General features: G+C 35.1%; 4 protein-coding genes and 5 pseudogenes across 8 annotated transcripts; 5 read left to right on the top strand and 4 right to left on the bottom strand.

Annotated features, from left to right (window-relative positions):
• The first annotated feature begins 8,293 nt into the window (after window positions 1–8,293).
• LOC120155340 (putative anthocyanidin reductase) lies at window positions 8,294–29,105 on the top strand. Of its 3 annotated transcripts, XM_039166893.1 has the most exons (7): window positions 8,294–8,298; window positions 26,319–26,325; window positions 27,786–27,922; window positions 28,007–28,179; window positions 28,279–28,485; window positions 28,581–28,969; window positions 29,033–29,105. In XM_039166893.1, the coding sequence occupies exons 3-7, from the start codon at window positions 27,799–27,801 to the stop codon at window positions 29,088–29,090; spliced, it is 951 nt and encodes a 316-aa protein (XP_039022824.1). In that variant the 5' UTR covers window positions 8,294–8,298; window positions 26,319–26,325; window positions 27,786–27,798; the 3' UTR covers window positions 29,091–29,105. The 3 variants fall into 3 exon arrangements, with proteins under 3 accessions (XP_039022824.1, XP_039022825.1, XP_039022823.1); XM_039166894.1 differs by lacking the exons at window positions 8,294–8,298; window positions 26,319–26,325 and having other exon boundaries at window positions 27,775–27,922; window positions 29,039–29,105; XM_039166892.1 differs by lacking the exons at window positions 8,294–8,298; window positions 26,319–26,325 and having other exon boundaries at window positions 27,775–27,922.
• On the top strand, window positions 12,848–14,261 carry LOC120155341. 2 transcript variants are annotated; one of them, XM_039166897.1, is made up of 4 exons: window positions 12,848–13,233; window positions 13,747–13,764; window positions 13,845–14,040; window positions 14,093–14,256. In XM_039166897.1, exons 1-3 carry the CDS (start codon window positions 12,873–12,875, stop codon window positions 14,027–14,029), a joined length of 564 nt encoding a protein of 187 aa, XP_039022828.1. In that variant the 5' UTR covers window positions 12,848–12,872; the 3' UTR covers window positions 14,030–14,040; window positions 14,093–14,256. The 2 variants fall into 2 exon arrangements, with proteins under 2 accessions (XP_039022828.1, XP_039022827.1); XM_039166896.1 differs by having other exon boundaries at window positions 13,845–14,261.
• LOC120155342 lies at window positions 22,327–24,405 on the bottom strand (annotated as a pseudogene).
• Window positions 29,106–31,043: 1,938 nt separating the features above from the next.
• LOC120155139 (glycine-rich cell wall structural protein 1.8-like) lies at window positions 31,044–32,235 on the top strand. Of its 2 annotated transcripts, XR_005518945.1 has the most exons (3): window positions 31,044–31,787; window positions 31,912–32,020; window positions 32,200–32,235. XR_005518945.1 is itself a non-coding variant. In XM_039166709.1 (2 exons), exons 1-2 carry the CDS (start codon window positions 31,083–31,085, stop codon window positions 31,933–31,935), a joined length of 729 nt encoding a protein of 242 aa, XP_039022640.1. In that variant the 5' UTR covers window positions 31,044–31,082; the 3' UTR covers window positions 31,936–32,068. The 2 variants fall into 2 exon arrangements, 1 of the variants encoding a protein (XP_039022640.1); XM_039166709.1 differs by lacking the exon at window positions 32,200–32,235 and having other exon boundaries at window positions 31,912–32,068.
• A 7,974-nt stretch (window positions 32,236–40,209) lies between these two features.
• LOC120155200 lies at window positions 40,210–44,978 on the top strand (annotated as a pseudogene).
• Window positions 44,979–46,249: 1,271 nt separating this feature from the next.
• LOC120155291 lies at window positions 46,250–48,748 on the bottom strand (annotated as a pseudogene).
• A 23,091-nt stretch (window positions 48,749–71,839) lies between these two features.
• LOC120155290 lies at window positions 71,840–75,791 on the top strand (annotated as a pseudogene).
• A 234-nt stretch (window positions 75,792–76,025) lies between these two features.
• Window positions 76,026–80,099, bottom strand: LOC120155289 (annotated as a pseudogene).
• A 662-nt stretch (window positions 80,100–80,761) lies between these two features.
• LOC120155288 (RING-H2 finger protein ATL22-like) lies at window positions 80,762–97,980 on the bottom strand. The gene is made up of 5 exons (XM_039166854.1): window positions 97,289–97,980; window positions 95,683–95,964; window positions 81,268–81,389; window positions 80,977–80,982; window positions 80,762–80,839 (listed from the first exon to the last, which is right to left on the bottom strand). Exons 1-5 carry the CDS (start codon window positions 97,959–97,961, stop codon window positions 80,762–80,764), a joined length of 1,161 nt encoding a protein of 386 aa, XP_039022785.1. The 5' UTR covers window positions 97,962–97,980.
• Window positions 97,981–122,457: the final 24,477 nt, after the last annotated feature.

Below are 122,457 nucleotides of genomic sequence, written 5' to 3'. Positions count from 1 at the left end.
AATTACCCGTTAATGTTAATTAAGAGAATTTTCATGGAGTCGGTTTCTTCAGACATCCGAACGAATCTCATAGAAAATATAAGTTAATTTTTTTATTAAATTTTACATTGAAAATTTTGTCTCCAAAACAATTTTTTCTTCTCTAAAGTGGGTTAAAAATGACGATCAAGTAAATTTTAACACTAAATTGATAATCCCGAATGCATGATTATACTCCCATGAGCATGCATGATTTGCACAAATTAAAGTCGTTTCTTTAGTTATATCTGCCTACAAGATTTGCAAACAAAACAAGGTTGGAAACTAACCAATACTTGTTTACTATCATTAAAGAGGCTCAAAGATAAAGCTGTCTTTATTTATTTATCTATTATTATTAGTACTATGTAGTCGTTGATCAGCAGTATTTGGTTTACATGCCGTCATTGTCAATCAGCTGGGTTGATTTTGCTTTTCCGTGAGTTTCAACTATTTCACGAAGCGAAAAGTTAAAGGGTTCCAACTGTTGGCCTATGCCATTTCCACACTTGATCTCAACATGGACGGTTAACGCTAACACACATATTAACATCTCAAACATATATCTTTTCACATTTTAGCTGGAAAAAATGTGAAAATGAAAACAACTGGCACAATAAAACAATACCAATGATTGGGTTATTCTTCTGGTTGATATCACATACACTGAGTTTATATTTATCGGATAATACTCAAGTCAGTTGTAATTAATTGACAATAACAAAAAATATAAATTATAAATTATAAATAAGAACATAAAAGAATAATTTATACAATTTAGATCGATCAATAACTATTTTTATGAGACCTTGTTAATAAAGAAATTTATTATAATATTCTTCCATACAGAAGATATAAATCCTCAATCTATCCTCGAAATACTAAAAAAAATTGATCTCAAATGAGTCTTCTAATTGAAGTATGAAGACTTTGGGTTATAAATTTTCTTCAACAATGATTTTTTTAATATTATTTCATATATATTTAAAAAAAATTGTATTAGATGGAGATGAAATTCGTATAAATTAGTAAGTGAACTCAAACAAAATATATCAATCAAAATCACTAAAATATTGGTACATTTTCAACTACCGGTAAAAAAAAATTATTTACGTGGCTTTATGTATTAATCAACTTGTTTGATTCATGAATATGAGTAGCTACTACTTTTGCAATTAGCATCTCTTTTGAGAGGTTGGAGGAGATATATACGAGCAGCTACTACTTGTTAAGTTTGGAAAGCAACCTACCATACATTTGAGAGTTCCCTGATTGCTAGGTGATCATCTGAAAACGATTGATTTCTACTATTAGAGAAAGTAAAAGTTAATTTTACTCATTGGTTAGCAAAGCAGCTAAGTTTGTAGTAAGGTCCCAAACCCAATACCTCAGAGAATCCAAGCTTCATATTTAAATCCACAATCTTGGGCAGGCTTGGCCCTCGTTTAGGGTTTTGAAGCAAACTGAAACCTGTAACAAATTGTACGGACATGGGAAACCAATCGCAACACTCGACGGAGGTACGGCATGCTCGGCCTGGAACTATTGCGGCCAGAGGTTAGCCGCCGGTTCCGTCGACGATTGTCTCTCAATTCTAGATTCTCGTGATCCTTCGTCTTCTTCATCCACTTCGTCTTCCAAATTCAAGGTCTCCGAAACAAAAGAATACATTCTTTTTTGCCTTTTGTATTTATTTTATATAATTAATGAGTTTCGCTTTTTGTGCCAATTTTTTTTAGTTTTATTTCCTTGATTTAGGTGCATGATGGTGGCATTGTGAAGGTTGCTTGGATCCCGCCTGAGTATGGGGATGCTGTTGCTTGCATTGCCGGAGATGGAACTTTATCAGTATGGGAAGCGCTTGTGGAAGGTATTTATTTTCCCGACTTTTTAATGATTAGATTTGGCTATAATATTTAGAAAATGCTGATTAGTATTGTAAATTCTGTTAGGTACAAAGCCTATTGAATGGAAGATATGTAGGAGCTTTAAAACTAGAGAAAATAACCTCAGTGACAAAAAATGCCTTATAATATACGATTTTAACCAACCTTTTTTGGATTTGCCAAAATGACCAACTAAATCGCAATGCGATCGATAATTCGCAACGCGATCTCCGGTATCGCAAATCAGTTTCCAGATTCGTAACGCGATTCTGACTATCGCATTGCGATTTCCCAAATTCGCGTTGCGATTTTTCTAATTCGCAATGCGAATACGTAAATCGCAACACGAATTTGAAAAATCGCAATGCGATTACGTAAATCGCAATGCGAATACGTAAATCGCAATGCGAATACGTAAATCGCAATGCGAATACGTAAATCGCAACGAGATTCTGACTATCGCAATACTGAATTTCAAATTCGCAACTCGATTTATGAATTCACAACAGGTTTTAATTTCGCAACACAAATATTTTGGGTATATAACTACGCAACAGCAGCAACTCATAACCTAAATCCCGAAATCGCAACTCATTCCATCTCCATCTATCACTCTCTCCGGCGACATCCGTTCCTATATCTAACGACATCCTTTCCCATCCGGCAACAGGTTTTAGTTTCGCAGCTCGTTTGTTTAGTAAATTAATTTACAATAATGAAATCATCTAATGTTGATCATGTTTGGATAGATTTGTGTTTTGGAGGGTCATGGGAGAATGTTCATGGTGTTTTACAATATATGCCTTTACCCATGAATCTTCAACTAAAACTGTCATTAAAAAAGTTAACTTATGAAACTCTAATGTTACGTGTTGCAAATAAATTGAATTTAGAGCCCCTAAGTGGATTTAGGCTATCTTATCAGAGAAATGGTAAAGTTTATTTGTTAACCAACAATGAAGATGTTGAACGATTCATTGCTTACATTAGTGTTTCAAGTGATGATGTTACATTGTATGTTGTTGAACCTAGAAGTAGTGAAGTTGGGTCAGTAGCGGGTAGTAATCAACTAAGTTTTTCAACCCCAGTTTATGGTGCTAAAAATTTAATGGTTCCACCACAATTTCATCACCAAACAAATATTGTTTCACCACATTTCCAATACCAAACACAATCTCAAAACCCACAACCTTTCCCTAATCCAAATCCCAATCAACTTTCAGCACCAAATTTCGGTTTTCGTATTGACCAGTTAGACGATGATGAGCCAACAAAAAAAATTGTGAGTACTAGTCAGTATTCGAAATTTGATCTTGGTCAATACCCGGACTTTGATCTTGGTCAATACTCGGATTTTGATGATTTTTCAGAAGAAGAAACAGACCCTGCGTGTAATGATTTTGATATTGGTCAATACCCGAATTTTGATGATGAAAAAGCCATTGCCGAGGAAGATGTTATTGATGATAATGAGGAGGAAGTTACGACTGTAAATGAACATGTTGAACATCCATTCTATAATTCATATAACACTGAAGAAGAAAAATAAGAAGAAGAAATCCCCAAAGAAAAGTCCCCGAAGAAAATGCCATGGGAGTATAACTGGAATATGCCAGAATTACTTCAGATACCGGAAGAAGAGTTGGTAAAGATAGCAGTTGATTGTCACACAAAAATTATTCGTATCAAGAAAGATGATTGTTTTGATACAAAGGAAGACTTGAAGATAGCTTTGTATACGAAATGTATGGAAGATGGCTATCAACTAAAAGTTAACAAATCAAGCAAAGATCGTTTCGAAACAAGGTGTATGATTGACAAAAACTGTATGTGGCGTATGATTGCAAAGAGGATAAAAGATTGCGAAATGTTTCAAGTTAGGACTTTTATTGATAAACATACATGTTCAAGAACCCAAGTTTTTCCTCACCATAAACAGGCAAACAAAAAGGTGTTGGGTGGTTTTCTGGCTGAGTTAATGTTTTTGAATGGTAGGGTATATCGGGGACATGAAATTATGACTGACATGAATGCTCGGTTCAAGATTAGTATCTCATATTCTCAAGCTTGGAGAGCCAAATGTTATGCCTTGGAATTATTGAGGGGGTCGCCAGAAGCATCGTTTGCCCAACTGCCGGCTTATTGTCACAATTTAAAGCTGAAAAATCCTTGGTCGGTAAGTCATATCAAAACAGATAGAGATGGACACTTTGAGTTGTTGTTTATCGCCATTGGTGCTGCGGTTAGTAAATAAATATAATTTTGTTGACTCATTTTTGTTAGTTACATGCATTTCACATTTAAATGATTATATTTCTTGTGTATATGATTTTGTAAATTCGTTCGTTTATTAATTGCATGCGCCCAGTTATTATAGTTGACGGAGCACATTTAAAATGTCGATACCTTGGAGTAAACTTATTAGCAGTAGCCATGGATGCTAACAATGGGATACTGCCAATAGCTTACAGGGTTGGCAAATCTGAAACCTCTGATTTATGGACATGGTTTATGGGGCATCTTAGAGATTGCATAGGTCCTATTAGCAATCTGACAATCATATCCGATAGGGCAAACTCAATTGACAACGCTGTTAGAAGGTGTTTCCCAGATGCTTTTCATGGACTTTGTGGTGTTCATTTGTATAGAAATCTAAAATCAAGGTCTGCTGGTATAAAAAATCACAAATGGACATACTGGAAGGCTGTTAAAGCTTATCGGGAAGTGGATTTTAATAAGCATATAAACTGTTTAAGACGTGTTTTGCCTTAGTGTGCTCAAACACTAGAAGATGTCGAGTTTGAAAGATGGTCAAGAGTACATCAACTTGGAGCAAGATATGGGTTCATGACGTCTAATAGTGCAGAATCAATCAACGCTCTAAGTCGTCATTCCCGGAAATTACCCATTACTATGTTAATGGAGTTTTTTCGAGCCTCTATTCAACAGTGGTACTACAAGAAAAGAAACCATGCAGGTATTATTTCTTTAAATTCGTAACTTATCATATATTTTACTAAGTATTATTTATTTAAATTTACAGGAACATTGGAACATCGTGTTACACCATGGACAGAAAAAAAAGATAACGAAATGTATTCTGAAGTCAACGTCATGGAGAGTTGAACCATGTTCAAACACTTTGTTTGAAGTACTGGATAATAACTTAAATGGCCTTGTCGATCTAAATGCAAAGACGTATAGTTGTATGAAATGGCAAACATCTGGTTATCCGTGTGGCCATGTTATAAAAGTTTCTCTTCATCTAAATCAAGATGATTCAAGCGCATACGCTATGGATTGCTACACTACAGAAGTATATCGACAGACTTATGGCGAGATTGTCTACCATATTCCACATCCTTCTGAGTGGGACATACCAGATGACTTACAAGCAGTTTTGCCACCAGCCATGGACAGAAGGCTACCTGGCCGACCAAAAAGTCACGATCGTATACCGTCTAAGGGTGAAGAGAATAAGAGATCGACATGTAGTCGGTGCAAGGAAAGTGGTCATACAAGGTTGACATGTGGATCACCAGTGCCATCACAATCATCTTTTCCTCTACCAAAATATGGATCCTCATCAAAATCCAAAGCTCATATGGTGTCAAGCAAAAGGCAATCAAAATTGCAATCATCTTTAAAATCCCAATCACAACCGGCTTCACCTTTTGAGACTGTTAACTTAGGTGATTTTTAAATGCAAACGTTGTATTATGTGTGAACTTTTAACATTTTCAGTTAGACATGTATTAGTAACTTGAGTTTGAAAATTGCTATGATCTGTTCAGTTGTTATCACTTATTAGGCATTCATTTGACTATCGCAACACGGAAATGACGTTCGCAATCATCTTAATGTCTATCGCAACGCGGAAATGAAAATCGCAACGAGAGAATCGCAATGCGAAATGAAAATCGCAACGACAAAATCGCAACGAGAAACTAAAATCGCAACGCGGAAATGACTATCGCAATGCGAAATGAAAATCGCAACGAGGGAATCGCAAAGCGAAATGAAAATTGCAACGCGAATTTAGTTTCGCGTTGCGATTTTGTCGTTGCGATTTTCATTTCGCATTGCGATTCTCTCATTGCGATTTTCATTTCGCATTGCGATAGTCATTTTTACCTTCAACATAATACAGATTGAAATCAACAAAATCAACCATTACATTTCAATCAATTAAACAAGCACAAATAAGAATTATGTTCACATCAATTAAACAAATCAACTTTTACAAATCATCTTTTACAAATCAATTAAACAATAAAAAAATAAGCAATAGTTCTTATTTACTCATCTACTATTGAATCAACTTTTGCAGCCATACATCATTTTCACGCAGCTCACTTCTGAGATTAACCTGCAGAAACCAAACATTTGCTCAAACAACACTTTCTACACGTCTAAAACCAACAAACAACAAATTATTAAATTCTATGTACTTAACCAAACATTTTCAAACCAAAAGCCTATAAACTTACCAATTATTTATGGACATTTTTATAACGCGGATGCAGGTAGGCAGCGTCTCGTATATATCGATCTAGCCATATAATGCCGAAACCACAAGCCTACTGCAGCTCTATCTCTATCGGTGGGAGGTAGATACTTTATACTTCCTGTGATCAAACGCTCCAACACCAAGCATACGAGAGGACCACAATCCCCTCTGACTCCTTCCGTTTGTTGTGGTGCGGTCTCGTCTCTGCTAACTGTAATATTGAGCTTCTTTGGCTTCTTGTTTCCAGAACGAGTCCAATAATTTATCGCATCCAAGAATTTAGCCAAATAAGAGCTCCATCCCTTAATAATATCTCTTAAATCAGCCAATGATATGTAATTTATCATGTTGTCATATACTATTGCCTTAAGGGATGGGATCTGAAGCTCGACGAGAAGCCAATGTTTACGTTCCAAAACAGGGATAAACACCTGCAATCATAAGTAATAATTCATTCATTTGCGCACTTATTTATGAATACCTTTAAACTCAATCAAAAATAAATACTAACCTTATCGACCTCCTACCATGCAGAATAAAGTTTAGCTTGTCCATTACCCAACGCAAATGATTCATCTCGTTGATTCTTCAAGTGAACGGCGTTAAAAGACGTCGGCATAATTGTATATCGTGTATTTCTTTTATTTTCCTTAAGTTTCCTAATTATTAGAAGACGTGACACCCACACATCGATATGCTGTTTTACAAAAAAAGACATATATTAGTGACTTACATAAATTTAAAAAAAATAATCAAATTGAAATATATATAAGAAAAATATAAGACTTACCCCTCTATCGAAATAGCCATTGTCTTCGACCCCTAATAATACGCCTCACCAAGATCGATCAAGCAACAAATAGATATCATCGTTGAGCTTGCATATGTCAGTGAAACACCTCTGGCTCCGCTCATGTAGATAAAAATCAACTGCGGTCTTAGCCCAAAGGGTGTTATCCAGAATTGTGTCCGGTAGTTGTCTCCTCTCCACTTCAGATACCGGAATGGTACTGGCCGGTAACTCATACGAGAGCCAACTCTTATCCATCATGTCCGACACGTCAGAGGGTTTCTCAAGAATCTTACATATGACGCCATGTGAATCGGGCTCTTGAATGGTGGGAGGGACCTCTTCAACGATGACAGTGGCCTCTTGAACAGTGGGAGGGGACTCTCGAGGAATGATAGGGGCCTCTTCAACGATAGGAGTGGACTCTTGAGGGATGACATGCGAGTCGGGCTTCTTCTTGCGGTGTCTTCACACTATTGGGGTGTACGGAGACTTAATAGCACGTGCACGCCGTCTGATGCGTGAACTCCGTCGTGCAAGAAAAACCCGACGTAAAGCATCCACCTTATCGGGCCGCTAAATAATTAAATACAAAAATCAGTAAATAAACAGACATGATATTTATCATCAAGTTAAATATGGAAAATCTTAAACTTACCTCGTTGCGTAGAGTATGAACCTCATTCTACAACGATACTACCATCTCACATAGAGCGGCAACCTCACCACGTAAAGTAGATACCTCCACACGCCATGCACCATCGTTATCGCGTAGAGTACCGATCTCCTCACGCAAGGCATTGACCTCATCACGTAACTCCCTTGACTCATCACGTGGAGGTGGAGAACAGGGAGATAGAAGTCGTGGCATCTTTGCCGGTCGCCTATCATGAGATGATGGTGGAGAAGAGGCTCGATGATGTGACGGGATAGGTGATGGCTCTCGTTGTAGAGGTGTATAGTCGGGTCGATCAGGTGATGGCTCTAGGTGAGGTGATGGCTCTCGAAGTGGAGGAAGTGGAGGCTGCTCATCATTCGTGCCATCAAAAAAATATTGACTAGCTTGCCACCAATCAGTGGCAAGCTCAGCCTCTGTGGATGTCAGTCTCTGTAATGGAGTGTTGGCCTCCTAAAAATATAAAAACTCAAACAAAGTTAAACGTCTACTATTAATAACTTGTTTATATATGATAGTATTTGTGTTAACTTACATTATTTATTATCGCATATGGTATTAAATCTTCCCAATCCAACAGACGTTTCCTCTTCCAGGAAATAGCCCTAGGAATATCATTTGAAGTTTTTAATGCATATGTCTGCATGCTGGGGAAAGCCTCGAATATCCAAATCTACAAACAATATAATAACAAACATTAGTAATTGTTAAATAATTAATTATAATTTTGAAAACATTATATAGAAATTTTTACCTTAAAGGCCCAAACAAAGCCTGACAAAGTGTATTTCGACCCATCGCCATGCAAACTTTTACGGTCATCAAAGGCAGTCGACAACTTAGTCCAGGTAGCTTTCCATATATACGAACCCCACAGAAACAAATTCCATGCATTTAGGTCCTCTACCAATAATATTAGCTTATGAGGAATAGGTTGTCTGGCCTCTCTGCCTAAAAAGCCAGCATACAAAAGTACTAGAAGGCATACTCGGACAACAACGACGTCATTCATCCGAGTAAAACCATCTTTTTTATTAAACAATTTCTTCAGGTCTTCGACGTGTAAGTTCGGCTTCTCTATTGACTCATCAGGAAAAACTCGGGATAACCATGATGGGTGGGTGATATGACTAGTGTACTGGCCTACATCATCGTGTCCGAATCGTAGACCAGTGATTAAGCAGAACTCCTTCCGCCCAAAACAAGTATACGCCGGTGGAAAATGAAACCATATCTCTTCCTCACCACGTTGTATACTGTCGGGTAGATCGCTAGTCATGGTCTGAAGCCACAAATGGGTCAAATTAGCATCTCCATCCGGATGTTGTACTCTCAGCCATGGCCTAAAGCAGGTTTCCTCAAACAATTTTCTTTGTGCAGGTGAAAGCTTCGAAGCAATTGTAGTGGCTAGGCTAACTTTATTCCTTAATGTCAATGAAGCCGAAAAAAATTTCTACAAAAACAATAAACATACCAAGTTAGATATACCAAAAACTACACTATGAAGATATACCAAAAACAATAAACATAAAGAGTAGTAGTTTATTCTTGAAACTAAAATTTGCAACACTGTTTTGTCTTTTAGTTGAAATGAAAATCGCAACGAGAGAATGACTATCGCAACGCGGAAATGACTATCGCAACGAGAGAATCGCAACGCGAAATGAAAATCGCAATGCGATTTTGGTTTCGCGTTGCGATTTTCATTTCGCGTTGCGATTCTCTCGTTGCGATTTTCATTTCTCTCGTTGCGATAGTCATTTTCGTGTTGCGATTTTCATTTTCATGTTGCGATTTTAAGTTTAGAAACTATTCTTCTTTTGCAAATTGAAACTTTAATGGATTGCATTACTTCAACCAATAGATAAAACAAAGACAAATACTAACTTCACAGGGTTAAAGACTAAACAATTTAGCAGTATTGGCAGCAATCGAATGAATTTAATAAGAAATCTAAGTGAAATGGTTAATCTATTATTGAAATTATTAGTAAACTTATCATCAATTTCAATATGAAAAACCTAAAATAATACAAAAATTTTAAAATAAAAATAATTTAAAAAAACTAACCCTCGGAGGTTGATTTTCTATTTCTGAATGATTGTGAGGGATTTCTGACCGTGAATGGTTGTAAGGGATTTCGCCGGAGATGGGGACGGAAATCTTCAGAGATGGGGACGGATTTCGCCGTAGAGAGTGAGAGATGGAGATGGGACTGAGTTGTGATTTTAGGTTTTAGGTTATGAGTTGCGATTACGGGATATACTGTGGACGGTTCAGTGTTCCGATAATTAATATTTGTGTTTGGAATTTGAAAATAAAATACGCGTCGCGATTGTAATGGCGCTTTAAAAATCGCGTTGCGATTTACGGATACGCGTTGCGATTTTACGTATTATCGTTGCGATTTACGGATACGCATTGTGATTTACGTATTCTCGTTGCGATTTACAGATACGAGTTGCGATTTACGTATTCTCGTTGCGATTTACGGATACGCGTTGCGATTTTACGTATTGTCGTTGCGATTTACGGATACTCGTTGCGATAGTCAGAATCGCGTTGCGATTTATATGTTCGCGTTGCGATTATGGAAAATCGCAATGCAAATTTGTACTATCGCATTGCGATTCTGGTAACTGATTTGCGATTCTGGAGATTGCGTTGCGATTTGTATTTCGCATTACGATTTTGTTGGTCATTTTGACAAATCCAAAAAAAGTTGGTTAAAATCGTATATTATAAGACATTTTTGGTCACTGAGGTTATTTTCTCTTAAAACTAGCTCCAAGGTTTTAGATGTTCAATTTAGTGCCGGTCAAACGAGTTTGAAAATGGTGAGTTTTAAAATTGACTTCTTTTTTCCCCTTCTAATTCATGTCTACATAATAGAAAATATAGTTGATCACTTTATTGTGCGTTAGAGTAGGCATTTTCTTAGTGTTACCTCTTTATTTCATAGGTTGCTGCTTACTCGGACGGGTTCGTGAAAGTCTTTGAGCTCCTCGATCCTTTGGAACTTAAGAACTGGCAACTTCAGGTGAACAATTCTAGATATCCCCTTATGTTCTAGATATTCCAAATATTTTCAAGTACCAGTTTTTGAAGGGTTTATTACACACTGACAGTGTCTGTAACTCGTTTACTCGTCCACTCTATGATTCTCTATTAACTGTCTTGTGTTCTATTTTTCCAGGCTTGATTTCACAATGTTATAGATTCTGTTTCTGTATTAGGGAAGGCTTCATGCTTAAAATCGTGTATTTCTTGGAATCCACAAAAGGTTGAAGGCCAGGAATCGAGCTTTGTTTTAGGTTTTAATTCTAATACGCCACAGCTCAATTCCCCCCAGGTATTACTAAATTCGTTTCCCGCACAGCTAAATTCTGCTGTAATATGATATGACCGAGACACTTGCATTGTTTCTCTAGTATGCCATGCATCTTTATTTGGTTTGGTTTAACAAGTTTCGGATTCCTGAGTTATTCTAAGCTATGCAAATCTGGTTGCCAAATATAACTTTGATGTTAAGAATTTGTTGTAGCATTTTTTAAGCTGACATAAATCTGTGGATGGGTTGTTGAAATTGCTATCTTAAGCTCACTGTAGGGTTCTTTAGGTGTGGGAATTTGATCCTGCTCATCAGAGATGGCTGCCAGTAGCAGAGTTGGCTTTGCCTGGTGAGAAGGGAGATCAAGTTTATTCTAATATTGGACGGAAATGGAAACTATTATTATTTGTGAAATTGTGCTTTTTTATGAGTCATTGGTTATTACGACTGTAAATGTTTTTACATAAGAGTCCACAAATAACCTCATCACCCCTATATAGAAGTGAATGAATATGACCCATTGAATTTGCTTGTGTTTCAATTTATATATTTTTTTAAAAATTAAAAATATTATTTAAAAAACATTTTTTTAAAAGTATCCCGTCCCCTCCTTTCCCGAAACCCCAATCATTACAGCAAATGAAAGGTAATGAAAATGAGTCGGTGAAAATGTGGCAATCTAGTTCAGATTAAGGGCGGCCGGCGATCGTTTTTATATTTTCGTGATTTTAGAAATTAAGGATTTAAATTTAGGATTTGAGATGATAACAAGAGTAATGATTGATCAATGGATGAGTAATTATTCGGCAATGGATGGATGATCATAGATGATCGATGACTGAAGTAAATAGAATTAGAATAAAAGATTTTAAGAATTTGAATTTGTATATATATAATTAAAAATTAGGATTTTTAAAATAACAGTTTTATTTTTTTTTAAATTAAATTATGTTTTTAAATAAAAATTTAAAAATATAAATATGACGCGTGTTAGGTAACATATTTTTTCAACGGCCGTGAAAGACAGTGCACTTAAAATGATTAGGGACTTAAATGAGAAATGAATTATAGTTTGAACAATTTTGTATAATTAAGCCAAAAAATTAATACCTTGATAAAACATACGTGTGTAAAATTTATTCGAGTAGATTTAATATTGAAGTAGATTGGTACACATATGAAATGATTTGATGACATAAATTTCTATGTAATCATTTATATCTGATCTATCGATCTATTAATTCTAATCAAAAGATTATTATAGAATAACTCTCTCAACTTAATTTCACAACATTGAAATTTAAACTTTTAATATTATTTAATAGATTTAATGCGTTATCTCAATAAATCAATATGATAAATAATATATTTAATTAAAATATTTTAAATATAGAGACTACTTTAAAATTTGGACATAAATCTTGATTCTTGAGAACATTTGATACAATTAAGGACAAGACCCCCTAAATTAACAGAGTAGTATATATATTTTCTTTGGGGTTATATGCAGCAGAGGCCCATCGCAATTAGACCAGCTCACAACACAGTAGCAAGATTGTTTGCATTAAAGCCCAAATCAGAAGCCGAGAAGATCAGATTTCTGTACTTGAAGGCAAATCCAAGCTCCAAAAGAAAAAGGCAGAGAACTGAAATTGAATTCAATGAATCTCACCCGTGTACAAACTTTGTCTAAACTATCCACTTATCCTGTCCCTGCAACATTTCTGGGTTCTTCTTCTTTCTTGCAGAATCACCAAGCAAACCCAAGTAAATCAAGCAGAAATTTGAGGAGTTACAAAGATGGAATAGTTGTTAGAAGGAAAGGAGTAACTGTACGTGGGTGGTTGTTTACAGTGGATCCATGGGCACCAAACATTGTCTCCGAAAGCATTGCTTCACAACTTTTTGCAGCTTCTTTGTTTCCTTACGTTGGGTTCTTGTACTTCATCACCAAGTCCAAGTCTGCTCCGAAGCTTACCCTTTTTGGCTTTTACTTCCTGCTTGCCTTCGTGGGCGCCACCAGTGAGTTTTCTGGGTTATTTGTTTCATATAATTTCATTGCACTAATTGATATTATGAAGTTAGTGTGTTGTCTTCTTTAATGCTTTTATGTTTTTGACAAGAAACCCACTTAGTTGCTAAATGCATCTATGTTGGGAAACAATAAAGATAGGCTACAGGATTCTAGCATAGTACTAAATTGTGGTAGTGGCTGTGGTGTCATGGTTGCTGATGTTACGAAAAAATAACTATGTTTTTATGTTGCGGATGCAGTTAAAGTGTCCCTGTGACCTTGAAAGATGGTTGCGGCCACAATTTAGAACTATCATAGTATCGTTATGCTCAAAGCAAACATAAAAGAAACGAGGGTTATGGAACAAAGAAAATATGTCTTCATTCAGTTTAGTGCTATACAAGCTTTATTACTACTGGATGCTTTTCTTCTGCAATTTAATTTTACTATTGGTGGCTTTGTTACAATTCTACTAATTTCCTCTATTTTGATCTCTGGCTGGCTATGTGCCTACGGAGCAGTCCCAGCCGGCATTTATGGTAAGTTCTAACCAATAAACAAGAGCTACTTTTAATACTTATTTAGCCTAATTATGACTCTATCCATGTGGCTGACACAGAGAAGGTGAATTATGGTACTTCCTTGTCTAATGTGGATTTGTTACATGGAGGGGCTGAATCACTTCTCGTTTTAACCAACTTATTCATTGTCTTGGGGTTGAGACAAGCTCTTAGGAAAATGGAGGATGCAAAAGAAAGCACATCGAGTTCTGTTTCAGACGCGAAAATGCAGAAGAAGCCTTAAATACAGATAAAGTGTAATTCAATTCAGTTGGATATTGCTTCTTTCGTGTTATTCTCTCCGAAGATTCCCTTGGAACATATGCAACATACAAATTCTTCTTCGCTGCTGACTAGAGCTTGGTTATCGGTTCATTTCCGAATCCCTTCCAACAGATTTCGACTTTCCAATTTAGAACTAATGATGCTGCCAGATTTCCCTAGGCACTGCTGTTTTATTTGTTTATGTATACCATCTGACGAGGGTCAAGACAAGAATGTTGTGTCTACTAAAGGGATTATTGGAATGTAGTTGCTTTTACACATATATATCAGATTCTTCTCTTCTAAAATTTGGGATTTGTTCCTTTCATAGGGATTTGTTCCTTTCATACTATGTGATGTGGCTAAATTACATAACTGACATCGTTTGTTTTTAATTTTACTTTTCTAACACCGTTCGACCAATATTTCCAAAACTAGCACCCTTTCTGCTGAGTTGGAAAAGGCGCGTCCCCGGGGACGCGTTTTACCCGTGTTTTCGCTGAGTTGGATGCCACGTGTGAAAGGCGCGTCCCCGGGGACGCGCCTTTGCCATATCAGCAGACACGTGTGGAAGGCGCATCCCCGGGGACGCGCCTTCCATTAAATGTCATAAATGCCCCCATCCGTTTTTCCTAACTACCCCTCCTCCTCCCCTATATAAACCCCCTCAACCCTCTCATTCTTCACACCAAAATCATCTTCTCCTCTCTTATATAACTCAAATTCTCCAACTATTTGAGTTTTAAATTTGTTATTAGTGGTAAGAAATTTATTTTTATGTTAGTATTTTTTTAAATAGTTATTATTTTTTATATTAATATATTTATGTAAATATTATTTTTTTATTAAAATAATATTTATATAATTATTATTTATTTAGAATTATAAATTTTTTTGCTAATTATATTGTTTTGTCTACAGTTATAATGGAAAACGAAATGCTGTTGCGATTGGATATTGATCATATCTCCAGACATTTTAGCGATATGGTAATATTTTTTATAATTAATGTTAATATTTAAATTTATTTTTATTTTAAAGTTATTATGAATTTATATTAATTTTTACTTTTTATAATATATATTATTTAGGATGCTGATCGTATTTTAGAAACTTTTATTAAAAATCCACGTATACCGACACCGGAACGTATTTTGCCATATTTGGCTTCTGCTGGGTTCGGGTATATTGCAACAATTATAGGCGGTTGCAAACTCGAACCTGTCCTAATTTCTGCACTGATTGAGAGGTGGAGGCCCGAGACACACACTTTTCACCTTCCATGTGGAGAGGCAACAATTACATTGGAGGATGTCTCTATGCATCTGGGGCTTCCCGTCGACGGAAATATGATGTGTGGTATGGCGGATGGTGATTGGCAATCAATGTGCATTGATTATCTTGGAGCTGCTCCGCCAGAGTTTAATGGAGGTAGAATAGCTTTATCTTGGTTGAAAGCTAATTTTGAGGTTTTAAATGAAAATGCTTCAGAGGATCAAGCAAAGGCATGTGCTCGGGCATATATTCTACGAATAATTGGAGGAATATTGATGCCCGACAAATCTCGCAACCAGGTGCATTGTATGTGGTTGCGGCGTCTGATCGATTTGATGAAGCTGGAAGATATAGTTGGGGTGCTGCAGTTTTGGCATTTCTCTTTAGAGAAATGTGTCGGGCGACGAATTATAAGAAAACTGCTATCGGTGGATGTCTTCTGCTTCTACAATCATGGGCGTGGTTTCGCATGCCTTTCTTATGCCCGATCGTGAATGAACCATACGTATTCCCCTTATTGTTGAGGTAATTTTCGAACTAAATTTTGATTTAAATTTTCAATTAAATAGGGTGATATTTAGTTTATATTATATTTCATAGGTGGTCGATGAAAAGAAAGGACCATAAAAGTATACCTACTGGGTTAGAGGAAATTCGTTTACTTATTGATACGAAAGCTGGGTCTGAGGTATGTTTTTAAATTTGTTTAATTATTAATATTTTAATTTAAAATATTAGATATAATTAGAATATTTTATTTATTTGAATTGTATATTTATATTTCAGTTTCAGTGGATACCTTATGCGAGCGATGAAGTGAAAGCTTGCATCCCACCCCACCTTAGTAGGTCATTAGAGGTATGGATATCGGTTATACCTCTTATATGTTATGCTATTATTGAGTGGCATCCAGTTGATCGCGTGCTCCGTCAGTATGGTTGTACGCAATATATTCTTGGAGCTCCTAGAAATTTAGACGACGTGCATAACATAGATAGACGGGAAAAGAAAGATGTTAACTGGGTGGTGAGACACAGAGATTGGATTGCGCTTTGGGAGAACCGATATACACTGTTCCCCCATCGACAATATTACGCTGAAACTGGTCATATGGTTACGGATAACTATATGGACTGGTTTAATGAAAATGGGAAGCCGTTTCTACTTTCGGCGGAAGCACGAGGGGTTAACATTCCTAGGCGCCGAGAAAGACGTCAACCGTCTCAATATCATCGTCCCCCGACGCGTGGACGGAGAGAAGGCGCTACCGGTTCTGCATCAGTCCCACCACAACATCCTTATTCGTCGATGCCGCAGGGGTACATGCCCAACCCTCCACTTCATATGCCAAGCCCACCAGTTTATATGCCATCTCCGCAGGGTTACATTCCGAGCCCGCAGGGTTACATTCCTAGCCCGCCAGGTTACATGCCTAGCCCGCCAGGTTACATGCCTAGCCCGCAGGGTTTTATACCATATGGAGGTGCATATACGACTATGTTTAATGATCCAGCATATGCTTCATATGCATCTTATTTGGCTGGTGGTGCTTCTCCGCAGACACCTCAATCTTCATCTGGATCACATACATCGATGCCAATGTTTCCACAGTTTCCACAGTTCCCGGGGAGCGGTGGGATTGTTACTAGCACTCCTCCAGGGTCGTTATTTTATACAGGCTCTTCAGCCCCTTCAGCGTCATCTACACCAAATGAAGAAAATGCTGCTGATGATGATAGTGAAGATGAGGAGACTGAAGAACAAGTTCCACGAAGAAATCCTCCACGAAATAGGCAACCACCGCCATGTGGAACTCATTCGAGAAGACGACATCGGTGATCCAGTTATATTTAATGTTATTTAAATAATTAAATTTCCGAATTTTATGTAATTTAGTTATGTTATTTAAATGTTTCATGGTTGTTACATACATTTTTTTAATGTTATTTTTTATTCACATTTAACATTAAATGTTTGATAAATGTTTTTAAAATACAAATTATATTATTCGAAATTTAAAATAAAAATAATATTATTCAAATTTAAATTTAAAATATAAATTATAGTATTCGAAATTTAACATTAAATTTCAACTTAATATTCCATTTGTATTCGAAATTAAAAGTTATATTCCAATTATAGTTCACAATACTTAAATTGAAATTAAATTTATCCATACATATGATTTTATCATTAACATATATATTAAAACGTATACATTAAAATCAACTTATGTTGAGTTCATCGATCGACGTAATCAACCAAGAGGGGGGTGAATTGGCAATTTATTCAATGTCACATTTCAATGCTCATTCCATACAATTTCAATGTCACAATCAACTTATCACTTCACATTTATTCAATTTATCCATAACATTTTATCTAATTTATTCAAACTTCACATAACGTTTTAATTTAAGTTATTCTTAACTTGTTGAACTTTCAAAAGAAGTTAAATTTAAGTTATTCCCCGAGGGACATGAGTGACATAATAGGGCAATGATAATATTCTCTGACGAAATAATGGAAGGCGCGCCCCCGGGAACGCGCCTTCATGTGAATAGTGAAATAATAGGTACTGATATATCTAGTGTCCCCGAGGGACATGAGTGACATAATAGGGCAATGATAATATTCTCTGACGAAATAATGGAAGGCGCGCCCCGGGAACGCGCCTTCATGTGAATAGTGAAATAATAGGTACTGATATATCTAGTGTCCCCGAGGGACATGAGTGACATAATAGGGCAATGATAATATTCTCTGACGAAATAATGGAAGGCGCGCCCCCGGGAACGCGCCTTCATGTGAATAGTGAAATAATAGGTACTAATATATCTAGTGTCCCCGAGGGACATGAATGACATAATAGGGCAATGATAATATTCTCTGACGAAATAATGGAAGGCGCGCCCCCAGGAACGCGCCTTCATGTGAATAGTGAACCGATTATAGACACTATTATATGCAACGTATTATAAACTTTCAAAACAAACTTCAGTTCACAATCTTTCAAATTCTCAAATTCCCAAACTCTAAATTCTCAAATTCTCTGAAAATGAGTCGTCTTTCTGCTGTTGTTTTGTATGATGGAGAAATTAAGGAAGCTGAAGAGGGGGTTATTTTTGAGTCAGATCATTATATCCCCTTAACCTTTAAGAGAAACATCACAATTGAGGAGTTAATCACAAAAATTTCGTTAAAGATTCGTGTAGCAGGCCAGAGAAGACTATCTTCACTTCAATACAGATTTCCTACTGAACTTTTTCCGCTCACGTATACATCATTTCAGCTTTCAAACGATGATGATGTTTCTATGATGGTTGATGCTCATATGGGGAGTTCACAATCTCTTATTGAAATGTATGCCACTTTTATTGAGGTTCGTGTAACTCGTGGTCTCTCATATTCCTCTCACTTTGGCATTGCATATCAAACTGATCAAGTTGATAGCCCGACACAACTTATCTGTAATGATTTCACATCATTAATGGCAGATCCAACGCCATATACCATGCCATCAAGTTCAATAGGAAGGCATTCATCTGCAACTGCTTATGATCTCAACCCACGTGGCTTCACCAATAATCCATATGGCAACATCTCTTCTACTTCAAGGGGCAGATATTCATCTGCCAATGTTTTCGACTTACATATGGAAATGCCAACGAGACGACAGTCTATTCACATCCCACATGATACAATGGCCTCAAGTTCAAGGGGAGGACACGCAAGCGGGAACTTATTTGACCTCAACATTGGATTATCGGAGGAACCCTCATCTCCACCAGAAGAACCTCTTCGGGAGCCAGGTGCAGATGGTGCTGAAACGGGATTATTCGTTGAACCTGACTCACCACAGTTTAACGTACATTCTGATGATGACGAGGATGACGTTCCGATAAATACAACACCAGCCGAACTTCCTGCACATATGTATGAGGCTGATTATGATGCAATGTATGAGCCTGAATTTCCAGATCTTCCTGATGTTGGCAACTATGGACTTCAATCATCAGTCAATGACGGTAATTTACATATTGGAATGGAGTTCGCATCGAAGGAGGAAGCAATGATGGCAATAAAGAGTTACAATATTCGTAACTCAGTTCAGTCCCGAGTTGATCGATCTAACACGGAGAAATATGTCTGCTACTGCGTCCAACGTCACAACGGATGTCAATGGATGGTCCGTGTATCAAAGAGGAAGAGGAAGAACAACTTATGGGAACTAACCAGATACAACGGTCCTCATACATGTTGTGCAACAGGTATAAACCAGGATCATCCCAACTTGGACTCCAACATTATTTGTCAAGCAATCATGCCCATTGTGAAGCAAAGCTCTCATATAGCTGTTGCAGTGTTGATTTCTGCTATACAGTCACAATATGGGTACACTGTCTCATATAAAAAAGCGTGGTTGGCAAAACAGAATGCCATTTGCAAACTTCATGGCGAATGGGATTCCTCTTACAACGAGCTGCCCAGTTGGTTTCATGTTGTACAAAGACTTAATCCCGGGACAATTGTTGAGTTCGAAACTCAACATCATTACGTGAATGATCGAATGGTTCGCGATCGCTGCCAATTTTACCGAGTCTTTTGGACTTACCCTCAGTGTATTAATGCAGTCAAGTACTGTAAACCAATTGTCCAAATTGATGGTACTTTCTTGTATGGGAAATACAAGCAAGTTTTATTATTGGCTGTGGTCCAAGATGGAAACCGCAATATTCTTCCTGTTGCGTTTGCCCTCGTTCAAGGAGAAGACACTGAGTCTTGGGCTTTTTTCCTTAAAAATTTACGTTTACATGTTGTCACCAGGGAACGACTATGCATTATTTCAGACCGAGGAGCCGGGATAAAAGCAGCAATGGACTCTTTGGGTACAATGTATAGACCTCCACATGTTCAACATCGTTATTGTGTCCGTCATATTGCTGCAAACTATTACGGAAAATACAAGAAGAACGATGAACGTCAGTTAGTCGTGCGGATGGGTATGTTACTTTTTCCCAATTTTTCTATCAATTTCTTATTACCTATTTATACTTCATATTAACTATTACATATTCCTAATGGCTTAGGTTACGAACTCTTACCTCAAAGGTTTGAGTCGATGCTACAAGAGCTGTTTGGCAAAATAAGAAGGGGTGCGAGTACATTATGGACATCAGCAAAGAAATGTGGACAAATGCATATGACGGGGGGTATCGCTATGGTCATATGACAACAAACTTGGCTGAAGCAATAAATTCAACCTTAAAGGGGGCGCGTCATTTACCAGTCACGGCGTTGGTCAAAACGACTTATTTTCGTTTGGGTCAACTCTTTGCAAAACTCGGTGGACAAGCTCTTACTTGGATGCAAAACGGACATATTTACCACCCAAGACTAGTAGTCGATTTACAGAAAAAAGTGGCTACATCAAATGGGATGTTAGTTACAAATTTTTCTCGCACCCGTGAATTGTTTCGTGTAACCGAAATGCCACGTCCGCTGCAAGGGATTGAAGCTAACTCTTTCAGAGTTAATCTGCAAGAGAGGTGGTGCGATTGTGGTTTCTTTCAAGCACTCAATATCCATGCTCTCATGTCATTGCTGCTTGCTCACATTCGCATTTGGACTACAAAAATTATGTTGATCCCGTATACCAACTTTCACAAGTTTTCAAGGTATATGAATTTGAGTTTCCGCCCATAGGAAACGAAAGAGACCCAAATGAGATTCAAACTTGGCTTACAATTGTACCAGATCCATTGCTATTGAGGACTCAGGTCGTCCAAAATCTACTAGAATACATTGTGATATGGATATTCGGAGAAGTCAACAGAACAAAAACGATGTGGGCATTGTAGAAACATCGGGCACAATAGAAAAAAATGTCCAGCTCTGTTATCATCATATAACCGTTAACTCTTATGTAATTAAAGTTTTTAAATGAATGTTTTTATTTCTAATAATTTAATGTTATTGCATTTATATAATTTGTCAATGTATGTACACCTAAATAATTTTTTTTAACTTTTAAATACATAAATATATTTAATATATTTATTTAATATTATTAGTTATAATTTTTTTTAAAATATAATAATAATTCCACCTTCTAAGTAGAGAAAAATATTAAATTAAACAAATTAAAAGTTATTAAAAAATTTATGTATACGATGACACATTTCATGTTCTGATTAGAGGATTAAATTTATTAAATTAAATTTTCAATAAGACTAATTTTATAAAATATGTAAGTCTTGAAGATTAAATATGTAATTATACTAATTTATTAACTTATGCATCAATATTTTCGTTAAATATTGATATGAGATGACTATATGGTTGATAACATTTAAATAATTAACTGATAAAATTAATAGATCGATAATCAAAATCAAAAATACTCGAAACTTGATAATTCTTACATTATAATCGAAACATTTTACATAATATATTATTAATTTATAATAATAATAAAAATAAACTATTTATTATATAATAAAATACGTGTCTGCTGAGTTGGCAAAGGCGCGTCCCCGGGGACGCGCCTTTCACACGTGGCATCCAACTCAGCGAAAAACACGGGTAAAGCGCGCCCCCGGGGACGCGCCTTTGCCAACTCAGCAGAAAGGGTGCTAGTTCTGGAAATATTGGTCAAACGGTGTCAGAAAAATAAAATTATAATCAAACGGTGTCAGTTATATAAAAACCCCATGTGATGTTCTGTACAACTTATTAGGATTTTAAGTGGCCATCAATTAATACTCATTTGCAGCTTGCAATGAAGTCGCAGCAAGTGTTAAAGCACATTCTATTGTTTATGTGCTTCACCAGAAGGTTTATTTTTTAGGGTTTAGGGTTTAGTGTTTAGTGTTAAAGCAAGTGTTAAAGCACATTCTATTGTTTATAATGCCAATATTATCTTTTAGGTATGTTCGCACACTCATATTATTGCAACTGCAATTAGAACAAATGCCAAAATTTGTTATCAGAAGCGATGTCTTACACTCAACATGAAATTGGAAGAGACTTATGTATTGTACAATAGATCCTGGCGAAAAACAATGCTAGCTTGAACAGATGCAACCAGCTAATCTGGTCACTTGAACCCGAGTTCTACATCTACCTTTACCCTTTATTTCGATTGTGAAAAAGAATTAGTCGAAAAATCCTGGGGGTATCAAATTGGAAATTTGGATCGAACTCTACTTGATCAAGAGAAAAATCCAAGTCCATAATTGGAGAGTTGGTGGCTGAAGTGTTGGCTGAAATCAATCCCTTGAGATCAGATTCAAAATTTTGTGTATTAAGAATTGTTGGATATATGAACTGCAAAACTACACCGTTATCATTGACGGTAAATATAAACAGTAATTAAAAGGAACAAATTCGTAAACCGTGTCGTGGTAAAAATCACTGTCTTAGAAACGAATTCGCCCCGATGTGTGTAATCGCTGCAGTAGGCGGACCGTCCCCCGAGGTTAACACGGTTGCTCCGAATTCCGTACATCCGAAACCGGAGTGGACTGCTGGTGGTATTGCTCTTCTGATTAGAAAGCACTCAGAGAGAACTCACAGAGAGAATTGTAGAAAATACTTTTGTAAGTGAATTATGAATGTTGGAGAGTGAGTTGAGAAGCTAAATATAGCCTTCTATTTATAGGCTAGAAATATGGTTAAAATCATCCATAAAATTTCAGGATTAAATCTCTTCTTTTGTAACAGCTGAAACGTCTAGATGAACCTGACTCAAAGAGAAATTCCTCTCTAAAAAGATAGTATCCGCGCGGACGTGTCGAAGACACGACCACGACCACGAGTCGAGCCGAGCTGTGCCAAGACGAGACGGACGGCAACAACGGTGCGCGAGAGTCTCCCTTGTTCTCTATCACTCAACAAGAAAGTAGGAAAGCCAAGCATTAAATACTATTCCCAATAGTGTTTCCAATACTATGTGGGATTGAGCATTACCAACAAGAATCCCTCCGAAGTTGCTCATCGGAGATTCCGGAGCTGAAAAGTAGTTTAATTCCGGTGTAGCAGGGGACATAAAAGGTGAATAAAAGTTGCTCAAGTTATTGTTGTTATCAAGTACTCCTGAAGGTGAAAAACTATGATTTTCACTCTTTAGCAATCCGGATGATGTTGAAGGAAATGAGAAAGAAGGTGCCATCTCCCTATTGTCTAATCCCTCTGTATTGACCCTTAGGCCGTTTCGAAGATTCAAGAGGATATCTTGTGATTGCAATAGTTGGTCAAGGTTGGTCGATTTGTGTTCTTGATTTTCTGGTGATGCAGATATTGAAACCTCCTGGTTTCCATGGGTGCATGTGTGAGCTCCCCTGTAAGTGACCTCAAAGATGGTGGGATCTTCATCTGATCTTTGGACTTGCTTTGTTGTCCAGCAATCCTGCGTGTGCCGGTAAGTGCATCGGTAATAGCTTCTGCAAAAGTATAACATAGGATTTTTACTAATCAGTATAGTGTTTAGTCAATGATTAGGTCATCTCAAGTAGGATAAGGGAAAAGGACTTGTCACCGAGAATATTTCGCTCCCATGATGACTTTTTGGCCATATTTTCTCCAACTATAACCATCATCATGAGTCCTTTCCAACAGGCTTTCGGAAGTAATTCTCACCTGGTCCGTCCATCTCGGCAACATATTTCTGAAAAACCCGATTTCAAAAACAAGAATCATTAGCATCAAATGAACAACATAAACATACAAGAAGCACGACTTGTAGCTTCCGAATTCACCTCTTCTTTGAGATATCCTGGTTTTCCTTATCCAAATCATCTCTCCGAGAGCTGCCATCGATGGATAGAGGCAAGTAGGCAACTCCGGCACACCGGATGTTGCAACCGCATTCTGTTGTGGCTGCTGCTGAGCCATAGATCCATTGGATTTCAAAATCAGTAGAGTTTTCTCATACGAAGATACAATCTGTTGTATTAGCGAGTCCCTGGATTCAGCAGAAGACGCTGTATCCAAATGCAACCTTAGCTGTTCCGCTAACTCCATTCCTTTAATCAGTTCATTGACCAGTGTCTCCTGCTCCCCGTTCCATATATGCTCCATTTTCTTTTTCAAAACAGTTTTCACAGAAAGATATATTGCAGGAAACAGGGAGGGGTTTGTCAGGGTAAATTTGGTTATGAAGAAGCAAAAGCTTTTCCATAAGGAACACAAGCAGGAGCAGCCAAAGGGACTGAAATAACCTGACAGGTGAAGAGCAAGAAGCAATAACTATGGAACTTGGCCTGAATGAGAGAAGTTTGATTATGTAACCCAAAATTTGAACTGGGGCTTTTAAAGGAGAAAAGAAAAGGTTGTGGGAATGTAGAAAGTTTGAAATTCGACTGAAAGAAAACGAGCTTAAAGAAAGGAGAGGCCCAAACTGCAAATTCTGACCAATTATACCTTCAAAATGTGTTCTAAAACGGATCCTTATTTGTCCTTTTATCAGACACGAATGATAAATGTTAAGAAGAGAAAGTCAGAACAGAAGCGAAGAAATTCCAAACCATATTCCGCGTTATTGCTCTGTTCTTTCCGCTTTGATCCATGTGGGCGGAAATATAGGGCGCTTACGAGTTACGTGTACTGAAGTTTCTATTTTTATAATACATGCATGGTCCTGCTAGTGTTTCATTCTTCACGTGCTTAAGATTAATTTTCTTTTTCTAGTTTTTAAATGGTGGGATTCCATTTTTCTTCTGGAGTCATAACTGTAGTCTGGAGAGAAAATGGCAAGGCATAAGTCTAGGGTGCTTTAGCCATCGTTGACCCACCCTCACCTCAAACTCTTCCATCATATTTTTGTTTTGATAATTAATTTAAAAAAACAATAATTTAATAACTCAACTTTGATATTACTTTCTTCTTTATCACTCGAATGTTAAATTAAAAATAATATTTTGGCCTATATTTTTGTTGATATAAGTTTTTTCATTGTAGAAGCCATGTATTGAGTACTTCAAATTTTTTTCTTCATTTTATTATATTTTCAACAAATTTAAAACTCTTAGAGTTTTATTTTTGCATCATTAAAATTGTTATTTTATGATGTCTTTTATGATCACTTTAGATATCAATAAACTCATCTCCTCGTTCTCTATCACTCTATTAATTTGGATTTTCTTAAGATCATTTTAAAGCTCGTGAAACTTCAACTTAAAACTTAAAGAAAAATGAGTCCGACCTACAATCCTTATCATTTGATCACTGTAGAATCAAAATATTTTACTTGACTCCTTTTCAACTTTTATATCGTTGTAATATTTTTTTCATCTTAAAACTAAAATAAAATTTGATAAGGAATATCTTAGGGATATTTTGTTAACTAAAAATATTGAAATTTTATCATAATTTTGAAAAGATTGATATCTTATCATAACATGATTAATTGTTTAAAAATTGTGTGATTAAAAAGTAAAATATTATTAGAATTAAATAAATGAATTAAAAAATTTAAATTTAATAATTAAAACAAATTTATGATCAAAGTTCGTTAGTTTTCCTTCGCGAAGTGCTATTAGGCGGATGGAATTCAACTTTATCGATTAAATTCGTACGTGTTTGTTGGGTCTTCAAATGTGAAACTTGCAAATTAGACAAAATAAAAGGTTTTTTATTTATTATTATTTGAATAGATCCTAACCTAAATTCTATTAGGAAAACATAATATTTAAATATTATATACTATTTTTATCTACAATATACTATGATTGCACCTGCACATATAAAAAATTTAATTAATGTAGAATTTATAATACAATTAAATTAAATGATTAAGATATGTACGAAATTATTTAATAATCATAGGGTTTAAGTATACAAAAAGATGCCTAATTTATGTTTTTTTAGTTTAGTTAACATTTCTTATTTTAATTGCATTTCTCAATTACAACGATAAACGGAAATTATTAGGACCCCTTACAAATTTTTCAGATTATCCAGAAGGAATGGGAAGATAGTGGAGGGGAAGAGAGGGAAATTGATTTAGGGTTAAGGGTAAAAAGTTAAAAGGTTTAAATTTTCAATTAATCTATTTTAATTAATTTCTTATTTTTAGAAATTATTTTTTAATATTAAAAAAATATGCTAGGTGACATTTTAAATGGGTTAACAACCAAACATAATGGCCCGTCACGGTTTGATCCATTTTGAGTAACGGAATGAAACGTTAGACACCAAACTGGAACGAAATAAACGTTAGATACTAACTGGAAAAACGAGTATAGATTGGAAACTTTTGTATACTTAAGCCTATTCATAAAATAAAAATATAAGTTGACTTGCATTTAGAAGAAGTAAAATTTTTAAAAAAAGTAGTATCTATTTTTTGTTCTAAATATTATTATAGTTTATTGTTTTTAAGTTTTAAAATAAGTACATCTTGGTCATGTGCAGAGAGAACGAAACACAGTTACTAATGGACTGACAAAAGTGGCGTGGAATCTACCATTTGGACTCCACAAATTTTAGGAGCCGCCTGAAACAGTGGGAGACTTGTTTGCAAATGATCGGTCTGCGGTCGTAATTGACTAATTTAGTCTTCGTTTTTACTTATCAACCACAGTGAATTAAAAGAAAATATTCATTTAATTAATCGAAAATGGGAAAGAAAAAAAAACTAACGGTTAAACAACAATGTATAATAAAAGTGTGATCAATTTTCCCGCATTAGAACTATCATCACATTAATTTCGTGTCTTTATACAAAGAAAATTTTAAAAAAATTAAAAATCCAAGGGCTAAAATCGAACTTTACCATTTTCTTTAAATAGATACAATAACGGAGAGGAGCCGGCGGGAGCCAGAATCACTGTGTAACCTTCTATTTTTTCCTTTATAATTTTGGAGCAAATATAATATACTATCTGTTCAATGACTCTCAATCAGTTGATAATAATCGTTCATATTCTTAATATACAAGATGCTCGAACTTGAAACCTCATAGAATAATAATAATCTCTTAATCACTGAAATTAATTAATTCGTGCATCTTCTATTTTTCTTTAAAAAAAATTAATTGTACATAAAGTCAATGCATTGGTAAGTTATATGGGTCAATAATTTTAATGGAGTATAAGATATAACGTATAGTATTATCTATAAATTATATTGTAATGTAAGTCAGAGTAATCCTTTGGAAGAATGGAAAAAGGTTGAAGCTTCGACGTTTAACAATTAAGCATCAAACAAATTGTATCCATATATTGATAATAAATCATAATCGAAGAAACCGAGGATTCACCTGGAAGGTCGATTGAGTTCGAGTGTGGGATTTATCTTATATTATTCTTAATATATTGATTTCGTTGACAATTTCTCATTGACATCCGCTGGGAACAAATGATAATCTCAAAGCTGATTATTCTCTGCCGCTCATTAGACGTTTAAATAACTTGGCACATCTTCTTCTATGATTATAACCGAGGCCTGAGGAAATAAAAAAAGATCTTATCCATGGAGAAACAAGCAACAAGCAAGGTCTGCTGCGTCACTGGAGGTTCTGGATATTTAGGTTCTTGGCTCGTTAAGAAGCTCCTCGAAAAAGGCTACACTGTCCATGCAACGCTACGAAACTTGGGTTCTCTCTTTCATCTCTATATATTCACGTGTCCTTTTCTTCTCCTACAGTTAATGAAATTTCTGATGATAGTTTGGATTGCAGATGATAAATCCAAAGTTGGGTTTCTAAACTCCCTGCCTGGTGCAGCCACCAAACTGGTTTTATTCCAAGCTGATATATACAATCCCGATGAGTTTAAACATGCAATCCAAGGGTGTGAGTTTGTGTTTCATGTGGCTACTCCCATGCAAACGACAGATACTCAAAGCTCACAGGTTTATTGATTCGTCTTTCTCCTTTTTCATCAAGTTAGCTAGCTCTAGCTGAGCTACAGATAGATAGATAACCGTTGAATATTAGTATTACGTAAGCAGGAAATCATCGAAGCAGCGATTTCAGGTGTGAGAAGCATCGCCGAGTCATGCCTACAATCGCCGGCCGTAAAACGACTCATCTACACGGCTTCGGTTCTAGGAGCATCGCCATTAACGAAAGATGGGTTCAACATCAACTCTTGCGTAAACGAATCGTCTTGGACTCATGTTGATGTTGCATCCACCCATGGCCTTCAGTATCTGCGGGTCGGTAAAATTTTCTGTTTACTTTTCCACTAAACATCACGCTAATTCTCAGGTTAAAAGTTAAATAAAATTTTAAATTTCCTGTGATGTGTTAGACATATACCATATCTAAAACCTTAGCGGAGAAAGAGGCGTTGAGGTATAACGGCGAAGCTAACGCTAATGGCGGCAAGCTAGAAGTCGTGAGTCTTGCTTGTGGGCTTGTTGGAGGAGAGACTCTTCTTTCTTTCGTGCCATTAAGCATGGCTGTCATGTTTTCGCAGCTTATCGGGAACTTATCCACTTTCGTGGCGTTAGAATATTTGGAACAACTTCTGGGATCGGTCCCTATTGTTCACATTGACGACGTTTGTGAAGCTCATGTGTTCTGCATGGAGAAACCCTCCATGGATGGCCGGTTCATTTGCGCCGCTGCTAATCCGACCATCACACAAATCGCAGCTCATTTTCGAGACAATTATTCACAGCACCAGATACCACAAGAGTAAGTAATCTCTATAATATTATTACGTATGTTATTATATTGATTGAATTTGAACGGATGTAATTACAGGCTGATGGGGGTGGAAAGGAAGGCATTGCATGGGACAAGAGCAAGTTGGTGAAGATGGGTTTCGAGTACAAATACAACATGAAGAACATATTGGACGACAGTGTCAAATGTGGAAGGCGACTTGCAGCGGTCCTCTCTCTCAATTAGTGATTGTTGCTTTAGAAGCTCATAAATAGTAAACTATGTCAAGTAATAATGTGAAAATTTCTAAAATTTCAGTCTCACAGTTGTAATCACTGGCAAATAATATGCTGCCGATCTTAAAACTGAAGATTATCAAATAAATGAATAATGTTAGAGATAATCATATAATTAAGGATTCCTAAATTATCAACACTTAGCCTACACAAGATCCCATCAGTCTCAAAGTAATGTAAACCTGATCCACAGATAATAGACATGTTGGACATATAATCAGCTGCTACACTTGCTACTCGAAATACATCGCACATGCTTTATCGTTCCATGCTCGTTTGCAAAGATCTTTGGTGTTCCTGACTAAAGCAATTGGGCTGTCAACCTCTGGTGTTCAGCAAGTGGGTCATTCCTTAAAACCTGCATTGATGCACTGGACACACAACTCGTGTGTAATTTAAGTCCTTTTCGAAATATTGTAATATACACTGTTGGTGCAAATCTGTGCTTGTCAAAAGCTCTTCACCACCTACAACAGTATTTTGACAGATTCGAAAATACTTCTCCGGATATTCTGTATTCTCCACTGTGGTCTTTCTGTGTATCAAAGCCTTCAAAGATAGAGGTATCTAGGGGAACTACTCTGTTGATCAGAGTTTCCGAAGATCCATAAGCTTTGAACTTTTGACTTGATTTCTGATAGGTCCACATGATGTCTTAGGGGCTGAATCTATTATGAGACAACTATATCATTTAGCCGGACAAACCTACGAGTAACCGTCATGACTCACATCAACAATCAATATATAAACCCTCATACAAGATTGAAAAGGAAAAAACCTCTCTTCCGGAGCTCTTATCGTTCATCATATTCCATAAACCATCAACTGTAACTCTCTACCTAAACCAGGGGGCGTATATAGGCTTAGGCCTACTTAGACCAAGGATAAAATACTTATTTAGCCATCCACTTATTATTACATTTTGGTTCTAATTCGTTTTTAAAAAAAAATAATGTTGACGTATCATCATAAGATAATGTCATGTTAAGATTGAAAAATAATTAAAAAGATCACGTTAACATCATTGTTAATTTTTTCTAGATTTAATCCATATATAATTGTTATTACATTTTTAAATAAAATATATATAATTTTTTAGATAAAATTTTTATTATATTATATTGGTTCAATCTATAGAAATTTTTTGGATTCGCCACCGACTTTAATCGTACCATTGATTATAACTTTTCACTCGGATCATAAAAAAATAATCTCTCTATAATATTGAAAGATTCTGATTAAGATTAAAGCATCGGTTGTACTTATTGGTTGATAGTGAATTATTCATTTATCTTGACTATGCAGTTGTTGGATCTTTAAATCTGATTTACGTTAATAATTTACTATGTTTTCTTGTGTATATATTTGTTTATTTACCAGTAGGCAGTGCCTGTTAAAAAAATAATTTTATTTTCAAGGGAAGGTACCAGCTAGAAAGGAAAATAGTAGAAAAATAAACGAATATAAAATCATAATAATTTCTCCACTCAATAATGAATAATCCTTCCTCTATCAAAAGAGTGACCCAAATTTTACAATGATATACAGGAATATATTCACAAACGTGAAGATATAATTAAATATATACAACACAACCAAAAGAAATATTCACTAATAAATTTGAAAATATTATTAAATAAAAATATTCATCTAATTGAGAAGGAGATTCTTTTCAGAGGAAAATGCATGGATGCCCACTAAGAAATAAAATAAATAAATAAAGAGTAATCCACTATGAATGAGAATCCCATCCACCATGCCTATAATATATACTTAGTTCCACACAAGTTGGTCATCAAGCATATTAGAGTAAGAGACTTCGTCGGAGTTCGAGAGGTATTGCAGCAATGGCTTCTTTGCAGTGCCACAAAACCGCCGAGAAAGGGATGGGTCAAGGATATTATGGCGGCGGTTCCAGTTGGGGATCACAGTCGAACCAGTACCAGAATGGCTATTCAATGTCTTACAGCGAACACGAACGCCATGCCCAAATCCGCTGCCCCACCTATGGGATGAGCGAATCCCACACTGCTTACGAATATGGAAAATCTCATGGCACCCACAAGCACCAAAACGGGAATGCAATGTCGAAACCTCAAATCCATGGTCATGGGAATGGCTACATGAATGCTCCGAGTCAAGGACATGGCTATAACCATCAGTCCGGCCCTGGAAAGAACCACGGCCCTGGCTATGGCTATGGCTATGGGCATAACGGAACCAACGGCCATGGAATGCCGCACAGCCCACCGCACCACGGGCACGGAGGCAAACTGTCAGGCCACGGAAATGGGTACATGAAGCCCCAAGCATATGGCCACGGCGGAAACATGGACTACGGAATGACCGAAACCGAAACTCGCGAGTATCGTAGCGAAGTGTACTATTCCAACGGGTCGCACTGCAACAGCGGAGGCCGTGGACGCCTTGCCGAGAAAGGCACCCAGGCGGTTAAGGGTCTGGTGGGAAAGATAAAGAATGGCCTTTCAGGTAAGATCAGGGGCAGTGACAGCGAAAGCGACAGTGATGACGATGGTCGCCGGAGGAGGACGGTAACGGTCTTACTTTCCTTGAACATAAAAACGAATTTTATTAACCTACATTGTTCATCAGCTGATCAGGTTTTCTGTGTTAATGATTATTTTATTTTATTTTTCTATTTGGTTTGGTATACAGGTCTGCGTAAGCAAGGCGTTATGATGGAACTCTAAGCACATGATAATACCAAACATGGTGAAGATGTTGGCAATATAAAAGCCAGACAATATAAAATAAAATCGCCATGGGAAGAAATGAACAAAAGAATAATTAAAGATCTGTGTCTTGATGTTTCAATATGTAATTTACATGTAACAAAAAATAAGTAATGCAATGTGATATTAGTAAATGATATAACTTTGAAAATCCTATATCGTGGATGAGCACCATTAATGATCAACACCATTCAATTAATTTATTAAACATTAAATTATAAAGTAATAAATATATAATAAAAATTAATTAAAAATCTAAATATAATTTAATTAAAATACAATATTTATAAAATATTAGTTTTTAGGATAAACTATATCGTTGACCATCTAACTATTTACCCCTTTTATTTTAACCACCGATTTTTCAATTTTGTTAATCGGGTCGCCTAACTATTTAAATCTTGTTCATCAAGCCACATGCCGTTAAATATTAACGGAGATTACGTGATAGTTAATAAAATTTGTATGATTACACATCTAATCCTCATTACTTACACATATTCTATTAATTTGGTCATAATTTTAATTAATTCAATAAATTTAATCAATAATTGTTGGTGGGGTTTAAACCCAAGACGTGAAGAGAAGAAGCAAATGCCCCATCCATTGGGCTACACTATTCAAATGACAAACCTATCACGACATAATATATATAGTTAATGGCAAAGAAAAAGGGAATATGACCTAATAAGAACTCCAACATGAATAATTGAATAATACGATAATACGATATATATACACAAATATTATAACCGATTAATAAGAATGTATTTTATTTATATTTTAAATCATTTTAATGAAAAAATAAAAATAATTTTAATATTATAATTAAAATATAACGAAGAGTTTAGCTGAGTTAGAATTTTCCTAATAATTGAGGGTTTATCGTAGTAAACATTTTAATTTATGCGTTGACTTGTTTATATCCCGGTTAGAGTAAGAATTTTTATTTTATTATTCATTCATTATATATTTGAAGAAAATTTTAGGGAAACTTGATTTTATTGAATTAATCTATTTTAATATAGAGTTATTAAATAATATTAGAATCTGATCGACATTATAATACTTTTAAATATAAGATATGATACATTTCATTACAATAAAATTAGAATAATGAAGAATATTTATTAATTTAAAATATGTAAAATGATACATTTCAATTATAACATATTAAATTCACTTTTATTATAATTTTTACATTAAATGTGATTTAACATATAAATAAAATATATTCATTTATTAATCAATTATAATATTTTTATATATTTTATATTTTCATACTATTCAATTATTTCATGTTTGAGTTCTTATAAAGTAATTTATTACCATTAATTTTATTATAAATTATAAAGATTATGTTCTGTATACTAGTCAAATTAGTGGGCTTAGAAGTTAGGGTGCTTAGATTTTCGGCTTGCTTCTCAGGTTCAAACCCCACTACCAGCGGTTGACACATGTCATCATCAGATTGATAATTAAATTTATTGAATTAAATAAAAGTTAGGTTAAAACTGAATTAATCGATCGAACCAAAATTCAGGTTCGGTTAATTCAGTTCGAAATTGGTTAATTAACCAAAATTATTAAATATTTAATATATATAATATTTAGCTTTAGGGGTGTTTGAACTCGATTTTTACAAATTTAACTGATCAAATTAATCGAAAAAACCAAAAACAAAAAAATATTTAATATATAATATATATTATTTATAAATTTCGGTTAATTCTGTTAACCAATCAATTCACCGAACTTAGTTCGATTCGGTCAATTTTTTTTAAAAATTCAGTTCAATTAACGGTTAATGAAGAGAAAATTCGATTAATAAAATTTGGGTAATTCGATTCGGTCTATTAATCGAATTACCCCCTTTTGAACACCCCTATCCACAGCTATTTACAGATTTTTCAACATGTAATGTTTGAAACTGGGCGACCGTGTTCGGACAGAAGTTCATAGTCAAAAACATTATTTTGTGGTATGCGACTGTTTCAAACATTCCTCTTTCTTCAATCTTAAAAGGCTAACACCAGGTGTTCGGTCAACCCCATTGCCCGCTTCCGCCATTACCTCCTCTCACTCCCTCGTCCCCCACCTCCTCATATAATAACCCTAATTTCTTTAAGTTAAAGTCGCTAACCAAAATGGCTCCACTCGTTTTTTTGTTCACTTTTACTTTTCTATTCTTGACCGTCACAGACGCCCGCTTTATTCTACCGGAACAGACCGTCAGCCAGGAAGAAACTATAACCCATTTACCCGTACTTGGCCATACAATCACGAACGTCATCGATCTTCCTAGCGAGAAACCCGACTCTGAACCCGTCAAAACAGTTGATATTAAGCTCTATGAAACCTTGGGAGCCGACTCCGACTTGGATTCTTTTCCGTTGACAATGACCAGTTTCCGTCCAGTAAACGGTCACTTCCCCAGACATCCTTTGGTTCCGTTCAGTCATAAACACTACTGCCATTTTCACAAAAAGTTCAGGCCTTCGAACCCGCGGCTCCAGCTTAAGCGCTATATTTCTTATGGAAACGATATGGTACTGCCTTATTGGAAGGCGGGTGAAGATGATGAAAGAATTAAAGAAGTAATGCTTGACTTGATTACAAAGCAATAAAGTTGTTTTATACATAGTTCAACAGCTCATAACTGCACTAACCAATTCTAACAGATTAACAGCTTCCTAACTCCCACTTAACAACCTATGCCAATGTGGCATGGCATGCAACACATGCTCGCTTACTCAGCTAATATTCTCCATGCTTCTTCACACCTTCAGAATTGATGAACACATATTTTTGCACAAAATTATTCTAATGCAGTCCTGACCAACGGCTTAGTAAATCCATCAGCTATTTGATGCATGGCTGGTACGTAACTGACACACAGTTGATCAGCAGCTTCTCGCGTACAAAGTGGACATCTAGATCAACATGCTTGGATTGAGCATGATATACTGGATTCGCACTCATGGCCACAGCACTGGTGTTGTCATACCAGACAACAGGCTTATGATCATGTTGAATACCAAGGTCTGTCAGGAGTACTTGAATCCATGTTATATATGCGGCTGTATCTGCGACACTCTTGTATTCGGCCTCCATTGTGGATCGAGAGACCTTTCGCTGTTTCTTTGAACACCAAGTGACAAGACACTTGCCAAGGAATACCCCATATTCGATGATAGATCGCCTATCATCGATGTTGGCCCCCCAGTTTGCATCAGCAAACGCAGCTATGTCTGATCCATGAGCAGCTGGTGTAAATAAATGAAGCATTGTATTCCAAACAGTTGTTGTCGTTTTAGTGCCAACAAATTGAGGAAGAAGGTGAGGGCTGATCGTGGACAGTAACCACGATGCAAGGGCACTATCTTGAGCCACAAAGTCTTCATATTCATCATTAACACGAACCGTGACATCGTCATCAACCACTGTCTCCGGTGGAGTCACTGTCGCACCTGTGAGTAACCGCTCTAACCGATAGCTTCTAATTGTGAGCAAAATCTGCTGCGTCCAAATAAGGAAATTCATCTCGTCGAGCACCACATTTAATTTCTTGTGAGTAAATGCCTTTAAATTCGTTGTAAACTCCATCAAGAATTGCTCACGCAGCGGAGATTAATCATAGAGCCCCAAGATCAATGGCGATTGATACCTTATTGGAAAGAGGGTGAAGATGATGAAAGAATTAAAGAAGTAATGCCCGACTTGATTACAAAGGAATAGAGTTGTTTTATACACAGTTCAACAGCTCATAACTGCACTAACCAATTAACCAAATCTAACAGATTAACAGCTTCCTAACTCCCACTTAACAGCCTATGCCAACGTGGCATGGCATGCAACACATGCTCGCTTACTCTGCTAATATGCCTGACCAGAGAACTGGTTTTAACAATGATCAGTCACATGACATTGGTCACCGGATCCAAGCAAGACGGGCCAGGTTTCCTGACAACGTCGCCGCCGTGTCGAAGGAGCACGTAGAGTACTTTAGAAAGCCTCGTCACTATAACCACGAACACGAACAAGATCAGGATGGCGAACACCAACATCGCCTAGGAGAGGAAGATGAAAGGCCCGAGAGTAAAGAGCACAATGGAGGGTTCGTGAAGAGGTTTCACAAGTTTTTTTTATTAAGTTTTGAAGGTATCATGCACATTATTTAATCAAAGTGATGCCATCTAATCTTATTTTCTAGCCTGGCTGTGTTTAAACTAGTTGATTGTCGGTTGTAAATAACATGGCATTCTTTGGTGATCAATAATATGGTATTTTGTAACACAGCTCTTTTTTCTAGATTTATATGAAAATTAAAGAATAACAGACTAATTTTAAAATTAATATAAAAGTTTCGATTTATCGTGTAATATTATATATCATTTTGATTTGAAATAATTATATATTTAATTTTTTTTAATTTTTTTACATATTATAAATACCAAATAAAGAGTGACATAAAGGATAATCCCAGGGCTGATAGGGACAGTTATAATTTAAATATTTTTATTGATAATTTATTTTCACTTTTTGCAAAATTTTATAAGTTAGTCCTAACATAAAATTTTATTGATAGGGGTCGAGGATCGAGTTATTACCAACACAACACACCTAAAGATAACGTCTTGGTAAAAATATGCATAAAGATAAGGAATAGAATTTGACTCAAACCGAAGGTAGCCTGAATTATCTACTCGGGTTCTAATAATATGAGTTCGTCACCTTAATGCTCTGCTAAGAGGGACCCTGATTATTCATATTCTTTCAATCGGCTCAGTGTGATCCTGAACAGCCAAACGCTCTGAAACATCAGCCAATGACTTGAGGTTGCACTTGATCAGTGGCTCCACAAAGTCGCTTGTTTCATCCTTGGTGTTCCCCTCTGGTACATCCACCACAAAAGACTCAATCACCAACGTTCTTGGTCTGCCATTAATGACCTCAAGATGGACTGTAACAATGGATGAGTAGTTCTGCAGTTTCATCAAATTAGATCATAACCAAAGTACAGGATTGCAACAACAACAACAAAACCCTATTCCCAATATGCAATGAGGTAGGGTAGTAGGCTGCCCCCAACGCCAGGTTGAGAACAACTTCCGTGGAAGATCTCCTACAGTCAAAATTAAAAATAAAGATAAAAACAATGCATGATAAATAAATAATAAGTACATAGTTGAATAGTCTTCATATGCACGTCTGTAATGAGAAGTAATCTCTGCACATAAATCCCTGCCTAAAAATCTCTGCATATAGACAGAAACGTAAGTCCTGACAAAATTTAAAAAGATGGAACATGAAGAGAAGGATACGTAAGTCCTAGCTAAATTTAAAAAGAGGGAACATGAAGAGAAGGATACACGGAAGTTAGCTATAGCAAGCTACGAGAAGGAATAAAGTCTAAATGGGTTAGAACCTAAACTAAGGCAACACTACTCCGTTACCCTAGTTCTAATCTTTCATAAAATCCAATGAAAGAAATGTATAAAAAGTAGAGGTCATGGAAATTACTACAAAGGCAATTTAAAAAGAAGACAGAGAAGTTACATCCTATGGCTGACCCACACTACTCGGCTACCATGGTCTTTAGTCTCCATACTTTCCTATCAGAGGTCATGTCCTTGGTAAGGACTAAATCCTTCAAATCAGATCTCAAACAGTCTACCCACTAAAAATATTCCACATAAATACAAAATAAAACTACGGGAAGCCGCAAAATGAAGTGGTCCAGCTCAAATGTGCTAGTAGCACAAGAAAATATATTAGTTTGGATAAATGAAAAGGAACATAACGCATATAAATTACCCTAGGCAGAGGGCAGTTACAGAGCACATTCATTCCGCTGGTCAAATTCAGCAGAAAGATATTTTACTAGTCAATTTGTTATATCCCCTAGTTTTACAACTATGATTTCTAGTTTTGAAGGGCTATGTTCCATCTCAAACACGACAATTCTTCTAAAATGTTCAATGAAATTGACCATTTAAACAATGAATGTTTTGACAATTCATACTGAAGTCACAGAGTCTTTATCAGATGACTGGTTACAAAAGTTGGCGTTGGCAATGCTCCACTTCGCAAGTTGCAAGTGACTTTATCCAAACCTTGTTATTTTCAAGTAATTTATGCATTTCATAATCCTACAGAAAATTATCACATCATATAATAAGAGGGGGAAGTTACTTTTAGATGAATACTTATATTTCAGTCAAGATTATATGTTGAAAAACTTAAAATTTATTTGAGTTCAACAGACCTGCATTTACTATTACGTGCGAGGTGCGCATAACTAATTCAACTAATTCAACCAATTAGAAATATTCATACCTTCAACCTGTGATCAAACCTGACTTAACATTGACTTCTCTAACGCTTCCAATTCGAAGGTCCCCTTGCACAACACACCTACAAACAAATGGTTTGTACTTCTGTGGTTGATCAAACTTCCTTACTAATGACCAGACCTGATTGATCAAAAGCCTCACTCATTAATCTGAAAGTGAGCTAAAACCTGAAACTTAATCTGAAAGTAATTTCATCTGTAACCACACATGATTTAGGTTGGATATGGGATGCCAAATTTAACTCATTCTAAAAGGAAGTCGTCAATGTTCTACACACAACTCTAAAATAATACACGCTTCATAGAGCTCAACGGCTTCAAGGTTTATTTCTAATGCCCATCCTTTCAGAAAGGTTTAATATCACATACATTCAACGAACCATTAATCTAGCTTAAATTTTCAGTGAAAATATCGAAATTCTAATAAATCTCCACTTAATATCAAACCCTACTAATCCAACATTTATGTCCTCGAAATAGTAAACTGAACCATTTGATTATCCTCTCCGTCCAACTAAAGTTCAATAACATAAAATCTAATTTTATTTAGACCATAATGCCTTGTGTCGTTTTCCTCCTCTCTTCTCTCCATTTCTCTTCAAAAGCTCACCAATATCCACCCCAAATAAAATACGAAGTAAAACTGACTACCTCTTTAGCTTTCGTGATTCCGTGATCGGTGAGATGATATAGCGTTCAACATCGATGATAATGGTTCGATCTTCCTTTCTCTCATTTTTTCAACCCGAAAATCTCTCTTTTTTATGTGTTCTGCTGTGGTTTCGTGGTGATCTTTGTTCTCGGTTGAGGGGTTTTGGTGTTTCGCTGTCTCTCGATTTACTCTCTCGGTGTATTGTTTTGGTGTGACCGTGTTTTTCTGGCTGTGTTGATCTTGTTTTGTTGGTATGTGGTTGATCTTTATTTGTTCGTGTACCGTTGTGCCTCGATGTACTATGGTTTTGTGATGATGGTTTGATGGTATGAGTTTGTGATCGTTTGTCTAGATTTGGTTGTGTTAGCTGTGTTGTCTGGTTTCGCTCGGTTTACGGGGGCTTTTTATAGCCCCGGTGTTGGCCGTTCAGGTTCCGAGATGAGCGGGATCGTGGTGGTTGTTGCCGAGTACCTCGGATGGTTCAGTCCCGGGGATCTCTCGGGGACTCTTCTGGCCGTTTGGCATGACTGGCCGTGTTGGTTTCCCCGGCGCAGTGCTGTGAGACATGTGGGAAACCCTAAGGGTCTTGGGTTGATTCAGGCCCAACTACTTGACCTGTGCACTGGACTGGATTCTTGGACCTGTACAAACACCCAAAAAACGATAAAATAAATAATAAAAACAAAAAAAAAATAAAATAATAAATAAAAAGGAATAAAATACTATATGATAAAAATGTTTTAAAACTTTATATATATATATTTCAAAGATATTTTCAAAATCATATATTATATAAATTTAAAAAACGTTTTAAAACTATATGTTATAGTTTTCAAAAACGTTTTAAAAACTATATATGTTTCAAAATGTTTTTTTTAACTATATATTATATAAATTTTAAAATGATTTTAAAACTATATATTATATAAGTTTTCAAAAATGGTTTTAAAAAATATAATATATATGGTTTCAAAAAAATTCAAAAATTATATAATATATGTTTTCAAAAAATGTTTTCAAAAACCATATATTATATTTTCAAAATGTTTTCTTTTTAGAAAACCATATTATATAGTTTTCAAAATGATTTCAACTATATAATATATATATATATATATATATATATAAATAATAAAAAAGATAGACGAAAATGAGTGTCTACAGTAACCCAAGATTTTTTTCTATTCTAGAAGTTGTGCTTTGGATTTTTTCAATGTATTGATGTATATCGCGATTGCGGTTTCTGCAGATGGCAAGCATGGTGCTTGTGACAAGTCCTACTTTGGAAGAAGGGAATTTTCTTTCACGCTAGAAAATGACATTTATATCCGATACCAATCTTTCAACAGTGCTATAGAAATGTCCATTCAAGATAGATATTGGGCCTGTCTATAGCGTTGATGTAAGATTCTTTCATCTTTACGCAATTTTTGAATAGTCTCTCAGAGACCTATGAATTAAAGCTGTAGATTTTGTTTTTATTAGTTATTCTGGTTAGTTGTTTTATTGGTTGTTAATGATCTTTTGACTGTAATGCAGCCTGCTAAGAGGCATGCTTATGCTCAAAGCGGGGACAATGTTTTCACTCCGGTTGAGAGAGAATTGGTTTGATATCGTAAGCTATTTTACTTCTAGAAAACCGAGCATCTTACTGTACTTTTCAATCTCAGTACATGTAACAGTCATGTTATTTGATTTGTTGGAGTTATGTTTGTTTCTTTCCCAGGATATAACAGATTATGATGATGATATTGCTGCACAGGAGCAGATTTGCTTGGAGTGTTGGCCTCTAATGACAATTGCTATTAAAGTGATTGATACTGCTCTCAGAGGTAAAAGCTGGAATACATTGGTTTGCTAAATGCACGTTGAAACCTTTGCTGGCTTACTAATCTGGACTAGATCACAGTATTCTAATTGGAATTTTGAGTTCTTAACCTGGCCTGCATAAGTTCTTCCTTACTACATAGGCACATTAGATATTGCTGCACAGGAGCAGATGTTTGCTTGGAGTGTTGGCCTCTAATGACAATTGCTATTAAAGTGATGATACTGCTCTCAGAGGAAAAGCTGGAATACATTGGTTTGCTAAATGCACGTTGAAACCTTTGCTGCTTACTAATCTGGACTAGATCACAGTATTCTAATTGGAATTTTGAGTTCTTAACCTGGCCTGCATAAGTTCTTCCTTACTACATAGGCACTTTGGTTTCTTGAGTGCACATGTGTGTGCAGGTCTTTTCTTACATCATCAATTAACTTTGAAGTTCTAATAATGTAGATGACTTCGGCTTTAATCACATTCTCTGGGTATATAGTGGTCGGCGGGGTGTGCACTACTGGGTTTGCGATGGAAAATCCAGAAGGTAATGCATTAAACAGTTCCGTGTGTACAAGGTGGTAACAAGTGCTCTGTGAAATGCATCTGGGTTTGGCTTTCTTCCCCCCCCCCCCCCCTTGATGCCAAAAAACATTAACTTTGTACTTTTCATGGCAATGAAAATAGTCACAAAAAGATATCTTTACCAGGCCCTGTTCTGCATCCTTTCTTGGCGTAAGTGATATTGTATTTGTTTTTAAATTGCTTAATCTGGATTTCTAGTCTCCTTCTCTGAGGCGTATTCTGACTCTGCAGGAGATCCTATACTGAAGTTCTGAAGGATTTTTTGAGGCCAAAATGCTTCCAAATCAAAGTTTACTTTCCTCTGAAGAGAGATGAGAAGATACTAGAAATGATTCCCGACGCATGTAAAATTTGTTGTCTCTTTGATGGCTATCTGTGGCATTTACCTTAGCAGTTGCTCATGTATGTGCATTCTATCTTTTCAGCTGTTGCTGAACTTAGGGGGAGATGGCAAGAGAATAAGAGCTTCCATGTCAAAAGATGACATATCTTGTTAGGTGGGATCAAGTCAAGTCTGTCCTGCAATCTGGTAAACAAAAGGTATGAATTGGTATGCTCAAAATCAGTGTTAAGCACATACTTGGCAGTTGAAAGTTGAAAACTCTATTTAAACATTTTTGTCACAACAGTGGCATGGGCCACTCTGTTTGAATAGGTGAATTTAATACTTAATTCACTTTTGTCAGTTGTGTGATTTAAATATCACTTTTGTCAGTTGTGTGATTTAAATATGTTTTTAGATTAACTTCTCTAACAGTGATGCTAAAATATACTGAGTTAGGATGAGTTTGCTATAACTGCCACTGTAAATTGATAATAGCAAACAGATCATAGGCTTTTGAGACTCAAGATCGGTAATGATTCTTCATGGATCCTAAAGGGAGTTCATGGCATGTTAAAGTATTTACAATAAAGGGGCGAGTCCACTGCATGTTAGAAACAAGATTCTACAGCAAAGCGAGTCCATGAAATTTTTGATTTATCATCCACAATCAAAGTCATTTTAAGAATTTCAGCAATAAAAGAGTTGGATCAAGTAATAATTCCACATCAATATGTTTTCACCTGGATGTCGTATGTTTACTTTAAAGGCATAATTACTGTATTTTAACTTTTTCAATTATTTTGCATGATTATTCACCTTTCCAGACACAGGAATAGATGTGTTGAAGAGATTGTCTTTTCATTTACGTACCTAGGCTTGATATGGAGGTCTGCAACAGTATTACACCTTTTGGTTTTGCTTATTTATTTATTTTCTTATTTTATGAGTTCATTCTCTTTCAACAATATCAGTATTCATCTTAGAAGTACATCCACCTCCATTTCATAAATTGCATCTTTGAAGCAAGAAGTTTACATATATAAACATGACCTGTCATAGAGAACGGCTTGTTTGTATGTCAGGTGTCGAAGCACATGAACCATTTACTGAAGGCACCATTCTGTGTACATCCAAAAACAGGTTAGTGCTGAAATTCTGTTCAACATCAGTTATGAATGTGAAGCTTAGACAGAAACATAGTTGGGGTGCCTAAAAGTGATGGGAATTATGTTTTAAGAATCAGGACACTTGCGCCTAAATGCTGAAGCACTTAAGGGTGTTTGGTTCACGGAATGTAAGATTATCAGTGGGAATAAAAATTACCAGGGAATAGATTATTGGGAATGTTGTATTTTGTTTGGTTGGTTTAGCAGGAATGTAAGATTACCGTGTTTTGGTTAAAAGAATAAAAGATTATTTTAATGTATATTTGACCAAATTGTCCTTATTATATATAAAATTAAATTCAATATTTATATTTTTTTTATAAATTAAAAATATAAAAAAAGTTTAATAAAAGGGTAAAAAAAATTAACCCCTGAACTTCATATAAATTTTAATTATAGATTTTTTTTTTGTAAATCTAAAATAATTTAAGGATAAATTTATAATTTAACATTCGTAGAATTTTTATTATTCAATGACAGAAAATGATATTTTTGAAAAAAATAATTTAAGGGCATTTTAATCCAAAACGCCGGTAATGTTATAATACCTAAAAGAAGGGAGGTAATGACATTCCGGTAATATACCCCAAAAAATCTATTATTGGTTATAAAATATTACGGAAATAAGATTCCCGACCAACCAAACATAGGAATGTGGGATTCTCATCCCCCACAATCCTTAAACCAAACACCTCCTAAGTTTGGTGTTCATAACCAGAAATATTATCAGTAAATGTATTTATGCTAGACACCTTGAATATGTATGTGGATGGATTTTTTTTGATAGAAAGTTGATCTCATTAAAAAACCCTTGAAACCCTCCATGTTATAACATATGAAGATCTAGGAAGGGGGAAAAGAGTGCCAATAATTTTATTAGAAGACAATAGAACAAAGACAGTCTCTACAAAGGCATATCCTTTACAGACTGCTAATACTCCAAACGAAATACATAAAACTTAATTCAAACACCTAACAACACAGGAAAACAAATTCCTGAAACTCAACACAACCAACATAAACAAGAAATCACCCTATCCCGCTTTAGCTAATTTAGCTATTAGCCGCCCTCAAAATACATGCATGCATACATACCTCAATACCACATGATAGGGGATATCTTCCTGTTCATCTTCTCAGGATATCTAGGAACAAAGAAACTTCAATTTAGCAGACCCCAGCATGAATTTGGTAGTCATTAGTGTTCAACGTTTTTTTTTACTCTAGGTCGTGTTTGTGTTCAATTGACCCAAACAATTGTGATGATTTGATCCAACTACAGTGCCAACCCTATCCCAGGTATTTGTGCTATCAACTCTTTTTTATATATCTGTCTGATTTTTTGCTGAAGATTTCCAAATCCAAGTTTAGTAGTTTGTTAGAACTTCAACCAAGAGAGAATTATACTCCATTCCTCGCGTGTAAACAGTATGAGCTCTTGCTCCTTTGTAGAGAAATTGGCCTATATTCATGTGATTTATTTACTGACAGCTTCTGGAAGAACTGAACAGGGAAGGACTAAGACAAGATGCTGAGAATGGTATGTTTATTCTTCCATTGTTATTTATTCTCATGATGGTAAGGTTTGTATGCTTTTATTTAGTCGCCTGCAATAGTAAGATGAAAGACCAGGAAAAGTTGCTCAAAAGAAGTTGTACTTATTTAAACATGCTGTAGCTTTATTTGTTTTCCTTCTCTGGTCCCTTTGACATAAATCGGGGTCTATTTTGTCAGGCGTGAATTTGGGAGTCAATAAGGGGTCACAAACTGGTGATTGATCACTTATGTATTAGTGTGCTGCTGCTGTAACATGCACTTGGTTAATGATAATGCCACTTGCAAATGGTATTTCAGTATCCCTGATATATTACTGGCTTTGATTGATGGCAGAATGGGAGAGAACCTCACTTGGAGAGTCGGTCAAGTTTTTCAGAACAAAATTTTTACAACCTCTTCTAAAATCTTGCAAGGAGGACATAGAAAGTTCTTACAACGCAAAGCTGCAGCAGTCCAAGAATACCCTCAGTTGGTAACGTTTTCTATACTAGCATCAGCGAAAAACCTGTCTGTGTTTGATTCTGATGTATCATTATATGAATTTATGTTATGTTCCATGTATTTAATCAAATGTCGGGAGTAATGTTTCATGGAAAGTGCTTCTAAACTGAATACATATCGAAACCTTTACGGTTAGGTTAATAAAGGCTTTGTTCAAGGGTTAAGCCGAAAAGGAGAATTTATTGGTAATGAGAAAACTTGAAACTTGATAGTATTATTTTCTAATCATAATGGTTATCACTACACAGACATTGCCAGTGTGCAGTCGTACTCAATTCAACCATATCTTTCTAATGTGTATAAGCATCTTTCAATCTTGTTAAAATGCGATAGAGGTGATTTTTGAGGACCACGGTTTCTCTCTCTCCAATGGCCCGGAAAGTGTATGCGTGGCTGCTTTCACTTGCAGGATGACGAAGTGATCTGAATTAACTTGTAAAAGTGGCTCAAATTGGTCAAATATGCTCCAAGTCCCTGTTCTCTGCATATTTGGAATTTAGTCTGACTTTTATGCCCAATGGTTGAGAATGATAAATTCTGTTAAATTTGTTGATATAGTATTTTTAAATAAAGAAAAATTAATTTAGAAGTCATGTATAAAATGGCTTTTTTTTTGGATTTGAATTTAACATTAGAATTTTAACGATTTTAATAATTAAAATTTGAACAATAGAAACATGCAATTTAGGACTAAATTTCAAATGCATGAAGAATATATAAACTTAAAAGCATATTTAACAAATAAACAAGATGAAACAAGGAGCTTAACTAAGTGCTTTGTTTAATATCTCACCTTCCATTAACAATATATATATATATATATCTCATCTTCCACATTTAAAATTTAATTAAATACGCCTACCGTTTCATATTTTGGTGAAAAAATTATCATATTTTTACGTTTGATAGTAAAACGTTAAATTTCACATTGCTTTAAATTATTAATAAAAGATATTTAAATATTTTATTTAAAATAAAAGAACATTAAGAGTGTTTGGTTTATATGTCTAAGATTAGACTTAGTTTTAGATTTTGATATTGTCTATGAATTAAAATATTATTTTATAATTATATTCGATAATTTATATCTCATGAACCAAATACGCATTGAAGTTGAAAAACCAGTCAACTATTACAACTTATTTGGAACATGGAATAACATCTTATTCTAGTTAAATTCGTGTGTTTCCAACTAAAGAAAAGTTATCATGCTTAACTCCTAATCTAATGCCTTCCATACAAAAAAAAGGCCGAAGAGACAACCTCAAAAAGATACTAGTAGGACCTAAATGAATGATTGAAGATGTTAATTAGCAAGAATCTCCCATAGTAATTCAGCATCAAAAGATGGCATTCTTGCAAGCGAACAGTCCTCAAACTGTGCTTCCTCCGCCATCATCACTGTATAATCATTCAACAGACGACGGGGAATTTTCACTTCTCCCAAACCCATCATCGTATCACTTGGTGACAGCAATTCATTGCTTAAATGTCACTAAAACCAGCAGCCGATACCGAAGAAGACGACGAACACGGTTCCATGCCTTAACATCTTTTTCAGCTTCAGCAACAGGACGATCAGAGTTGCCGTCTTTGGCCTTATTTTTAGCTCTCTCTCTTTTCACCTTTTGACAAATGGCTTGAATCTTAGCATCCACTGCATTCTTCAGAGAATTCAGCCTTGCATCTCCAAACCCAACTTAGTCGGATCCTTGAGATTAGGGAAATTCAACCTTGCATATTCTCCTCGGAGTTTATACGCCGCACGATCATAGGCATAAGCTGCCGTCTCGGGTGTTTCGTAAGTGCCTAACCAGACTCGTACTCTGTTTGCGGGAGTCTGATTTCGGCTACCCATTGCCTCTCTGTCTCTGCCTCACCCCCCTGTATAGCTTCTTCGCCTTTGAGGACTTACGTAATTGCTTGCTGATGCTGGGTTTTGGAAGTTCCGAAGCTGAGTCGCAAGCGAGTTACGCGAAAACGAAGCGTTTCCTTGACAGAATTCTTGAAGGAGATCTCTCTGACGGAGATAGACCGAAGAGCCTAAAGGCTCATTAACAGAACCGGTGCCGGCGGCGGCTTTTGGGTTCACAGCTAGCGAATATTGAATCTAAGGTATTGGAGCCTGCTGATAATATCAACTGTGATACCGAAGACCCGATGTCGGCACCATTGTTGAATCCAATGGATGGTTGAATTCTTGCATCTCTCGTGTTTGAAAACAGAGGGTAAATAAATAGTACAGGAAAAAGGGTTGTTAAAAAACAGTCCGTTTCCTTGTAGAACAAAAATGAAAGTTTTAAAAAATAAAAGTACAATTGATGGAGAAACAGAGAAATGCTCCAAAAGATGGCAAGAATTGAAGGAACGAATCAGATTTTAGGGAGAGAGAGCTTACTGTTGAGAGCTGGGTATGGGTTCCGGGGCCAGCTTTGGTGTACTTATAGCTGCACGGTTAAACCCAAAAGTAGCAACATTTTGGTTTCCTTGCTAGTTTGAATCCCGTGGCTCAGTTGGTAGGTAAAATCGTCAAGTAAGGATGGAGACAGATGGAGTTGGATTTTTATCAACTCCAATTTACACTCCGATTAAGTATTGTATTTCTCCTTTCATATCTAATTTGATTTGAATTTAAAGGATCTTATCCATCGTAAAATCTGGCTTGAACTTAAAATTTAATAGTAAAAATCTCTATGAATCATCTCGAAAAAGGGTAAATCTGAGTAGAATTATCATTCAAACTAAAAAAGAGTTGAAAAAAAGGTTGAAAGGGTGATTTCAGACCTTGCGTTCTTACTTCTACAAGACAGTTATCTGATTTAGGGGTGTAAACGAGCCGACTCGAGTTCGAGTATTGTCAAGCTCGACTCGAACTCGAAAACTTTAAATGTAAGCTCGACTCGACTCGAAAACTCGCGAGCCTAAAATTTTCAAGCTCGACTCGAACTTGAAAGATAATTTGAAACTCGACTCGAACTCAAAATACTTGAACTAAAAAAAATTGAAGAGCTCAATTTAAACTCGATTCAAACTCGATTTTGAGCTCGATTCAAGCCACTAGCCTAGGCCATGAGCCTTGATGATGACCCATTAACCCCAACCAGGTAAATATGTTTTAACGCTCATAGTTCCTCTTATTTATAGAGTCCAGTTTTCACTCCCTCCTCTTTCTCACTCGATATGGGATTCTCCACTCAGCGAGACAAGTAAACTTGGCTTTGTATCACAGTGTTACCGATCTTGAAGCCCGAAACCACTGTGAAACAAACTCTAAATCAATGATCTTCACTCGCATTTTCCATATAAACGTTGAAGAATGTACAATCCCTCTTCACCTGAAAGACTAAAACTTGTCCACTCATCGAAAACCCCAAGCAATGCAGAAGCCAAAATCGCATTCCCTCTGCATAAGCTGTGAAAAAAGTCGTTTTTGGAAACCCGCCATTGATAAAAACCTCCCTCTGGTTCAAGTTCCCAAAAAATGAGCACTCCATTCTAGGGTGAACAAGCTTTAGGTACTTGTCTATGGCGAACTTAGAAAAAGAAGAATCTGGGTTTTAAACTAGAAAACGTTTCAGCTGAACAATTTTCAAGCTCTTGAATTCATTGAAATATTGCTCCTTTGTAAGCCCGAAATCATGAGAAACGAAGCCTTCTAACATTGTTTTACACACAAAAGATTCAAAGACAAAGCATCGATGGCTTTGTTTTGCCAGAAGTGACACCGGTGAAAACCATGGCCACCAGAGCTTCCAAGGCAGTAGCTCTTCAGTTAACATCGGAATCGCCGTGGGAGCCATTTTCAATTCCATTGATTGAAGCAATTTTTGTGGCGGTTCTTAGGTTGACGACCCTTTAAAAAGTTCTTGCTAGTTTGTTCTTATGGTTGTCATTGTTGAAAGCTGTTTTGGGTTGGATTGTTTTCCATTGTTGCTTGAGCATAAAAAAACAGAAACAAAGTGAAGATGGTATGTTTGGAAAGCAAAAAATGAACAAATTTGACTAACATATTGGTGGGGTTTGAAAAAACATGCAAAAGGTGAGATTTAAAAGGCGAGAAATGAAGAAAAATGAACAACAGAGTAGGGCTATGGATTCCCTTTGTTTTAAGCCTAAAATGGTGAATCAAGGAGTTGCATTAACATTACCATGTTTTCTTTGGAACTGCAAAAATGTACATCTGGTTGAATCCTAATCCTTATTTCTCTTTAATTATGATCTATAAGATGGTAAGTACAAGGGCTGGATTAAAATATTGGGTAATTACTTGTTTGGTCACACTTATATTTAATTTTGTCATCTAATTATTATCAGTCATTGGTGGGGCTGAAGAATTTCACTCGATTGCTTCTTTCATCTAGTTTCCCCTTCACCAAAAAAAACCCTCTTATTATCCACTCAAATTAATCAAAAAACCCTTATTGATTTTAGGACATGTTTATTTTGTAATCTTCTAATTTCATCATTAATCAAGTTTTACGTTTTTATGATCCGGGTTGTTAATTTTTTTATTTTATGTTTTGATCACCGTTTGTTTTGATAATGGGCCTATCGATTGATTTGACCAAGGGTGATTTATTAGTTTTTTTACATATAAACCCTTGTTAATTTCATTAATTTTATTTTGCATAATTTGTATGTTACCTTCATATGCATAACTTAACTCATATCACATAATTGGATTAAGGCTTTAGGGTTTATATCTTAGGGTTTAGAGTTTAGAGTTTAGTAGAGTTTAGAGTTTAGGTTTGGGTTAGGGTTTATAATTTATAGATTAGAGATTATGTTTTAAGTTTAGGGTTTAGAGTGTAATCTAGCATGTGTTAATTAAATGGGATTTTATTTTTCCTTTAGTAATATATAATGTAACAATTGGACTTGAGTTGTTTAATTAAAAAAAATTAAAATTTGAGGGTAATTGTATTATAGAATTTTAATATATTTTTAAAATTTTATAATTATCAATAATGTATTTTAATAATTTTTTTAATGTAATTTTAAAAATCTAAAATTATATATAATATTTTTTCGAGATGCTCACGAGCTTTTCGAGTCGAATATCGAGTAGCTCGTTTCGGCTCGTTAAGAACTCGAGTCGAGTTCGAGCTCGAGTCGAGTTCATTCGATCCGAGTAGTTATCGAGTCTTGATCGAGTCGATCTCGAGTAGCTCGCGATCTACCTTATTAATTTACAGCCTTAATCTGATTATCCAGTTATTTTGGGAATAGGCAAGTCCCACCATAAATGTCCGAAGTGTTTCCATTACTTCTATAAAAGCTAGTTATTATTACTAGCAGTTTTCTTCTTTAATAACGCATTAACTTCCATCGCCATGCAGCTGTACGACCCATCTTATGTAGGAGTCTACAGTTTTCATACTTAGTGTAAACACTTACTCGTATTTATTTTAAAATACGAGTTAGAATGTCGCAGACAAATTTTTTAGCATTCAAATTTAAAACCATTATTGATTTATCAAAGAACACCAATTCCTAATTTTTTATCAACTAAACAAATTTCATTTTCAGCAATAACTTAACAGTTTAATAATTATAACATAACGAATAAAACAGTCTATATTTGTTTAAACTAAACTCTTCTTAATACTCATTTACTTCTAATTTTATCGGATCGTTAATCTGTAGATCATTTTTTATGACTATAATCTATGTACTATTCATTAAACTACTATAAGGTAAAGCTATTACAAGCATGTTTTAAGCTTAGTTTATATCAAAATACTATTAACACTTATATACATGTCAACTAGAAAATCAAAATACATTGGAAAGATGTCATTACTGATACTGGATGTAACACCCTCAACACGTACCCGACCGGATACGAGTCCGAGGTGTCACATGACTTTTCAAACTTTGACTCTTGACGAAAAATCAAGGAAATTTAAACTTTTATTAAAATAACATTGTTACTTTACACAAGTTAACCAAAACAAGACAAAACTGATCAGAGCATTTGTAACACATTTCTTACATGCCAACACTATACACAACAAAAGACATATTTATTTGTTACTGATCTGATCTTCTAGCAATGTTGTTGTTCTTGCCACCCTATTTCAGCTCTTCCTGATTTTGGTACCTACGTGTAAGTCACTTACACGCTAAGTCATAGACTTAGTGAGACATAAATATAATAATAATGCATTCCGTATGAATATGAACATGCAATCTATCCATTCAATCATGTCATACAATTCAATGTAAACAATATAATATGGTGACATATAACTATAACAATGCAATTACCTTTGATACCTTTTTATAGTCCCATGTACATTTTTGAGAACTCAAGGTATTCGAGTACATTGAGGTTGTGCACTATGCTGTCACCATAACTCGTATGGGTCCCACTAGGGGCTATGAAATTTTGTCCCGAAGGATCTATGTACTGTATTGCCCGAATGACCACTCTTTAAGAACCATATACATATTCTAGTGGATCAAATCTGTCTCAAAAGACACTGTAAATGTTCCAAAGGATACATATAAGTCCCGAAGGACCACGTAGAACCCTCGACTCTTGGCATGCCAACTATACCTATAGCTCTCATATCGTATACCATGGGCATTATTTTTATGTTTCATATGCTCAAGTATTCATGTTATTTCTCTTGTGATCACATAACTCATATCACTTACCATGTCACATGTGCATTTGAATCTATTCACCTATATCATTTATCAAATCATATGAACATATATACTTTATGCATGTATCATAATAATTATCATGTATGCATGTTCATAACTATTGTGCTATGAAAATCAACATAGGAATTAGACTTATCACAAGTCTTATTCCATTATATCATACTTATATATACTCACCTTAGCCTTGCTTTGACTCAATTCTAATCCTTCAATTGTTCCGGAACGAGATTACATTCTAAATCTACATATGATACATTGATACATATCAGTATACTAATTTATATTCTAAACTATCATTCCTTAGGCTAATAAGAAAGCTATTTTTATCTTTTAATGAAGGTATGCATCGATGCACTACACCATGTATCGATGCATCCCTTGGCGGGTGCATCGATGCATGTCTATGCATGTGTGCATAAATCCCATCGATGTTTGTATTTTAAGCGGGTGCATCGATGTACTAATGACATTCGATGTTTCCATTTTAATGGGTGCATCGATGCACTTCCTATGCATCGATACACATTGAACAATTTCTGGAAATAGCCTTGATGCATCGGTATACATTGAATGTGCATCGATGTACATAGCCCAGAAATGTCATTTTAAGCTCGAAACCCATCAACTCTTCACTCAATTCTTCTATTTTAATCCCCTATCATGTCCTTAAACTCAACTACCATTACTTAAACCAACTTATATCCATAAACCTCTTTATCTTCCATATTTCATCATGATTCTTAAATTTTAAGAATCTTACCAAACTTTCAATTTGTATTAATCCTTTCCAACTTCACAAATCTCTTATTCTTATTGATGGCAAGTCAAATTCAACTTTCAATTCTTATTATAAACTCTATTTCAAAATTTCACTCAAGAACTCCAAACATTTAATCTTCCCTAACTCCTTTATCTTTTGATTTTAAGATAACTTAAGCTTTCCTTAAGCTTAGTTATACTAATGATCATAACCCAACCTTAATTTAACCAGAAATTATCTAAATAAAAAAACTCACCTTTGCTTGGCTTCACACGTGAAGAAAAAGAGAAAGGAAGAGAACTCTGGAAACCTCTAAACTTTGTTTCCTCCCTTCCACGTGTATCTATATATATCATTATTAAATATTTTTCTTTGCAATTGACCATACTTTCTTTCATTCCTCATTCTTTTCAATTTAATCCTACCCCACATTTCTCATATAAGTCTTTAAACCATTCAATTATTCTAATTAAATCTCCAGATTTTAAAATCTTACAATTTAGTCACTAACCAATATTGAGGATGTTACACTAGAGATATACTCTCGATAGGTACGATGTCGAATATCCTTACTCCAATTATGCTTTTTACCTACACGTGAAATTCATCACACGCTAAGAATACACTTAGTGAGACAATCATAATAATAGGCAATGCAATACAACACATAAATATAAATAAATAACAAGAGAAAATAACCTCAGTGACAAAAATGCCTTATAATATACGATTTTAACTAACTTTTTTTGGATTTGCCAAAATGACCAACTAAATCGCAATGCGATCGATAATTCGCAACGCGATCTCCGGTATCGCAAATCGGTTTCCAGATTCGCAACACGAACTTCGACTATCGCATTGCGATAGTCCAAGTTCGCGTTGCGATAGTCGAAGTTCGCGTTGCGATTTATTCCAAATTCGTTGCGATTTATTCCAAATTCGTTGCGATAGTCCAAGTTCGCGTTGCGATTTATTCCAAGTTCGTTGCGATAGTCGAAGTTCGCGTTGCGATTTATTCCAAATTCGTTGCGATAGTCCAAAATCGCAACGACGGTATTGCATTTGTTTTTAAGAATTTTCTCTAAAAAGATAGTATTCACGCGGACGTGTCGAAGACACGTATTACTACGACCACGACCACGACCACTAGACGAGACGGGACGGCGGCGGCGGCGGCGCGTTTTTGCTTAAAATTACAATAATCGAGATTGATTGTAGATTGACTTTTTATTATGACATATTTAATCGTATAATACTAATGCAATTGGTTGCTGATCAGTGTTTTAAGGTGCATGATTGTTAATTGTTTTCTGAATAATCACATTGTATTGGAAACAAGTGTTGGTAATGCTCAATCCCACATAGTATTGGAAACACTATTGGGAATGGTATTTAAGGCTTGGCTTTCCCACTTCCTTGTTGAGTGATAGAGAACAAGGGGACTCGCGCCCGCCGCCGCCGCCATTCGTCTCGGGTCGTGGCCGTGGCCGTGGCCGTGGTCGTGGTCGTGGTAATACGTGTCTTCGACACGTCCGCGAGCGAATACTATCTTTTTAGAGAAAATTCTTAAGAAACAAATGTAATACCATCAGTCGTTGCGAATTTGGAATAAATCGCACGAATTTGGAAAATCGCAACGCGAACTTGGACTATCGCAACGCGAACTTGGACTATCGCAACGCGAACTTGGACTATCGCAATGCGATAGTCGAAGTTCGCGTTGCGATAGTCAAATTTGGAAAATCGCAATGCAAACTTCGACTATCGCAATGCGAACTTCGACTATCGCAATGCGAACTTTGACTATCGAAATGCGAACTTCAACTATCGCAACGCGAACTTCGACTATCGCATTGCGAATATGTAAATCGCAATGCGATAGTCGAAGTTCGCGTTGCGATAGTCCAAGTTCGCATTGCGATAGTCCAAGTTCGCATTGCGATAGTTGAAGTTCGCGTTGCGAATCTGGAAACTGATTTGCGATACCCGGAGATCGTTGCGAATTATCGATCGCATTGCGATTTAGTTGGTCATTTTGGCAAATCCAAAAAAAGTTGGTTAAAATCGTATATTATAGCATTTTTGGTCACTGAGGTTATTTTCTCTTAATAACAATACTAATGTATTACGTATTTCAATCATGTTACCATATTAACATGAAATAAACCACATATAAAATTTCTTACCAATATATTTGTCATCCATTCAATAGTTCATAAGCATATTCACTTGTTTATCATTTATTAACCAATAAACTACAGCCCAAATAGAAGCCTATGAGAACCTTGTGTACATGAGTCAAATAGCACCGAAGTGCTAAACACATAAGGTCATGCCCTCTATATCACATAAGGTTGTGCCCACCATATGCACTAGGGACGTTCGTTCACGGAATGTAAGATTACCTTGAAATAACATTACTAGAATGTAACATTACTATAAGAATATTGTATTACCTTGTTTGGTTTGTTTAGTAGGAATGTAAGATTACAGTGTTTGGTTGGAGGAATTGAGATTACTTGGATGTATATTTTACCAAATTATCATTGTGATATTTTTTTAAAGTTAAACTTTACTATTAATTTATAAATATTTGAATGAAAATTCATAAAAATATTTTAATCGTTATACTATCTAGCTTTTGAGGAGAAATTACATTTAATATATAATTACTATAATTAGTATATTAAATTTATATTTTTAAATATTCATAAGTATCATATTTATTTATATAGTATAATTAGTAATTCGACAGGAAGCTCAGGTGAATAAAATTTAAAGACAAATAATGAAAAATCCTAGTCTTCAAAATTTCATGTAAAAAGAGATGATCAGGGCAAGACACAAGGGAGCAAGCTTAGATGGAAGGGTAACCAAGCTGTTGGGCTGGGGCAAATTACGAAAAAGAAGATGGCTACCAGAAAACAGGGGCAGTCCTCTATGGATATAGAAAAAGTTCAAAAATCAAACAAACAACCAAAATCTTGGAAATAGGAGCCGAGCAAGTTGATCAAGGACAAATGGTTACGTTAAACGAGCCGATGGCCATAGAGGCAAATAACAACAACAAATTTTCTAAATATGATCTCCTGGAATTGTAGAAGTGTAGGGAACAATAATTTTATTAGAAACTGTAGGGATTGATTCGGATGAAAACCCAACCATCATTTGTCTACTGGAAATAAAAGCTAAGGCAAGCATTGGTTCCGTGCTAGAGAAAAAACTGAAATTCGATACCCATTTCGAGGTCCCTGCTCAAGGCCTCTGGGAAGGGTTGATTCTTCTGTGGAATATAAGTCACCATGAGATTACGATTCGCCAACATACTGATCAATCCATTCATGCCGAAATCCAAGAGAATGGTAAGAGGTGGCTACTCTTCACTGTCTATGTTCAACCTCATTTGAATAAAAAAGATGAGTTTTGGGAGAATATTTGCAATTATTCTATGAACGTGAATCAACCTTGGATGTTGGGGGGAGATTTTAACGATTTCTCTACGATTGATGAACGTGTTGGTAGTAACTTAGATTGCATGTAATGCATCTTAAAGTTTCGGGAACGCTGAAATATGTGTAATTTAATGGATGCTGGGTATGTGGGCAGTAAATTTACCTGGACTCTATTAACTCCATGGGAGAGTTACTCTTCAGGAAAGACTGATCATTTGCTCAGATACTGATATGGTGGAACTTTTTCCAAACCTCAGAGTGATTACCCTAACTAGAGTCTATTCGGACCATAACCCGATTCTTATTAACACAGATTTGGGAATCCCAATCGACAAAGAAAAACTCCCATTCAGATTTGAGGCAGCTTGGCTTACTCATGAAGAATTCAATGTAGATTTTAGTTCAGCCTGGGATAAGAAGAAGGATTCATTTGTCAATGGTTGGAAGAAACAAAGAATGCCATTATTGAATGGAAGGAAACTACGTTTGGGAACATTTTTAAACGGAAGAAAATATTAATGAAATGTATTCAAGGTATTCAAAGATCTCCAAATTATTTCTATTCTTCTTACCTTTAAGACCTGGAAATGGCCCTCGAAGCTGAATATCAGCAGGTGTTGACTCAAGAGGAAATCCTTTGGTTTCAGAAAGCTAGACATGACTGAATTTTGAAAGGTGAAAGGAACACTAAATTTTTCTATCTTACCACTATGGTGAGGCGGAGATATAATAAAATAGTGGGCTTATTCATAGGAAATGAGTGGATAACTAAAAAAGCTCTTTTGTCATCACGTCTATGTACTACAAGGAGTTGTTCGTAGGAAAATATGAACTTTCAACATATTATAGGTTCATGCCATATTAAGTGAAGACGATAAGACCGAATTAATTAATCATGCCATAATGGAGGAAGTTAGAGAAACCTTATTCTCCATGAAAGGTTTCAAAGATCCGAGCCCCGATGACATTCAACCCATTTTTTATAAACAGAACTGGGATACTGTTAAGAATACGATACGAGACTTTGTTAATACGTCTATGGATCTGGGAATGATGGATACAAAAATTTTGAAAACTTTCATGGTGCTTATACCTAATAATATTGTTGCTGACAACATTACCCAGTTTCACCCTATAAGTTTGTTGAACACGTCCTACAAAATCTTTTCCAAGATCATTGTCCATCGTTTGCGCCCTCTACTGTAAAGGTTAATCGACCCTTACCAGAATAGCTTCCTTAAAGGAATAAGCACGATGGATAATATTTTGGTTGTTCAAGAAGCGGTCCATTCCATGATGAATCTTAAAGGTAGGAATGATGCGGTTATAGTGAAGATAGACCTCCAGAAGGCCTACGATAATGTCAGTAGGGAATTCCTTAAGAAAACTCTTCAGACTTTAATTTTCCTGAGAAACTGATAAAGATCATAATGTTATGCATCATGCCTAGTACTATCGACTCGCTGTGGAACGGGGAAACCACTGAAAGTTTGAATCCAAAAGGGCCTCCATCTAGGTGATCCGCTTTCACCGTATCTATTTATTCTAGTCATGGAAAGACTGTCTCACATGATCTTGGAAAAGGAATAAAGGGGTTTATGGAAACCATTTAAGTGCTCTAGAGGAGAAAACTAAGTATTTGTTCTTTGCGGATGATCTCTTATTGTTTGCAGAAGCTAAATCTGATCAATGAATAATATTCGAAGTTGTCTACATGAGTTCAGTCGAGCAGCTGGAGTTGAGGTAAACTTACAGAAATCAAAAAAATTTATCTCCCCAAATATTAACTCAAATATGGCTAGAGACTTAGTGAATTGTGTGGTTCCCTTTACAGTGATTTGGGAACTATTTGGGAGTTCCAATAATCCATAAGAGGGTCAATGCAAGACTTATGCTCCTCTCATAGATAGGTCATAGGAAATTAGTGGATGGAAAGAATGAGTTTTATCCATGGTGGGTAGAAGAACACTCATCCAAGCCGTCTCAAATGCAATCCCAATTCATACAATGCAAACAACTATGCTTCCAGTACCTGTCTGTAAGAAACTAGACAGATTAAATGCCAATTTCTTGTGGGGGAGACACGAAATATGCGCATAACCACCTAGTTAGCTGGGAAAAAGTTTACCGATCAAAACAGATCGGAGGACTTGGCATGCGTAAAACTAGATCCATGAACATTGCTCTTATGGCAAAGAAAAATTGGAAATTACTCACTAGACAAGAGAATTTATGGTGCAAAGTATTCACAGGGAAATATCTTAAGGATAGGGAGTTATTGGAGATAGAAAAAGAGGAAATAGTTCTTCCACTTGGATGGGACTACTAAGCACTGGAAAATTGCTCAATAAATGATGTAAGTGGCAAATCAAATCAGGCACACAAGTAAAGTTCTGGCAAGACTGGTGAGTCGGAAATGAACCTTTGAAGAATATATATCCGCTTATGGATAATCCTAGTAGAAACGAAGACGTTGTAAGATACATCGATGAGGACAGATCGTGGAATATCCAATGAATTCAACATCTGATCTTTGAAGAGACAATAAATGAGATTTTAGAAGTTTCAATCCCAATCTTGTCTGATTATCAGGAAAGGGATAAAATTATTTGGGGTTTCTCAAAAGATGGACTGTTCACAGTTTACTTTAGCTTATCAAGCAGTCTAACATGAGATGGGCGAGCAAAATGGAGAAAAATTAAAGTGGATTTGGAAAACTACTACTAGCGAGAGAATCATATTTTTTGTTTGGCTATCTTATCTAGACAAACTCAATACAAATGAAGTTAGATAAAAGAAAAACATGACACAATATTCAAATTGCAAAGAATGCCGAAATGAAGTAGAATCTATAAATCATATTCTATGGATGTGTCACATAGCAAGAAGGGTCTGGGAAGAGCTAAAAGCAAGGGAACAGGACAACCAATTCGATTAACTGGACTTTAAAGAGTGGCTGAAAAGAAACTACCTCTCAAAGAAAATCGGGATTGATGGCCTGAAATAGGATATCTTATTCTTGACAGTCATTTGGGACTGTGGAAAAATATAAATGAAAGAGTGTTCAAAGAAGGGAGAGTTGATCCGTTTAAAGTGACAAGTTATGCAAAATATTTCGCCAGAGATATTGAGAAAGCTTTGACAACCTCTCATAGAAGGATGGCAAATGATCCATCTTGGTAAAATGGGAAAAATCGGCGGAGGGAAAATGGATATTAAAAATATTGATGGTGTATAATCTAATACAGGTTTGGCTACTACAGGTGGATTGATTCAGGATTGCAATGGAGACTGGAAGAGTGGATTCATGTTGCGTTTGGGGAATGTGAACTCGATCGCTGAAATCTGGGGCTCGATAGGGTCTCATGTTAGCTAAAAATCTAGGATTAAGAAATATGATCCTTGAGATGGATGCAAAATGGGTGGTGGATTGTTTAAAGGGTGAAAGAATGGAAGAAATATCATACAATAAGCTTGTAAAGGATTGTGTAAATATCCTGGAGGAAGATTGGGTGGTGAAAGTCTAACATATCTGGCGTGAAGGAAATAAATGTGTTGATAAGCTGGCAAATCTTGCACTGTTTCAAGAAAAAGAAATCTCTATCTTGCAGGGGTCTCCAACTGAACTCCTTGTGCTGTTGGGAGCTGACAAAAATGGCGCGGGAGAGTTGAGACAATAGTCTGTTTCGTTTTCATTCAGTGTACCAAAAAATATAATATAAAAAAAAAATATATTATAGTAGTAAATATTATTTAAATAATTAAATTTTTACAATAATACTATTTTTTCATCCCATAAAATTATAAATAGTAAAATATTGAATATTAAAAATATAAAATTTTAAATTCTCAAAATTATAATATTTTAGTAAATCAAACTCTTTGCATATTATTATTTTTTTATAATTTTGAGTATAGTATAAAAAATAAGAATTTAGAAGGATCATTATAAAAAGAATTCATTAGTCTAAGGGTATTCTTGTCCAAAGTGGTGGGAATGTAAGATTACCTAAGAATTTGGAGGTAATGGCATTCCCACCATTTTAACCAAAAATGCTACTATTGGGAAAAGAGTATTCCCGATAATGTAAGATTCTGTGAACCAAACGTGGGAATACAAGACCGGAAAAAAAACATTCCCCTTGGTAATGTAAGATTTCGCGAACCAATTGACCCCAAGTGTCGTTTATATAAACTATAGTGCTAATTCAAATATGCAGTTTGCTGTTAGACTCTATGGCATGTCAACTATACCACTGTCTCTCAATGATCTACTTGGGCATATAGTTTATATTTATTTCATTCATGGCATTGTATATCAACATAATTTAATATTGGGCAGTTCATACCCGAAATAACATTCATCATATAACATCATAAATACTCTAGTGATCAATGCATTTTATATTAACTTCTGACATATTTAAAATATGTCAAATATGATTAATAACATAAATATCATGCTAATATAAATGAGGTAGACTCATCGCAAGTCTTCCTAGATATATAAATCATCCATGTATCATGTTATGTATGCATTGCACTCACCTTGACACTTTTTATACAAGTCAAAATAAAAGTCTCGCTAAGCTTTAAGCTCGATCTTTTTCCTTTCCTTTGTTGCTAGTTGGATCCCGTTTTTGATTGATGTCTATAAATACATCAAATATATAACACAAGTAATTAAAAGAACGCGTTAGAATCCATCTAACCCATGCGCATATAGTATAGGAAAAATTCATAATAGTCATTCCAACATAACATTGTAATTATAATGTTTCCTACACTTCATTTCCACCTTAACTTACTTGAATTCACCTTTAAAATCACAATTTCATCTTAAACCCTTATTTTTCTCTTTTAGGTTTTAAGGACTAATTATAAAAATTTCATATTTCAAGTCTAATCCAATAATTTAATCATTAAATTAATCTTTGAAAGATAATAAATATCATAAATAATCACTTGAATTTTCTTATAAATTTTCCTTAAGAAACCGTATGGCCTAATATAATCAATCACCTTCCAAGGTGTTTTCAAGATCCAAACAAAAAATTTAAACATGTATTGTAATTTTACCATATCTTTCATCAAATTCAAGCTTTGAATATAATTCTCAAACTTTTCCTAAAGTGTCCTTTTGGTCACTATAGGATTCAACCTTTCTTCACAATTTCAAGCTTGAATAAACATGCCAAGGCATACAACATAATATTCTCATCATATCTAACACAAAAATCAATTCAAAACATCAACCCCTTAACTTTTCATCTTTTCCAAATGGATCCCTAAAGGAAAACTAATGGATTTTTCATCACTTGGAACATGAAATCAACATCACAACACCTATATCATTTTCAAGCCTTGAAACCTAAAATTTAATCATCCCCTTCATCCACCCTTTCATAAATTTAGGGTTATAAGAACAACATGGACAAATGACTTCAAATGAAAGAGAATTTGATGGAGAACAAAATTGGATTTCATGTCTTAACCTTAAATCTAATTTAAAATGCTTAAAAATCAATTTAAACTTACCTTGCTTTTGTTGTAACTCACGGCAGCAGCAAACCAATTCAAGAAGTTCTTGAATTTTTTTTAGTCCTTTTTGGATTTTCTAACCTAAATGAATTTAAAATTCATTTTAGTCCAAAATGACTATTATGACCTTAAAATCCAATGATCCTAATCATGCCACATATCAAATTTATCATCCAAGAGTTGAAATTAAACCATGAAGTTAATAGTTTACAACTTTACCCTTGTAAAGTTCCAAAATTACAATCTTGTCCTTTTTAATTTAATGACTAAGATTTAACATGGAAATCAAATTAAATCCAATGATCCACATTAAATCTTATCATTTTAAATCATGAAAAGACATTTTTGCCCTCATTTTATCATCTAGCAGAATTTCCTAAATTTTCGATTCGATCCGATTATCCGAATTTTTTTCTCGAACTTTCACACTTTATAGCTTTTAACACAAACTCCGTACGAAAAATCTAAAACCCACAAAAATTTCATTATTGGGGTAAAATATGGGACCAGGTTACACAACTTTTTAAAATTACACATTGGTCCTTAAACTTTCTCGAGTTTATACTTTAGCCACCCACTTTCAATTATCATTTTGATCACTAACCATATTTTTGGGTATTACATATAGTAATGGCAGAAACTGTTTGTGAACCACATGAATTACTCTATCAGCCGTTCATCATTTCATGCATTTACATTTATCCAACTCTCAAACCATCAGGAAATGCCTTTGCTTCCAGTAATATGTTTTCGTATAATTAGTTAAAAGGCAGACTGAAGTTGATGGTTAGGTTCAGAAATGTAACAGCTATAGAAATTGTATTAAATGCTTCATTTTCTAATTTCTATTCCCAGAAATTCAGCCCCATTTTACACAGAAACTATCAGTTTCAAAGTGGGATCCAATCTTTGGTATGGAGCATTAATGACGTACAGATAGGGTTTGTTAAGGTGACACATATAGGATTAGGTTTTCATATTTTTATTTAATGTTTCAATAAAATAATATCAATCCAATTAAAAATTATTATTTTATAAGAAAGAAGAGTCGTAAACAATAACATATTCAAAAATATTTTTAAGGTAAACATATATACATTAACCACACAAAATTTTTAAATTAATGAACATAAGCAAAACTTAAGAGTAAACACAACTAATAAAATAAATATAATGGAAGAAAATTTAAATTTCAAGATGAACATTTGCTCACCCTAATATAGGTGTGCATCCACTAGTAAATACAATCATATCTCCGGATGGGCACAAAGGTGAAAGGGTTTTGGTGTATTTATCAAACCTAATTTTTCATTAGTATTAGGTGATTATAAGATAAATGTTTGAATTTTTTTAAACTATTAACAACGTACATACACTATAAATACAACTACTCGAATCCAAGACCTCTACGATAAATAACTTCTCTCCTGCCATTAGTCAACCCTCGTTCGTCGCCATTATTGATATTCAAAAGCTACGATATGTTATATGAAAGAAATGTGTAACACAGAATTTAAATTCAACGATGTCGCTAGATCAAAACAGAATTCAACGATGTCGGTAAAAGGTTGTAGGTAAAAGACAGCAGAATTTATACATCGTTGAAAACGGAAAAGCTTGAAAAAGTATAGTTTTGGAAGTATATGGACTGTGTCTGCATTTACACTTGCACTCAACCACCGGTCCAGTTCTACACCTCAACTCTTATGGTTCTTCTACACCCAACACGCCAAGCTTTCTCATTCACTCACCGCCTCTAACAAGATAAATTACACTACATATCCCAGATCCACGTGTCGTGATTTCACTCCGTTTCAAATACCCTAACAGGGACCATTCACCATCGTAATAATAATACATTACCATAATTACAGAAATAAACAATGACAATTAGGTTAGGGAAGAATAATAATCAAGTCTTGGAAGATTGTAATACTATTAATTTTCCAAAATTATTACATTTATCACATTAATAGAAAAATTAATGACGAGTAAAATAAAGAATATAAAATAAAATACTAAGATTTATATGAAAGTTTTTAAGAGAAAGAAAATTATATATAAAGAACAAAAAATATAATCTAAATTATAATAAGGTGCAACTATAAAGTCTCTCAATAATTTTAAGTATGTGTTTAATAATAACCTTATCATATATAAATGTTATATATTTTTATATCATATATGTACGAATACAAAACACGATTTTATTATCATACAATCATATATACCATCAATACTTATACAAAATATTCTTACTGAATAAGTTGAGAATTATAAATTTTACATCTAAATATAGTTAAAAACATCATAAGTTTTCGTATCACTACACGCATTTAATCGTATTTTAGACTACTTTTAATCATCACTTAAATACTAATTTATTATTTGATATGTATGGACTTACGAACAACCCTTAAAATAATTCAAAATATAATTAGATGAATATATTAATATTAAATCTGATTTAACTAAAAATGTAGAATTGTTCTTTCTTTCTGCTAAATATATGTAACTAAATATAATGAATTTCACGCATGAAAAAGTTTGAAGCTTGTAATGATACAAAATAGATAGCTTATAAGCTTAGATGTGAAATAAGACACGAAGTAAACGCATATGTTAATGTCGGCGGCTTTGGCAAAGCATGCCCACCGCCATTTGACAAACAGACCGGGACGGAGCATATACGGAGCCAGGGCTCCTCAAAATTTGGAAACTTTGTTTTATGATTTTATAATTTTTTATTTATTTATATAATGATTTTTAAAAAATTCTACTCCACCCGTATACCCAATCCTAATGCCCATCTTAATTTTAGTACTAACATGTTAGAACCAGAAACTAAAGCCAAATAATATTATTAAAAAGTCATAAAGATGTGTTAGCGATTGATTTTAGTGCTAGTGAAAGATTATTAGTGTAAGTTTTACAAGCTAATCGTGATTTGCTCATGCACACTAAATGATATTTGATTCTATCACTTTTATTATAATTCTTATAATAAATATTGAGACATTTCTTTATTTATAAGAAATGTATTTTTTTAATATATTTTTCTTTCTAGTCTTTTGGTTGGTTTTTTAACAATTTTATATGGTTCGAGTATGATCTAAGATGACTAGTTTTTCGTGTCAATGTTATAAAAAATATTTAAATTATGTATTTTTTAATGATGATTGTAAACCCTTACTGCAATTTTAAATATTTTTCGCTTTTTAATAATACTAGTCACTTTTATTAAAAATATTTAATATTTATACGGATAAGATCCGTAGAACACGTAAGGCCTTGTAAGAGACTTATAAGAAGTTAGAATTATGAAATCTTTATGCATTAAAGTTGAGTCTTAAATTATTCTTAACTATAGTAATATTAAGGTAGGGTTGAAAGGCTTGCACATGTTAAGCTTCCGTGCATGGAATGCATGCAATGCATGCAATTCATCTCGGGGATATATTTTTTATACAGAAATAGTTAATTTTATTAAAAATATAAAATATTTAAATTACAATAAAAATTACAATTTTAACCGTAAATTAAACATAATGACCATACAAGAAAATTTTAAAAACTTAACCAAATAACTTGAACAAAAGATAGATACGAACAAGGGCGGAACTAGGAAAAAATTATGAGAAGAGTCAAGTTGGTTATCTTTGAAACTAACAAGGTTTTAAAAGGTAATTAAACCAAAAAAATAGAGGATTGAAGCTTAATTTCACTAATTTCAAAATTGTCCTGGCCTAAAAAATAATTAAACCAAAAAGTTAGAGGCAAAAATTAATTTCATTTAACTTCAAAACTGATAATGCCTTAAAAATAATTAAACCATAAAATTTTAGGAGGGTCAGGACTTAACTTTAATGGTTTCAAATTTTTTAAGGGCTTAAAATATAATTTTTTTATAATCTCGGGTAAGTACAAGGTAATATATGTTCAAAGATAGCTCTCAACCATTTGACATTGAACATTTGTACCCCTGGGCATTCATGATGCTCGAACCCGAGACCTCAAGGAATAATAAAATTACTTTACCACCGAAGTCACTTGGTTAATGCTTAAATATAATTAAATCATAAAAGTTGGGGTGGGTCATGTCCCCTTTTTGCCCCCACGTGATTCCGCCACTAGATACGAACATATATGACTACATTATAAAACAAACCACAAAAGGGTTCAAACAATTAAAAGATCACCAAACAACTATAATCAAATTCAAGCGATGTGAAAAAACTATCCAAATCCAAGTATCCAAAGCAGCGATGATGAACATGATAACAAATAAACGCCATATTGATTAGTCGTGGCGACGTTAAATCCAACCCAAAGAAAAAGAATAAATAAAAATAACGGCCAAACGACCGCAAATGTGTCAGAAAAAGCCTAGGAAACGTATAATAAAGACATAGTTAATTATTTAAAAATAAAAGAAAAACAAGAAAAAGACAAAGATGCCATATAATATAATAAAAAAATAATGAATATTAATGATCGACGATGAACAATAAAACCGATGTTGCCTTCGATCATAAAGATAAATAAGGAAGAAAAAAAAAACTAAAGACAGTTGAAGGAAAAAGAGAAATATTGGTTTTAGTCTCTTGCATGTTAAATATTGGTTACATGGGGCTGCACACGGACCACCCCACCTTGGAGTAAAACTACAGATGTTCTTAAATTGGGCTCAATTGGATAAACATGGGCTAAGCATTGGCCATTGCTTGACCAAATATAATATGCCTTTGGGGAGAAAATCTCTTGTGTTGCTTCCAGGCTGACTGCAATTGCGATATTTTAGGATTTAAAGAAAAATAATATTTTTTTTAATCATGAAGATCATTAAATAAATTTTATAATTACTTTTTACGTTGGCATATGTTTAAGTTGTTTATACATATTTTTTTATGGATCAAGTGAGATAATAATAAGATGACTTATTGTCTTGTTATAGTAACTTTATTCCAAATAATCTAATTTAATTATGAAATTATCCTTATAATATTTTGTTTATTCTTAATTATGATAATTACTTGGATTGTTATGTTATTGATTTTTTGTTCCGAATTAAATAATAAATTAAAAAACAAAAATTGATGACAAACTAACAATGTGACGATACTTAGAATTTTTTTTTACTAATACATAATTTAGCCCTAATATATTTCTTCTCATCTTTTTCATTCTAAGTTAATTACAATCCGAGTTTGAAGCACAAATCAAACTCCCACGATTTGACAGAAAAAAGGATCAAATTGAATAGTAGAACAAACAAAAGTAGCGGGAACACCGGAGTGGAATCAAAAGCAAAGTACACTTGGCTCACCTGCTCCAAAATCATGGTTCCACGCTGTTTGAAAAAACAAATAATAATGATAATAGAGCATAGGTTATCATTTATCAATGCATTTTGGAGGAGAAAAAGAAATTGTGAGTCAGAGCGGACCACCCCTCCGTAATTGGCTCACTCTACCAGGTGGCCCTGCATGTGTATCTTCAGCTCAACCTGCCTTGATTTGCGCTTTCATCCCAACAAGCCTCGCTACATTACCGTAACAAAGTCCCATATTTTTATTTTGGGTAAACTATCTATTTAGTCACACACATATTCTACTATTCATATTTTGATTATTATTTTAAGAAAAAGATACCTAAAAAGTTAGGTTTTGTTCAATTTTTAATTATTCGTCTTTAAAAAATAACAGTAATGCTCATGATATGATAATTTCTAACAATTAACTAAAAATATTGATGATGAAAGATAAAAGTGATGTGCAAATTAAAAAAAATTATCACGTCATACCATGTCAACATCATCATTGATTTTTAAACGACGGATGATCAAAATAAAAATAAAACATAATTTAAGGTATGGTATTGAAAAAATTAATGATTGGATGACCAAAATAGATACATGGAAATAAGCGAGTGAATAAATTGGCAGTTTAACCTTTTTATTTTTCTAGGTCAACCATGGTTACTTCCACAATTATTGGTTTCAAAGTGATTTATGGAGCGAGGAAGCTTGACAATTTCTTTTGAAATCTCCGTTTTTCCAATAAAAAGTTAAAAACTACAGAGATAAAGGTCTCTTGTCCCAGTTGCCTGTGCCTGTTGGATGGGGCGGAGGGGGGTGCCCTTGCCTCGGGTCCTCCTGTTGATTCTCTTGTTACAAAGTCACCATCACCTCCAACGCAAGGATCAAATACATAAAAAAATTATGTGCGTGCTTTGTTCTCATCTCATGCCTCAAAAGTAAATACAATATCATTTCCTTTTTTACACAATCAAAAAGTAAAAGGCCACGTCTCCATTGTTTTTTAGACAAACACTCATGGTCATTGATTCCTTGCTTGTCCAACGCCCTTCTTGAGGTTCGTTCAACAAAGCTTCCTCAATTACATGTCTAGTGGTTAATAATTACATGGTTTAGTACTTTCTAAAATAATAACATCACATGGTCGGAGAGCATCCAAAGGGCTAAAAACAGGCATTGTGCAGGTCTTCAACAAAGCCTTGTTGGTTTTTCCTGCTTCCCAATTAGCTAATAGACAGTGGGTTGGATGTATATATGGCAAATTCATTTCAGGGCACGTCTCTTGCGTCTCTACTAGTCACATGTCCCTTTCTTCTTCATAATTAAGTTTTATATTATATAATGATTTTAGAACCGGACCGGCCATCGAATCGATCGTGCTACCGGTTCACTGGTTCAACCGGACGACGTTATAATTTTTTTAAAATTAAATAAAAATACTAAAAACATTTAGGTTGAACCGGTTCACGGTCCGGTCCGGTTCGAACGATTCACAGCCGATTCAGCGGTTTCTTGCGATTCACTAGTAGCGGTTTAACCGGGGTATAATGAACCGGATCAGGCAGCGATTTCTGGTTGAATCGATTGAATCGACCGATCCGGTCCAATTTTCAAAACACTGTTTATATACATGTATGTTCCCCTTTTTTATTGTCAGTGCCCCTTCCTCTTTTTCCTTCTTAATTTTATATTTTGATTTGTTCAGAAGATTTTTTCCCTAAAAAAATCATTAATTTTATTCAAAATAGGAAATATCTTAAATTACAATAAAGATTTACGATCATAATCGTAAATTAAACACATGATTAAGATAATTTCCTATAATCATTGAAACAAAATTAAAAACTTAAGATCTCATAAGGACCATACAAGGAAATATTAAAATCTAACCAAGAAAACTCGAACAAAGATAGATACAAACAGATCTGATCGCATCGGCAAATGAACCACAAAAGGAGATCAAGCTATTGAAAGACCATCGACAAACCGTAAATCTGACTCGAGCGACATGAAAAGCTAACTACGAACTTATAACGGGTAACCAAATCCAATTAGAGGGTCCAAAGCAGGAAAGATCAACAATATAACATATAAGCACAATCTTGATCAATTGTGACAATATCTACTCAACCCTTAGAAACTGATAAATGAAAACAACGGCCAAACGGCCGAAAAATATATCATAAAGGCAGAGGAAAACGTGCCATACAGACAGATTTATTGAAAAGAAAAAAGAAAAAAAAAGGACAATAAAGAATACCAACGGTCAGCGACCAACATTAAATTTGGTTCTGTCGTCGATCAACTAAGATAAAAAAAGAGAGATTAATCTCGACAAATACGAGATAACAAAACAAATAAGTAAAATATTCTATGTCGTGATAGTCCACTATCTTAGTTAATATAAGACTCTCTAATTTGTATATCCAAAAGGAAATTGGGAATCAATTGATTGCTCACATATGAATTTATATGAAAATCATCCATGACTGCAAACTGCTGGTTGCAGCGTGAACCGGTATAGCTAATTCAAAATTTAAAATACATTTACGAAACAACTCGATGCAATTAAGAAATACCATGTTTTTCAAGGTAAAAAACAATCTGATTGAACTAAGCGAGTAATTGATTTAATTATGTTTCATTATACGTGCAATGGGAGGGATTCTCTTGGTGTTGTAATTGCACCCAAAGATGTACTTAACACATAAAAATAAGACCATGAATTGTACAATGAATTCATAATTCAAGTTCAGTGACTTATAAACAATTTATATATAATAAGACTTGAACCTAAAATTAAAGGGATCCAGAGACTCTTATCTTTGCAAATTTTATGGTGTAGGGTACTGGAATGAAGGGTGCAAGTGGGAAAATGTTCAAAATTTGTCCATAAAAAGGAACAACAATCAACAAAGCAAAGGAAAAGTGTTCCACATATGAACTCAGTGTAGGCCTTTCACACCTCTTTGAAGCCCCAATTAATAGGTTTCCACCACCACCTTTATCCTATTGTAGTAGCATTCCTTTAAAAGAAATTTCCACACCAACTATGAATAAAAAAAGAAGGTCCCCAGTTCGTGACTTGCGGGGAGATCACAAATCACAGTCAATTCCCTTAGATTTCAACGACGGTATTCACATGCGAATTCATTTTAGTCTGTACTCTACTCGTCAACTGTAAAATTAAAATTCAAAATTTTGATTAAATATTTTAATCTAATCACCAACGGATACAGACTGGCAAATTAATTAGCTCTGCAAACACTTACTTTGCTGCCGGGAAGATATTAATGACCAAATTTACCTTTTTCCTAATCTTAATTAAATGTGTTTAAAACATTGGTCAATATCAACAATTTCTCTGCTGTTACACCAGCGGATCTGCAAGTTTTATGTCTCGCTCATCTGCTCCTTCGATATTAATATCCCACCATGTAGTTGCCTAAAATAATTAGTTTTTTTAATCGATATGGATTATTTTAAAGATTTTGATTTGGATTACTGAGGATGTAACGATGTTAAAGCGGATCTGCAAGTTTTATTGTCTCGCTCATCTGCTCCTTCGATATTAATATCCCACCATGTAGTTGCCTAAAATAATTAGTTTTTTAATCGATATGGATATTTTAAAGATTTTGAATTTGGATTACTGAGGATGTAACGATGTTAAATACTTGATGGAAGAGTATTGTTGTCTTGTATATCTACTTTAATCAAGATTAATTATACATCTCGACTCAAAGAAGTTTGTTGTAAATTAAGCAAAATAGGTTAAAAATCTTCTTAATCGATGATTTTTGTACATTAATTGACATTTTGATTTGTAGCAGACGGTGTTAAGAGTTACCTAACATCGTTCAAAGACTGCATGTTAAGAAGTTTGGAATAATGAGAGTTAACTAATTTCAAAACTTTAACCCAGTAAGTACCGCATGTTTCGTACAAGTCAACCTAAATTAACCGCGAGATGCTGGCTAAACTGCAGCCGCAGGTTCCCTAGCAAATGCCACATGTCTTTCTTAGAAAATTCAGAGGTCTTTATTAAATTCCAAAAAAAAAATCAAACATCACATTAAACTAATTTAACATTATTCTCGAGATTAAAGTATTTTTAATTTTTTAAGTTTTTGATTAGAAATATTACAGGTAAAATACATAAATAGTCATTCGATTACAACATGTCGTTTTGTTATAAATTATCATTCGACTATTCATATGTTCTAACCTTGTCATTTTCTGTAAAAAATTAATAACAATCTAAGCTGTACATAAACATGTTGATTGAGATATGCTAAATATGATCTTAAATCTCAAACGACTATATTTTTATCATCGTATTAATGTCCAGCTCATACAATCATTTTTTAATGAAAAATGATAAATTTAAAATATATGAATAGTCGAACGATCATTTTGTATCTTTTAATAGTCAAGTGACTCAAAAAGTAACGCCATATAATTAAAGGATAATTTTGTAACTTTTGATAATTAATGAACTTATCAAAATAGCGACCTATAATCAGGAGACCATTTGTATACTTTACTCGAATATTATTTAGCATGAAAATTAAGTGCCCAAAAAATTATTCTGGGATAATATAATGACATTTTTGCCATTTACTCAAATATATCACATTTAAAAATAGTTTTTTAATATAACAACCATTTAAATATTTTTAATATTAATACTCTTTTCTATCACATTGGATAAATACATATTATGTGTCGAAGAATATATTAATTTTATCCAAAATAAATAAATATGCATGGTACGTCACATAATTACACAAGTATAGTAAGACGACAGTAACAATGCGCATGTATTAATCTTATGATCTATAATCAATAAAGACATGTTTAAAATTCTACGTCTAAATAATGTATGATTTGAAAACCGAATAAACTTTTCAAATAGTTTATTAGATACACGAGTTTTAACGTGTTTAAATATAATATTTTAAACTTAAAATTTAAAAATAATAAAAAATAGTATCAAATTTAAAAATTGTTTTTAAATAAAATATTACGAAAAAAAAAATTCAAATTTAATAAAATATTTTTCAGTTATAGATATCTGCCTCTTTCGAGCCTCTCGGTACCTTCCGTCCCTAGACCATATATAGAGACTTGAGTTCCTCTCTCAATTGCCAATCTCACTGCTCTCTCTCTCTCCGTTTTTTCTTCGCTGTCTTTTCTTGGTCTTGGTGTGTTTATCAGGATTTTTTTACTTCTACTGATAATCATAACCCACATTTTCTCTACTTTGTTTAAATGAAAATGGGGTTTTCATCAGTTTTAGAAGTTTAAGGAAATCCCATTTTGCAGTATACAAACTCTGTATACTCAGCTGCAGATACAGGTTTTTCTTCTTCTGATAACTGCGAATACATGGAGAAGTTAATGACACTCGTTTCAATGGCTCTCTGCTTCTTCTATTTGCCTTCCTTTTGCATTTGCCGGGCATGACTATGGCCAAGCACTGAGTAAGAGTATTCTCTTCTTGAAGCTCAGAGATCCGGTTACCTCCCTCGTAACCAGAGAATCACATGGAGAGCTAACTCCGGTTTGAATGACGGCAAGGCTAGTGGGGTAAGCTAAAAGCTCCGTTCCCTCTATTTCTAATTTTTAAAATTTTTACTCCAAAAATTACCATTGGAAACCGATTGTTTGGAATGTTTTTTACAGGTTGATTTGGTAGGAGGGTACTATGATGCAGGAGACAATGTGAAGTTTGGACTGCCCATGGCATTCACCGTGACAATGATGTCCTGGAGCATAATAGAGTACGGCAAACAAATGGCTGTCAATGGTGAGCTCCGCCATGCCATGGAGGCTGTCAGGTGGGGCACTGACTACTTCATCAAAGCTCATCCCCGTCCTTATGTCCTTTACGGCGAGGTTCATAATATAGCCTTTTCGATCACAGCAAAACTAGTATAAATTAACACTTCAATGTCAGTTGCTAAATTTTGGTGTGGGTCTATTTATTATTTACAGGTAGGAGATGGTAACAGTGACCACTACTGCTGGCAAAGACCAGAGGATATGATCACTGACCGCCGTGCTTACAAAATCGACCCAAGTAACCCCGGGTCGGATCTCTCCGGTGAAACTGCCGCCGCCATGGCCGCCGCCTCAATCGTCTTCCGCCGCTCTGACCCTGCGTATTCTAGGGAGCTCCTTCGCCATGCCTACCAGGTAATATATATATATATGAACAAGGATGAACCTACCGGGAAGGTCACCCTCCCTACAAATTTTAATCTTTTTATATATTTTAAATATTTTTTCATTAAAAATATATTTTTATCTCACTAAAATTTTATAAAATACACCTAAAATTTTATAAATTTGCTTCTCCTAACCTAAATTCTTCCATTCATTTACGAAGTATCTTTCGACTTTCCTAAGGTGACTTTACCTCACAGTTCCCGAACTCTGCATTTCCACTGGACCCGTAGTAAATAGGTATGGCAGCGCTTTTCCATGAGAACGGTGTCGTTTGGAGTTTCTGATTTCATATTGAAAAAATTATATAATGCGGGTAAACTTTTTCGGCGCATAATTTGGATCATGGGAGCACTCCGCTTTGCCCCGTCCATTACGGTTAATTAATTATCTTTTTTGACCGTACAGATCTATCGTACTAGCAGATCTTAACCGTCCATTGTACAGCTATCGTTCTTTTTCCTACCTGTCAAATGTCAACACTGTCGGTGCTCTTAAATAAAAGGATGAAGTAGTTTGAATAATTTTTTTGGCCACAAAGCTTTCAAAACTCACAAATAGTCATTACATTTATTAAACTATTACAGAATAGTCACTGCAATGTTATAGTAAGGGTAAAAGTTTAATAAATTTAATGATCACTTAATAATAATTTGATATATTAACAACCATTTTGTATTTTCTGAAAGTTTAGTGACCTCTAGTGTAATTTACCCTAAATAAACCCACTCCTCGTGTTACACAACCTACCCTTTATTCTTCAACAGCAAATTTCAAGTTTTTTTTTTTACATTCACATTTGGATTATTCTGTTTCAGTTATTCGAATTGCTGATAAATACAGAGGCAAATATGACAGCAGCACATCAGTGTCGCTCAAAAATACTACCGTTCAGTGGCTACAACGTAAGCTTCTCTAAATTCCTTTAAACAAATATTAACTTTTCATATTAAAAAAACGAAATTGAAGAACGTAAGATGTTAAATTTAAACTCGGAGATTGCTTGTTATTAGTTTTGGATTTGGAAATTTGTGTAGGACGAGTTGTTGTGGGCAGCTGCATGGCTGTACCAAGCTAGCAACAATAAATACTACTTGGACTATCTTGGGAGAAATGGATTCAATGGGTGGAACCGGCTGGGCCATGAGCGAGTTCGGTTGGGACGTCAAATACGCTGGGGTTCAGACCTTGTGCCAAGGTATTATTTTCAACAATTCACCCATTGTTGTACAATTATCGGTTACATAGTTAATATGTCTCATCAAGTAACCGTCTATGCTCCACCTGCAGTCCTAATGCAAGGTAAAGCTGGTCACCATGCACCGATTTTCGAAAGGTACCATCAGAAGGCAGAGTACTTCATGTGTTCGTTGATCGGAAAGGGTAGCCGGAACATTCAGAAGACTCCGGGTGGTTTGATTTTCCGACAGATATGGAACAACATGCAGTTCGTGACAGTGCTTCATTCTTGGCAACTGTCTACTCTGACTATCTTACTTCCTCCAGAAGAAGCTTGAAGTGTGCTGCCGGCAATGTCGCACCATTCCAGCTTCTTCTTTCGCAAAATCTCAGGTAATTACCGATCTCCTCGTCGATTTGAATCTTTACATTTTTTAAATGGTGACCGAGTTAAGCCTTTTAACATTTTTTGTTTTTTTGATGTTTTGCAATGTTGAATTCTCAGGTGGATTACCTTCTCGGAGACAATCCAAGAGCTACGAGCTATATGGTTGGTTATGGAAACAATTACCCTCGCCAAGTTCATCACCGAGGTTCTTCGATTGTTTCGATCAAGGTCAACCCTAAATTTGTTGCCTGTCGACAAGGTTATGCCAATTGGTATACGAGGAAAGCAAGTGATCCTAACATCCTCACTGGTGCTGTAGTGGGGGCCTGATGACTATGATAATTTTGCCGATGAGAGAGACAATTATAAACAAACAGAGCCTGCTACCTATAACAATGCTCCTCTCCTTGGCATTCTGGCTAGACTAGCAGGTGGTCATGGCAGATATAACCAACTCCTTCCTGCTACCTATAACAATGCACCTAATCCAGTCCTTGCCAAACGAAACCAGCTCCGAAGCCCAAATTGGCTCCAACTCATGGTATGTTCTATTATTTGTTTGAAGATATCTTACATTGGTTACAGAATGTATGATTATACGTTTCGTTTATAACTTTGGGATCTTTGTTTTGCAGCCTCATCTTCTAGTCCAATACCATAACGCAGAAGATGACAGTTCCTGGAATGCCAAGGGAAAAACATACTACAGATTCCACAGTGGTGACCAACAAGTCTTACAAGACACTAAACGATCTCAGCTTTCTTATCAAAGCTTTATGGTCCTATATGGGGTCTCTCCAAGTCTGGCAATTATTATGGTTCCCTAAATGGCTCAGCTCTTTACCTGCTGGAAAAGTCTCGAATTCGAATACATCCATTCTGCTTCTCCTGCTGATGTCTCAGTTTCAAGCTACAATTTAGATTAAGAATGGAATAATTCCACATGGTTTTTGGGGTTGTGGTGTCAAGAATTGTGCAGTATACAGAATGCAGTCAAGGAAATGTTTTTCTTTTTCTTTCTTGTTTCTTCCATTGTTGTTGGGAGTTTCAACTTACTTGTTGATTTGGTATTTAGTAGGGTTGCAGGTGAAATACATTGAAGATGGGAGGAGAAATTGATAGGATGAGAGACAGCCAAATGAGCGAACATTGAGAAGTAAACATTGCAAGGAATCTGTTTTTTATTTCTACTTACAGAGTAGCTTCTGTCCCTTTTCTTCTTCTTTGTTTGTAATGCTGCAAGCTTTGCAGCAGTTTATTTTCCAAAATACAGTTTGCAGAACAATATTTTGTCCCTCATTTCCTGTCCCTTTTAATTTTCAAATTTAAATATAATAAATATATATTCTTTGATGTAAAATAATTAATCCCTTCCAATGTTTGATATTAGTCTCTCCAATCCCATCGTTATTATAGACTATACGTTAAATAAATTATTGTGGCTAAATAATTTAGTAAATCAAATTTATTTCGTTAAATATACATAAGAATTCAAAAATCTAAATTCAATATTCGTAATAGTAAATCAAATTCATATTTGAATCCCTCGTTCATATGATAAATATCCAAAGTTAATATCTATATCATAACCAACATGGTTTTACACATTTTTATTTTTCTTCACTACGCAAAGCAAAAACGCAGCGAATACATCAGTTACCCCTACAGACAAAAATCCCCAGATTCCAGGGAAAAGAAAATTCTCAAACTGTCGGACTACAAAACAATAATACATGAAGCAAATTTCTAATATAAGAATCATTCTCACAGTCCTTAACTATGACACCAATCTCTCACCTCTTCTTGTTTTTCTCCTTCCTTTAACTTGTTTCTCCAAATTTCTAAGCCTCTGATTGATGGTCGAAGGCGAAGAAGTAGACGTTATTGGTTTGATGCTTTTGTTGGCTGAACAGGCAATGAGGTAGACTGTTGTGAAGCTGTTTTGGCTTGTTTGAGAGTTTGCTTCAGAGCCGTACAGATCGACGGGAGGCCGCTGTTAGTAATGGCTGCTTCCTTTGGTATTTCAGGAACACCTAAAGCCTTCTTCACTCCAGGAGCCTTGAGCACTGCAAAATTAAAATTTTCAGGAAGTGATATATAGACCAACTCGGATATATTGGAAAAGCCAATCGTATCTCATGGTATTCATGATCAAATATTTGATTGATAACATGAAATTTACCGACTCACCTAGGCCATATGTAAGGGAAAACAAATTTGATGTGATCCAATACACAAAGATGCCTGTCGAATAAATGAGATGAAAATTATAATCAGTAGTTAAATATTTGACATTATTTTCCAAAACCAGCTTGTTAGGGTAGGCAATGCAAATGTACTACTACATGAACTTGTTAACACGTAAACCATCACATAAAGGCACAAGACCCATTCGAGTAGGAAAAATCTTAATGTCATTGACAGCTGATAGCATATACGAGAACATGCAGAAGCCAGGAAAGGAAGTGGTAATACTTTGGGAAACTCATAGTAAACGGAACTGTAAGAGCAGCAAGGACCCTAGAAACATTTTCTAGTTTTAGCAGCAGGATTCCCTTCCATGCCTTCTTGCATGTTGCACTGAGGACTTATAGCGTTATGCAGATTCAACAAACAAAAGGCATGCAAAGTGTTGCTCAATGCTCTAAGTTAACTATAACTACAAAATAGGATGCTTACCTCCACTGTTAATAAAAAATCAGTGCTGTCAAAACCGGTAAGATATAAACTATCTGGAGTGCTGAGATCTGTAAACCAATATGCTCCACCGTATTTAAATGATGGCATTTTCTCAGCCATCGTTGAAATCTGGAGTAAAAGACAGGACATCAGATATAATTCTAAATGTGCCATTCAATCTAAGACTAAGCCAGAATGAGTTACTACAAAAACATTTTTCTTACAGCCATGAAAAAGCTGACGAAGATGGGCCCTGAATAAAAAGCCTTTCAGTGGTGTAAACGGAGTCACACCATATCTGCAATTATTTAACACAAACAATGAAATTGTCAGGAAAAACCAGTTAAAAAGTCATTTAAGTGGATGCCAGTATCAAGCACATTTCTGATCAGCCAAAACTATGGAATATCACCAAATGAACTATCATCTAAAACAGCTCACATTTAATATATGTGTGTTTCTAACTTCATATTTACAGAATAAATCCATTTAGTATCACCCGAGACATATTTCATGATACATGTTAAACATTAAGAACCTATCATGACTTCAGACTAAGCCGGGGGCCTGGAGTTGTTTGTTATGGGGAAGGATAACAGCATTATAGATAAATTAAAATCGCATTTCAATCAATGTGAAGCCACCAGCATTTTTTCCTTCAACAAAATTTCGAAGCGGAATCACAAACAGGCCAATTAAAAGATTCAATCATGGAACCAAAGGGTATACAATCTATTACGACAATTACTCTCAACAGGCATAGGACCTTGTCTTAATAGAAAAGTGGCTTACTCCTTGAAAAGCTTTTTCATTTCATTTGGCCATCAGTCATTGACAGGAATCACTACCCTGCAAAAAAATAAGAAAATATTTGTTGAGAACTTCACAGATCATAAAATAAAATAAAAATTGTCCATGCAATCTGAACATTCTCCACGATCATGCACACAGCAAAAAGCAGCATGCTATCCATAGAGTATCGATGGTTCTAAATAATGACACTACTACGGTTTAAAGTTGGCACCAAACCTGGCTTCCCATCCGGTCCTTGATTTCCTCCATGCGTGCCTCATTAGCTGCAAGATAAACACAAATTACTAAATACAGAGACCAATACTAAAATGAAATAAGATCACTTTGGTTAATCAAGCTATTAGCAGTCTCTAAGCAGTAAAAATTAAGTCACTCATGAGAAGAAAGAATATCTAGAGGAAGATCTACACGCTTCTTTTGTCCATGGCAATGTAATAGTTTCTTTTTTGGCATTTAGCTACAAAAACTTGAATATTCTCCTTTTGGGTACCAAAATGTACAATACAAGCGGAGGTACACTAAATTTTCTAGAACTAGAACACTGGTGATGTATCTCAATTTTTTTTTGTTTTTTTATGACTGTTAGAATCGTCAGATTCGCATCATCAAATTATCCATGTATCCATATTATAAAGCTTTAATTCCTAAAAGTTGCATACAAATCATAAAATTATGCCTTGTGTATAAAAATTAGTGAAATAAATAAACAAAGGAAGTGTATACAGAGCACACAGAAGTATAAAATAAACACAAGGATGTAAACAAATTACACACACTCATTTTTGTGGTAGCTTTAAGCTGATTTATCAAAAGTGGAAGAGTTGAACCACGAATCAAAAGAGTTGTCACTGCTATGGAAGCCCACCTGAAATCAGTTATAAACAAATTTATTAAAAAACTAAAGGTTAATCTCCATTGCAATTAATCAAAACTTTGAGATTAGCATAAACCAAGAAGTCAGAAGATACATATTTCGTAAGACACATGCGCAGATTCATCAGGATTCATTTTCATCACTAATTCAACCTCATAAAAGATTAAATAGTTAATTGGTTTGACTAGAAACTTAAAAGAGTTAATCTAATGGAATGAAAAGCATGCAAGTTTAACCGTGTTCCGCAGACAGGAATCCTAATAATTACCCTGGTAGTTTGTCGTCACCTTTTCATCGTCTGAAAGTTGGCTGGGTAGAGAGTCTAAAGAATTGGTTTTGAAACAATTAATTGAATCCTTACATTCGTGATTTGGTAGTTCAACAAAATGAATGAAGACATTAACATTGCACATGCTGTTCAAGTAAATGCAAAAACTTACCAGTTGAATCCTGTAAAAGATGAACAGCATTAATAACATACTGCAACGTAGCAACCGGTAACCAACAATCAGCAGCAGCAATAGCAACCTCATTCACAGCAGGAACTGAGTCCACAGCTTCAATGGCGGTATCCTTAAATGCTTCCGCCACATCAGTCATAAGCTCAACCTCTTTTGCCCCATCACTAGCAATAGTCGACATACCGACCAAAAGAGATACCAGTGCTAGGAAGAAGGCTTGTTGGGAACATCTTCTATCTTGGAACAACATAGCAACCCCGAGGATGGATTACTAAACCAGTTCCAAAAGATCTTTGCTGACCCAAATTAACAGGGTTTGGTTGCAATCGGTACTCGCTTGAAGGATGAGTCTTACGGTCATCGTCATGGAAAATGTAGGCAAACGATGGTTGATATCGTCTAGCTATTAGGTTTGTTCTACTGGAAAGGCTACGGCGAAACGCCATTGATACGATGAATAAAAATTCCTCTAATCAAATGAAAAAGAAAAAAAGAAAAGAAAAGCCAAAGAAAAGGTTTGAAAGCATGTCCAGATCAAGATAAATACATTAGAAAATAAAAATCATTCCAATCAAACAAACAAAACCACTGCAATGAGATTGCTGATGCCGAAATCTGGGAATTTTAAGATTAAAACAGAATAAAAGAACTTAAACAATACTAGAAAGACGCGAAAACTCACCGTTTCAATGTCTTTTGTTCGAAACAGAGGTGATTCGATTCAGTCGCGCTTCGAATCAGGGTTTTAGCTTCCCTTTTTTGCTTCCTCGAACACAAACGCCGTCTGCCCTCCTTCAATGTAAGAATCCCCTTCCGCCGGTAAACCCGTCCTCTTAAGGTATATAGAATGGGCCGCCCACAAATTTGGGTCTATTTAGCCCAATCATTGGTTGTCATTTATTGTACTTTCATGATATTCTACTAAAGTAGTCAAGTAGATGGATAACCGAAATTATTTTATATAAAAAATAATTATAAGATTATTTAAAATTATAAATAAAATATGAAAAATATATTTTAAAATTTTATACAATTAATATAATTTACAGAATCGGAATGAAACTACACAAATTTATTTCTGAATCAATTATCGATTTATGATGATGAAGATGATACAACTTTAGAAGTATGCTTCTCCGGGGAACTACGACATAACGAGCATGCAACATTCAATACCAACCACTCGTCGATGCAAACGGCATGAAAATAATGGTTGCTGTAAACACTAATTTTTTTTCCATTTTTTGTTTTTATTATTATTATTAAAATTATTATTATTATTAAATATTATTATTATATTATAATTATTATTTACAAACAGTTACAAACAAAACTGGACCGGCCCAGTTACAAACAAAACAGAACCGGCCCAGACCAACCAGAAACCCTAAACATTTGGGGTTTCAGCTAGGGTTTTCAAACCCTAGCTCCCAGCCACTACTTCTAGTGATCCCCAACCGCCTCCAAGATTCCAGAACAACCACGTGGCAGCGTTGCTTCCAGACGTTCAGCTGCGCTGCCCTGCCCAGAAGTCTCCAGAAGGCCAGCTGTCCCCACATGTCATGGCTATGGGGTGAGTCACCACGTAGCTCGGTGACTCACCGAACTTCCCCCTCTAGACCGGTCCGAGCATGGCTCGGTGGTGGCTATAAAGCCACCGGATCCTGCAAAACAAAAAAGAGGGACAGAGAGCAAAAAAAGGAGAAAGCACGAACAGCAAGCAACGGAGACCAGAAACCAAATAGAGAGGAAGAAACCGAGGAAAACAGAAAGCTAACGATCCCAATCAACAACAACAAACCAGTAAAAAAAATAAAGAGAAGAGAAGAGAGGAATTACTCTATCATCGGAGAGCCCTAAACGTCGCCGGAAAATCAAAACGCGAAGGTGATAATCGTAAATTTACGATATATTATGGGGTTTTAGGTTAAAATAACCTTAGATCGGACCTTAGGACGTTTAGATCTACGCTTAGTATTTGTAAATTCCGGCCACCGTGAACGGTGGCCGGCGGCGGTGATCGGCACCGAGTACGGTGGCATAGGCTGCCGGTTCCCTCCGGCGAGGGAAACTAGAGAGAAGCCAGAAGAACTCTGGTTCTCTCATTTTAGAGAAAGAAAGGAAAGAGACAAATGAGAAGCTTTGGCCCTTAGGGGCCGGTTTAGGGTTTATATACCTAATCAAAACGACACCGTTTTGATGAGGGTATGTGCGTAATTTCCTTCACGGGAAAACGCGGTCACTTCGAGTTTGTATTATTTACAAATTAGTCACTACATCAACTTCTAATTATTTAAAATTAGTCTTTACATTTTATTTTATTTTATTTTAGTCCTTATCTGCATATATATTTATTTAGGTAAATACCTAATTTAGTCCTTTACAGTTTAGTAAATATCATTTAACCTGAATTAATTAATAAGGCTAAATTATATTATTACTAATCTTTTTATCATTCAATTTAGAACCTTTATTTTAATGATCATTATTTTAATCACCTATTAATAATTAGGGTTAATTACATCATTAGTAATTATATTTTTATAATACTATAAATAAGGGCTGTAAATTTTATTTTTTAATATTTTTATTTATTTAATAGTTTTAGTCCCTATTTAATTACAATTTAATTTGTATTATTATCATTTCAAATCCAATATGTTTAAATGATTACTTAATTATTATTTATTATTATCTTAGTCATATAAATATATAATAAAATATTATTTATTTTTTTTGTTTTCTATAAAATAAAAATCCTATTTATGAACTATATATGTTTAATTTTATTTTATTAAGAAAATGATTTAGGTATTTATTTATTTTTTAATATTGAGAAAAGAGCTGTCTTAAAGCACCTAGAAGCTCTTTTCTGATATTTCTAATAAATAAATATCTATTTATACATATTAATATATTTTCTTAAAATTATTGAATAACATAATTATGAATTAAATATATTTGAATTCTTAAATTTCTAATAATAGAGACAATGTATAATTAAAAAGTACCAATTTTGGGCGTTGTAGGGGTGCTAATCCTTCCCTAAACGTAACCGACCACGAATCCCTTTTTATTATTAAAAAGAAAGAATTTTTGGTTATAAACGCAGATCAGTTCATCTTTTAACTGATGTTTTCTTAAAAACTCTTTTAAAAGATAATTTTTAGGTATTTGACCTACCTGACCCAAAAGGCCGATGGCGACTCCCAAATTATTTTAAAAACCATTTATTCACATCAATTTTCCCACCAAGTAAAAAAAAATTCGTGCCCGGACGAAAATCGGTTACGACAGCTTGGCGACTCCGCTGGGGATCGTCAAACTTTAAAATCAATTATAAATTATCTCTATTAATTAGAAATTAAAAATTCATTTATTTAATTTTTAATTCTTTTCTTTCAAATTTTTATTATTTATTATTTTTATATTAATATTGTTTTTTATTCAGGTATTAATTATTTTTATCTGTTAGAGGTTTGAACATTTCTCCTCACACACAACACTTGCATTGCATAACATAAAGCTCTATAATTGAGTTTGTCCCTTTTAAGTGGGAGTGAAAGCGACGTCTTTGTGAGAATTTATTCTCCGTGTCAGACCTAGCAAGAACTTTCGGGTTCAATGCTCTATGTCTTCGTGAGAATTTATTCTCCATGTCAGGTATAGAGAAATGTGTCCCCTCGAATTGAACTCGATCCGTTTAAGTCTGTAATGGACTAGGATTGAGGGTTGACAGCCCAAGGGGGCATCAACAAAGACAGTTCGAGTACTTTTACTCCTAGAACTGAAAACCTGCATATAATAAACCCTAGAAACTCTCCCAATCTGAGACCATTTTGTCAGTAGGTATACACAAAGGAGAAATAAGCTCTAGCTTTTAATTTATTTTATTTCCTTTTCTTTTTCCGGAAATGCATGCGAACTAGAAATCATGCGGTTAGGTTAAATTTTCCAAACAAAGCATGGAACAGAAAGCATGAGGTTAAGATTACCTGATAAATAGATTTTTTCCATTAGTTGGTACTAACTATTCTATTTTTTTTATTTTTTCATGCATGTTACATTGCTCTAATATGTTCATATTTATTTCTTTTGTTTGCATTGCATGATCATGGCATAATCAAAAGGTGTTGACTGAAAAGATTGTTCATCATATTGGAAAGAAATCGTAAATGGACAAAAAGTTCTATGATCAAACAAAATATGATGCGGCCAAGAAAAGACATCCTGAGGGAACTCTGAAGATAGAGAAGAGCTATGCACCCAAAGATCGTATGCCCATTGAAGAGCAAAAGGAGATACGAGAAATAAGAGAGCAGATGTCCAAGATGATGGATAAAATATCTGTTTTGGCCAAAAGAGAAGAGATTCCTGCACAGAAAGAGAGAAAGCTTAATTAAGATAATCCTGCAATTTCATATATAAAAGGGCCTTTTGATCCTAACCAATTTGAGAAGTTGCAGACAATCATCATTTGTATTCACAAATCGTCTGGAGATACCAAAGAAATGTTGACCACTGTAAAAGCTCTCAGAGATGAGAAGAAATCATGTAATCAGAAATCATCAAAGTTTGGTATGCTCCCAACGTCTAAAACTCAGGTTTAATCCAAAACAAAAGGTGGTTCTCATTTTGATGCTATCCCTATATCATATAAAGAGTTGTATGAGAAGTTACTTGAAGCACGAGAAGTGGCTCCATATTACATAAAACCATTCCAACCTCCGTATCCAAATTGGTATGACATCAACGTTCATTGTGAATATCATGCCAGAGCTCAAGGACATACCATCGAGAATTGTCTTGCCTTCAAACGTCGAGTCCAAAGTCTTTTGGATCATGGAACCTTGCAATTTATGGTAAATGATCGACCTAGTTTGGTAACCGAGGGTCCTGATATATTAATACCAAAAGTCTTCAAAGGTAAGAATATCAGTAGGGGCGCCCAGAGAGAAAAAGATTTGCTGAGGTTTGAAGCTCAAATACGTCATTTGAAGATTGGAAACGATAAATTGAGCACCAAAATGGAAACCATACATGAAGATTTCCAGAAGGTCAGTCAAGCCTTTCAAAATGCTGGTATAGGAAACACCCCAGAAGAGTGGATAGCAGGGGTCACCAAATGAAAAGAGTTGCAACATATATGAAGATCTTGTCCAAAAACTTTTTGAACACAAATGTTCTCTCACAAGGGAAAATGAGCAACTCCGAGAATTGACATAGGAGATGAAAGAACACCAGAATGTCATGGAAGAAGCTGCAGTCCAGACAAGCAATATAGCCCATAAGCTGATAAACTAACTTGGTTTTAGAGAAGAAAATGGGAAAGTTATTCCCTATATATAAAGTTTTATTGAAGTTAAGACTGAAAGTTGTCCCCTACATATAAAAGTTTTGTTTGATGTACTGAAGCTTTTGTGTTCAATGAAATCTGTTCTAAGATGATCACTCTTGAGTAACACCTTTTCATACATGCATTTACATTTTGTATATGTGCATTTTCATTTTGTATTTTTACTTTTTATATCTTTGAATTGCACATTTTGCATTCTTATTTTTCCATTTATGCATTTTTCACATTTTTATTTAAGTACTGTTATGTACTTTAATTATAAAAAACATGTAAATAATTCTTGAAAGGTTCTGTAACAGTAAAAACCAAGACCATTCATTCATATTACTTTACTATTATCATGAAAACAATGGAGCAATCTTATAAGGGACTACAAGACCAGTGGCCAGAACAATTGACAGGGTTACCTCCGGATATAAGGAAAAAAACATCAGATTCAATACCAGATGGATCAAATCAAATTATTCAGTACGTGACATCTGATAAAGAAGAGATAATTGATAAAGAGCAACCATGCTGTCAGATTAAAGAGTCAAAAATGGTAAAACCCTCTGGGGCATCCCAATGAACCCAAAGAATAGCCTTGTTCATTATTCGCAATATGAGGAAAGATTCAAGAAGATGGATGAAGCAATCAAAATATGAAATGTGTTGATACTTCCCACAAAGAATTAGAAGCAAGAAAGCTTAGCTTGGTTCCAGATTTGATTATTCCCCATGAATTCAAAATGCCTGATTTTGAGAAATATGATGGCACCAGTTGTCCCTTAATCCATTTGAGAATGTTTTACAGAAAAATGGAAGGATATTTGAGTTCTGATGATCTATTAATTCACTCTTTCCATGATAGTCTTATTGGCCCAGCAGTAGTTTGGTACAATCAGTTGACAAGAAACAGATCAAGAAATGGGTGATTTAGCTGATGCATTTTTGGAACAATATCGGTATGTTAAAGGCTTAGCTCCACGTATGGATCTTCGAAGAGTAAAGAAGAAAACCAATGAAAAATTTCAAGAATATGCCTTAAGATGGAGAGGAGTGGCAGCACAAGTTCAACCTCCCATGTTAGAAGAGGAGATATCACATATGTTTCGGGATTCCATTCCCGCTCCTTTCTGCAAGTTAATGCAGGCAAATCCGACGAAGGAATTCAAGAATCTCATGACAAGTGGAGATTTAATTGAGAATGTAATCAGTGAAGAAAATTCAAAAGTCACATCCAGGAGCCTGACGGATCAAAAAGCAAAAGCTGATCATGTGAATGAATGTTGCATCCAGAGTCCTCGTAATTACAAAAGAAAAAGAGCAAGTAACTATTCGGATCGACCAAAGAAAGTCATGCGATCAAGAAAAACTTTAGAAGTATTCCAAACTTCCATTTCAGACTTGTATCCTCATTTGGTTAAAGGTCAATACATCACACCAAGACCAACTAAAGTGATATCAAACCCTTCTGCTCATAGCTATGATCAAGATAGTGTTTGTAATTTTCACTTTGGGGTAAAGGGGAATTCTACAGGCAATTGTAGGCCACTGTTAAAAGAAATTGAGATGCTTGTTGATAAAGGGGTTTTGACACAAGAAATGATCAAGAAATGGGGGGCAAATGAAGAAAAGAACCCTGATCCTATTACATACCATTATAGTAGTAATGAGGCATAATAAAATAAATAAGTGGAAGTGTTATCTACCACTGTAGTACCTTTCTACTTTCAGCATCTGTTTGAACTTGTTTTTGTTCCTTTCTCCGCTTTTGTACAATAAATAAATTTGTGTTGCTTATTAAGGTTATGAGCATTGAGTCGATTTTGCAATCTTGTAGTTCTTTGAATATCAACTGGATTAAAAAGTTCTGCATGATTAGAGTTATAATCTTTGACAGAATATCAGGATTGAAAACCAGAAAAACAAGGACCATTGACCTTACCTCAGAAGAAATACACCCAAACACTATCCTATTACAAATATGAGATAGCCTACTCCTATGAAAGGAATTACAAAAAGGCTTGGTATTTATATATAGAGTGTACAACATGGGGCATCATTGGTGTATTACATTACAAAACCGACTAGAGTATTTTTCTATTGATGACGTTCAATGATGAACATAATCTTCACAAATAGGTAAATCTGGTTTAAGTCAGTTGCTTAAGAATTAAACTCTAACAAAGAGATTTTCTGAATTCCACCAAAACACCTAGACTATAGTAGGTTCTTCTTAACAAGCTTAAGAAATTGGATTTGAACACCCATGTTATATTATACAATAAAGCTTGAGTTGTCCCTCTAAAGCAATTGGTTAATCACCCTAGCTTTATGGATAATATTCATCTAGTCTATTATACTATTATATGCAATAAAACTGTCCCTCTAGAGCAATTGGTTAATCGCTCTGGCTTTATGGATAAGTTTCAATTAACCTGATAAAGGTGATTATATTATTATATACAATAAAGCTAAATTCAGCTAGCCAAAATGGCAAATGTGTTAACAAATGGACTAAGGGAGTTGTGAAACACCTATTATAGTCAACTTCACACAAGCACTCAGAAATTTCATTTTAGACCGATATTTTCACACTACTTTGATTAGATGAGTCTAAATGAAAGATTCCAGAGAATTGAAATGGAAAGACTCTAGAAGGTCTAGTGATTGGCAATCCTAGTTGCGTCATTTTGTACACATCCGGTTAAAATACCAAATCCTCAAAGTGAGACATGTGACAAAGTTCACAAAGAGCGAGAGTTGAGTGACATCTTAAATAGATGTAATCATAGAAAATAGGAAGGCCATCCTGAAACCAAACCAAATCTTGATACTTGTCAAAGAATTATAATTCTCAAACATTACAGAGTTGTTGATTCTTTTGATATTCTTTGAATTCATGCTTATGATTTGATTTTATTGTGAACCTATGATAGGCAACATTCTACAAAATTCTTTCATTCTTCGATAAAGAAAGGAGGAAAAACATTTTCAAACATAACAGTCTCAAATGGAGAAGGTCCTTGAAGCAAGGTGTTGCCTAATCTACCTCTGTTGAAGAAAAAGAATGAACGAGGCCAGAATAATGAAGCACTTCACATTTTTGAAGGCAAGTGGTCCAAAAAGCCAGAAAGTCTGGAGAATTGAACTTTTGACACTCTCCTATGACATTATTAGCAGCTCATTAAGAAAGATTATCGTTTATCTCATGATGAGGGCGATAAGCATCACCAGACAAATTATTTTCCCCAACCATCAATTCATGTTCTCTAGAAGATTACATTATAGAACCATGAACAAGTCACTACCTGCACTCTGGTTATACCGTAATACTGGCTCAAGTCTTGATACATCATTGTTACTTCTTCTATGCCGATCACTTTCTTTGTCAAGATGATACCCATTATGTCCTTCAGAAGATTGCTGAATTTGAATTTGAGGACTTATGGCACAGAATAAGACATTGAAACAAATTCTACATTTGTATGCCGTGCAGGATTCCAAAAGTTGAGATAACCAGTTTTACCATCAACTAAACCTTTCCATGGTTAGGGAAGAGTGGGATATGACAGTGTGTATTTTGGAGCAGCAGAAGAGACAGTCACTGTGGTAGTCATTGCAAGAAAATGCACCAGTAAAAATCTTCTATTTCATCCTAATGATGTTTATTTCTTCCAGTAAGGTTGTTACACTGGATGTCATCGACAACAAGGTCGAAATGGACAAATCTACTCATCAATTGCTTCAACCGATCATCATTCAGTTCTTGTACATCTGTTTTTAAAGGTATGCCAAAACAATAGAAGGCAATCTTTGCATCACTGATCCCAGAAAGAGACATGACATTGATATCACTGGGGAACATATCTCTAGCAGATCCTCCTCCTCGTGTATAGTTTTTAGGGAAACCTAGAAGCATTTCCACCTCATCAGGTTCAAGTGGAACAATTTTATTCCTTCCAACCCATACCAGATTCCATTTTCAGCACTCATCAAGAACATACTTTTGGACACTCGAAGGTGGCTCATCGTCATAAGCTTCAAGAGCCTTACAGATCCTTTCTGTCAATTTGGCACTTCCTGTACATGTTTATAAATAGTTCAACTTTGTTCTTGGATCTCAGGAAGGCCATCATTTCTTTGGCAATGGAAAAATATCATGTATAGTGCGTGGAGAAAACAAGATAAGAGGAAATCTGTTCTCAATTGGCAGATTATGAATATAGCCTATTTTCAGTGTAACAACATGAAAATGCTTCGAATCTACAAATTCTGGCTCTACATCGAATAAAGTACTATGATATTCCAGTCCAAACATTAACTGGAGCAAGTGCCACGTTCTTGTAGTAGAAATAAGGAGCCCTAATAGTATCTTCTGGAAGTGTTCTTTGAGTTATCTGATCTGGTTTGGTATGAACCCCAAAACCAATCATTGGATTTGAAAGACGAATTTGCTCATAGTATAAATAAGGAGACCCAATAGCATCTTCTGGAAGTGTTCTTTAAGTTATCTGATCTGGTTCGGTAGGAACCCCAGAACCAATCATTGGAATTAAAAGATGAACTGCATGATCGTCTTCATTAAGAAGCCTTCTTTTCAAGCTTCCTCTGCTTCTTCTTTTTCAAAAATCATAGCCCAAGTTTCGCCTTTGCTTGTAATTGGGGTCATTGTATAATGAATTCCTATCTTCTACTGGAAGAAGTACGTCAGCAGCCTTAGCCATTTGATCAGTACATATAAAATCTGTCAACTCTGCAATTGATGAATCTGGACCACATCTCTCCATGGCTATTGAAGCCTCAGCCTCTGAGAATCCCATTTTTGTCAAGTATAACAGTTTATTCTCCTCATCAGAATCAGAATTCAGGATTTCCTCGGTATCAGAAGAACTATCAATATCTGTGAAATCATCTTGAAAGATCACTTCATAATCAGATGAGTTGTTATCAGAATCAACATGTTACATGGGTGTGGATTTTTGATAAGTCTGTACCACTGTATATGTAGTCTTGCTATTGCATCAAATTAATGTTTGCATAAATTGGTTTCTCTCCCACAGAAAAGTATATTTCAGAAATGGCTTTCACTGAAAGATGATAAGCCACTGTGTCAGCCTGGAACGGATTACCAAGCTATTTTTACTGCTCTGTCTGACTAGACCCCTCCAGATATAGAAAATGGTCACCTCATTCAAAAGACACATATCTCAGACGTTTTTGTCAGAATGATTGAGTACTTCTTAAGTTTGTGACAACGTGAAGAGAATTCCTCCAGTTACTTAACAACAGTGCTGTTTAGTGACACCATAATGAGAGCATTCAAGATAAACAGATTTGGGGCACGAATAAATCCACACAATGCATTGTCAAAATTGGACCTCATAGGGATCATGAGATTCAAGTCAAACAGACATTGAAAATAAACCAGAATTAAAATATTGGTGGCATTTTGAAAGTCCCAGTCAGACAGATCCATGTGGGGCATTTTGAAGGCTCAGATTAACAAGAAACAAATGTTGGGGCATGCTGAAAACCCTTGTCAATCAGAATCAGGAATGTTGATGTATCCTGAATGTTTATATCAGCAAAATACTAGGGCATGCTGAAAGCCCCTTTCAATCAAAATGAAGAATATTGATGTATTTTGAACGCTCATATCAGCAAATATTGGGGCATACTGAAGGCCCACAACATCCTGTGTCAAGATCATTGATTTGAACAAATATTTCCAATGAGACAAAAAGGTATGAAGAATGAAAATGGTGAAACAGTGATAGTCGAGCTGACTATACATAATTGCTTCGTTCATCAGGCAGTTACATTATGATCATATTGTTGAACAAAAATTTTTACTCAGCAAGTATGTTTTCAAATACCCAATCTTCTTAACCATGTGTCACGTGATAGCGCGGTCTTTGTTAAGCTACATCACAGTTGCATGAATAAAAATGATCCCCAAGAGACTACTCGATCCAGGGTTCAGTTCCTCAAGATCTCAGCTTTGAATTTTACATTCTCTGTATCTGTGATAGTTGAAAATATTTCTTTGAGGTTCCTGGCAGTTAGTTTCAACCATACTATTGAGGTTATGAAGCTATTTTTCACATTAGTTTTTGTTTACTTGATGACATTGAAGAGAGAAGCTCGACTTACACATATTACCCATTCCCGCTGTTACTAGGGTTATCATTTCAAAGCCAGGCTGAACTGAATTTTTATCTATTTTGGGGTTTTATCATGTGCGTTTCATCACCAGCAGCAAGAATTCTACGAATATAGTTCGGTACATGGGTCCTATAGCTGAAGTGTTTCTACTTTCTATAACACTCAGTTATAGAAGAAAACATAATCAGTATTACATTTGCCTTTGCCAGAGATGATATCAAGATCAGTTGGTATTTCGTATTCAATTCAACACCAGCACATTTTGTGAATTTGACCAACTTTTTAGTCATACCAACATATCACTTGTATCCCCATTGAGTTTTGTTCTCAAATGGTCTTGTGACATCATACAAAATCTTTGAACACTAGGCAAAGAGCTTCAATGATTGAGAAATCTTGGCAGAAGCCACAGAAAAGGATGAATGTGTTGTCAAATGCTTCCTTGACCAATAATCTGAGCAGAAACCACAGGAAAAGATGAATGTATTGTTAAATGTTTTACGAACCATTGATTATGGTGCTGAACCAATGTTGCAATCATATGGTTTCCATTTATTGATCCAAGATGAAGTTTGTCTTCTTCAACCCCGAGATTAGAAGTGAGATATAATGAAGATTTCTTTCCAAGGAAAGTTGAAATTTTAAACAAGAAAATAATGGGGTCAACTAAGGTTGAACTACAGGTTGTTGTTAAGCATATCGACATGATATTAGTCCAAGTTGCCTTATTCGAGATCTGATTATATGTGGAGACATGAAAGGAATTGGAATAAATCTTCCTTATGATGTTTCAAGAGTTAAATTAGAACAGACTCTACTCTCCTAATTAATCCATGCTGAGTCATGCATATCTACATCTACACTCTTCAAAGATGATAGATTCTCTTTTTAAAGATGATAGATTCTCTTTTCAAAGATGAAAGCTTTATAGGATTTACACACAAGTCCAAGCAAATAAAGTTGGTTTTATCCAAGACAAAATGGGGCATCAGGGTCATAATTTTGACTACAGCAAGAGTTCCACAAATGAAACATTTCTTCTGAGACTTTCATGAAACAAAGAAGACGCTAAGATACAAGTTGATCAGATGATTCTGCAGAAATAAAAGCTTGATAGCATAAGTTTCTACACTAATATCCAGAGATAACCCTGGCAATAAATGATGAAGTGAAGGAAGACCAAGTTCACCACTTTGAAGTCAAATGAAGATTGCATCAACATTCATGCATTCATAAGAATATCATTTACACAATAGACAATGCATTACATTGATACATCTGAGTGCATTCAAACATGAAGTTTTACAGATCTTCGGAAGAACAAGAAGATTCATGGTAAGAAATACCTTACAAGAAGAATGTATTCAAAACCGCAAATACAGGAATCATGCAAACATCTGAAGAAAAGATAGATGCAATCCACAAAAATGAGCATTATATTGAAATTGGGGCATTTTACCCAATCAACATGTTATTTTGAAAAATAATGAGAAAACGATTTCCATAGTTTCTCATTTTATCTTTTCTAAAATGAAATTGTTGAAAAGTAAGAAAACGATTTCCTTAGTTTTTTTAGTAAACTATTTCCCACATCTGTAAGTCCTGCAGTGCATGATGTTTCCAAAAAGCCTTCGGGAGCTTTTTGATGTTGTTACTTTGAAAAATAATGAGAAAATGATTTCCATAGTTTCTCATTCAATCTTTTCTAAAAATGAAATTGTTGAAATGTAAGAAAACGATTTCCTTAGTTTTTTTACTTAGTAAACTATTTCCCACATCCGTAAGCCCTGCAGTGCAGGATGTTTTCAAAAAGCCTTCAAGAGCTTTTTGATATTTTCAAAACCTTCGGGTCATCTGTAAGCCCTTCAGTGCATGATGTTTTTCAAAAAGCCTTCGGGAGCTTTTTGATGTTTTCAAAGCCTTCGGGTCATCTGTAAGTCCTACAGTGCATGATGTTTCCAAAAAGCCTTCGGGAGCTTTTTGATGTTTTCAAACCTTAGGGTCATCTGTAAGTCCTGCAGTGCATGATGTTTCCAAAAAGCCTTCGGGAGCTTTTTGATGTTTTCAAAGCCTTAGGGTTATCTGTAAGTCCTGCAGTGCATGATGTTTCCAAAAAGCCTTTGGGAGCTTTTTGATGTTTTCAAACCTTAGGGTCATCTGTAAGTCCTACAGTGCATGATGTTTCCAAAAAGCCTTCGGGAGCTTTTTGATGTTTTCAAAGCCTTAGGGTCATCTGTAAGTCCTACAGTGCATGATGTTTCCAAAAAGCCTTCGGGAGCTTTTTGATGTTTTCAAAGCCTTAGGGTCATCTGTAAGCCCTTCAGTGCATGATGTTTTCAAAAAGCCTTCGGGAGCTTTTGATGTTTTCAAAGCCTTCGGGTCATCTGTAAGTCCTTCAGTGCATGATGTTTTCAAAGCCTTCGGGTCATCCGTAAACCCTGTAGTGCAGGATGTTTCCAAAAAGCCTTCGGGAGCTTTTTGATGTTTTCAAACCTTCGGGTCATCTGTAAGTCCTACAGTGCATGATGTTTCCAAAAAGCCTTCGGGAGCTTTTTGATGTTTTCAAAACCTTAGGGTCATCTGTAAGTCCTGCAGTGCATGATGTTTTTAAGACCTCTGGAATGATGTTTTCAACATTTCAGTCTTACTCAAAAGAAGAAAAATGAAAAAAATTATTGTTTTTCCGTCTTTGCTCTATTCTTGTTAACACAAGAATAAGCAAAGAGGGGCAGCTGTAAACACTAATTTTTTTCCATTTTTTGTTTTTATTATTATTATTAAAATTATTATTATATTATAATTATTATTTACAAACAGTTACAAACAAAACTGGACCGACCCAGTTACAAACAAAACAGAACCAGCCCAGACCAACCAGAAACCCTAAATATTTAGGGTTTCAGCTAGGGTTTTCAAACCCTAGCTCCCAGCCACTACTTCCAGTGATCCCCAGCCGCCTCTAATATTCCAGAACAACCACGTGGCAGCCGCCGTTGCTTCCAGACGTTCCAGCTGCCGCTGCCCTCGCCAGAAGTCTCCAGAAGGCCAGCTGCTCCCCACATGTCACGGCTATGGGGTGAGTCACCACATAGCTCGGTGACTCACCGAACTTCCCCCTCTAGACCGGTCCGAGCATGGCTCGGTGGTGGCTATAAAAGCCACCGGATCCTGCAAAATAAAAAAAGAGGGACAGAGAGCAAAAAAAAGGAGAAAGCACGAGCAGCAAGCAACGGAGACCAGAAACCAAATAGAGAGGAAGAAACCGAGGAAAACAGAAAGCTACCAACGATCCCAATTAACAACAACAAACCAGTAAAAAAAATAAAAGAGAAGAGAAGAGAGGAACTTACTCTATCATTGGAGAGCCCTAAACGTCGCCGGAAAATCAAAACGCCGAAGGTGAAAATCGTAGATTTACGATATATTATGGGGTTTTAGGTTAAAATAACCTTAGATCGGACCTTAGGACGTTTAGATCTACGCTTTAGGGGTATTTTGTAAATTTCGGCCACCGTAAACGGTGGTCGGCGGCGGTGATCGACACCGGAGTACGGTGGCCTATGGCTGCCGGTTTCCCTCCGGCGAGGGAAACTAGAGAGAAGCCAGAGAGAACTCTGGTTCTCTCATTTTAGAGAAAGAAAGGAAAGAGGCAAATGAGAAGCTTTGGCCCTTAGGGGCCGGTTATAGGGTTTATATACCCTCATCAAAACGACACCGTTTTGACGAGGGTATGTGCGTAATTTCCTTCACGAGAAAACCTCGTCCGCGGTCACTTCGAGTTTGTATTATTTACAAATTAGTCACTACAATCAACTTCTAATTATTTAAAATTTAGTCTTTATATTTTATTTTATTTTATTTTAGTCCTTATCTGCATATATATTTATTTAGGGTAAATACCTAATTTAGTCCTTTACAGTTTAGTAAATATCATTTTAACCTGAATTAATTAAATAAGGCTAAATTATATTATTAGTACTTAGATCTTTTTATCATTCAATTTAGAACCTTTAATTTTAATGATCATTATTTTAATCACCTATTAATAATTAGGGTTAATTACATCATTAGTAATTATATTTTTTATAATACTATAAATAAGGGCTGTAAATTTTAATTTTTAATATTTTTATTTATTTAATATGTTTTAGTCCCTATTTAATTACAATTTAATTTGTATTATTATCATTTCAAATCCAATATGTTTAAATGATTACTTTAATTATTATTTTATTATTATCTTAGTCATATAAATATATAATAATAATATTTATTTATTTATTTTCTTTGTTTTCTATAAAATAAAAATCCTATTTATGAACTATATGTTTAATTTTATTTTATTAAGAAAATGATTTAGGTGTTTATTTATTTTTTAATATTGAAGAAAAGAGCTGTCTTAAAGCACCTAGAAGCTCTTTTATGATATTTCTAAATAAATAAATATCTTATTTATACATATTAATATATTTTCTTAAAATTATTTGAAATAACATAATTATGAATTAAATATATTTGAATTCTTAAATTTCTAATAATAGAGACAATGTATAATTAAAAAGTACCAATTTTGGGCGTTGTAGGGGTGCTAATCCTTCCCTAAACGTAACCGACCACGAATCCCTTTTTATTATTAAAAAGAAAGAATTTTTGGTTATAAACGCAGATCAGTTCGTCTTTTAACTGATGTTTTCTTAAAAACTCTTTTAAAAGATAATTTTTAGGTATTCGACCTACCTGACCCAAAAGGCCGATGACGACTCCCAAATTATTTTAAAAACCATTTATTCACATCACTTTTCCCACCAAGTAAAAAAAAATTCGTGCCCGGACGAAAATCGGTTACGACAGCTGCAACCTGGAATAGTCCTTAATGTCTCTTTAGCTCGGTACTCACAAAGACAAATAGAGCAAGTGTTATCGCTTTGCCTCGCTAATCGCCGGCTTTCGCCAAGCAGTGTCATCAGATATGAGTCGATGGTCTGCCCATCAAGACCTTTGACTACCGAAGATGCTTCCGGGTTGGGATTTTGATCATTGCGGCGATGGTCTACCTTGAGGTGAATTAATAGGCCTAGTATGAGCGAGAGGGGTATTCCCACGCCAAACATTATGCCAAATTTAGCTTCAATGCTAAGGCCTACATGTAATTAAAAAAAAGACAATTAGTTAATGAAATATGTACTAGTGGACAACATATTATATTTTAACAATTAATATTTAATTTATTTAAATTGTGTATCAGAGATTACATGGATTCATTTATAAAAGTAATCCTTCTAATATATTTTATTTTTTCTATTTATAATATTAAAATTCGAGAATAATTTATTATTGGCTAGAATAACACATTATTGATGCAGCATTAATGTCGGATATCCGAAAGCAACCTTAACACTAGTGGATATCTCGAGAGCAAATTGAAATTTGCCTTTGTTCACCTAAGTTGATCCATGTGTTGTGCATTTATACACTGTGTTCAAATAACATGTTATTCATTGTACCGAAAGAAAAGTAGAAAACCAATGTTATTCACGCACCTGATGTTACTTCATGCAAGGAATTAAATCTATATAGTCAAAGTCTCAAAGAGTGTGTAAAATGTGACAATCAATCCGCATTTTTTCCGACTTTTCTATTATTTTTTAAATTAATCACTGGTATTTGATCTATTGACCGACTAATTCAGATCGGGTATTACAGAGGCGAAGGCAACCCTCCCAACCCAATTTATTCAATTCGTAAACATCATAATTCGAACCCCTGACTTTACTTAAGGGACTTACTACCTCATTCTGCTACCAACTGGTTGTTGATACTTTTCTATTATTCTAATCGTTAGTCACATTTAAAATTTAGAGTTTTTTTTCTTGTAATTCTTTTATTATAATCGTATTTAAAGTTTCATATAATATTATGATACATTAATAATTAATATTATATAAATTGTAATATATTCATATCGTATCCAAGTTAATTTTTTATATGTCATTTCTTAACTTAAAATAAAAATTTAAATATACATTTGATATATAAATTAAACATTTTGTAAAACTAATTTCTAAAAAAAATTATTCATGCACGAATCAAGCTAATTCAGTAGTTAAAAGAATAATTGTTATTTCCAGAGATATCATGTTCGAGCATCATAGACTACAAAAATGTTTAAACTTTCATTGTCGAAAGATTAAGAATATTTAGAACAAGTACTAAATTATAATAGTCAGATTAATCGAAAAAATTATTCATAACTCGGTACTTTGAACTTTTATTAAAAGTAATTAGTTCAAATAATATATAAGCCTGAGAATTAATCCCAAAAAAAAAGCCTGAGAAAAAAACTTTTGTATCCGGTAAATTTGGATGCATTGAGTTAGGTTTAGACAAAAGCTTACACGTAATATAACAATTTTCAAGTTTCAAATCAAATTAACCGATTAGTTTCACTGCAAAATAGAACATACCATTGCTAAAACCACCGGAACAACCGACATCCATGCCTCTATCACTCTTGAACGTGCAAGTCCCAGCCCTGCTTTCGCACAACCTGCAATCAGGTTCTTTCCATGTCAACATGATACCCTCACCATGTTCCAACCAACCAGTCCATGAAAGTGGAGCCAAAACCTTTGCCATCTCCGCACACGACGCCGTCAATGATGTGGACGAATCAAGCCGTTCAGTCGGTACAGCCACGACCGAAGAATTCGTGCCGCTAAGACAGGAAATAAACCTTGCTTCAGTCAGTTTTAGTGCTGTAGGTGAAGCAGAGGAGCAATTGAAAACCGTGTAGCTTCGAGGATGTAGCAATTCAAAAGGAGTGCCCGATAGATTAAGTCCCTGAAGAAGACGTTTTGGAGTGCAATGACCGGGGTCGTTGATTCGTATGTTTTGGAAGATGTAGTCGATGTTTACGACGGTGAAGTCACCGGAAAATGGTAACGTAAGGGTGGATTGCGTTTCGTTTTTGCAGGTGAGATTGAAGCGGTGATACCCACATCGACTAGGTTGGGTGTTGAGGCGGAAAGGGAAGTGAATCGGCTGAATCCCACATAAAACATCGCAAAATTCAATGCTTGTGGATGGTTGAAGAGTGAGCATTAGGAAGATGGAGAAGAATGTTTCAATGAGAGACATTGCTAATGCTAAATGGAAAGTAACAAATAAAGAGTTGAAGAATTTTACAGTTGCTAGTTGCTTATAAATTACGTGTAGGCAGCTTGACAATTCAAAAATGGGAACTTGGAAGCATGAAGCATAGCATACGGTTGCTAGTTGCTCCCATTAATGACCACCGTACTGATAATTAATACCGAGGAGACATGGGAGGACAAAATTGCATTCATTTTAAACCACTTCATGAATATTGTGATAAACATGAAAATAATGCATGCACCGGCTATCGTCTTTAAAGTTGCTTTATGCTTGGTACACTAATTTTTAAAATTTTAAATTATTTGAGTCGAATAATTTAAATTATTTAAAATATTGAGCAAACTTGAAGTTTAATTGTATTTTAAATTTAGAATGAATTTGAATTTATAAAACTTAAATAATCAAACAATTAAAAATTAAAACGACATCAATTTAGTACTTAGTAAATAATTTATTTGTTAGCGATTTAATACTTGATTTCTTTATTTTTTATTACTCTTTCCTCTTAAATTCATTTTTATTATTTTTGCAACTTCAATTTCTATTTTTATGACAAAAATTCCTTTTTTACAATTAAATTTTAATTTTATGTTTTGTTCAATTTGATCCTTCTGTAGACACTAAATTTTTATCCCGATTTTATTTTTATAATTATTATTATTATAATTATTTTATTATTATTATTAATAAATAATTTTTACAGGCCCAATTACAAGACTCAGACCCAGTTTACAAGCCCAACCCAGAAGGCCTAATATACTTAGAACCCGTTTAGGGTTATTGCTAGGGTTTCTAAACCCTAGCTCGCCGCCGTCGCCTTATCTAAGAGCTTCCAGACGCCTCTACCGACACTCCACTGCCAGATGACCCAACCATATGTTACCGACGTTCTGCTGCTGCCACGACGCCTCCGACGAAGGCTCCAGAAGCCAGCTGCTCTTCCACACGTCAAAATCTAGGGTGAGTCACCACCATGTTTGGTGACTCACCGAAAACCCCTCTTTGGTACCGGTCCAAAAAGGACATCGGAGTGGCTATAAAGCCTCGGTTCACCTGCAAACAAAAAAGGCAGCGAGTAAGAAACGGACAGAAGACAATAGTAGAAAATAGAGGAACACATAGCAACCAACGGAGAGGAAGAATATACGAACAGAAAATAGAGCAGACAAACACATAGCAAACAACAACCAACTGAGAAAAGAGAAGGAAGAACTGACCTTACCGGAGAACCTTAAACGTCGTCGGAGAACCGAAAATACCGAAGGTATTTTCATAGATCTAGGAAATTTTAGGGGTTTTTAGCATGAAAGGAGGTCGGATTCGGCTTTAATATCGAAAGAGCTTCAATTTGGGTAAGATTTGTAATTTTAGGCCACCACATACGGTGACCGACGGCGACGATCGACGCCGGAGCACGGTTGCCGGCCAGTGGCCGACCAACCTCCGGTGGGAGGTTTTAGAGAGAAGGCAGAGCCTCTCTCTCTAAAAAAAAGAAAAGAAAGGAAAATGAAGTAGATGGCCCTTAGGGCCGGTTATTTGGGTATTAAATACCCTCCCCATACGACGTCGTTTTGGGGAGGAGTGTTTTTGTAAATTATGTTTGGGTAAACCACACGCGTAATACTTCATATTTTATTAAATTCTATTTTGGTCACTAAAATTAACTTATATGTCTTCGAATTTGATATTTAAATTTTATTTTATTATATTCTAGCCATTAACTGTATTTATATATATTTAGGGTAAATATTAGGATTAGTCCCTTATAATTTTATTAAATTTATTTTAATCTCGTGTTAATTATTAGAGTAAATTACACTTTTAATCACTTATATTTCATAATATTTTGAATAAAAGCTTTTAATTTTAATATATTTAGTTTAAATCATTATTTATAAGTTCTATTAATTTTTATATTTTGCATTTTAATCCTATTATTTTAATTTTATTTGTTTTAGACATTGTTTAATTATATTTTGATTTTATATGCTTATTTTCAATATATTTAATTATTATTATTATTATTAAGTCATATATATATATATATATATAATAGATAATATTTATTTGTTTATTTTTATTTTTCTATTAAATAAAAATCCTATTTATAAACTTAATTTTATAAATTACTTTTAAGAAAAATAATCATATTTTAAATATATATTTATTTTTCAATATTAAGAAAGGGCAGTCTTAAAGCAACTGGATGTCCATTTTCTGATATTTTTAAATAAATAAATAAATAATTTACTATTTTTAATAAATGTTTTATTAATATTTATTTATTTTTAATATTAAGAAAAGAGATGTCTTAAAACACCTAGAAGTCATTTTCTAATATTTCTAAGTAAATAAATATCTTATTTATAAAAATAAAAAATATATATTAATAAATTTAATAGAATTATGAATTAAATATATTTGAATTTTTAAATTTCCAATAATAGAGATAATTTATAATTAATAAGTACCAATTTTGGGCGTTGTGGGGGTGCTAATCATTCCCCAAACGTAATCGACCATAAATCCCTTTTTATTATTAAAAAGAACGATTTTTTGGTTAAAACGCATACCATTTTATCTTTTAACTGATGTTTTCTTAAAAACTCTTTTAAAAGATAATTTTTAGGTATTTGACCTACCTAACCCAAAAAGGTCAATGTCGACTCCGAAAATATTTTTTAAATCAAAATCATTTATTTATTCGTTTTATTTTTCCCGCCAAGTAAAAAATTCGTGCTCAGACGAAAACCGGTTACGACAGCTTGGCGACTCCACTGGGACTTTGTCAAGCTTTGAAATTAATTATAAATTGTCTCTATTAATTAGAAAATTAAAAATTCATATATTTAATTTTTAATTCTTTCTTTTCAAAATTTTTATATATATACTTATTATTTTCATATATTATATGTTATTTTAATTAATGCTTTATTTTCAAATATTAAATTTTATTATTTATTTGTTAGAGGTTTGAAAATTTCTCCTCACACACATCACTTCCAATGCATAACATAAAGCTTTATAATCAAGCTTGTCCCTTTTAAGTGAGAGTGAAAGTGACGTCTTCGTGAGAATTTATTCTCTGTGTCAGACCTAGCAAGTAGTTTTCGGGGTTCATATGCTCTATGTCTTCGTGAGAATTTATTCTCCGTGTCAGACATAGAGAAATGTGTCCCTCGAATTGAACTCGATCCGCTTAAGTCTGTAATGGACTAGGATTGAGGGTTGGCAGCCCAAAAGGGCATCAACAAGGATAATTCGGGTACCTTTACTTTTAGAACCGAAACCTTGCATATAATAAACCCTAGAAATTCTCCTGATCTAAGACTGTACTGAACCTCTGTCCGTAGGTGTACACAAAGGAGAAATAAGCTCTAGCTTTTAATTTATTTTCTTTTATTTTCTTTTTCCTGAATAACTGCATGCGAACTAGAAATCGTGCAGTTAGGTTAATTTCTTCCAAACAAAGCATGAAACTAGAAAGCATGAGGTTAGGATTTATATACCATGATAGATAGGATTTTTTTCTTTTTATTAATTGGTACTAACCATTTTATTTTTTTTCTTATCTTTTTTACTGCATGTTATTTTGCTCTAACTTGTTCATATTAATTTCTTTTATCTACATTGCATGATCATGGCATAACCAAAAGGTGTTGACTTGAAAGACTGTTCATCAAATTGGAAAGAAATCATAAATGGACAAAACGTTTTATGATCGAACAAAATATGATGCAACCATGGAATGATATCCGGAGGGAAATCCGAGGATAGAGGAGATCTATGCACTCAAAGATCGTATGCCCATTGAAGAGCAAAAGGAGATACGAGAAATAAGAGAGCAGATGTCCAAGATAATGGATAAAATATCTGTTTTGGCCAAAAGAAAAGAGATTCCTGCACAAAAAGAGAGAGAGTTCAATGAAAATAATCCTGCAATTTCAGATATAGAAGGAACTTCTGATCTTAACCAGTTTGAGAAATTACAGACAATCATCATTCGTATTCACAAACTGTCTGGAGCTACCAAAGAAATGGTGACAACTATAAAAGATCCCAGAGATGAGAAAAATAATGTAATCTGAAATCGTCAAAGTTTAGTCTGCTCCCAACATCTAAAACTCAGGTTCAATCCAAGACAAAAGGCGGTTCTCATGTTGATGCTATCCCTATATCATATAAAGAGTTGTATGAAAAGCTACTTAAAGCACGAGAAGTGGCGCCATATTACATAAAACCGTTCCAACCTCCATATCCGAATTGGTATGACATCAACGTTTATCGTGAATATCATGTCGGAGCTCAAGGACATACCATTGAGAATTATCTTGCCTTCAAACGTCGAGTCCAAAGTCTTTTGTATCATGGAACCCTACAATTTATGATAAATGATGTACCTAGTTTGGTAACTGAAGGTCTTGCCAGATTGATACCAAAAGCAGTCTATGGTAAGAGCATCAGTCAGGGTATTCAGAGTAGAGGAGGTTTTTATGAAGCTCAAGCATGTTATTTGAAGGACTTGAATGACCAAAACAAGATTGAGCACAGAAGGAAATCATGCATGCAGATTTCCAAAAGATCAGTTAAGCCTTTCGAAATGCTGGCATAGGAAACACCCCAGAAGAGTGGATAATAGGGGTCACCAAGCTGAAAAAGAACTGCAACATATATGAATATCTAGTCCAAGAACTTCTTGAACATAAAAGTTCTCTTACCAAGGAAAATGAACAACTTCGAGAAGTGACACAGAAGATAAAGGAAAAAGAGAATGTCATGGAAGAAGCTGCAGTCCAGATAAGCAATATGGAAGAAGCTGCAGTCCAGACAAGCAATATGGCCTATAAGCTGATAGACTAACTTGGCTTTAGAGAAGTTAGGAGGGAAAGTGTAACATCCTCCATGCCGGGTTAGTGATTAATTTGTAAAGTTTCAACATTTGGTGATTTAAGTAGAATGATGGAAGAGTTCAATGACTTATTTGAGTTATTTTGTGTAGGATTAAATTATAAAGAAGGAAGATTAGAAGGACAAAATGGTCTTTTTATAGCAATAAATTATTGGGTTAGTATTATTTAACCACGTGGATGTATAGGAATTAAAACAAGTTTCCAGAGTCATCTTCTTCTTTCTTCTTCTTCATACGTGAGACCCAAGCTAAGGTAAGATTTTCTTGTTAGTGAATTTCTTGATGAATTTATGGTTGATTCATGACCATTAGGCAATAGTTAAGCTTAAAGGAAGTTTATATTATTTTAAAACCTCAAGATGAGAAGTATATGAAGAATTAAAGAAATGGAGTAGAAAAGTGAAATCTTAGATTAGAGTTCATAATAAGAATTGGAAGTGAGATTTGACTTGTCATCAAGTTAATTAAGGGATAGGAAGTGTTAGAATTGGAATTAGAACACCTTGAAAATTTAGTGTGATTTTTGAATGCCATGTAAATGATGGAATTTTGGGTTTAAAGAAGTGATTATGGAATAGAAATGAGTTTAAATATGTGTATGGAAGTTAGGAATATTAAAGGAAGTAAAATATGAAGGTTTAAGCTGAAATGAAGTGAATTTTGAGCTCAAAATAGGATTTCTGGCTAAGGAATCGATACCCATTCAAGGGAATCGATACCCCCTCAAACGAATATGAATTTCCAGAACGCTAGAGGAATCGATACCCCCAGGGGGAACCGATTCCCCCATAATAAAAAAAGAGAAAGAAGAAGAGAGACTATACTATCATCCCTTAAATTGGTAGGCTATTAGAGGTTAATTCAAGACTTAGGCATCTGATAATCATCTTAAAAATTTTGCTTATGTAGATATTGAGCCTAATCGAGTTCCGGAACCACGACAAGTAGGATCAATCGAGGGAAAGACAAAGAAATCTAGGTGCGTGCATATGCATATCATGAATATGTATTTTATTCAGTTCTAGACTTGTGATAAGTCTAGATTCAATATTTTGATACATGATCGTAGTTCATATGATGATATATGATGAATCCATACCATATGCATTATGGGACATGAATATGAAAGAAAAAGTTATATGATAAGGTATGGAAATAATATGTCTACGTGATATAAATTAGATAAATTGTGAAAGCCCATGTTTATGTAAATGAGAACTATAGGTATAGTTGGCATGCCAAGGGTAGAGGGTCTATGTGGTCCTTCGGACATATGTATTCTTTGGAACATGTGTGAAGTCTGGTGAGACACATACTTGATCCTTGGCATATGTATATGATTCTTAAGGAATGATATGTGGTCATTCGGATATATGTATTATTTGGAACATGTGTGAGGTCTGTGAGACACATACTTGATCCTTGGCATATGTATATGATTCTTAAGGAATGATATGTCCTTATGGACATTATTATATGGCACTACGGTGCAATTCTATGCGTTACTCCGGTGCAATTCTACGTGGCACTTAGGTGCAATTATATGAGCTGTGGTGACAGCATAGTGCACAACCTCACAATACTCACATACCTTAGGTTCTCTGTATGGTACCATGGGCTAATGAACTTACTAAGGCGAACTTATGAATGTGAATTTGATAAGTATATGTGTAAGAAACATGGTTTTGGTTATTGCATTGTTTACATACATCTTATTATTGCAACCCATCTTATTTTGGAAATTACTTTATATTTATTGATGTTATTATTATATGGCCTCACTAAGTCAATGACTTAGCATGTGAGTGTTTCACACATAGGATCCGATAAAGTAGACGATCGAGGTTAAGCAGCTGGATAACATTACTCCTGCAACTATCAGATCAGAAACAACTTAATCGGTAGGTCATTTTGTTATGAAAATGGATGTTGGCATGTAATTAAAGAGTTAAGTTGTGTATGCTCTGAATATTTTGGTAAACTTATATTACCATATGTATATTATTGTATTTTTTGTAATATAAGTTCAAGTATTTTACTATTATTTGTAATGAGTTGTGTTTTAAAAGTCAATGTAATATCTCTGACTCGTATCTGGGTTGGGATACGGGTTGGGGGTATTATATTTAATGGTATCAGAGCTATGGTTTAGCCGATTCTAGGCATAAACCAGAGTCTATAGAGTCTTTAAATGGAATACATGCCAACAAATAGTGAGAACTTCTGATCTGGTATAGTATGAGTATGCTGTTTTGCTAATAGAACAATGTGTTTATTCTTATTAGATGTCCGGACATAATAGCTCCCAAAGTGAAGCGGGAGAAGATAGGCTTGCTGAAAGCAGTAATTCACCTGCCCTGGCCAGGCAAGGTGAAGAATAGACATCTCAAGGAGTGCCTGTGCAAGATCAATATATGTTCTTTAGAACGTTAGACGCTATTCTAATGCGTCTTCAACCTCTTACTCCACCAACTCAAAGGATGAATGTAGTAAAAGAGTTGAGAGGTTTAGGAGCTCCCGAATTTAAGGGAGAAACCGAAGAAGGTCCGGTTGCGGCAGATCTTTGGTTAAATGATTTAAAAATCATGTTGGATGGTCTCCACTGTTATGAAGTGGAGAAGTTAGATGGAGCTGTCTCGTTGTTGAGGGGTCAGGCGAGAATATGGTGGACGAACGTCACCATGAGGATGCCCAGTGACCAATTGACTTGGTCTTTATTCTTAGATGAATTTAAAAACAAGTACATTGGAGATCAATTTATTCGACAGATGAAGCAGGAGTTTTTGAATTTGAAACAGATGAACCGCTCTGTATATGAGTATGAATATGAGTTCAACAAGTTGAGTAGGTTTGCATCCGAGCTTGTGCTTACTGAAAAAGAGGCTTGTGAATGGTTTGTGGAGGGTTTACGTCCTAGATTGAAATAGATGCTGATAGTATTGAATTTGTCCTCGTTCCAAGAGGTGATCAATCGTGCCAAGGCTCTTGAAAGAGCTCAGAATGAGAGATTCAGGGATTTTAGAGTTCAGACATCAAAGAGAACGGGTGCTTCTTCTACCTCAGTACCATCAAAAAGAGGAAGAGACTCAGGATTTCGATCACAAGCTAGATCAGAATCAGTTACATCGTCTGCTAGGGGAGCAAGTCAGGCAAGACCTAGACAGACGCAGTCAGTGGGATCTGGTGCTGGGAGATCTACTCTGAGTCAAGCGAGACAGTGTCAGCACTGTGGGAAAAACCATTCTGGGGCTTGTCGGATGACTGCTGGGACTTGTTTTCGATGTGGAGATGCCGGACATTTTATCTGGAATTGTCCATTGATTGTTGGTGAGCCTGCACGATCTGAAAGAGTTGGTTCTTCCTCACAAAGAGGACGAGGAAGAGGAAGAGGAAGGAACCCGTCTGAATTCTCTGCTCAACCTGAAGTTCGGTCAACCACACGGGTGTACAATCTAAAGACAAGTGAAGACCGTGATGACCATGATATTATAACAGATACTTTTCAGTTGTATGATAAATTAGTATTGGTACTGATTGATCCGGGTTCTAATTATTCTTATATTACAAGTAAGTTAGTAAAGGAATTGAGGATTCCCTTAGAAGCTACGAGTAATGAGATTATAGTAACAACTCCGTTAGGCCATAGTGCTCGGGTGAATAAAGTCTTAAGGGGTGTCCCATAAGGTTCAGGGAATTGAATTCCCTGTTAATCTGATGGAATTACCCTTTGACGAGTTTGAAGTGATTCTGGGAATGGATTGGTTGTTCTGTTACTATGGAGATGTTAATTGCAGATTGAAAAAGGTAACCCTGAAAAGTCCAGGAGGAACAGAGATAAGTGTGAGCAGTGAAAAGTTTAATCCCTTAGCAAATGTATGTCATAATGTCAGCTAAGAAGCTATGCTACAGGGATATCAAGCATTTCTTGCAAATATGATAGATTTAAGAGCTATAGAGAAAGGGCTAGAGAGATTCCAATAGTTCAAGAATTCCCTGAAGTTTTCCCGGCTGAGTTGCCAGGATTACCTCTAGATAGAGAGGTAGAATTTCAAATTGAAGTAATGCCAGGAACCGCTCCAATTGCAATGGCACCTTATCGGATGGCTCCGAAAGAATTGCAAGAGTTAAATAATCAATTGCAAGAGTTGTTAGGAAAAGGATTTATTCGACTAAGTGTGTCACCTTGGGGAGCTCCGGTGTTATTTGTTAAGAAGAATGATGGATCAATGCGTCTCTGTATTGATTATCGACAACTTAATAAGGTGACCATCAAGAACAAGCATCCCCTTCCGCGCATTGATGACTTGTTTGATCAACTAAAAGGAGCTTCGATATTTTTGAAGATCGATCTACGTTCGAGTTATCATCAATTGAAGATTCAGGAGAAAGATATTCCGAAGACGGCTTTTAGAACGAGATATGGTCATTATGAATTCATCGTAATGCCATTCGGAGTAACGAATACACCAGCTGCTTTCATGGATCTCATGAAAATGATTTTTCAGCCCTATTTGGACCAGTTTGTTATTGTCTTTATTGATGACATACTGGTTTACTCGAAGTCCAATGAAGAGCACATCGCACATCTGAGGCTAGTTTTGCAAATTCTCAGGGATAAAAATCTCTATTCAAAATTGTCCAAATGTGAATTTTGGCTAAACGAAGTAATTTTCTTGGGGCATGTGATCTCGGCAGTTGGGATTAGAGTAGACCCTCAGAAGGTTAAAGATATAATGGACTGGGAAGTTCCAAAGAATGTATCTGAAGTTCGGAGTTTCCTTGGACTTGCCGGTTATTATCGAAGATTCGTTAAGAATTTTTGATGATAGTGCTGCCTTTAACAAAGATGATGAGAAAGAATGTACCGTTTGTCTGGACTTCTGAGTGTCAAGAAAGTTTTGAAGCTTTAAAGAGAATTCTGACGGAAACTCCGATATTGGTTTAACCGGAATCTGGCAAGAATTTTGTAGTATACAGTGACGCATCCCAAAATGGGTTGGGGTGTGTATTAATGCAAGAAGGGAAGGTGGTAGCGTATGCATCGAGACAGTTGAAACCACATGAAAAGAATTATCCCACTCATGATTTAGAAATGGCTGCTGTAGTATTCGCTCTCAGGATTTGGCGTCATTATCTTTATGGGGAGCGTTGTTACTTATATACGGATCATAAGAGCCTGAAGTACCTGATGACTCAAAAAGAGTTGAATTTGAGGCAACGCAGATGGGTAGAGTTCTTAAAAGATTATGATGTGATAATTGACTATCATCCCGGAAAGGCTAACGTGGTAGCAGATGCTTTGAGTAGAAAGACGTGTGCAGCTTTACGAGCTATGGATGCAAGATTATCTTTAATGGGAGACGGTGGTCTTTGTGCAGAGTTAACCCTTAAACCAGCATGGTTGGAACGAATAGGAGAATTGCAAAGTAAAGATGAAATGTGTTTGAAAAGAATTCAGCAAGTAAATAGCAAAGAGATTAAAGACTTTGAGATTAAGTCAGATGGAAATCTATATTGTAAAGGAAGAATTGTAATACCCGACAATGACGACTTGAAGAAAGAAATATTAACTTAGGCTCATTGCAATCCGTTAACGATGCACCCGGGTGGAACTAAGATGTATATGGATTTGAAAGATCGATTTTGGTGGTCAGGGATGAAACGAAGCATCATCGAATTTGTGTCTAAGTGTTTAATATGTCAACAAGTCAAAGCTGAGCATCAAGTTCCGTCAGGATTATTGCAACCGCTTTTCATTCCTCAATGGAAAAGGGAAAATGTTACGATGGATTTTGTTTCGGGGTTACCCTTGACTCCGAACAAAAGAGAATCAATCTGGGTAATTGTTGATCGATTAACTAAGTCAGCGCATTTCCTTTCGGTTAGAACAGATTTCTCTATGGAAAAGTATGCAGAGCTGTATATTAGAGAAGTTATTAGATTGCATGGAGTGCATGTTTCCATAGTCTCTGATCGAGACCCTCGATTCACTTCTAGATTCTGGAAATCTTTGCATGGAGCGTTAGGGACTCGTTTAAACTTTAGTATGGCTTTTCATCCTCAGACTGATGGGAAATCAGAGAGAACTATTCAGATATTATATGTTGAGAGCATGCGTAATGGAATTCAAAGGATCATGGGAAAAGTATTTACCGTTGGTAGAGTTCGCTTACAATAATAGTTATCAGTCTAGTATAAAAATGGCCCCATATGAAGCATTATATGGAAGAAAATGTCGTACTCCATTAAATTGGTATGAACTCAAATATCGAAGTGTTCTTGGTCCAGATTTAATTCAAGATGTAGAACAGAAAGTTCGAGAAATTCAGCATAACCTCAAAGTGGCCTATGATCGGCAAAAGTCCTATTCTGATCTTAAAAGAAAGGAGATTGAATTTGAAGTTGGGGATAAAGTGTTTTTAAATGTATCTCCATGGAAGAATGTGTTGAGGTTTGGTCGGAAAGGAAAGTTAAGTCCCCGGTTTATTGGACCATATGAGATTGTAAAAAGAGTGGGACCCATGGCATACCAATTGGCTTTACCACCAGAAATGGAAAAGATTCAAAATGTATTCCATGTCTCAATGCTTCAGAGATATTGATCGGATCCCTCCCATATCGTAAACCTAGAAGAAATCGAGGTACAACCGGATTTGACTTATGAGGAAGAACCGATTCAAATTTTAGCTCATGAGGTTAAGCAATTGAGGAACAAGACTATCCCATTAGTTAAAGTTTTATACAAGAACCACAAAGTAGAGGAAGCAATATGGGAGCGTGAGGAGGATATGAGGAAGCAGTATCCCCATCTCTTTTCTTATTGAAAATTCGAGGATGAATTTTCTTAAGGGAGGGAGATTTGTAACATCCTCCATGCCGGGTTAGTGATTAATTTGTAAAGTTTCAGCATTTGGTGATTTAAGTAGAATGATGGAAGAGTTCAATGACTTATTTGAGTTATTTTGTGTAGGATTGAATTATAAAGAAGGAAGATTAGAAGGACAAAATGGCCTTTTTATAGCAATATAATTATTGGGGTTAGTATTATATTAACCACGTGGATGTATAGGAAATTAAAACAAGCTTCCAGAGTCATCTTATTCTTTCTTCTTCTTCATACGTGAGACCCAAGCTAAGGTAAGATTTTCTTGTTAGTGAATTTCTTGATGAATTTATGGTTGATTCATGACCATTAGACAATAGTTAAGCTTAAAGGAAGTTTAAATTGTTTTAAAACCTCAAGATGAGAAGTATATGAAGAATTAAAGAAAGGGAGTAGAAAAGTGAAATCTTAGATTAGAGTTCATAATAAGAATTGGAAGTGAGATTTGACTTGACATCAAGTTAATTAAGGGATAGGAAGTGCTAGAATTGGAATTAGAACACCTTGAAAATTTAGTGTGATTCTTGAATGCCATGTAAATGATGGAATTTTGGGTTTAAAGAAGTGATTATGGAATATAAATGAGTTTAAATATGTGTATGGAAGTTAGGAATATAAAGAAGTAAAATATGAAGGTTTAAGCTGAAATGAAGTGAATTTCGAGCTCAAAATAGGATTCTGGGCTAGGGGAATCGATATCCATTCAAGGGAATCGATACCCCCTCAAACGAATATGAATTTCCAGAATGCTAGAGGGGAATCGATACCCCCAGGGGAACCGATTCCCCTATAATAAAAAAAAAGAGAAAAGAAAGATAGACTAAACTATCATCCCTTAAATTGGTAGGCTATTAGAGGTTAATTTCAAGACTTAGGCATCTGATAATCATCTTGAAAATTTTGCTTATGTAGATATTGAGCCTAATCGAGTTCCGAACCATCGACAAGTAGGATCAATCGAGGGAAAGACAAGAAATCTAGGTGAGTGCATATGCATAGCATGAATATGCATTTTATTCAGTTCTAGACTTGTGATAAGTCTAGATTCAATATTTTGATACATGATCGTAGTTCATATGATGATATATGACATGAATCCATACCATATGCATTATGGGACATGAATATGAAAGAAAAAGTTATATGATAAAGGTATGGAAATAATATGTCTACGTGATATAAATTAGATAAATTGTGAAAGCCCATGTTATGTAAATGAGAACTATAGGTATAGTTGGCATGCCAAGGGTAGAGGGTCTATGTGGTCCTTCGGGACATATATGTATTCTTGGAACATGTGTGAAGTCTGGTGAGACACATACTTGATCCTTGGCATATGTATATGATTCTTAAGGAATGATATGTGGTCATTCGGGACATATATGTATTCTTTGGAACATGTGGAGGTCTGGTGAGACACATACTTGATCCTTGGCATATGTATATGATTCTTAAGGAATGATATGTGGTCCTTATGGACATTATTATATGGCACTACGGTGCAATTCTACGCTGCACTCCGGTGCAATTCTACGTGGCACTTAGGTGCAATTATATGAGCTGTGGTGACAGCATAGTGCACAACCTCACAATACTCACATACCTTAGGTTCTCTATATGGTACCATGGGCTAATGAACTTACTAAGACGAACTTATGAATGTGAATTTGATAAGTATATGTGTAAGAAACATGGTTTTGGTTATTGCATTGTTTACATACATTTTATTATTGCAACCCATCTTATTATTGCAACCCATCTTTTTTTGGCAATTACTTTATATTTATTGATGTTATTATTATATTGCCTCACTAAGTCGATGACTTAGCGTGTGAGTGTTTCATACGTAGGATCCGATAAAGTAGACGATCGAGGTTAAGAAGCTGGAAAACATTACTCCTGCAATAATCAGATCAGAAGCAACTTAATCAGTAGGTCATTTTGTTATGAAAATGGATGTTGGCATGTAATTAAAGAGTTAAGTTGTGTATGCTCTGAATATTTTGGTAAACTTATATTACCATATGTATATTATTGTATTTTTCGTAATATAAGTTCAAGTATTTTACTATTATTTGTAATGAGTTGTGTTTTAAAAGTCAATGTAATATCTTTGACTCGTATCCAGGTTGGGATACGGGTTGGGGGTGTTACAGAAAGTTATCCCCTATATGTAAAGTTTTGTTGAAGTTAGGACTGAAAGCTGTCCCCTGCATGTAAAAATTTTGTTTGATGCACGGAAACTTTTGTGTTCAATGAAATCTGTTCTAAGATGATCACTCTTGAGTAACACCTTTTCATACATGCATTTGCATTTTCATTTATACTTTTATGTTTACTTTTGTATTACACAATTTGCATTTTTATTGTTACATTCACATATTTACATTTGCATTTTCATTTTGCATTTTTTTTTATTTTTACGTTAATATTTATATTTTCACTTTTGCATTTGCATATTTGCATAATTACATTTTATTTCAAACTATTCTACATGCATTTAATCATGACAACATGGAATAATTCGTGGAGAATTCCATGACAGAATCAAAGTGGAGTTAACTTGGTATTCCTAAATAAGGATAATAGCCATGAATGAGATTTTAGAAAGGATTGGTAGAATCGAGAAGTTGCAAGAGCAATTTATCGACACAACAAAGATGATTGATCAAGTAAAAAAGTTCCAGGATGATTCAAAGAACAACTGACCAAATTGATGGACCTGATGAATATTGTAATCCATGGAGAGAAACCCTTATAGGATCCTGTTGTGAATATTTAATGGGATTATGAATGTGTAGCTGATACAATGGAAACAAATGACCAAGACTTTGTCGTGGAATGTGGAATTCGATAAATCTCAAAAAATCGGGTATGACTCCAGAAATGCAATAAAGATCAAGTACAAGAGAAGTATAAAAGAAATTTCAGTGCCATTGAAGAAAGCTAAACAAGAAAATATCTAAATCGTCAGTCACAAGGTCTTCAAGAAAGCAAAGCAAACAATTGTAATGTGACAATAATGTCAGGAGAAATTCTACCCAAGTTTCCTTCAGTTTCATGCAGTAAGTTATATCCTGAGTTAATCAAAGCTCATCTTATTGGCCCATGTCAGGCTAAGCTTTTGTTGCCTCCTTACCTGATATGGTATAATGAGAAAGTCTTTTGTGAGTATCATGCTGGAATCCGAGGACATTCCATCGAGAATTGCGGTAACTTCAAACGACAAGTTCAAGACCTTTTAGTTCATAAAATCATAAGAGTGGATGTTAACAGTCAGTCCATTTTGATCAAACAATTGGGATTCAAAACCCAAAATGAAGATCATACAACAGAAGTTATTGAAAAGAAAAAGGGCAAAATTGAGGAATATGAAGTATGTATGACAGATTTAACTCCTGATACTTCTTTGATGCTAAAAAATGAGAAAGAAATGAAAAGAGAGGTAATTCGAGACTGGCCCACAGGGTTAAGAATGAATGGGAAAAATATTACTCTAAAGAAACCTCAAACATTTATATCAGATTTTCTGAGGACAAGTGAAGTAGTGGGAAATATAAAGAGTCTGGTGAATACTACTCCTATCACAGCTACAGGATGCATTCAGAATCAGAACAAAATTGTCATCACCAAAGGAAGTTGTTCTGAATATAAAATTGATCCCAATTTCTACTCGGGGAAGGAAAATATGATGATAGAAACTGATCAGGAAGAAGTAAAGATTTGTGTATTTGAGGGTTTATCCAAAGAAGTTGACACAAAAGATGATCAAGAAATGGGGGGCAAATGAGGACAATGACTCTGATCCTATTACACACCCTAAATTAGAGGAGTAATGATATAAAATAAGTGGAAGTTGATATCTACCCACTGTAGTACCTTTCATTTCAGCATCTTGTTTGAACTTGTTTTTTTGTTCATTTTCTCCGCCTTTTGTGCAATAAATAAAATTGTGTTGCTTTTATGGTTATGAGCAAGGAATTAAGTTTTAATCTTAAAATTCTTGAGTATCAAGTAGATTAAATATTCTTTTAATTTTTCAAGAGTTATAGATCTTTGGCAAATGGTAAAATTATATCTTCCATATCCCATCTAACGCCAATTACTTGATCCTTACAAAAAACCAAATCCCGACACTACATTTATCTGAGATTCTGAAGAAATGTCTCTACCTGTTTTTGAGACACCAACTCTAGATGTTTACTGGTTTATGATACTACCTTCCACCATATACATGACTTCAAAAGTCACACACTTTTGTCATTCCAAATACAAAACCATCATAAACCAAATGACCTCAAAAGAACCAAACTTTCAATTATCCGTGAATCTTCCTGCAATAAGAGACAAGATAAGGCATCATGGATCAACTTATCGAAGATAATTTCGAGTGATTGAGGCATACTCAAAGCAGAAGAAAAAAAGGGATTGATTGAAATAAATATATCATGCATTAATTACATTGTTTTCATGTAAATGAAAGTTAATCTTGAATATTCATCCCCCTGGAGATACATCTTTTCACAAAGACTTCTATAAATGAGATAACTGAATTTTGCAATCAAGTATGTAACCAGTAACATCTCGCCCAAACATGAATAGGGCAGTCGAGGATCAATAAGAACATTAAGAGGATCATTATAAAGATCATTGAAACTTACAGGATTGGCATGAGAAGCTACCTTTGCCTTATATGCATATCGAAATATTGTTCGAATCACTGGGGCAACACCTTATGGTTCAGTCTTACCAATTTGAGATCACATCACTTTGTATCTTGAAGGAGCTAAAATTAGAGGAGGCTGAAGGGATCCAAGCTTGATTTGATCAATTAAACCTTATTGATAAGAAGAGATTAATAGATATTTACTATGGGCAGATGCATCAGAAATGGATGATGAAAGATCACAACAAGAAAGTACATCTGAGAGAGTTCCAAGAGGGTGATCTAGTCTTGCCTATACATAAAGATTTCCGTGGGAAATGGATGCCTAATTGGGAAGCGTCATATGTTGTAAAAAAAAATGGGTCTTTTCTGGAGGAGCATTGATTTGGGCAGAAATGAATGGGAAAGTTATGAGAAACCAAATAAACTCAGATTATGTCAAGAAATATTATACTTGAAAAAAAGGAAAAAAAAAAAAAAAAAAAGAAAAAGGAAAAAATTGAACCAAGATGATGACTAATGGAGCCTCAAGTTACAAGATTGATCAAGTACAATTATTCAAAGATTCATATTCAACAGAAGCGCCAGAAATACTGGAAATGAATGAATCTCATGGGAAATCCCCAGCAAAGCAGATCCAAGTCAAGCAAAGCAAGATTGAAGACATCTAAGAGAATATCTTCAGATTAATTCCGCCTCTCAAGATTGATTTTTATTTGCAAAAAATGGTTTTTAAAATCTTTAATGCATGATATGAAAAATGATAAAAGGGGGTTCAAGATGTAATTTTTAAAACATCTTGAAACCAAAGGAGGATTCGTGAAACCTGAAAAGGCGGCTTGAATATTAAATGTGCAACAACGACATAAGAGACGATCTTAAGCTCTTAATGAAGCACCACACATCCCAAGATGTTCCTGAGAGTCTGGAAACAAGAAGTATCTCTATAGATGAGCATAAAACGAGAAGTATCTCTACAGATAAGCATAACAATCATTTTTTCAAGTTAATGGAAGCTCAAAGAAGACATATATGAACCAACCTAAGAGACCTTACTTTACCAGAATCAACCTACACCTAAATCAGTCATAATACATTTTGACCTTGCCATAACATGATTTTTGAATAATTTGAAAGAGTATTTAATTTATTTGATATTCATTATTTTCAGTTTTATGATTTTAATTCTATTGTGAACTAGAAAAGGCAATACTTTACAAAATTTTGTCATTCTTCAATAAAGAAAGGGGAAAAACATTTCAAACAGATAGTCTCAAATGAGGAAATCCTTGAAGAAAGTTGTTGCCTATTTTACCTCTATTGAAGAAAAAGAATGAGCCAGTCCAGAATGATGAAACATTTTGAAGGCAAGTGATCTAAGAAGCCAGAAAGTCTGGAGAATTAAACTTGTAATGCATCTCCTGTGACATTCTTAGCAATTCATCCAGAAAGATTATCACTTATTTCATGTTGAGGACAATAAGCATCACCAGACAAATTATTTCCCCATCCATTAATCCATGTTCTCTAGAAGATTACATCACAGAGCTATAAGTCCCATTAAGGTGTATTATGGGAATGAACAAATCACTACTTGCAGTCTGGTTATACCGTGATACTGGCTCAAGTTTGATACATCATTACCGCTTTTTCCATGCTGATCATTTCCTTGACAAGATGATATTCATGTCCTTCAGAAGATTGTTGAATTTGAATTTGAGAACATATGGCACAGGATAAGACATTGGAACAGATTCTACACTTATAGGCTTTACAGGATTCCAAAATAAGAAATAACCAGTTTTACTATCAATCAAAACCTTCCATTGTTCGGGAAGAATGAGATATGGAGGTGTGTATCTTAAGAAACAAAAAAGATAGTCGTTGTAGCAGTTATTGCAAGAAAATGCACCAACAAAAATCCTTGAGTCCATCCCGGTCATGTTTATGTCTTCCCAGTAAGGTTGTTACACTGGACGCCACCGACAACAAGGTCGAATTCGACAAGTCTACTCATTAATTGCTCCAACCAATCATCATTCAGTTCTTGTGCATCTGTGTTCAAGGATATGCCAAGACAGTTTAAAGCAACCTCTACATCACTGATCCCAGAGAAAAGAAACATGACATTGATACCACCAAGGAACATGTCTCTAGCAGATCATCATCCTCGTGTATGGTCTTTAGGGAAACCTAGAAGAATTTCCACCTCATCAAGTTCAAGTGGAGCAACTTTATTCCTTCCAACCCATACTAGATTCCTTTTTGGCACTCATCAAGAACATACTTATGGACACTTGAAGGTGGCTCATTGTCATAAGCTTCAAGAGCCTTACGAATCATTTCTGTCAAGTTGGCACTTCCTGTACATGTTTGTAAACAGTTCAACTTTATTATTGGATCCCAAGAAGGTCATCATTTTGTTTCAAGGGAAAATCACAAGTATGTGCGGGGAGAAAAGCAGAATAAGAAGAAATATGTTCTCAATTAACAGATTATGAATATAGCCCCTCTTCTGTGCAGCAGCACAAAAATATTTCGAATCTACAAATTCTGGGCTCTACATTGTATAAGTACAGTGACATTTCAGTCCAAACACCAACTGGAGCAAGTGCCACATTCTTGTAGTATAAATAAAGAGGCTCAATAGCATCTTCTGGAAGTGTTCTTTGAGTTATCTGATCTGGTTCGATGGGAACCCCAAAACAATCATTGGATTTAAAAGATGAACTACATGATCTTTAAGAAGCTTTTTTTCAAGCCTCCTCTGCTTCTTCCTTTTCCAAAAATCATATCCCGAGTTGCTCATTTTCTTGTAATTGGGGTCATTGCATAATGGTTTCTTATCTTCTACCAAAGAAGTGCGTCAGCAGCCTTAGCCATTTGAGCAAGCACATATAAAATCTGTCAACTCTGCAATTGATGAATTCAGATCACATCTCTCCATGGCTATTGAAGCCTCAACCTCTGAGTACCCTGTTTTCGTCAAGTATAACAGTTTATTCTCCTCATCATAATCAGAATTCAGGATTTCCTCGTATCAGAAGAACATCAATATCTTTGAAATCATCCTGAAGATCGCTTTATAATCAGATGAGTAGTTATCAAAATCAACATGTTGCATGGAAAATATATTCCAGAAATAGCCTTCACTGAAAGAAGGTTCACTGTGTCAGCCTGGAATGAGTTACCAAGCGTTTATACCGATCTGTCCACTAGATCCTTCCAGATCCAAGAAGTGGACACCTCATTCAGAAGAGGCACATATCTCAACATTTCCGTCAGAATGATTGAGCACTTCTTAAGTTCGTGATAACATGAAAAGAATTCCTCAGGTTATTGACAATGTTGTTTAGTGATACCATAATGAAAAATAGATTTGGGGCATGAATAAAGCCAGAAGTACCCACTATAGTGCATTGTCAAAATTGAACCTTGTGGGGATCATGATATTCAAGTCAAATAACGTTGGAGTAAGCCTTACAGTTAGAAGGTTGGGGTATTTTGAAGGCCCAATTCAGACAGATCCATGTGGGGCATTTTAAAGGCTCAGATTAACAAGAAGTAATATGGGGCATACTGAAAACCCTTTTAAATCAGAATCAGAAATATTGATGTATTTTGAATGTGTGTATCAGCAAATGTTGGGGCATGCTGAAGGCCCATATCATCCTGTGTCAAGATCATTGCCTTAAAAAAATATTTCTAATAAGATAGAAAGGTATGAAAAATGAATGATGAACAGGGACAGTCGAGCTGACTATACATAATGCTTCATTCATCAGGCAGTTACATTATGATCATGTTGTTGAAAAATATCTACTCACAAGTATGATTTCAAATACCCAATCTTCTTAAACCATGTGTCACATGACAGCGTATTCTTTGTTAAGTTACATCACGGTTGTATGAATAAAGATGGTCCCCAGGCAGACTACTCGATCCAGGGTTCAGTTCCTCAAGATCTCAGCTTTGAATTTTTTATTATGTGTGTCGGTGATGATTGGAAATATCTCTTTGAGATTTCTGGCAGTTAGTTTCAACTATAATGTTGGGGTTACGAAGCTATTTTTCACATCAATTTTTGTTTACTTGATGACATTGAATAAAGAGCTCGGCTTACGTATATTTCTCTTTCTCGTTGTTACTGGGGTCATCATTGCCAGCCAGACTGAACTGAATTTTTATTTATTTTGGTTTTATCATGTGCATTTCATCCCCAGCAACAAAAATTCCATGGACCTTTTTTCTGTACATGGATCCTATAACTGAGGTGTTTCTACTTCCTACAATGCTCATTAAGAAAGAAAACGTGATCAGTATCACACTTGCCCTTGCCCGAGATGATATCAAGATCAGTTGGTATCTCTTATTCAATTCGGCACTAGCATATCTTGTGAATTTGACCAAATTTTTTGTCATGAAACACACCAGCATCTCATTTGTATTCCCACTGAGTTTTGTTCTCAAATGGTATTGTGACATCATATAAAATCTTTGAACACTATGAAAGAGCTTCCTGACCAGAAATCCAGGCAGAAGCCACAAGAAAGGATGAATGTGTTGTCAAATGTTTTACATCTGAGCAGAAGCCACAGGAAAATATGAATGTGTTGTCAAATGTTTTACATCTGAGCAGAATCCACAACTGGATAAATGTGTTGTCGAATGTTTTATAAACCATATTAGGTGCAGAACCAATGTTGTGATCATATGATTTCATTTATTGATGCAAGATAAAGTTTTCTTCTTCAACCTCAAGGTTAGAAGTCAGATACAATGAAGATCCTTTTCACAGAAAGAAAACTGGAATTTTAGCAACAAGAAATTAGTTGAGCCAACTAATGTCGAACAACGGTTATTGTTAAACATCTCGACATGATATGGTACAGGTTTGCCTTGTTCAGATCCAATTAGATATGGAAATATGAAAGGAATTAGGATAAATCCTCCTTGTGATATGTTTCAAGAGTCAACTCAGAATAGACACTGCTCTCTAATTAATCTCTGCTGAGTCAGGCATATCTACGTCTACACTCTTCAAGATGATAGATTCTCTTTCAAAGAAGAAAGATTTATTGGATTTCTACACAAGTCAAGCAACAAGCTGGGGGTTATACAAGACAAAATGGGCATCAAGGTCATAATTCTGACTACATAAGAGTTCCATAAATGAAACATTTCTTTTGAGACTTAAATGAAGCAAATAAGACACAAAGATACAAGTTGATCAAATGGTTCTTCATAAATGCAAACTTGATAGCATAAGTTGCTACACTGATATCCAAGGGTAACCCTGGAAATAAATGATGAAGTGGAGGAAAACTGAGTTCACCACTTTGAATTCAAATGAAGATTGCATCAACATTCATGCATCATATTTAGACATTTGCAAAATATGAACATTTCATTCATTTTATCCATGTTGAATATTTGACAGGAATTTCAAAGATTTTAGCAAAGATTTAAATTCATCATTCAATGGATCAGCATTGCTAGGTAGAGTTCATAATGAGAAGAACTCATCTGAATAAGGAAGAAGAAGTTCATAATGAGAAGAACTTGTTCAACTTTTTGCTTAAATTCATCATTCGATGGATCAACATTGCCAGGTAGAGTTCATAATGAGAAGAAATCATCTGAAGAAGGAAGAATAAGTTCATAATAAGAAGAACTTGTTCAACTTTTCGCTTGAATTCATCATTCGATGGATCAACATTGCCAGGTAGAGTTCATAATGAGAAGAACTCATCTGAAGAAGGAAGAAGAAGTTCATAATGAGAAGAACTTGTTCAACCTTTTGCTCGAATTCATCACTTGATGGATCAGCATTGTCAGGTAGAGTTCATAATGAGAAGAACTCATCTGAAGAAGGAAGAAGAAGTTCATAATGAGAAGAACTTGTTCAACATTTTGCTTTAATTCATCACTCGATGGATTAACATTGCCAGTTAGAGTTCATAATGAGAAGAATTTATCTGAAGAAGGAAGAAGAAGTTCATAATGAGAAGAATTTGTTCAACCTTTTACTCGAATTCATCACTCGATGAATCAACATTTCCAGAGAAGTTTATAATGAGAATAACTTATCTGAAGAGGAAGAAGAAGTTCCTAATGAGAAGAATTTGTTCAACCTTTTGCTCGACACTATCACAGAAGGAGATAGATCAGCATCAACATTTCCAGAAGAGTTCATAATGAGAAGAACTAATCATCTGACAAAGAGGAAGTTTATAATGAGAAGAACTTGTTCAACTTTTTGCTAGATTACATTATAGAATGAGATGAATTATCATCCCTAGTGGAAGAGTTCTTAATGAGAAGAATTTGTTCAACATTGCCATCTTAATCAAGAGAAGTCAACTGAATAAAAATTTATTATCTTTTCGTCTTTGCCCTATTCTTGTTAACACAAGAATGGGCAAAGAGGGGCAGCTGTAGACTCTAAATTTTTATCCTGATTTTATTTTTATAATAATAATTATTATAATAATTTTATTATTATTATTATTAAATAATTTTTACAGGCCCAATTACAAGACACAGACCCAGTTTACAAGCCCAACCCAGAAGACCCAACAGACTTAGAACTCATTTAGGGTTACTACTAGGGTTTTTAAACCCTAGCTCGCCGCCGCCGCCTTATCTAAGAGCTTTCAGCCGCCTCTACCGACACTCCACTGCTAGATGACCCAACCATATGTTGCCGACGTTCTGCTGCTGCCACGACGCCTCCGACGAAGGCTCCAGAAGCCAGCTGCTCTTCCACACGTCAAAATCTAGGGTGAGTCACCACCATGTTTGGTGACTCACCGAAAACCCCTCTTTGGTACTGGTCCAAAAAGGACACCGGAGTGGCTATAAAGCCTCGGTTCACCTGCAAACAAAAAAGGCAGCGAGTAAGAAACGGACAGAAGGCAACAGTAGAAAATAGAGGAACACATAGCAACCAACGGAGAGGAAGAATATACGAACAAAAAACAGAGCAGACAAACACATAGCAAACAACAACCAACTGAGAAAAAAGAAAGAAGAACTTACATTACCGGAGAACCTTAAACGTCGCCGGAGAACCGAAAATACTGAAGGTATTTTCTTAGATCTAGGAAATTTTAGGGGTTTTTAGCATGAAAGGAGGCCAGATTCGGCTTTAATATCGAAAGAGCTTCAATTTGGGTAAGATTTGTAATTTTCAGCCACCACATACGGTGACCGGCGGCGGCGATCGACGCCGGAGCACGGTTGCCGGCCAACCTCCGGTGGGAGGTTTTAGAGATAAGACAGAGCCTCTCTCTCTAAAAAAAGAAAAGAAAGGAAAATAAAGGAGATGGCCCTTAGTGCCGGTTATTTGGGTATTAAATACCCTCCCCCATACGACGTCGTTTTGGGGGAGAAGTGTTTCTGTAAATTATGTTTGGGTAAACACAACAACAACAACAACAACAAAACCCAATTCCCATATGTATGGGGTAAGGGGGAGGTAGGGTAGTAGGCTGCTCCCAACGCCAGGTTGAGAGTAGCTTCCGTGGAAGACCTCCGGCAGTCAGAAAATTAAAATATAGATAAAATGCAGTGCATATAAATAAATACATAGCTAAACAATATTCATATGCAGTCATTAAATCATATGTGCGTCTGTAACGGGAATTAATCCCTGCATAATAATCCCTGCGAAAGAATCTCTGCATATAGACAGAAACATAGGTAGGGTAGTAGGCTGCTCCCAACGCCAGGTTGAGAGTAGCTTCCGTGGAAGACCTCCGGCAGTCAGAAAATTAAAATATAGATAAAATGCAGTGCATATATAAATAAATACATAGCTAACAATATTCATATGCAGTCATTAAAATCATATGTGCGTCTGTAACGGGAATTAATCCCTGCATATAATCCCTGCGAAAGAATCTCTGCATATAGACAGAAACATAAGACCCGGCTAAATTTAAAAGAGGAACATGAAGAGAGATACACAGAAGTCAACGATAGCAAGCGCAGTTCTAATCCTTCAAAATACCAATAA

The sequence above is a fragment of the Hibiscus syriacus genome, unplaced genomic scaffold (assembly GCF_006381635.1).
Source record: "Hibiscus syriacus cultivar Baekdansim isolate YM2019G1 unplaced genomic scaffold, ASM638163v2 tig00111166_pilon, whole genome shotgun sequence".
Taxonomy (NCBI): domain Eukaryota; kingdom Viridiplantae; phylum Streptophyta; class Magnoliopsida; order Malvales; family Malvaceae; genus Hibiscus; species Hibiscus syriacus.
Note: the sequence above shows the minus strand (reverse complement) of the source record. Positions and strands in the feature narration are given on the sequence as shown.

What these genes read in the sequence shown, in the direction of transcription:
- LOC120155341 (XM_039166896.1), top strand. Translation starts at nt 12,873, where the DNA reads ATGAATCTCACCCGTGTACAAACTTTGTCTAAACTATCCACTTATCCT.
- LOC120155340 (XM_039166893.1), top strand. Translation starts at nt 27,799, where the DNA reads ATGGAGAAACAAGCAACAAGCAAGGTCTGCTGCGTCACTGGAGGTTCT. An exon ending in CAGATACTCAAAGCTCACAG is followed by an intron (nt 28,180 to 28,278) that starts GTTTATTGATTC and finishes TTACGTAAGCAG; the next exon opens with GAAATCATCGAAGCAGCGAT. An exon ending in CAGCACCAGATACCACAAGA is followed by an intron (nt 28,970 to 29,032) that starts GTAAGTAATCTC and finishes GAACGGATGTAA; the next exon opens with TTACAGGCTGATGGGGGTGG.
- LOC120155139 (XM_039166709.1), top strand. Translation starts at nt 31,083, where the DNA reads ATGGCTTCTTTGCAGTGCCACAAAACCGCCGAGAAAGGGATGGGTCAA. An exon ending in ATGGTCGCCGGAGGAGGACG is followed by an intron (nt 31,788 to 31,911) that starts GTAACGGTCTTA and finishes TTTGGTATACAG; the next exon opens with GTCTGCGTAAGCAAGGCGTT.
- LOC120155288 (XM_039166854.1), bottom strand. Translation starts at nt 97,961, where the DNA reads ATGTCTCTCATTGAAACATTCTTCTCCATCTTCCTAATGCTCACTCTT. An exon ending in TTCCGGTGGTTTTAGCAATG is followed by an intron (nt 95,965 to 97,288) that starts GTATGTTCTATT and finishes AATTACATGTAG; the next exon opens with GCCTTAGCATTGAAGCTAAA. An exon ending in GACATTAAGGACTATTCCAG is followed by an intron (nt 81,390 to 95,682) that starts GTTGCAGCTGTC and finishes GCTTCTCTCTAG; the next exon opens with TTTCCCTCGCCGGAGGGAAC.